Source organism: Salmo trutta, chromosome 26 (assembly GCF_901001165.1).
Source record: "Salmo trutta chromosome 26, fSalTru1.1, whole genome shotgun sequence".
Lineage (NCBI taxonomy): Eukaryota > Metazoa > Chordata > Actinopteri > Salmoniformes > Salmonidae > Salmo > Salmo trutta.
In genome coordinates this window covers 24,217,479-24,321,695 of record NC_042982.1, presented here as the reverse complement: position 1 = coordinate 24,321,695, position 104,217 = coordinate 24,217,479, and the positions used below count along the sequence as shown (strand labels likewise).

Sequence of the window (104,217 nt, the reverse complement as noted above, 5' to 3'; positions counted from 1 at the left end):
CAACGCAGGACATGCTAGATAAACTAGTAATATCATCAACCATGTGTGGTTTATTTTGACTATTTTCTACATTGTAGAATAATAGTGAAGACATCAAAACTATGAAATAACACCTATGGAATCATGTAGTAACCAAAAAGGTGTTAAATAAATCAAAATATATTTTATATTTGAGATTCTTCAAAGTAGCCACCCTTTGCCTTGATGACAGCTTTGCACACTCTTGACATTGGATAAATTGAATAAATAATTTACTGCTCCAGTCTCGAATCATAGAGCCTCAAAAGCTCTCAGAAGCGTTTGTGATTCATCTGGTTTAGTAGATGTATGGAGAGAGCTAAATCCTAATGTCAGAGACTATACCTTCTACTCTATTTTAGATTGGACAATTTTTTTATGCCCACTTACATGCACATTGTCCAGTCATGTGCTATTGGTTCTATAGTAATTTCTGACCATGCCCCAGTGTATATAGATATTGAAATTGGCAAAACAATCCCCCAAATTAGATATTGGGGACTTAATGTCTCTGCTTAACAATGAAGGAATCTGCTCTGTGATAAAATATAAATGATCACATTACTGGCTCAACAATCCTGTCTGAGCTGCAACTAGCTGGGATGCTGCTAAAAGCAACCATAAGTGGTTATATCATTTTCCAAGCCTCTCTGATCAAGAAGCTTAGAATGGAAAATAGGGAAAAATTGGAGGCTGAAGTATAGCATCAAAAACTTTTTTATAGACAACAGCCAACCCAGGTGAACTGGAATTCACTAGCTTGTGCTAAGGCCAAACTCAACAAAGCATGTCCATTTTTTTTTTTTTTTACCAAGCTAAAATATTATGAGTTCGGTAACTGTCCGAGCCATCTACTGCACACCAACTTCATCAGGCTAGGTCACTTTTTTCTCCACTTCCTGACTGAATGACGTGCCCAAAGTAAACTGCCTGTTACTCAGGCCCTGAAGCCAGGATATGCATATAATTGGTACCATTGGAAAGAAAACACTTTGAAGTTTGAAGAAATGTTAAAATAATGTATAACACAATAGATATGGTAGAAGAAAATCCAAAGAAAACCAGCCCAGAATAATTTTCTTTAGAGAGACCATGCTCATCCAATGGCCAGTTTTAGGGAATTCTCAATTCTAGCTCCCAGGATGCAATTCCTATGGCTTCCACGGGGTGTCAGCAGTCTATGTTCAAGTTTCAGACTTGTAACTTGAATAACGAATAAGAAATAACAGTTTTAGTACAAGGATACCGGCTTGAAAATCCGTGTTTGCGCGCGCCAAGAAGACAAAAAGCAACCAGCTAAAATCGGTTTCCTATTGAACATACTTCTTTCCGTAAGAAATATTATAGTTTGATTACATTTTTGGGTATCTGAGAAATGAAATAGAAGCGTATTTTGACTTGTTGAAACAAAGTTTAGGGGTAGATTTTCGGACTCCTTTCTTTGCAAGTTGAATGAGTGGAATACTCAAATCGATGGTGCCAACTAAACTGACTTTTTGGGATATAAAGAAGGATTTTATCTAACAAAACGACTCTACATGTTATAGCTGGGACCCTTTGGATGACAAATCAGAGGAAGATTTTCAAAAAGTAGGTGAATATTTAATCGCTATTTATGAATTTATGAAATCTGTGCCAGTGGAAAAATATTTTGATGTGGGGTGTCATCCTCAAACAATCGCATGGCATGCTTTTGCTGTAATAGCTACTGTAAATAAGACAGTGAAGTTAGATTAACAAGAATTTAAGCTTTCAACCGGTACCAAAATGTTTAATATTCATAATTTGTATGATTATTTATTTGAATTGCGCCCTCCAGTTTCACCGGAAGTTGTCCCGCTAGCGGGACGCTGAGGCTTATTAAAAGAACAGAATGAAAGATTGATTAAGTCTATAAGGATGGCAGATGGCTCTACTTCTTATCCATTGAGTATAAATAATAAGTTTTGCGACTTCAATAAATCTCTCTATACTTCACAATGTACAACATCGATTTGGAATGGACAATGTGAGACGTGCTTTGAATATCATAAACCACCTTGGCAGAATTAAAGACCATGCACTCATTGTCTCTCTCGATGCCGAAAAGGCCTTCAATAGAGTTGAGTGGAAATTATTTTTTGCTCTATTAGAAAAAGTGAATCTGGGTGACCGTTTTATTAATTTAGTAAAATGACTTAATTCTGACCCATCAGCGGCAGTTAACACAAATGGTAAATTATCAGAAAGATTTCCTATCGGTAGGGGATGTCGTCGAGACTGTCCTTTATCTCCTGCTCTGTTCTCATTAGTCGTACAACGACTGGATGAGGCAATAAGGTCTAGTAATAACATCAGGGGCATCTCTATGGGTGACGAAGAGCATAGCATTTCCTTATTTGCTGATGATGTGCTTTATACATGTCTAAACCAGAGACCTCTGTCACTGCAGTAATGGACATCATATCTGAATATGGTAACCTGTCAGAATACAAAATTAATGTTGATATATCCATGGCTTTATCTTTGAATGTCCCCTCTACAATCAACTTAGAAACGATATCTCCATTCCAATTGATCGAAACAAGCTTAAAATACTTGGGCACATATGTTACTCCAAATCTTAAAGACCTGATCACTTCAAATTATATGCCTTTGCTCACAAAGATTAAACAGGACCTGATTAACTGCTCTACCCTAACAAACTCTCTTTTTGGCATGATTAATGTTGTCAAGATGAATATCCTTCCTTGGCTAAATTATCTATTCCAATATATCCCCTGCCATCTATCTCAGTCCTTTTTTTCGGAAAATGAATGCCAATATATCTAAATATATCTGGAACAATAAGAAATCTAGAACCAAATTTACCAAACTAATTAAGCCTAAGGATTTAGGAGGCGTCTCTGCCAAATCTGCAACTATATTACTGGTCTGCTCTGAATTTATATTTGCTCTACTTTTATTTTAACGTTGTGTTTGACCCTGACTCTGAACGTCTGTTCAATACCCTTGTTTACTTAGCCAAAAAATGCATGTTGTTATTATTATGCTCTGCAGAGGGTGGTGCGGTCTGCACAACGTATCACCGGGGGCAAACTACCTGCCCTCCAGAACACTTGATGTCACAGGAAGGTCAAAAAGATCATCAAGGACAACAACCACCCGAGCCACTGCCTGTTCACCCCGCTACCATCCAGAAGGCGAGGTCAGTACAGGTGCATCAAACCTGGGACCGAGAGACTGAAAAGCAGTTTCTATCTCAAGGCCGTCAGACTGTTAAACAGCCATCACTAACACAGAGAGGCTGCTGCCTACATACAGACTTGAAATCATTGACCACTTTAATAAATGGATCACTAGTCACTTTAATAATGCCACTTTAATAATGTTTACATATCTTGCATTACTCATCTCATATGTATATGCTGTATTTTATACCATCTATTGCATCTTTCCTATGCCTCTCAGTCATTGCTCATCCATATATTTCTATGTATATATTCTATTTCCATTCCTTTATTTAGATTTGTGTGTATTAGGTAGTTGTTGTGGAATTGTTAAATTACATGTTAGATATTGCTGCGCTGTCGGGACTAGAAGCACAAGTATTTCACTACACTCGCAATAACATCTGCTAACCATGTGTATGTGACTAATGAAATTTGATTTGATTTGGTCCACACCTGAAGTACCATCTGCGAGAATGTGGCTTTCTCAAGCTTCTGCTATTCTATCCCTAGAGAAACTTACCTTCGATTTACACCAGAAGTCTGATACATTTAGGAAAATCTGGTCTCCATTGTGGTCCTATGTAGTCCTCCCATAAATGCCCCATGTTATAATTATGTTTGTATGTATATTTTTCTCTCTATTTTATGGCTGCCTTTTTGTATAATGTTTTGCTGTATCCTATTTCCTTTTATTGTACTTAGTCTTTGTGGTACGCTTTGGTTGTCTATGAAACCCATGTTAAAATAAAATAACATTCTAATAAAAAGAGAATTACAAAAAAATTAAGTACAAGTTCCCCAAAGCAGCCAGCCACAATCAGAGAAAAACTGGGTGGACTGTAAGAAGCGCTCAAACTTTGATAACGTCAGCACCCATCATTGCTGAGGAGGCCAAAAAAAGATTAAGCTACTGAGGAGGCCAAAAAAAGATTAAGCTAACTCATCCTGCTAGGGTGTTATGTCATCCTGCATTGGAGAGTCAGTTTGGAGGCAAGCAAGCAGCAGCATGGGCTAGTAAGTCTAATCAAATCAAATATTGTCACATGCTTTGTAAACAGGTGTAGACTAACAGTGAAATGCTTACTTCCCAACAATGCAGAGAGAAAAAAAATAAAAAAATAACAAGGAGTAAATACACAATGAGTAACAATTTTTTGGCTATATACACAGGCTACCAGTACCGAGTTGATTTGCAGGGGTACGAGGTAAGTGAGGCAGTTACACTGCACCAAAAGTATGTGGACACCCCTTCCAATTTGTGGATTTGGCTAGTTCAGCCACACCCGTTGCTGATAAGTGTATAAAACGAAGAACACAGCCATGCAATCTCCAAAGATTGGCAGTAGAATGGCTCGTACTGAAGAAGTCAGTGACTAGCAACGTGGCACCGTCATAGGATGCCACCTTTCCAACAAGTCAATTCGTCAAATTTCTGCCCTGCAAGAGCTGCCCTGGTCAACTGTAAGTGCTGATATTGTGAAATAGAAATGACTAAGAGCAACAACAGCTAATCCGTGAAGTGGTAGGCCACACAAGCTCAAAGAACGGGACCACCGAGTGCTGAACCGTGTAGCTTTATTTTAATATGTATTAAATTGTTTTTTCCCCTCATCAATCTACACACAATACCCCATAATGACAGAGCAAAAACTGTTTTTTAGAAATGTTAGTGAATTTATTAAAAAAAACGGAAATATTTGATTTACATAAGTATTCAGACCCTTTACTCAGTACTTTGTTGAAGCACCTTTGGCAGCGATTACAGCATCGAGTCTTCTTGGATATGATGCTACAAGCTTGGCACACCTGTATTTGGCGATTTTCTCCCATTCTTCTCTGCAGATCCTCTCAAGCTCTGTTAGGTTGGATGGGGAGTGTTGCTGCACAGCAATTTTCAGCTCTGTCCAGAGATGTTCGATTGGGTTCAAGTCCGGGCTCTGGCAGGGCCACTCAAGAACATTGAGACTTTTCCCGAAGCCACTCCTACATTGTCTTGGCTGTGTGCATACGGTCGTTGTCCTGTTGGAAGGTGAACCGTCGCCCCAGTCTGATGTTCTCAGTGCTCTAGAGCAATTTTTCATCAAGGATCTCTCTGTACTTTGCTCTGTTCATCTTTGCCTCATCCTGACTAGTCTCCCAGTTCCTGCCGCTGAAAAACATCCCCCACAGCATGATGCTGCCACCACCATGCGTCACTGTAGAGATGGTGCCAGGTTTCCTCCAGACGTGACGCTTGGCATTCAGGCCAAAGTGTTCAATCTTGGTTTCATCAGACCAGAGAATCTTGTTTCTCATGGTCTGAGAGTCTTTAGGTGATTTTTGGCAAACTCCAAGTGAGCTGCCATGTGCCTTTTACTGAGGAGTGGCTTCCATCTGGCCACTCTACCATAAAGGCCTGATTGGTGGAGTGCTGCAGAGATGATTGTCCAACTGGAAGGTTCTCCCATCTCCACAGAGGAGCTGTAGAGCTCTGTCAGAGTGACCATCAGAGTGACTTCGTCACCTCCCTGACCAAGGCTCATCTCCCCCGACTGCTCAGTTTGGCCGGGTGGCCAGCTCTAGGAGGAGTCTTGGTGGTTCCAAAATTCTTCCATTTAAGAATGATGGAGGCCACTGTGTTCTTGGGGACCTTCAATGCTGCAGAAATGTTTCGGTACCTTTCCCCAGATCTGTGCCTCAACACAATCCTGTCTCGGTGCTCTACGGCCAATTCCTTCGACCTCATGGCTTGGTTTTTTGCTCTGACATGCACTGTCAACTGTGGGACCTTACATTGACAGGTGTGTGCCTTTCCAAATCATGTCCAATCAATTAAATTTACCACAGGTAGACTCCAATCAAGTTGTAGAAACATCTCAAGGATGATCAATGGAAACAGGATGCATCTGAGCTCAATTTTGAGTCTCATAGCAAAGGATCTGAATACTTATGTAAATATGGTATTTCAGTTTTTTTTTTTAATACATATGTAAAAATGTCTAAAAAACAGTTTTTGTTTAGTCATTATGGGGTGTTGTGTGTAGATTGCTGAGGATTTTTTTATGTAATCCATTTTAGAACAAGGCTGTTAAGTAACTAAATGTGGAAAAAGTCAATGGGTCTGAATACTTTCCGAAGGCACTGTATGTAGGGGTAAAGTGACTAGACAATAGGATAGATAATAAACAATAGCAGCAGCGTATGTGATGAGTCAAAACAGTTAGTGCAAAAACGACCAATGCAGATAGTCCGGCTAGGTATTTGGTTAGCTATGCTATGCTACTAATTCTATTAGCAGTGAGGAAGACTAATAAGGAGGGCTAGATATGTAACTGGCAAGAATGTGTAATATTACAATAATATTTTACAGTAATAATTCAAGTAGTATTTCAAAAATACTTTCTATCTCTAATGATAAAATGCTCATTTGCATGATTCATTTGGAGAATGCTTTACACAGCTTTTCAAAATCTATTAACAGAATAAAAAATAAAAAAATGTATCAATGCAAAAAAGAAAACAGGGGGTCGGAAAATGTAGAAGTGAAGTACATAAGAAGAAAGGAGCTACCTGGAAATATAAGACAAACTCTGGGCCTCTGGAAAATTGATGTATTTTTTTATTGCACAACAGGAGATTATAATAAATGGGAAAAGAGATGGCACTTGACTTTACTACGAAATTGTTTAGCCAACAGTGGTTTGAGTAGGCATATGTTATGTAGCTCTCTGATCTGGTGTGGAATATGTCTGACAGATGTTCCACATATAACCATCTTTTGTTCATGGAAGGGATCACTTGTGTAGTGGTGGTGTCCATGAAAATAATTTACAGCCTGTGTCAGAGAAGACCTCTGGTTGCAAAGGAGTACAGAGGGGAGCTCCAAGACTGCAATAGAAGCCAGCAGCTATTAGAGTAAAAATGCCTTATTCCTTTTCACTGACTCCAAATAAAACTGATGCTAATAGACTAAAAAATAGTCCCATTGTCACGTCTGCTCCTGCTCCTCCCCTCCGGTGTACAATCACCAGAGTACTAACCACCGGTCCTGGGATTCATCATTACGCACACCTGTGAATCATTATGATTCATACCTGGACTCCATTACCTTCATCATTCCCTCCCCTTTATATGTCACTCTCCCAGGTTCACTCACCAGTTGGTATTGTTCTTGTGTCTCAGCGTATTGCCTTATGTTAGTGTCGTGTTCTTAGTTTTGTTGTTTTAATAAAACGTTTCACCTGCACCTGCTTCCGACTCACCGCCCCATCATTACACCCATGTAGATATTTGGATTAGAAAATAAAACAGAAATGTTGCCAAATACACTTTATTGTTTTTTTATATACAACATACTGTGTGATATATTTAAATTCTGCATACAAACGACAAGTTTTTCAAATAGTATATTAAGTTTGTTTTTGTAGCCTAGTGGCAGCTAAGTCCTAGCAAATACTCTGCTGTATACTTGCTACAGAAGTTCCCAGTCTTCCAGTCACAGACATCTGCCAAATACTGCGCAGGTTACAAAAAGGAGTATAAAATGAGACCTTCTGTATTAAACACTTCATCATCCTACAGATAAGAGAGGTGCAGATCCCTGAAACCCTCTTAAATTCCTGTTTCAACTGTTCCACATAAAACCATAAGTCAAACATTATATACCCTTTAGGGATTCCTGAGGGATTTCCATTCCCACAAAGATATAGTCAATACATCATAGATGCATGCTAATAAATTATATTGATGGTATAACAGCAGTATATGAATAATTCTTTATAAACACACATCCCTGGCAATATTCATAGAATACCCAGTGATACAAATATTCTAAAATGTAATGAATGTTCTTCGTCAGAATTTATATTAGGCAAGAGCTGAAAGTAAAAACATTGTTGGTACAGTTCTTTGATTTCAATCCTGGAGAAGCCTGGGTTAAGATGAAGAGTTGGTTAGTTCACATGCAAATGTGTCTCTCCACTGTCCTGTGACATGTCCTACAGCTCACGTAGCAGCACCAGTGGAACCTGGAGTGGCATTTCTCCACCAGCCACTCTGTGTAAGGACTGTGGTCTCGACCACAGCACATCAGATCACAGCTGTCACTGCCACTCGACGTCTCGTTGCATTGTCTATGGAGAAAAGAAGAAACAAGCAGCTAAAATATTTCCAACTGACACCTGGCTTAATGCATTTGAGTTAAGGTTGTAGACAGCGGTGTACAAATTCCCAAATTTTGTCATGTAACTTATTACACACCAAGTTAATGTTTGGCCCTGAAGGTTACTACTGACTGGACACTAACATGAGTGGAGTACCCAGTGAGCCCATCTTGGCATCCTCTGTGCAGAAGTCGGGGTGAGCTCTGTAGATACACCAGCTCGCTGTCTCTGATTGGCCGAATGCCAATATCTCGAGGCACTAGCTGCGTCCTAACCCCCACGGACCGCGGGATCACCTTAGTGGCAGACAGGTACTTAGTCTTCAGAGCTTTGGCAACCAGCTTCAGGTCCTGCAGACCTCTCCAGCAGGTCCTGACTGAGCAGGAGCCAGACACGTTGTGACACTTACACACCACCTGCAGAGCCTCACTCAAAGCCTGAAACACACACAATCAGTCAAAGGTTATCAATGTCCCTTGTTTCTCAACTGTTCCTTTGAAAAACTTGAACATGTAACTCTTAGGGTGACCATACTGTAGCTGTTGTTCCCTTCCACAAGACACTTGACTTCAATTTCCTTTGTAAATACCAAGTACTAAACCATACTGTAACATTTTGTAAATTGCTAGATGAATAGTACTATAAATCACAACACGAAAATAAATATGCCAGTGTTACCTTTCTGCCCACTTCACTGTTGTGGCAGTGCATTAGTGTGCTGGCCTGGGGTCGTGACCTCTTGGCTTTCATGGGTGTGTCAGGGAACGTTGCTCCCATGTGGAGGCCGTAGTGCAGGTTGTTAGGACAGCCACCCCAGCGGAGGGCAGGTTCAGAGCTACTGCTTGGGTTCACGCCACACGAGCACGAGCGCAGCGCCCCAGTGGAGCAGCTCTGGGATAGGGCATGGGAGAGAGCTGGTGCAGACAGGGCATAGGGAAACCCAGCCTCGCTGGTTCATGAAACATATTTCAGATCAACAGAAGGAGTTTTGTGTGCTCTTAGAGGTACTTCAATGTTTTTAGTGATGTTTCTGTGCCCTAAATACAATAAGAGGGTTATTCTCCAAACTTATCTTACAAAAAAAAAAGAATTTGCTCACATTGTATATAGACTTATTTTTCTACTGTATTATTGACTGTATGTTTGTTTTACTCCATGTGTAACTCTGTGTTATGTGTCGAACTGCTTTGCTTTATCTTGGCCAGGTCGCAGTTGTAAATGAGAACTTGTTCTCAACTTGCCTACCTGGTTAAATAAAGGTGAAATAAAATAAATAAATAAATACAAATAAAATAAAAAAACAGCACTGGTAGGAGTGGCATAGTTCAGTTATGACCAGAATACACAGGGGCCATAAAATAAAAAAAACAGAACGACCCATCCCAAGATATGCAAGTACTAGGTCTCCTGAGATACCAACTTCATCTCACTACCAAGCTGCTAAGGCAATGGAAACTATTTTTATAAGATGATATGCCATCCAACTCCCACACAAAGTGCAAAAGCCATGCATGCAGGCAGGCATGAACATAGAGCTTAAGAATAAATAATCATGGATGAAGGAAAAACAAGAAAAAGCAGTGATAAGTGAAAGAGAGGGAAAAACAATAAACTAAAATGTGGAAGGATGGAAGGATGCTTTAAAGGATTGGAAATGTGGAATTCTACCTCTGCTGAGGTCTGCAGGAAACATTGGCCCTTATGCTACAGAGGAGCAGTTCCAGCGCATGTCACTGAATGTATCCTGGCAGATTCTCTTCACCTGTTGTGCAGTGTTGATGACGGTGGGCATGAGCTCCAGGTGGCTGCGGCACAGCTGCCTCTGAGAGGACACCAGACCTTGTAGCTGCCTGCAACTCTGGCTGGCCCTCATTGAAGGACAACTGGGATAGAGCCCTATGAGGAGGAGAGACACCAGCTCAAGTTTCAAGTTTCTGTAACGATCATCTGAAAGAGGGGACCAAGATGCAGCATGGTGAGTGTTCACATTGAAGATTTAATAATACAAAACACTTGAACATAAGAAACAAACAAACGCCAACAGTTCTGTCAGGTGCAAACCACACAACAGAAACAACTACCCACAAAACCCCAAAGGAAAACAGGCTGCCTAAGTATGGCTCCCAATCAGTGACAACGATGTACAGCTGTCCCTGATTGAGAGCCATACCAGGCCAAAACAAAGAAATACAAAAACATAGAAAAAAGGACATAGAATGCCCACCCAAATCACACCCCGACCAAACCTAAATAGAGACATAAAAAGGCTCTCTCAGGTCAGGGCGTGACAGTTTCAAGTTTTTATTAGTCGTATGTACTGGATACGCATGGTATACATTGTCTAATGAAATGCTTACTTGCAGGTTTCTTCTCGACAATGCAACAACAATAAGAAATAATAAAATATAAGAATACATAAAGTAAATGGCTCAGTAGAATATAATAAACCTTTAGCATAAGTATAATACAGGAAGGCACAATTTATAGTCCAATATTTACACGTGTATTGGGGAAGTGGGGGATATGGGGCAGTGTATAAACTGAGCAGTATAATAAGAGTCTGGTAGCAGCAGTTGTGATGTGTGTGTAGCATGAATGAACAGTATATGTATGTGTGTGTGTGTGTGTGTGTGTGTGTGTGTGTGTGTGTGTGTGTGTGTGTGTGTGTGTGTGTGTGTGTGTGTGTGTGTGTCTGTGTCTGTGTGGGTGTGTGCATGAGTGAGTGCATTTGTGCTAAGGTGCGGAGAATCAGAACAGGTGGTCAGTCCAGTTCAAGTGTTCAGCAGTCTGATGGCTTGTAGATAGAAACTGTCTCTGAGCCTGTTGGTATCAGACCTCATGCTCAGATACCATCTGCCCGACAGTAAGTGAGCACAGGTTGGGGCTGGGGTGGGGGTCCTTGATGATGCTGCATGTCTTCCTCGCATCCCTTTTTGAGTAGATGTCCTGGATGGGTGGGAGAGGACCCAGGGCGTCATGCCAAATACCTTCAGCCACCTTAGGGAGTAGAGACGCTGTTGCGCCCTATTGACAAGAGTGGTGGTTGGTCCACGACAAGTCCTCGGTGATGTGGATCCCTAAACATGTAAAACTCGTGACTCTCTACTGCAGTCTCGTTGATATGGACTCATCGTTGTTGGTTATCAGGCCTACAACCGTGATGTCGTCAGCAAACTTGATGGAGTTGGTGTCGTGCAAAGCCACGTGGCCGTGGGTGAACAGGGCATACAGCAGAGGGCTGAGGACCTGGGGGGCCCATGTGTTAAGAGTCAGTGTGGAGGAGGTGTTGTTGCCAATCCTCACAGCCTGTGGTCTGCCGGTCAGGAAGTCCAGGATCTAGTTTCAGAGGGTGGTGTCCAGACCCAGATAACAGTCAACAGGGGTGTTAAACCTGATTTAAGAGGATCTGTTCTACATTGGCAGGGTTCAGGGTAGTTTAGCCCCTCGCTTCAACTCACATCTGGTATTCTCCTGAACACTTACAGAGACAATTCAGCATTCTATACAACTTTTTCAATGGGATTCTCCAATTAATTAGAAACGTCATTAAATCAAATGCATATGTACATCTGGGATGGGCAACTTTGGTATGGGGGGGACGACAAAATAAATGAATTTATCATGAGCGGCAGCAGTGGCTCGTGTGACTGTGTATCCATATCCATACCCCCCACCTTGAGAGCAAAACATTTTAACTATCCCTCTCGTGACAACGCAGAGAACAATTTAATGTTTTAAAGTTCATTTCCTGCAATTCTGCACATTTTGCGTAGAGAAGATTTAGCAATTTTATAACTAATTTCATGCAATTCTATTTATTTTGCCATGGGGTGGGTGTAACGGCCGTCAAAGGGAGTAGACCAAGGCGCAGCGGGTTGAGTGCTCATTTTTCACTTTTATTGAACACGTAAACAAAACAAAAAACGAACGACAGCTTCACAGTTCCGTCAGGTACAAAAACACTAGACTGAAAACAACCACAAGCTGAAAAACCTCTACTAAATAGGACCTCCAATCAGAGGCAACAAGAAACAGCTGCCTCCAATTGAAGGTCAAACAAAAACCCTAAACATAGAAATAGAAAAACTAGACACGGACATTGAAATATACTAACATAGAACATATACCAAAACCCCCGAAACACATAAAACAAACACCCCCTGCCACGCCCTGACCAAACTACAATAACAAACAACCTCTTTTACTGGTCAGGACGTGACAGTACCCCCCCCCCAAAGGTGCAGACCCCGGATGCACCTCACACAAAAAAATAAACACAAAAAAATAAACCCCAAAACAAAAATAATCCTATACTAAAGGGAGGGAAGGGAGGGTGGCTACCGTCACCGACGGCTCCCGTGCTACACCCCCCCTCCCCAATCCTCCTCCTATGGAGGTGGCTCAGGCTCTGGCCTTAGTCCCCAACCTAACCTGTCCACCCCCGCTGGAGACCTCGGGCTGAAGCGCGACTCTGGGAGCTCCGGACTGGAGGGCGACTCTGGCTGCGCCGGTTCTGGACTGGAGGGCGACTCTGGCTGCGCCGGTTCCGGACTGGAGGGCGACTCTGGCTGCGCCGGTTCCGGACTGGAGGGCGACTCTGGCTGCGCCGGTTCCGGACTGAAGGGCGACTCTGGCTGCGCCGGTTCCGGACTGGAGGGCCATCTCTGCTGGCTCCGGACTGTGGGCCATCTCTAGACAGCGTACTGTCACCGGAAGCTCTGGACGGGGCAGTGTTGCCGGACACTCTGGACGAGGCACTGTTGCCGGACACTCTGGACGGGCACTGTTGCCGGACACTCTGGACGGGGAACTGTTGCTGGACACTCTGGACGGGGAACTGTTGCTGGACACTCTGGACAGGGCACTGTTGCCGGACACTCTGGACGGGGTACTGTTGCCGGACACTCTGGACGGGGCACTGTTGCCGGACACTCTGGACGGGGCACTGTTGCCGGAAGTCCTGGACAGGGAATGCGCACTGGAAGCCTGATGCATGGGGCTGGTACTGGAGGTACCAGACTGGAGACACGCACCCCAAGGCTAGTGCGAGGAGCAGGAGCAGGACGAGCTGGACTGGGCTGACGCACTGGAGGCCTGGTGCTTGGGGCTAGTACTGGAGGTACCAGACTGGAGACACGCACCCCAAGGCTAGTGCGAGGAGCGGGAACAGGGCGTACTGGACTGGGCTGATGCACTGGAGGCCTGGTGCATGGTGCTGGCTTTGGAGGCACCAGACTGGAAACACGCACCTCAGGGCTAGTGCGAGGAGCGGGAGCAGGACGAACTGGACTAGGCTGACGCACTGGAGGTCTGGAGCGCACAGCCTGCACAAGCCTTCCTGGCTGAGTGCTCAATGTACCCTGGCCACGCTGAGGAGCTTCCACCGACCGCACCGGCCTTTGAATGCTTCTTCTCACTACAGTGCGCATTTCCCCATAGCTCGGTGCTTTCTTGACTCGATGCTCCCCATAATAAGCACGAGGAGTTGGTTCAGGTCTATTGCCTGACTCTGCCCAACTCCCCGTGTGCCCCCCCCAAAAAAAATAATTGGGGGCTGCCTCTCAGGCTCCCGTGCTCCCGTAACTGGACTGGGCCGTTCCTTCTGCCAGGTCCATCCTTCAGGCCGGTGCTCCAATCCCCGCTGCTTGGTCATCTTGTGGTGGGTGGTTCTGTAACGGCCGTCGAAGGGAGTAGACCAAGGCGCAGCGGGTTGAGTGCTCATTTTTAACTTTTATTGAACATGTAAACAAAACAAAAAAACAAACGACAGCTTCACAGTTCCGTCAGGTACAAAAACACTAGACTGAAAACAACCACCCACAAACACAAGCTGAAAAACCTCTACTAAATAGGACCTCCAATCAGAGGCAACAAGAAACAGCTGCCTCCAATTGAAGGTCAAACAAAAACCCTAAACATAGAAACACATAAAACAAACACCCCCTGCCACGCCCTGACCAAACTACAATAACAAACAACCTCTTTTACTGGTCAGGACGTGACAGCGGGGAGAAAAATGTGCAGTTTTACAGTTAATTTCCTGCAATTCTACACATTTTGCCATAGGGTGTAGGACGTTTTTAATATGATAACTGATGATCAATGGGCCCCACCACGGTTGGTAATTCGACCATGCTTACAAGTTTAGTTCACTGGCTGCTAGACTAATTTGACCAATCTACAAAAAAATTGCTGACATTGGCTAATTGAGTGACTGCTGATGTACAACCTCATTTCTAAATTGCACCTTGTGTGTTCTATTATTCTAACTCTCAACAGTAAATTGAGACGCCGACTGAGTTCCTATTTTATCTGCATAAAACATATTAAGTACCAGTCAAAAGTTTGGACACACCTACTCATTCAAGGGTTTTTCTTTATTTTTACTATTTTCTACATTGTAGAATAATAGCGAAGACATCAAAACTCTGAAATAACATATGGAATCATGTAGTAAGCAAAAAAAGTCTTAAACAAATCAAAATATATTTTAGATTTGAGATTCTTCAAAGTAGCCACCATTTGCCTTAATGACAGCTTTGCACACTCTTGGCATTATTTTAACCAGCTTCACGAGGAAGTCACCTGGAATGCATTTCAATTAACAGGTGTGCCTTGTTAAAAGTAAAATAGTGGAATTTCTTTCCTTCTTACAGTTTTCCACAATTGTTTCCACACGTTTGCTGAATCTTTGGCCCATTTTCCCAAAACTCTAAACACAAAACCACAAAATGCAAAACTCTACAAATCTCTAGCAAAAGCAAACACTGGAGTCAAAACTGTTCTCTTTCCAAAATGTTTTTTTTTGCATCAAAATGACACACACGCATCATATGAATAGAGCTGTCTACCAACCAACAACACACTGATGTGCTCAACACAAAACACTACTATGAATAGCCCATGAGTAGGTTTATGCCTTTTGCATTTTCAGTGTTACACTGTAGCTGGTTGTAAAATATTGTTACAGTAATGTATACCTACTCAAAAATACATACATAAACACACACAAATGCAATACAGTAACAAAAACATTGTCATTTATTTCCAAAATTAGGTATTTTTGAACACTTGTGTTTTGTATGTAATACTTTCCATACCCAACAGGAGAAAACCAGGAAAAACATTCAGTAAGATAAAGGTTTTTCTGTACAAATATAAAAATGAAAGTGTCTCATTCTTTCAAAACTCTAACCACAAAAAGACAAAAACACATGAAAAATGTAAGAAAAAAGACATGAGGCTGCATCCTGCCTCCTATTTTGGTCTGGCCACAGCACCTCATCTACATCACAAGCCATGTTCTCTCTGGCTAAACAGCGGGGAAAGAATCTTTTAGAGTGACGGATACAGCCGCCGAAAGCCCCCACAATAACTTCACCGCATGCATCCTCCATTGCCTGGAGAAGAGGCATGTGTGCGAGGGGATAGCGGTCATACACCTTCCATCGCCATGCCGAAGAAACTCTTCAATTGGGTTTAGGAATGGGGAATATGGTGGGAGGTAGAGAACAATAAATTGTGGGTGGTCGATGAACCAGCTGCGGACCAGATCAGCCCGGTGGAAACCCACGTTGTCCCAGATGACAACATACCTGGGCTGCTCTGGTCCACCCCTCTGCTCGGCTGGAATGAGGATGCCATGTAATGTGTCCAGGAATGTGATGAGAAGGGCGGTGTTGTAGGGACCAAGGTTGGCATGGTGATGGAGGATGCCTTGAAGGCTAACGGCTGCGCACATGGTGATATTCCCTCCATGCCGTCCAGGGACATTCACAATGGCACGGTGGCCAATAATGTTCCGTCCCCGTATCCTTCTTTTGGCTAGGTTGAAGCCAGCCTCATCAATGTAAATATAAATGTGCTGAATTGCAGCGGCATCCAGCTCCAAGACTCTCTGAAACAGACAACAAGACAACATATGACATAGACCTAGAGCAATCAATACGGTGAGGCACAATACACTGGATTATAGTACTGTAATGTGTCTATACAGTGCTGATATGATAGTAAATTCACAGTATAGTCATTACTTGCACATATTCATAGTGCTGTTCTTTAACCCTCTCTGAGTTTCACTCAAATGGCACCCTGTAAACCTGTTTCATCTGGATTCGGTTGCGCTGTAATACACAGTCCAATGTAGACAAGCCCACCTGGTGAATGTTATTGAATGTTGTGTTGTCTGCAATTATGTGGTTCTGGATTTCTCATTATCTAATGGTTTTGTTTGCCACCACCATGTTCACAATAGCAGTCTCCTGTGTGAACAGCCAGTGTCTTCCACCATGGCCTGGCCAGCTCTCAGTTCTGTAGAAGATCCACAAATATGATATGATTGGTTACAGTAAGCTAAAATAATCTATTTTCTTTCAGTATGAAATTACATTACTGTAACATTGTCCAACAATCACTGAGTAACATAGGCCTACTGATATGTCGGACTGCAGTATACTACAGTATACATACATAAAGAGCATAGTGTATATGGTAGGTAACTTACCGGTTGTCATTTCTGAATGTACGGATGATAGATGCAACCGTGTAGCTGCTCAGGTTGGGCTGAACTCTCTACCCAGCCTCCCTCATACTCAATCCATGGTTGAGCACATGGTCAACCAATGTGGCCCTGATCTCATCTGAGACAACTGTCCTTCCTCATCCTCCTCTTGCTCTTCTGATTCTCACTCCTTCACCTCTAGCTCTTGCATCACCATTGACTTCCATTTTCCTCCAAAACAGGAGAGCTCATCTGTGGCCTTTTATAGTGCTAAAGCTCTGATTTCTAAGTGAACAATTCAGCAACTAGTGTTTACACCTGTGAGGAGTGGGTGTTGCCAATTGGTGTATAGAGCTTGGCAGAGATTTTAATTTTGAATGTTGTGCCTAATATAGAGAACTGTATTCTGTGTTTTGCAAAAAGTGTGATATAGATTTGAAAACTGAGTGTAAAGCAGGAATTGTGCTTGCAATTTTGCAGACTTGGTTTAGGGATTTGGTACATGAGTTTCAGGTTTCGTTGATTGCATTTCAAGTTCCAATTTTAATGTGTAAACAATTGGGAAAAACTGTGTTTGAGCCAATCAGTTGTGTTGAGACAAGGTATACAGAAGATAGACTCAATAGCCTTGGTTTCTCAAATGACTGCCTCGCCTGGTTCACCAACTACTTCTTAGATAGAGTTCAGTTTGTCAAAATGGGGGGCGTGTTGTCTGGACCTCTGGCAGTCTCTATGGGGGTGCCACAGGGTTCAATTCTCAGGCTGACTCTTTTCTCTGTAGATATCAATGATGTCGCTCTTGCTGCTGGGGATTCTCTGATCCATCTCTACGCAGACGACACCATTCTGTATACATCTGGCCCTTCTTTGGACACTATGTTAACAAACCTCCAAATGAGCTTCAATGCCATACAACACTCCTTCCGTGGTCTCCAACTGCTTTTAAATGCATTACTACTAGCATCACTACTCTGGACGGTTCTGACTTAGAATATGTGGACAACTCCAAATACCTAGGTGTCTGGTTAGAGTGTAAACTCTCCTTCCAGACTCACATTAAGCATCTCCAATCAAAAATTAAATCTAGCATCGGCTTCCTATTTTGCAACAAAGCCCCATTCACTCATGCTGCCAAACATACCATCGTAAAACTGACTATCCTACCGATCCTTGACTTCGGTGATGTCATTTACAAAATAACCTCCAACACTCTACTCAGCAAACTGGATGTAGTCGATCACAGTGCCATCCGTTTTGTCACCAAAGCCCCATACACTACCCACCAACGCGACCTGTATGCTCTTGTTGGCTGGCCCTCACTACATATTCGTCGCCAAACCCACTGGCTCCAGGTCATCTATAAGTCTTTGCTAGGTAAAGCCCCGCCTTATCTCAGCTCACTGGTCACCATAGCAACACCCACCCGTAGCACGCGCTCCAGCAGGTATATTTCACTGGTCATCGCCAAAGCTAACACCTGCTTTGGCCGCCTTTCCTTCCAGTTCTCTGCTGCCAATGACTGTAACGAATTGCAAAAATCAATGAAGCTGGAGACTTATATCTCCCTCTCTAACTTTAAGCATCAGCTGTCAGAGCAGCTTACCGATCACTGTACCTGTGCACAGCCAATCTGTAAATAGCACACCCAACTACCTCATCCCCATATTGTTATTTATCTTCTTGCTCTTTTTTGCACCACAGTATCTCTACTTGCACATCATCATCTGCACATCTAATACACCAGTGTTTAATGCTAAATTGTAATTATTTTGCCTCTATGGCCTGTTTATTGCCTTACCTCCCTACTCTTCTACATTTGCACACACTGTACATAGATTTTTCTATTGTGTTATTGACTGTACGTTTGTTTATGTGTAACTCCGTGTTGTTGTTTTTGTCACACTGCTTTGCTTTATCTTGGCTAGGTCGCAGTTATAAATTGATTTGCATTTTTTTTGCATTTTAGTCATTTAGCAGACGCTCTTATCCAGAGCAACTTACAGTAGTGAATGCATACATTTCATACATTTTCCCCCGTGGGAATCAAACCCACAACCCTGGCGTTGCAAACACCATGCTCTACCAACTGAGCCACACGGGACCAGTTGTAAATGAGAACTTGTTCTCAACTGGCCGACCTGGTTAAATAAAGGTGAAATAAAAATAAATAAATAGCCCTATTTGGTAAAAGTATTAAAGTCCATATTATGGCAAGAACAGCTCAAATAAGCCAAGAGAAACGACAGTCCATCATTACTTTAAGACATGAAGGCCAGTCAATGCGGACAATTTCAAGAACTTTTAAAGTTTCTTCAAGTGCAGTCTCAAAAACCTTCAAGCACTATGATGAAACTGGCTCTCATGATGATCGCCATAGGAAAGGAAGACCCAGTTACCTCTGCTGCAGAGGATAAGTTCATTAGAGTTACCAGCCTCAGAAATTGCAGCCCAAATAAATGCTTCACAATGTTCAAGTAACAGACACATCTCAACATCAACTGTTCAGAGGAGACTGCGTGAATCAGGTTTTCATGGTCAAATAGCTACAAAGAAACCACTACTAAAGGACACCAATAAGAAGAGACTTGCTTGGGCCAAGAAACACAAGCAATGGACATTAGACAAGTGGAAATCTGTCCTTTGGTCTGATGAGTCTAAATTTGAGATGTTTGGTTCCAACCGCCGTGTCTTTGTGAGACGCAGAGTAGGTGAACGGATGATCTCCGCATGTGTGGTTCTCACCATGAAGCATGGAGGAGAAGGTGTGATGGTGCATTGCTGGTGACACTGTCTGTGAATTATTTAGAATTCAAGGCACACTTAACCAGCATGGCTACCACAGCATTCTGCAGCAATACACCATCCCATCTGGTTTGCGCTTAGTGGGATTATGATTTGTTTTTCAACAGGACAATGACCCAACACACCTCAAGGCTCTGTAAGGGCTATTTGACCAATAAGGAGAGTGATGGAGTGCTGCATCAGATGACATGGCCTCCACAATCACCTGACCTAAACCCAATTGAGATGGTTTGGGATGAGTTGGACTGTAGAGTGAAAGAAAAGCAGCCAACAAGTGCTCAGCATATGTGGGAACTCCTTCAAGACTGTTGGAAGAGCATTCCAGGTGAAGCTGGTTGAGAGAATGCCAAGAGTGTGCAAAGCTCTCATGAAGGGTGGCTACTTTGAAGAATCTCAAATATAAAATATATTTTGATTTGTTTTACATTTTTTTGGTAACTACATGATTCCATATGTGTTATTTCATAGTTTTGATGTTTTCACTATTGTTCTACAATGTAGAAAATAGTAAAAATAAAGAAAAAGTAGGAGTAGGTGTCCAAACTTTTCACTGGTATTGTATATATTTTATATATATTGGTCCGCGGGCTAACCCCTGATATACATGAACAATAATAAAATATTTTATCTGAAGCTTCCCACCATGTTACAAGTAGTTGCCTATCAGGATGACGATTAGTTAGAAAGTTGCATAGAGCTAGTGAGAATAATTGATTTGCTTACAGCCACTTGATTCCAGTGCATAGTTTGAGGAAGGTGATGTGGAGGAACTGACAGAACAGTGTTGGTAGCTTTTCATTGTTATTCCAGAAGTCAGCGTTGAATCTTTAAAAAAGTGTGGTTAATTTCAATATCATAGAACATGTCTTGTTTGTGCCTGTTTACTTATTTTTTCTGCTCAAATATGGATACAAAAACAAATTCCACAATTAAGTTCATAATTTTGTTCTTATTACCAGAATAAATCCTGGAGTGTACATTTTAGCATCGATAATCATTTGTTATCTGCAATCTTTTTTAATCTACCCAAATAACAATGCTGCTTCCTACCTTACTGTGGATTTCCTCCACCAGGAAAACATTTAGATAGATATCCTCCTAATTTACTTTCCTCTGTAGACAGAAAATAAAACCGGTGGGAAATGAACGGTTCACTGAATCGCTAGAATGAACTGTCTTGCTTGACCTGCTTGCATCCCATTTAAAAAGTGAACGTATTTGGAGCTCACAGTTGTGCCCGCGTAGTTCTTGGCTTCGTGTGATGTCAGACATACCAAACAGAAAAAGCTGTCAACTGGCTCCATATGTATAACTCTCGCCCAATTAAGTGATGACAAACTAAAACACCATATTAAGGTTGTTACCAAGACATATTACAAATTCTTGTTATCAGAATTGTTTCCAACAGGTAATTTTGCCTGCAATAATGTGTATCAATTTACCATCTCGCCAGTTGTAGTCCTAAAAAACGGAAATGAGTTGTCTCTGGTTCATTCAACAACTCCTATGGGGAAAATTAAAGCGAAAAGCAGTGTTTTGGGATAAATGCCAAAGATAAGGTCAGAGTTTAACACAAGGTTTATGAGAGCTTCTGTTCTGTGCGATAATATCAGTCCGTTAACATGACCTTCATGAATTTACCACAGATCTTATTGTCGGTGTTTATATTTTTAAAAAACGCCATTATTTTCCCCATAGGCTTTGTCCAACGAACCATTGCGGAATTAGTGCCTACAAAAAGACGCCATTACTAGGCCTATGGCTCTTTCGAGATGACGAAATGTACTTTGAGACTTTTGAGATTGGACTGCCCTCTTGTGGATTTTCCCAAATAATTTCAAGACAACACTCGGACATCCTAGCAATAACGTAGACTACGGTAAAATTGCAACATTATATCATTACAGTATCTTGGGATCATTTTCCCGCCTCTACGCGAGGTCATGGGCAGGTCACAGTAACTGGTAGACTTGTGCTTGTAGCATAAAGGAGGGAAATGGTATAACCTTTTTTGTAAAGTTGTTATAAAACAGACTTGCAAATAATGATGACAAATACATATTTACCCTCAAGTTATTGTGGTAGCCTATAGTTAATAGGCTGTACGCCTAAAACAACAAATGCATATGATGAATTCCAATAAAATAAAGAGCAGTATCATTCAAGACATGGCATTTAATTAGAAATAAATATACTTTTTTTGAAACATTTTTAATGGCAATATTAATGCTCAAAATGTTCCACAATTATGCCCAAAATAACCCTTGTCTAGAGGTCATATTTTACTCAGACTTTACAGTTACAATTCACATTAACCTATCAAACACTAAAGCTATAATACAACAGGGAGATGTCATTTGAATGTAATTTTAATTTGATTTTGTCCCCTTATACTGAACAAACTTAATATCCTATATCACCACAGTGCTGATCTCAGCCTCAACCCCATGTTCAGGCTCATCCTCAGGGTACAGTCTGCAGTATTTGTCAACCATGACATCCAGGTCATGCTTAACGTGAGAGTTTATGTGGAGCACAGCCAGACTCTTGCACCTGTGTTTGATAGGTGTGTCACTGAGATAAGTCTGCAGGCGTTTCCTGGATGTCTCAGAGCTGTTGCTGTCCTCCAGCATCAGGACAGGCAAGGTGGTCAGGACCTTCAGGAAGCAGTTGACGTTGGGGAAGAACTTGACGTCCGACAGCTGAAGTGTCTCGTGGATGGTGGAGGGCAGGCGGACCTCCTTGCTCCGGTGCTTCCATTTGATCTTCCAGCAATGCAGCTCAGCGGGCAGTGTGTCTGGGTTGGGGAGGTCCTTGCAGTACACATCTGCATGGTTCTCCTCTGAGGTGTTGAACTTCATCTGGCCCATGATGGCAGGGACCAGGGACAGGCACTTGAGGGCTTTGAGGTTGCTCTGGGAGAAGATGTCGTCCACCTCATCGATGACGCCGCGGATCACAGGGACTGTCACGTACTCCTTGAAGTAAGTCTCTGGAGGGATCTCGCCTGCGTCGGCCGAACGGTGCTTCCGGAGGAACAGACGAGGCACCTTCACTGGGATCTCCATGGTACCCGCCAGATTCATAGCCTCCTCAAACCAAAACTCATGGTAGACTTCAATGTTGTCGAAGACTTCATTCAGAGAGTGCAGGACGGCTGTTAGACTGTTGGCAGCAAAAAACACATCAAGGGCTTCCCCTTGCAGGTTTTTGCCAAAGGCTCGTGTGAAAGAAAGAGCGTTTTTCAGGATGACCAAGGTGACAATGAACTCAAAGTCAGCCAGGGTCTCTGCGATCGAGTAGGCGTCCCCAGTTACAGCATCAGGGAACTTGACATTCTCATTGTCCCGAATGCAGTCCATGCACAGCAGGAGGGACTCAAGCAGGTCCACAGTCAGTTCAAACACGTTGTGCTTCTCTGTCCAGTTAGAGCTACAGGCCTCCTTCAGCTCGGCTGCCTTCTCATCATTTTCTTGGTGGTAAACAGAGATGGCCCTCTCCAGCTCAGCCTGCAAAGAGGGAGACTGCTTAAAGAAGACATCAATCTTTCTCAGGGTTGCCATGACAACCTGCACGCTGGGGAAGGGAAGGTTGTTGGCCAGGTGGATATTCAGTGCGCAGGTGGAACAAGGCGTGTGCATTGCCATGGGGTACTTCCCCATCAGTCCGACTGCCACAGCTTTCATCTTAGTGGCGAAGGTGCCGGTGGCTACATGGGCCTGGCCGCGGCAGTCCTCCATTCTCAGCCCCCACCCGTCTGTCACCTGGGTCTCCAGCTTCTCTACCAGTGAGGCCTCGTCCCCCTCGAACGGCAGAAAGTCCAAGAACTCCTCCCTGAGAGCATTGGACTGGTCTACAAACCGCAGGAAGAGAGGCAGGTGTCTCTCCCCAGCGAACTCCACCAGGTCCCCTGTGACCAGTGAGAAGAAACGACTCTCTCTCACCTCCATGAGGACCTCCTCTCTGACAGTGCCCTCGCAGACTTCAAGGAGCTGGCTCTGCTGGGACGCGGAGAGGTACTCCACATTCACTGCTGTGGCCTCAAACCGCCTCCTCAGAGCCTCATCTCCAGCATTAATGCGGTACTCCAGTAAGGCCTGGAAATTACTGGGATCTCTCTCTACTCCTTCTGGGACATTGGTCTCCAATGGGATGTTCTGCTTTCCTAGCATGACAACGATCTCAAACAGAGACCTCAGGTAATCTCGGAAGTCCTTCTCCTCTGCGGACAGCTTGATTTCCTCCTCAGCGGCATCTTGACCCTCGGTTGCCTCAATGTCTTTCTTTGAGTGGAGCTGTTCAATGGAGGATGCCACTGCAAGGAAACAAGAAAATGAAATTTGATATAAGTTCATGTTCAACAGGTGTATGGCTACAACAATACTTTCAAACAAAAACAATGCAACTTACATCTTCTCTCTTTAATTCTCCTTATGTCTTCTTCAGTCTGTTAAAACAATTATTTAAAACATAAGACAATATTTATTATTAGACAATTTACTATTACAATGAAAACAGACCTACAGAAATGAAGCCAGTAGTAGTCCACAAAAATGTTCCTTTTTGAAGCAACACTAGTATATAAAGTTCTTGCAAAAAATAAAAGATATACCAATTCTTTGATCCGCTTGCGATGTCTGCTATGAGGATTTTTGAGGTGGCTTGTTAAATCAAATATGGTTGGAATAGCAGTATCCTTCAGTACTGTTCTGTAAGGGCTCTGAAAAACAATAATGAAGAAAAAACAAGTTATTCAAATACATGAATATCAAAACACTGCTCAAGACCTCTCAAATGTAAGATTATGATAATCTCTACAAAGAGAGATTGTTCAGTGAGGTAGACATGTTTCAAACAAAGATCTTTGTGGTTTGACACACACTTACTGTTTTACAAACCATAGCCGGGTCAAAGTGTTTGGCACACAGTCTGTAGTGTTTATTGAGTTGGTCTGATGTTTTCGCCTCCAGATCGGCCCGGCGACAGTTCTCAACCCAGAGCCTACATCTGAACAAACATATTAGGAGGGGTTAGTTGGCTTTTTGTTGATAGGCCTCGTTACCTGAAAACTATTTGTTTTAAATAATCAAGATCCAGACTGAAGACGACGATTAATTGTGTCTCCCGACCCCTCCTGTCTCCGCCTCCAGTATTTATGCTGTAGTAGTTTATGTGTCGGGGGGCTAGGGTCAGTCTGTTATATCTGGAGTATTTCTCCTGTCTTATCCGGTGTCCTGTGTGAATTTAAGTATGCTCTCTCTAATTCTCTCTCTCGGAGGACCTGAGCCCTAGGACTATGCCTCAGGACTACCTGGCCTGATGACTCCTTGCTGTTCCCAGTCCACCTGGCCGTGCTGCTGCTCCAGTTTCAACTCTTCTGTCTGCAGCTATTGAACCCTGACCTGTTCACCGGATGTGGGACACCTGCTGTTTTCAACTCTCTAGAGACAGCAGGAGCGGTAGAGATACTCTGAACGATCAGCTATGAAAAGCCAAAAGACATTTACTCCTGAGGTGCTGACCTGTTGCACCCTTGACAACCACTGTGATTATTATTATTTGACCCTGCTGGTCATCTATGAACATTTGAACATCTTGGCCACGTTCTATTATAATCTCCACCCGGCACAGCCAAAAGAGGACCGGCCACCCCTCATAGCCTGGTTACTCTTTAGTTTCTTCCTAGATTCTGGCCTTTCTAGGGAGTTTTTCCTAGCCACCATGCTCCTATACCTGCATTGCTTGCTGTTTGGGGTTTTAGGCTGGGTTTCTGTACAGCACTATGTGACATCAGCTGATGTAAGGACTTTATAAATACATTTGATTGATTGATTGATAATTTTTCTGTGTTAGTGCTGGGGTGGAACAAAAACCAGCATGCCCATTCACTCTCCAAGACCAGAGTTTGAGAACCACTAATTAAATGGTACCTGGTGTATATATTTCCCAATCGTTTCACTAGAGGTACGATGGATCAATACCATGAATGAAATGGGGGCTAACTTATCTTTACAGCTACACACACACCACCTAGCTCGCTGCAAGAGTGCAGGCTAACAAGCAGGCTAACAAGCAGACTAGCTAGCCATTTCCCATATACTAAAGTTAGCTATGATGACTAGCGTGCTACTGAACACAACATAGCTATATTTAGCCAGCTATAGTATAATTAATTACTGCCCGAGAAAAGTAGGGGTTCATATTGTGATGATCAAACTTTGTAATACCTTTCTGGATCTCTTGGAAACCTGAAAAATGCCAAATCGGATTGAGTGCTCTTTCTGGTGCAATTTGGAGCCGCGCAAAAATTGGGCATTGTGCATAAACGTGTACTCAATTTCAAATCAATTTAGTATTTATAAATATGTTTTACGTTTAAATAATGTCAATTACACAAGCTAGCTACCTGTTACTTTTAAAATAACCTAAAAAAACGCGCAACAGTGCTAAGCGTGGCCTGGAGGATTCATCAGAGGAGAAAGAGGAAACCGAACTGCTTCCATTCCACAAACAATGTATGCCACGTCACGTGCTCATTGACGTTCTCTCTACGCACAGATCCAAGATCAGTTCTAACTGACAACCATTCTACATTTACAATGTAAGGGTTAAAAGCAAAACTTACCTCGGATCAGCCTAAAACCCGTGAACAGAGGCGTGCAGATGGCCGCTCTGTCTTCAACGTTACACTAAAGATTTGATTACACTCGAATCAGAGGTGCCCCAAATTGCAAAAATATACATGGTTAGTCATGGCAGTTGGAAATAAAATGCGAAGTATAGTACATTTTAAACCGCTACAGTTCAGGCTCATGAAAAAAAGCCAATACAGACGTTCTTCGATAAAAGCGTGAATAAATCATAAACATGTATCATTTATGTTCAATCTGGCTCGTTGGTCTAGGGGTATGATTCTCGCTTAGGGTGCGAGAGGTCCCGGGTTCAAATCCCGGACGAGCCCTCTTTTTATGTCTGAAATTAAATAAGGGTCAACGTTGTGGATGGAATCATGGTGACTTCTCTATACATTTGCACGAGTTAAAACGATGGAAAATTGAACTCGCGGCATGAAAAGGTTATTGTTAAATTGCTGTTATATTCTATGTAATTTCACCAAATGAACTATTTTTACGACGTTGTTGCTATGGTACAACATTCAACTATTTCCATCTACCGTTTGCTCTCCAAATTGAAAAAGTTGGGCTCGTCCGGGATTTGAACCCGGGACCTCTCGCACCCGAAGCGAGAATCATACCCCTAGACCAACGAGCCACGGCATGGAACAAGCTGATCAACATTCTTATCAAGTAAGAAGTTTCAGTTGATTTATCTCGTAGTCATGATTTGGCCAAAATAACGACAAATCACGTTCATAAGGTAATTTAAATCACAATACTCTATAATACTATTCATCTAAAGCTCATCTACACCCATTAAATGTAGCTTGCTTTTGTGTTTTATTCAAGAATCACTCAGGCTTTTTTCCAACACTAGTACTATACCGTCTTGGTTTGTTGTGCTAAACCGAGTGTATCAATGACTTTGAATTATAATAATAGGCTACACAAAGGAGTTATGAGGTTAAACAGTTATTGAGCACAAAAGTGGCCACTATCGTGGTCATTTATTTGGTATTTGTGGTGGTAATAGCATTGATACAAGACAGTGTATTCCTGGAAGAAATGCACACTGGTGTGTGTGAAGAAGTGTAGAGGAACAGAGGCTCACAACAGTTCAATTAACTTCTTTTTATATATCATACATAAGACTGTCTTAATATAATACAAAGGGCATTGTCATATACACAGCAAAGTCTTGACTAGATCTTACAATCTGTGGATACATGGACTTATCCTTTTCTCCATGCTGTTCAGTTTTATAGTGCATGTTGCATGTACAAAAAATGTTATAAAATGTGAAATCAAAAATGGAAGGAAAATATATTCAAATGAAAATCAGAGGACTTGGGCTTCTGTAGGGTGAGGATATGTCAACAAGTACTCAAACATATGTGTGAAACCCACAAACATAACAGCCTTATTGAAAATGGAACCACTTTTTCCCCAACCATGTGCTTTTCATACAACCAAAAAGTAAAGTTTGTGGATGTACATGCACTTACAATATACCCTGTGAAAATTAAGGTTTGAAGATCTAGCTTTCCCTGTTTGATTCAAACCCTACCTCATAGTGTTGTCCTGATGTAGTCAAGTACCTCTGCCCAGAGGCCACGTTACACCACTGACTAAGAAAACAGATCTTGCCCACTGAACGGTCACCAAATTGACAAACATAATCAACATACCAGCAGGAGCAAGGTAGTGAGTTCTATACTTCCTTTATTAAAAAAATATAAATATATACATAAATTCTATTTCCACTATTAAAAAGGGGCTGCATTTCATGACAACTGCTCTAGATCAGAGGTCAATCAGCATGATCTGAAACAGGCTCACACTTAAGAGGTTTTTTAAATCTTTATTTTGGAATGTTTAGTACCAGTATGAGTGTCAGCAAAACCACTGGCAGTTTCTGAGTCTCAAAAATCATGGAGGGGTATGAAAAATGATTGCGATTATAACCTAAACATTGAGATGAAATTTAAATATCATTACAGGTAGCTTTACAATTGAGTTTGTGGTTATACCAAACATGATTTTTCCTTGTGATGTGCTCTCCCCTGAACTATGATGACAGTAGAAGTGTCCTGCGGTCTGTGTGTAACTAAGAAGGCTGTTATGAGCAGGACTTTGGTCTTGTTACTTTTCCAGAGTAAAACAAAATAAAATTTAAAAAAATTAAAGCATAAAAAAGCACTTCAAAATCCCTGATATAAAATAAAATGAACAAAAAAATGCCTTTACTAACGGTAGCGTTCTACGGACATGCATGTCTGCCAAAGTTGAGCACACATGCTCAGGACATTAGCATGAGGGCTGACTGGTACCCTTCCCATTTGAATAGGACCAGGCTCACAAGGAGGTGCACTTCCAAATCACTTAGAAAATCAGATTTACTGCAATTGTCTGTACAGTGCCAGGGTAATGAGACTACAATAGTCTTGAGTTTTATGGCAGTAGCTAGCATGTTGCCAAATTATGTATGAAAGGCAGCAAAACCCTTTAAAAATAGTATAAGTGGGGGAAATGCAGAAATAGAATGCAGAGGTCTCCGTTGAACCATCAGCTTTTAATTCTGCTACTCCGGAGCCTGCAGAGTAACTACCAATGTCTCTAAACATACCAAGGTTAAAAGAGACTCCCAAAAATAATCTACCAATTAATATGGAAACAGGTTTGGAAAAACATTGCAACCAAATCTGCTTAGAATATACGGTAGCTAACAGTTGTTGAACTTAACGGTTTCCAGTTTTGCTAAAGCAATATATTGCAGCGTTTTTGTATTGACGTTAAAATAAGATCTTGATAAACTGAGTCAAAAGTGGTGAACTGCTACATTATTGGTTACAGACACCTAATATGCTATAAAACTTTGGTATAAAAAGAAATATCCAAAGGGAAAATAAATTCTTGTAAGATTCACAGCATAATTTGAGGAGAAAGAAAGGCAGTCACTTCACTAATTTTTTTCTCTTCAGTTTCCGTGTTTAAGATGGAGACATTTGTGCAGGTGTTCAGATGAGGAACTACATGCAAACGGGGGAAAAAATTGAAAAAAGGGACTCTGGAAAAAAAGTTATTTCCATCACAAAATCCTTAATCTGTGAACAAGATTTGAAGGAAGTAATGTTTAGGAGATTGGTGTGTACAAGACCCTGTAATGTGGGGCCCCACTGATGAGAAATCTTTGTAGAGAAAGGCCTCAGAAATCTTCATTCTTAAATGACCTTTTCCTATAATTTTTATTCTCCTTAAACAATTAAGGGCTGTCTACAGATAAAAATAGAGGAAAGCCATCTTAATTAAAATGATAATGTCCAGCTCCGACCCATTCCAAGTCCATGAGTCGTAAGGCCAAAAGGTTATCTGAGAACCAGCCACTGACTGAACCAGTCTTCCCCACGCTGGGCCGGACCCTTTTCTTCTCCAGAGCCCATCTCTGCTCTCTCGTCTGTGCCAGGCCAGGGCCGGGACCAGCTCACCAGGCCCCCAGGGGGGCAGCGCTCCCCCCCTGACATTTTTCACCTGCAGGGTATCCCCTCCACTGTCTGGGCCAGCACACACTATAGGAACTCCACTGCTATGTGCTCCCCTCTCACAGAGTTACACAATACCGACAGACAACACGAAATATCACCGCAAACACTTTCCTCCTGGTCAAGCTAAAGGTTTTAAAAGCAGCTCTTCTGTGAAAATTCACTTTAAAAAAAGGGTAAAACAATCAACAACCTGTGGAAGAAAAATGTCAGAAATTCCACAGTTTGAAATAAGAGGATGTGTTAGCATTTCATTAGACAGCTACCTGTAAAACTGCTTCTAACTTTATCCCCAAATGCTCACCAGAATATTTTGCCACATAATACCAGATGGTGGTTATTTGTTACATGAATTTTGTGAAATGGCAGATGGATGTCTCAATTTTACTATGCTTATTCTGCAACATTACCATGTGCCTAATGATTGCAAAAAGAAAACTGACAGAAATCACATTCTTTTAACAAAGGTTCTTCTCTGTAGTAGCGGTTCAGCGATATCTCCCTTCTGACGTGAGCAGCTTTTGTTCAACACACCTGTTGTAAAAAACACCACCTTAAAAATGACGCACAGGGGGAACACACAGCCAAATGTCAGTGCAGTCACGAGCTGGCCATGGAACTCTGCTGCACACACACTCCAGTCATGGGAGACTCCTCCCGGTCCATGCCCTGCCTCATGCCCAGGTGGCCCTCCGGTAGGTAGTGAGCCGGCCCCGTGTTTGTGCCCATGGGGTAAGCGGGGTGGGCAGCCATGCCCGTCTCCTGCCGGGGGTTCGAGAAGGCGCCCATCCCCATGCTCAGCCCGCCATGATGCCCAAAAGGCAGGTGGCGGAGCTGGTAGGCCTGGTTGCCGTGATTCCCAGTGGAAGAGGAAGATGTGGAGGAAGAGGAGGCAGAGGAAGACAGAGAGGTCATGGACAGATGGCCATGCACCACCTCCATGGAGTCCTGTGTGGAGGAGCTGTGTGTGGGGGAGGTGTAGTGCCGCGGGCGGGGCCGTGTGGCCATCACCTGCCCGTGGTGATGATGGGGGTGGGAGTGGGGGTGCAGGGCTTTGGGGTGCTGAGGGGGGACGTGGAAGGTGGTCTCCTGGACTGGGTGGGTCTCTCCGGCCACCGGCTCTGGTCCGACCCCACCTCCCCACACCAATGGGGGAGGGTAAGGCTTTCTTGCCTGTCAGTGCACCACAGAGAAATAAATGAATGCCTCTCGTACTAGTTCCGACTTTGCTGATCGCTACTTTGAGGAAAAATGTACTTACTATGACTGATGTGGTTGTCCCACCTAGCTATCTTAAGATGAATGCACTAACTAAGTGGCGCTGGATAAGAGCATCTGCTAAATGACTAAAATATTAAATGTTCCTTGGAAAATGTTACAATTACATTACCAGTGCATTTAATTACACTTAAATAATAGACTACATTAGGACTTACAACAGGTTGTCTAATGATTAATTAGCTTATTCAAATGAATGACAAAGACATGTCACCTGTGGACAGAGGGTGTCACCGTCGATGGCTGGCATCACTGCCCCAAAGTGCCCCCCACTGTGTAGGTGGTGATGGGTGGGGTCTGACCTCGCTCTACCACTGGTACTTGTCCCAGACGACCCTCCTGCAAGAGAAGAGGGCACAACCTCAGCCTAAGTCCATCACACTCAAAAGACAACGCAAAAATGACCGAACATAGAAAAGGTTGAAAACACCACCATTGGTTTGGTTTCCCACCAGTGCACTGAAAAGGGAAAACTGAGACATGAGTCCACAACAGCAATATTCAGAGGAGAGAAAGAGGGTCGATTGAGCCAGGGAGTGTTACCTGAGCTGGAGGAAGTGCTGGAGGTGGTTCCAGAGGACTGGGACTGCTCCAGCGCCGGGCTGGTAGACACGCTGCTGCTCGTGTTGGTCCCCTCGTCTGCAGTCTTCTTGAAGAAGCTGTGCTGCAGGGCGTAGTAGGGCTGGATGCGGCTCTTGGGGTCATAGTCCAACATCCGAAGGATCAGGTCCTTGAACTTCAAATAGTCAGCAACAGCATGGCCAGACTCCCCCGCCCGCCGGCCACCTGGACCACCGGCCTCCACACCCAGGATGGAGTGGAGCTTCCGAGAGGCTGGAGGCTTATACTGCTCAGAGGAGAGACGAGGGGGAGAGACAGGGAGGGGTTGTCAGGTACTTGAACCCGAATACACAACCAAAAGCCAATGTTAGGACACCATATTGAGAAGGGAACTACAGCAGACTCACCCTTTTGCCATCTTTGGTCTTCTTAACACTCCATGTGCCATCCGATAGCTTCTCAAAGAACTTCCTGGCTTTTGGGGCTAGGTCCATAATGTGATTGGGGGGGATACCAAGAACTTCAACTATCTTATTCATCTGGTCCACCTGAGAATTATAGAACAAAAACAAAATATTGCCATGGATTAAATGTTAATTGCACGTATCAAATGTATTCACTCAAAGTTGGCTATATTTAAAACAATCTCCAGCTAGTCAGTCAAGCACACTGTACCTCGTTGGCTCCACTGAAGAGGGGCTCTCCAGTGTGCATCTCCACCAGGATGCAGCCAAGGGACCACATGTCGATGGCCAGGTCATAGGGCATGCCCAGCAGCACCTCTGGGGAGCGGTAAAAACGACTCTGAATGTACTGGTATATCTGAGGGAGGAGAAAGAGTCAATCACAACCCATTCTTATCGATATCATTACAGATATCAGCGTTACAACAATCTTGAAAACAGAACATATGCAAGAAATGAGACTTGTACAAGATACAAGGTTAAACTCTTTTGGACCAAGACGATAAGTAGTAGATTAGCATACCCTCTGTCCCAGTTGGCAGGAGCTGCCAAAGTCCACTATCTTGATGGCGCTCCTCTTGGGGTTGCACAGCAGGATGTTCTCTGGCTTCAGGTCACAGTGGATGATGCTGAGCTCGGGCGTGGCTAGGAACAGCAGCGCAGTGCAAAGCTGCTGAGCAAACTTCCTGGTCAGGTTGAGAGATACGCCGCGGAAGTTGGTGTTTCGCAGCAGGTCGTAGAGGTTGTATGAGAGCATCTCAAACACCAGGCAGAGGTGGTTCCGGAACATGAAGTGACGTTTCAGGTGAACTACATGACAGGAGAAATAGTGTCAGTCAGGTGTGGCTGACACACATACAAGAGAGATTAGTGTAAAAGATGACAGTGCGCCATAATGGCTTGGACAACAGACAAGCACTAGAGTGCATTACCTATGTAGTATTTCATTTCGGTGTCATGTTTGTTCATGAGCTCTAGGAGGCGCACTTCAATCTGGGCTTGATTGAGAAAAGCTTTCTTGTTCTTGATGATCTTGATGGCAACCCACTCCTGCTCTACACGGTCATAAGCTTTTACAACCTACAGCAATCCAAAAGAGAAAAAACACCAACATATTTTCTTGTTATGTTTTAATCACACTAGCTGCCCAAGTGCTCAACATGAAAGCAATTTCCAAAGTTCATCATGGGAATAATGTTGATAATCATTTACAAAAGTGTACCTGTCCAAATGACCCTTTGCCTATCAAGGAGTCAATCTCATAGCGGTCCATCCACTTCTCCCCATTCTTGACAATGTAATCGTAGTTGTCATCGTCGTAGCCATCATTGAAGACCTTCCTCTCTTTCTTGTGACTGGAGTCTTCACCCTGACCCGTTTGGTGCCGCCGCTTCTTTTTTGCATAATACACCTAAAGTTCAGGAAATAACCCAAATACAGACATGAGCATATGTACTTCCTGATCTAAATGAGAATATGAAAAATATTCTAAACTTGCATTGTTTGTTACATCTGCAATTCAAACACTCAAATATGAAATGTTGTGACAATTGCAGTACATTGAACAGCAGAAACCAGTCTCACCTCATTGATCTGTTTATAGGTTTTGATAAGGTCTATAGAGAGCTTCCGCAGGGGAGCCAAAGTAGGGTCACGAAAGCACTGGGGCATGTGCCTCTGTAACAACAATGATCTCTGACAACACAAAAATGAATTCTTACACTTTGCAATAGAAATGACAGGCTAGTTAAAGTTCTGATTTCTATTGGGCACGTGTGTGTATTAAAAAGTGTATGATTCTGTACATTTTTGAATGTTTGTGTCTAACAAATTGAAAGGTTTCTGTGTTGCTTGTATACCGGGTTGGCAGTGAGCTGTTGCGTTTGGTCGCTGTACGGTAGGACCGCAGCAGTTTGGTCAGTGCTCGGCTGATGGCGGTCACTGTACTGCTGGTGTGTATGGGGCATTGGAGCAGCCATCTGAAGACCAGCAGCGTGGAAAGAAAAAGAGGGCGCAAGCCGGACGGACGAAGGTTTGCATGCTGAAGTCTCTCCTCCTGAAAGAAATCAACATTGACACGAATTAACGCTGAAATTGTAAAAATTAAAAAAAAATGCATTATACAAACTTCCCCTGAAGTAGCGACAACTCAATTAGATTTTTCAGACTGATTTCTGTCAATGGAACGTTTCCTGCCTTGACAAACTGATCTAAAATACCACTTCAAGAGGTCTAGAAGTGTAAGACACTCAGCACCCTGACCTTTAACCCTTACTATGCAGTATGAATTTCAATGATTATCTACAATTCTGAAATGGGATGTTGATAAATTCAAACTTTTATTTATTTAACTAGGCAAGGGTGATAAATTCTAACTAACATGTTACGGTCAGTGTAATTTACCTCATACATCGACATGAGTGGGAGACATATAGGCCCATCTATTACTGTTAAATAGTGGTATTATTCAAGTTATATATGGTATGTTTGTTGTATTAGCATCCATGAGGGCCCCTTTGTATCAAATGGAAGTTCTTGGCTTATACTAGTAATAACACAAAATATCTGTGTCCTTGTACATTGTGTAAATGCTTAAAAAAAAGCATACATACACACACATACTTAAAACATGTTCATATGGTAAAGAAAATAGGCATTTATTTTTTTATTCGCCTTTGTGGAGGGGTGGGGGGTGGTGCTGTAGAATATGTACTTTTAAATCCGGAATAAAAATGACATATCTATACATTTTGGGAAGTAAATCAACCTTCTCTTTCTGTGAAAAGAAACCAGAAAATTATTATAGTAGCTTGTTCATCTATCAGCATCTCTCACCAGACAACACAATTCACCAGTGCTACACAGTAACCACTATTCAGAATCCCAGCAACAGCACCTAATTAGCATAGCCTATCACCACAGAGATACAGCGTGATTTGGCAAGCCCATCAACGCACAGGCCAATCACAACGCAGTATGCAAATAACCTACTTTTGTTGCCAGGGCAGAGCAGCTCCCATTTTCCAATGAGAAACCAAGAAATAAACAAGAAATAAAATTGAACTTTGGCACACTTAGAGGCCGCTTTCAGCACACTAGAGCCTGGCAGCAAAATAGCAGCACAGCCCAAAACCTGCACTCCATCTGAGAGCACTAGAAACAGAGCTGACCCAGCTGTGGAGGAACAAATATATCCAGACAGATAGATATTATTAGGAAAACCTTTGAAATAAAAATGTACAGTAGCTAGTGCAGGAGAATCCAGTTTTGAATTATACAATTGTACTATGCCATTTCTGACATGTCATACTTACAATAATAAAACATGTTTAAGGTATAACTGATTGTGGGGGTGACCTCAGAATCTGACAAAAACAAATATGGTAGCTTATTCTAACCCTACTACTTAATCACGATTGTACATTTAATATTATATAGGCCTTTATATAATTATGTACTATTATTATATCTGGGGCTGGTCAGTTCACACTTGTCCTTTGCGTAACTGTTCAACAATGCTTGCCAGTTGTTCAAGCATGCTTCCAAGCTCACTATATGCAAAAGACTAGTCTAAGGATGACTGGCATTTCATTCTTTCTTCTCCACCTTCTTGGCTGACATCTTGAGGTGCACCATGGTTCTACTTTAAACTTCACTCCATTTCATGTCATCCCAAATTGTAAACTTAATAATGCAACCGAAATTCCAGGGAGAACGCACTGTAATGGTCGAGAGGAACACGACAAGGCAGTGGTAATCAAGAATTGAAAGAGACTTAATTTGAACATGTGGAAAGTCTAATAAATAATATAAATCTACTGTGACTGACTTATGGTGGAAATGTCTTCATGTGCAATTTGCTTTGCACGACAGACAACTGAAAGTTGTTTTGAAGTAAGCAGGTAATTTATTTAATAATTGAAGTATTATGTTTCATGTATATTTCTGATTGACAAGATATGGTTAGGCTGTGGGGGGAATTCAGAAGAGTGCCTCCTCCCCACGAAAGAGAAAATATGTCAGTTATTGCAGCTAACCTGGATGCATCTTCTCCTGTAAAATTTCATATCATCCTGGAAGGAGAGTCCAGCAGCAAACCACAACCCACTATAAAGAACAAAAAGGAGATAAGTATCATTCATTGACTGTGCATTTTAGGTGGGATCTACTTTCCAAAAGCACAAAAACTTGATGGAAAAAAAGAGGGAGGAAAAATACCAAAACAGTGCAAAGGCACGGGCAAAAAATGTAAACTACTGGATAGTAAAATGCACATATTTTGTAACTTTAGAAAACTATAACCACTCCAACAACCACCTTTCCCCAGTCAGTCTGGTTAATCTCAGTGAACCAATGATTCTCAACATGCCTAACACAATTAACCTTATAAATCTATGATGTATGAGGCTGTTGACTTTTTGCAAGAACAGTTCAGAAACATGGTTTCACACCAAAACAGGTGCCATCCAAACAAGCAGGTCAAATCAGCTTGACTGACCATTGTTGTGGACCTAGTAAAACTTGAGATCTCCTCTCAGAATGTCTTTAGTCATTGTCAAAGTTCACGGGGGACCAGTAAGGAGAAAAAAAATATATGAAATGTATGCATTCACTACTGTAAGTCGCTCTGGATAAGAGCGTCTGCTAAATGACAAATGTAAATGTAAAATGTTCTGGCGTTTCATTAACTTTATATACACATGTCATGAAGATGACCCAAATGACTCAACAGCAACTAGCTAATAAAATATTACATTATGTATAGACAGTGAGTTTAAGTAGTTTTAGTGTGGGAATGCTTGCTAAATATGATATGCTGTACAAGCCCACATTGCAACGCAAAAATGTTTTGAACACAAACTGTAAACCATTCAAATTATTCAGAACGGTGCATATAAAGTAAAGATAATGCTTCCAACTGTACCACTAAGGATAACCAAGGTAATTGCTTGTGAAGCATAAACGATAGAAACATTCCGCTTTCAGGACCGTCTTCTGAACAGTTCCTTTCCTGACTATTGAGTTGAGGCATGAACACAGGCCTAGCTACATGGATATAGTTTTAATTCGAATTTTAAGTGTTGTATGTAACTTCATATCTAACTGTCTATCCTATAACATTTTTTATTTATTAAAAACGATTCAGTTTTGCTACATACTTGCACACTCAAAACGGCATGTCATCAATTCAAAATAAGGAATTGTTAACTGTTAGCTAGCTACTCACAGGTGATGGAGTATTTCTCGCCATGGTTGGAATTTCGAAAGCAAATCATCAGTTTAGTTTAGCCTTCTCAAGAACAGAAATGTCAGTGGCAGTCTGGCTTCGTCTACAATGACAAATACTACATAGCTAGCTTACTCACTAGCTAACGTTACCCTTCTAGCTTTGGTACGTTAAGGCGAGCAATCCGTTTCCTCTCGCCAGTGATTGCAGTGACGATGTCTTCTGCGAGAGAGCTGTATGGGCCTAACGTTAGCTTACTAGCCAGCTACGTTAGATGACCAGTTAGCGAGTTAGTTAACTAGCAAGCCAATAACGCTGGTTATGGGCCCTAATTGTTAACTGGATAACGATCGTATACTCAAACGTTCGCTACCACGTTATCTTGCCCCCAACTTTCTAACAGGTTAACGTAAGCTAGCTACGGTAGTTAACGCGTCAACTTTGCTTGCCCATAAATACTTAACGTTAGCGACTGTTAGCTAGCTATTAACTTACGTTAACACTTTGACGTTACGTTAGCCGCTAGATAATATTAGCTAACGTTAGTTCCAACTAAAGGGCAATGCTGTTAGATTTTTTTTTTTTAAGCTAACTAGCTAGGCTTAAATGTTAGGTGTAACTAGATCCAGAGCGCTAACGTTAGCTAGCGAATCTGTACTGGCTAATGTTAGCAGCATTCTTACGACATCCGGCCAATGCAATGGTTGCTGCTGATCGTTAGCTAGATGCCCGTAAGTTACATTAACTAATTACCACTCCATGAAACGTTAACTACCTTCATTATACAACACACATAGTCAGCTTCATACACGGGCTCACCTCTGATGGCACGATCTTCATTTAAAGTCAATTAACCTGTATGATAGGGCAACTTATCCAGCTTGAGCTTCTCCGCCCCCACTGTCGTCGGCTAAGTTAACAGTCAGTCACAGGCAACCTAATTCCCGTAACGCGAAGGTGAAAAGTCTCCTCCACTGGCAAACCAAGTAAAAAATGGCCATCCAAGTAAAACTTCTTGACGATCAAATGCGTCCCCAACCAACAAAATTAGTTATCCACCCAACTTCGACTAGCATCAGCTGACGACTAGCGCCAGCTAGCTATCTAGTTGACTAAACGAACGTGGCTACTATTAACTAGCGAAGGTTAGCCAGTTAGCTAACAAGATTCTGTAGCTAGGAATTCAACCGCTAAATAAAAGGTAGCTACATTCAGATTGTTCCGTTTTCTTGCAAGCTCACCACGGGAAACATGGACGTATGCAACCATAACTAAAAATAACGAAGACCCCAAAAATATGAAACCATTATCATGCCCTAAGATACACGCTTATTTTTGGACAAAATGTTTTATGTCAATTTTCACAAAATGGCGCGCGTCCCAAACCTGCGCAGTGAACCGGCCCGGTAGACCAGAGACACTGACAACTAACTATAAGTGCGGCTCTCACTAGATATATTTAAACTATGCTAAATCATTTGCCTTTTACTTGTCCTAATCCGATCCATTCGACGCATCGTTTTCAACACAAATGTCAATGGTATATCCAGTGATTGCATTATTCCGGCGGGAAGGGACAACATTTGAAAAGACCTTCTGACAAAATGGCGATTGCCTGAGTTGTTACTATGACAACTGTCAATCAATCTATCAAATCCCCGGATGAACCATTGACGAGGATAATTCAACCATAGATTCAACGTTGTACGCTGTCATAACTTGTCAATCAATCAGTTATTCTAATGAATAAATTGTCTCAATTTAATTATAACATTCTAAAGTAGAATAAAATAATCTAGATAGGATTTCTAAATTCGAAAAAAAATGCATGAATAGTTAGTTGTGTTGCAGGAATTTGCCAAACTTTATTGCATTCATGTTTGAGGCAGTACTAAAACTGTGACTGCAATAACACATTTTCAGAAAATGAAATGCAAGACATACAGACTTAGTCTTTTTTACAGTCAGATTGACATCATGATTCCTGAATATAAACAAGCTGTGTGATATTGTTGCATAGAAGAACACATCTGTAAAGTACATTCCTGATCAGGACAGCAGACTAGCTGTATAAAGGGCATCCACATTTTATTTATCTTTAGCCTATATTGTATGGCTGTCAGTTTAAAGGTTCTCTAAGGTTCTATGAACTCAGTTTTGCAAAACTTGACTCTTGACATGAATTTACTAGTAACATTTAACATGTGACAAGATATTAATAAATCACATCAAACTACTGAAAGCAACCTGATTGAAATATCCAAGTGGGATCTTATTAGTAACATTTTTTATCTCTGAATGATGAAGCAAATCCTTGTGCTATGTTCTTTGGCCAATGGATGGCAGCATACATCCTTTCTATGTGCAGTTCTGGATTTCTGATTATCATGGTCCTGTGTGATTCTGAATTGACTTACCAGTGCCCTGCTATTAGCGTTGAGGAATGCCCAATAGTGGTCCAATTGTAAAATGTGGATTTATGGATGATACGAATGAACAGAGACTGATTCTCTGGGATTTTGGGGTGTATATGTACCTATTCTCAAAGATATCTGATGGCGATACTGTTTATGATGTATTGTGAGCAGAATGACAGAGCCAACAAAACATTCTTTAACATGATTCTTCAAAATGTAGGCTACACTTTATTTTAAACAAAAGTACAAAAACAAAAGCCAGTATTTACAATACTTGCATGGCAATATTTACCCTCTTTGGTCTTATTTCCAATTTGTTGATTTCACATTAACTACAACGTAGGACACAAACAGCAAGCTGACAGTATGAGATATGTGGTAAATCTCATAGAAATCTACAGAAGGCTCAAAATCCACAGAAGGCTTACATTATAATTATTATTGTCAAATAACTGCAAGAAATTACTATCAATTGTTCAGTACCTTTAAAGCTAAGTGGTTAAATTTGTGAGAATAATTGAATATTACTAACAGAGATGCTAACCTTGAACAATATAAATAGCTAAAAATAACCAAAACAAATCACAATTACATCTAGGTCTGATATATTTACAGGTTCAGTAAATGCTACTCATAACCCTGACCTAAGTTGTGAAGTATACAACTGCTGGACAACTTGTCTCTTTACACATAAAAAATTACATAAAAGCACAGAATTTAACACTGTGAACACAACTGAGATAAGACATATTCTGTAATGTAGTGGTTATGTCCAAACTAAATACAACCCACTGATACACAAACAGATGGTCAGAGTGTACTGCATGCCTAACAGCATCACTCAATCTCCTGATACTTGTGATGGCAAAAATGTACAAAAAACAAACAGGAACCATGTAACATGTCATGAAATAATTTGTACAACATATGTTCTACTTCTTGCAATGCAAAGTGATGCATCTTGGTATAATGCTTAACTCATATTACGTTACAACCAAAGCTGGTTATGTAGCCTATACCCTTCCCTTAGCCCTTTTATTCAAATATTCAACAGTTTATTTTTCCAATGGAGACTAAACAAAATGGCAGTGTATGTTTCATAAAAAATTGACAAAATGTATTGACTGTGTTTGGTTGTGTTGATGATATGGAACTGAGATGGAACAGCAGCGAAGACCTTCAGATCCTCTATAACGCATTGCGGGTCAGGGAGGGATAGGCCAATGCACACATCCTGACAGAAAAGGCATCTGGCCCAGTAGTTATTCTAATAGCAATAACGTTAATTCAATCCAAGCCAAATTCTCCAATTGGCATTTTTCTCAATTTGACCAAAGCCTTCTTAACCAACACTTGAAACAAAAACTATTACAGAGGAAAGTTAACACATTTTATCCATAGCGCAGACAATTTAGGCTTATGTACAACACATATCCTTTCATTTAGCGAGTTTTTTTCTTTCAGTAATCAGAGGAAATAAAGTTTTGTGGATAAGTCCAAATCCAAATGGTCTTCATCCAGTTCAATGCCCCCTTTTCAAATTTTAACAGAAGTGAGAAAAACCTTCTAGTTGCCGCTTCCGCACTGCAGAAAAATGGTGATGATGTTAACGGCATCTTTTAATCTAAAACATAACAAGTAAATATTCTAATATACAGTAATAGACGTGTTTTTAAGACATGTTCTTTACCTTTTTTTCTCTCATTCTTTAAACATTCCTTTTCTTTACACCTCAACTTTCTGGCTGTTTTCCTCCAGCTTCTCCTCTATTTTCTCCTCCAGTTTCTTGCTCTCCTCAGTGGATCCATCCTCCTTCTCACCAGTCTTCCAGCTGCCTTGCCTTTTAACACAAATCAGATTGTTTAACACAAATCACAGCCCTCCAATAATAATACATACATCACCATAACATGCTATATATGAATGGCATTTTGATTGAATTAACTTACTTGGATTTCTTCATGTACAGCCAGTATGCTAGACCCACAACTACAGTGGCCAGGAGCAGACCAACAATAACTCCCACCACCAATTTTGTTGTGTCACTGTCATCTGATGAGCCTGTAAAGGCACAGAGAGAGAGGAGAAACATCAGAAACAAGGAGAGAACATTCTGCAAATGAAGAGACTGCAAAAAATACATTTGCATATGTATAAACAGGGTTAGGTAGGTTACTTTCGGAATGTAATCTGATACAGTTACTAGTTACCTGTCCAAAACTGTAATCGGTAACGTAACTTTTGGATTACCCAAACTCAATAATGTAATCTGATTACTTACTTTTGGATTACTTTCCTTTTAAGAGGCATTAGAAGAAGACAAAAAGGATCGATCAAACGCATTTGGTGTGTCATCATAGTGGTCTCTGACCAGAGATGGACATATTTCAATTACTTTTGAGTATTTTGTATTTCACCAGCCTGAACTACTACATCCAATGTATTTGGTAACAATATACTTTCGAGACCTGTAACTTGTATTACAAAAAAATATATAAAATACAAAATACTTTTCTATACCATTTATTTTATAGCGGTTCACAATTTTGTGTCCCCCTTTCATCCTGCATTGGTATCAGAAGTCTACTGACAATGGTGTGATAAGAGTGTCTGATAAATTACCAAAATGTAAATGTAAAAATGAACACTTGCCAAACACTTACATTTTGGTCATTTAGCAGACACACTTATCCAGAGTGACTTACAGTCAGTGCATTCAACTAAGGTAGATAAACAACAACAACGTATCACAGTAATGGCAAGTAAAACACTCAGGTGTAACAAACTTGGTTAAACGGTAAAACATGAGGATAAATATGAGAGCAGAGCAAGCAGATCAACAAAAGTAGCGAATTTCAGCTTTTTCACTGTGGGAGGCCTGGGACCAATGGAGTTAAACTTGTGCCTTTTTTCAATGCTGAATTGAATGTCATTAAGAAAATAGAAAGATGTCATAATGTATTTTTTTCACAAAACATCCTTTCTACCATAATCTACTTTTTCAAAAGTATCCGTAATCTGATTACAATATTTTTGCTGGTAACGTAACTGATTACAGAAGAAGAAAAAATGATCAGTTTACATGTAACTGATTACATGTAATCAGTTACTCCCCAAACCTGTGTATAAATGTCAATGAATACATATGAATGAATAAGGTATACACATTCATGCTGCAAAATTCAATGGTTGTTATAGAATTTGTAACCTTCTATATTATGGTTAGATAAATGTGAACTGCTCCTTGTGAACATGTAATAAATACAATTTTGGCAAATGAAAGTATGGATAACATTGAGAGATTGTCAGGATGCTGGTGGCTCCACTCCTTCTGATCCTCAGAATTTGTATGTTTATCTTAACAAATATTTCCTACACCCCCAGCACCACATCTTGTTGTTCAACAGTGTTTCAGCAGTGGGGCAATTTGTGGATGCTGTTACTCTGAGATTGTGCTCTGGAGGGTATAATGCACAATAGCAGATTCCACTTTCTCTGGGAAGCTTATATATTTTTCTACAGAATCCCTCCTCTCCTCCCTCTTGCTACAGGAAATGTTAAAGAAGATCATCACAACTTACCTTGTTTATCCATTCTCACCTCCTCAAATACTGAAATCAGATATAAAGTTATATTAACGTCCAACCCAGAAATCAATTAAGTATACTGTATAATGTCATTGGTCAGACAGTGTGTTATCGGCTATTTTAGACTCTAGCTTGACTGTAACACGGTGTGGGTTGTTTAGATTTCCTGGTCGCATGCAAACTGAGAACGTGACGTCAGAGGGGGGAAAGGATAGAGTCCAGCATCCCGACAAACAGACCAAAAGTGAGGGAGAAGAATGAAAAAGGGAAAATGCTTTTCCAAAAACACAAAGATGAGTGAGATATGGCTGTCTGTACTGATTTATCTAATCAAATACTGCAGAAACCAAAGCGAAATTATTGCCAAGGAGCATGCATAGTATGTCCAGTATGCATAGTAGCATGTTTTACGTTGGCTAGAGACAAGAACTATGTCCCCATGGCCAAGGTTCCCTCCATAAAACATTTCTATACTTTTTTACTAATCATCATGCATACAGACAGTGGGGGAGTTTGTTAGCATCGGGAGAGGGTGATCGACCAGATCCACACAAGGATTAGTGAGTTACCCTTTAGAGAGGAAGGAAGGGGATAGGACAGGGAATTGTAGGCCATACCACCACACTGTACTTACAGGTCGACACGTTAATAGCCCTGGTGTCCTGGCCAAGCTCATTGGACACAGTGCAGACAACGGTCAGGTTGACTGTAGGCACAATGGTCAGCTTGTGTGAGATCTTCCCATTGACGTAGGGACTTTCATCAGCCTGAAAATTAAATAGACGCAGCTGTTAGTGTACAATGGCTTATCGTATATCTTGTGTATCTCATGGAGATTTAAATGCCATGCAGAACATAGCTGCTTCCTCTTCAGTAATAGCACAAAGATGCATATCATAGAATTCTATTGCGAGGAATATATGGAATCTTATATTATTCCATGGCATAATGAATGTTGCTAGAATCAAATAGAATCTGTATATTTCATATACTACCACTAGGAGGTGGTGTTGTATTTTCGTGAGGCTCAACCTATTCGTGATAAGGAGTACCTTTAGGGCATAGAGGCAGGGGACTAGAGAAACCCCCAGACAAACAGGCAACACCCTTTTCACATCTTCTAAGAATACGATATGGTGCGTCTGCTATGAAAAGAGCCAGCACTAAGCTTACATTTGATGTCTTATCCTATTTACTGTGAACAGGTTTTATAGAACTCTAAACTTTGAATGCACTGGTGTGTTTGTCCCCAGATGCGCAGAAATGTGAGCTGTGACTAAATTACTGTGTGTGAGTGACTCAGCCATAGAATATTCATCGAAAGAGGTCAGTGCAGCTTTGGAGTGGATTAATCATGCAGACCCAATGGGTGTGTGTCCCATGACCCCCCCCCCCCCCCACACACACAAACACACACACACACACACACACACACACACACACACACACAATCTCACGCTGGCTCATTGTGTAGCTGTGCTATCAGTGCACACACAGGTACGCCAAGAACAAAAATCCTTTGTCTTCATGACAGACCAATGCATAATAAACGTGGTGTGCATCTGAGAGAAGGAAACCTATCTACAAAAACACTGAGCCCATCAGTTTGGGAAGTGTCAGTCAGAAAAGTTTCAAGAAGAGAAGTTACTTAGGAAGTCACAAATAGTAACATAGTGAAAGACATTATGGGGAAGTTTGTCTGTCTGAAATAGTGTGGACAGTAAAATACCACAAGCACTCACTACAAAGACATCCAAAGGTTCATTGACTGTAAACGTCCCAGATTTAGAGTTCCCTGGCTTCCTGACAGATTCCAATAAAAGGAAGCTTAAATTGACTGTTTTTATAAGGTCAGGGGCTGCTTTCATATCGGCAGTAACACATCCGGAGAGATGGCGAGGATTTGTGTGTTCCGTTCCATTCATGTGGTGGCACTCCACAGAAAAATGGGTGCATGGCACAAGGTGTTGCCTTGAGAGAATTCCAGATAGACTGATGATTTTGTGAGTCTTTGCTGCTATTCCAGGATAGATAAGGGTATTGTGCGTTTTACAGTAACTGATGGATAAATACAGTATGTGTGGTCTGTATAATGAGTGTCCCTGCGGGTGTGAAGTCTAATGGCACCTCCTGTGTGTCAGTGGAGTGTCCTGGCACCTTAGTGAAGATGTCTGTGTTTGTTCATACCGAGGTGCCGTTGACACTCCAGGCCACAGTGGGTTTGGGGGAGCCCTCAGCCTCGCAGGTCAGTACCTTGTGCTGGCCGTCCTCGCCACGCTGCTTGGCCAACCGCCGGATGACTGGAATACCTGCAAGAAGAAGCATGGCCTCCTCAGCTACACCATGCCATGCAACAACACCACATGATGTATGGACAACACAAACAAATATGGAGAAAGCGTCTCCCTGAAGTGGAACAGCTACTGGGGAATCAGGATCTTTGAATAAAAGTCTATCATTAAGAACAGGTACAAAAATCTATCTTTGAAAAACAGTGTTGAATGTGCCCAGTAACAGCACAAAAGCCTTAACTGAGTAAATGTCCCAAAGTCTTTACCTTCAACGACCAGCTCGAAAGAGGCTTTCTTGATGAGAGCACCCATGGTGACCACAACCTCATACTTTCCAGAATCAGAGTAGGTCAGCTTGTCAAACTTAGGCATTTTGTCTAGCTTGCCATTGTCCTGGAATGATATAAGATTAACCATTACATTTTGGTCATTTAGCAGACGCTCTTATCCAGAGTGATTTACAGGAGCAATTAGGGTTAAGTGCCTTGCTTAAGGACGCATCGACAGATTTTTCATGTAGTCGGCTCGGGGATTTGAACCTGCGATCTGTTGGTTACTGACCCAATGCTCTTAACCGCTAGGCGCCCTTCACATGCATATAAATTATGAAAAACACGCTGAAGTCATCTTATTGCTTTGATAAGGTTTTTTCACCCATTTCCAACCAAAAGCATAAATCTAGGCCTTATAATAACTTTGGTACTGTTTAGTCTTACCTTAGTCCAGGACACCCTGAGTTCTCCAGACGCATCGGTCTGCAGGTTCAGAGCCAAGCTTTCACCGGCGCTCTTCATGACCTTCCCAGAGGGGCTCAAACTCATATCCAGGTCTGAAAGGGAGGAAGGGAGGAGAAAGACACACTGTAAACAGGCAGTTAACCGCCTCGAGGAGAAGGGGCCACAGCACTCCTGTTGAAAACCATATCAGCTCCCTATAGAAGCCCCAGCACGTCCGCATTGATCCAGCTTATTTAACGCATTAAAGGATGTGAGCTTTCCAAGTATTTTCACCTCACAGCGTGAGACGAGATGCTCGGCTTCTATTCTCTCTAACAAACCGTATGTCCTTTCCTGCTGAGGGATGAGGATGCAAGCGGAAATATACTCTGACAATGTTCCCCTTTGAGAAAAATAACCCTAATGACTTTATACAGCCGGACAAAGAACGAATTATGAATTAGATGATAAGTAATTTTCCCACACACTTCCAAACGCAATCTATAGTAGCAGGAAATGGGCTATCATTATGGCTGGTATTTCCCATGAATCCATTGCTAGCATTGTTAAATAAATTGCTGGCAGTATTTCAGTTGAAGATAATACATAACTTAATTTAATAATTAATAATAAAAAAATGTTTTCTTTTACCTTTATTTAACAAGTCAGTTAAGAACAAATTCTTATTTTCAATGACGGCCTAGGAACAGTGCTAGCTAGCTTAAAACGTTGATCAAGATATCTGTAGATAAAGAGTGACTTACAATTGATGGTAATGTTCTTGGAGTCTTCCATCTTGGCATTGTCAATGATAGAACACTTGTATTCCCCTGTGCTGTCACGTGTGACATCAGTCACAGTGTAGGAGTCAGAGTTCTCCACCTTCACCACCTTTCTCTTTAGGAACATAAGGATACATTTTTAAACTCTCAGATGGGCTTGAGTCTAGGTTAATGTAGCGCTTCACAGACAGGGTGGATGGTGTAAGTCGTGTAGAGTTTGACCAGGTGTAGGGTTTGACTGGGTTAAAGAGGACAATGGCAGTAGAAGGCAAGTAATTAAAGGGGTCAGATTAGGAACTAAGGGCATATGCCAGGTGGGGTTTCTGGTTGTGTGGGAGGATAGTGGAGTCATGTCATTGAGTGCTTGCCTGAATGTGGAAGTTGAAGCTGGTGGGAAGTGGGTTCCCGTCAGCCTTGCACTTCAGAGTCACGTTGTCTCCTTCCATAAGGGGCCCTTTAGAAATTACATGTAGACTGACCCTTTCTGTGGGGTCTGTAGGGAGAGGAGAGAGAGAAAGACCAGGACAGAGAGAACAGGAGCAATTGAACAGCAGAGGTGGAGAGAGGAGAGAGAGAGAGAGAGAGTGAGAGTGAGAGTGAGAACAGGAGACGGAGAGGAGGAGGACACAGTCAGGCTGAGACCTGAAACACAGTGACCCTGGGCAGACAGGGCTTCTGAGACCATCACAGTGACCCTGGGCAGACAGGGCTTCTGAGACCATCACAGTGACCCTGGGCAGACAGGGCTTCTGAGACCATCACAGTGACCCTGGGCAGACAGGGCTTCTGAGACCATCACAGTGACACTGGGCAGACAGGGCTTCTGAGACCATCACAGTAAGCAGACTAGCCAAGCTAGTGTTCCTGTGGCGATGGCTGCTTTTAAATGCAGCGGCGGAGCTGGTCGAACGGCAGCCACACCCCGAGGCTCTAGACAAAAATCTCCTTTCAAACATCAATGATGCTGCTCTAGACGAGCCAAATTGCCAACATTTCTTTTAAAAACAGGATTCAAACAGCCGCTGAGCCCTGATAGGTCGTATTTAAAGGGCCATTTCGAGTGAATAACATCGACTATGCTATTCCTCGAATGCTACGCTCCGAATCACTCCCACAACAGACTCATGGACACATCATTTTTAAATTAGTGTCATTATTGTGTCATTATTCTTGTCTGTCTGGGCTGCAAGAAAAGAGCCATATAGGCACAAATGATCGGACTATAACTTGAAAATATAACAGCAATCAATCTGGTTGTCGATATACTGACTGCTGGCTGCTGAGGCTGATAGCAGATCAATAGCTTTCCTAGGACAGACAGTGGTTAGGGAAGTTGTGTCGGTTAGGGCAGTTACAGGCAGTTAGGATAGTTGAGGCAGTTAAGGTAGCTGAGGCATCTTGGGTAGTTTAGGTAGTAAGGGTAGTTGAGGGAGTTTGAGGTTGGTTTTGGCAGTTTAGGTCTTTGGGGCAGTTTGGCTAGTTAGTTGGGGCCTTTTAGGTAGTTGGGCTAGTTTGGGTAGTTAGTTGGAGCAGTTTAGGTAGTTGGGCTATTTTGGGTAGTTGGAGTAGTTTGGTGGCTCTCTGGTTACTTACAGGTGACAGTGAAGGAGACTGGGGAGGACAAGGCGTTCAGGGCCCCACAGGTGAACAGAGCATCTGTGTCTCCCTTCTCAGCTGTGTACTGAAGAGTGGAGGAAGTGGTGGTGAGGCCAGTGACTTCGTCCACATTCACTTTGGAACTGATTATAATGCCTAAAAATAACAACAATACTGATTAGAAATTGTATGGTTACAGAGTAGCATATTGACACACAGATAAACAATAATATAATCACCAAGTTACTGACATTTTGGATCCTGTAGAAACAGACACATTTATGAGAATTGAAGAAAATATGTTGCTCGAGAGGTGATATTTCACTACTCAGTTCTTGTGGAATCTCACACCAAACAAGTGAAATGTGTGAATGTGCAATCTTCAGCCCCCTGCAGTTGTTTACCACTTGTAAATAATCCAGCAGAACTTCAACGACGTACCTTTCTCATCCGCCACCAGATGTTTCTTGTTCTTGAACCATGTGATGTTGGCAGCTGGGTTGGCATCAGGGGCGCTGCACTGCCCTAGCTGTGTAGACGATAAAACAAAGCAAGGAAAAAAGCGGAAAAATCCTATTTTAGAACAATCCACAAGGGCATACAAAAGATTGGAAAATCCTTACGTTATAAAAGCAGCCCAATAAAATTCCAATATTTTTGATGCTTAATTGATCAAATATCTGTGCAAACTAGCTCACATCTGCGGTGGATCTACTGCATTTGTGAACCCCCCCCCCATGTAGCATGAAATGCCCAAAGCATTTTAAACCCCCTCTTAGATCCAGCCTATGGTTGTTTTAATTGGAGGAGGGATATTCTGCTGTTTACTAATTCATCAGAATCACTTCAAAGCACTCTTCATTCCAGCCGCACCGTCCTTCTTTAGTTTGCCTCAAGATACTTCATCTCCAATGAAGAATTTCCCTTGATATTCCTGCTTAATATAATGTAGGCATAAGCAAAGCATATGATGAACCTACCTGGGTTGGTTTGCCAATCTCTAGCTCTGCGGCTAGGGCTGTGATCTCCACTCTGGTTGGAGCCTCTGTAGAACAGTTCATAACATTAACAAGCTGTAGGCATCTCAGAAAGCACTCACTATCACTCTGACTAACCATCATAATATCACACAGCATAGCATTGACCTGTACCTCAAAGGCCCATTCCATAGCATGCATTAGTATGGCTGCAATATTTCCCTTATGTACCCACTGTGGATAAGGAGTTTGACAGGGTATTCTGAGATGTCAGCCCCAGCCACCACCATGCAGGTGAAAGTCTTCTCGTCCTTCAGTGATGCTTTAGCAATCAGCAGGCTGGAGTTTTCGGCCATGCTGACACGGTCTTTGTACTTGTCGGTGGCTATGACAGAGGCATCCTGGTCTTTCAGCTGGGTCAGCAGGTCTCCATTGTCCTGGAAATAAAAAACAGTTTGGGTTTTAAAAAATGTACTAACTGAGCTGCACTACTGTAGGACTTGGTATAGAAACCATTGAACATATCATTCACCCACTAATGGTGAAGAAGCTAAATAGACTTAGTTTATGACTTATTAATAGCTATTTTAGAATATCTAATCATTATTTTGACACTGCTGCTGCTCTGGAAGCTTGAAAGCTTGAAGAGGATGTGTGTGTATATATATATATATATATATATATATATATATATATATATATATATATATATATATATATATGTGTGTATATATATACTGAACAAAAATATAAATGCAACATGCAACAATTTCAAAGATTTTACTGAGTTATAGTTCATAAGGAAATCAGTCAATTTAAATAAATTCATTAGGCCCTAATCTATGGATTTCACATGACTGGGAATACAGATATGCATCTGTTGGTCACAGATACCTTAAAGAAAAGGTAGGGGCGTGGATCAGAAAACCAGTCAGTATCTGGTGTGACCACCATTTGCCTCATGCAGCACGACACATCTCCTTCATATAGAGTTAATCCAGCTGTTGATTGTGGCCTGTGAAATGTTGTCCCACTTCTCGTCAATGGTTGTGCAAAGTTGCTGGATATTGTCGGGAACTGGAACATGCTGTCATACATGTCGATTCAGAGCATCCCAAACATGCTCAATGGGTGACATGTCTAGTGAGTATGCAGGCCATGGAAAAACTGGGACATTTTCAGCTTCCAGGAATTGTGTACAGATCCTTGCGACATCATGCTGAAGCATGAGGTGATGGCGGCAGATAAATGGCACGACAATGGGCCTCAGGATCTCGTCACGGTATCTCTGTGCATTCAAATTGCCATCGATAAAATGCAATTGTGTTTGCTGTCCATAGCTTATGCCTGCCCATACCATAACCCCACCACCACCATGGGGCACTCTGTTCACAATGTTGACATCAGCAAACCGCTCGCCCACACAACGCCATACACCTGGTCTGCAGATGTGAGGCCAGTTGGACGCACTGTCAAATTCTCTAAAACGACATTGGAGGTGGCTTAACATTAAATTCTCTGGAAAAAAGCTCTGGTGGACATTCCTGCAGTCAGCATGCCAATTGCACGGTCCCACAAAACATGAGACATCTGTGGCATTGTGCTGTGTGACAAAACTGCACATTTTGGAGTGGCCTTTTATTGTCCCCAGCACAAGGTGCACCTGTGTAATGATCATGTGGTTTAATAAGTTTCTTGATATGCCACACCTGTCAGGTGGATGAATTATCTTGACAAAGGATAAATGCTCACTAACAGGGATGTAAACAAATTTGTGCACTACATTTGAGAGAAATACACTTTTTTGTGCGTATGGAAAATTTCTGGGATCTTCTGTTTCAGCTCATGAAACATGGGACCGACACTTTACATGTTGCATTTATATTTTTGTTCAGTGTACATGAGATTAAATCCCCAATTTCGTGATATCCAATTGGTATTTACAATCTTGTCTTATCGCTGCAACTCCCCAACGGACTCGAGAGAGTCATGCGTCCTTCAAAACATGACCTGCCAAGCCACGCTGCTTCTTAACACACTGCTCGCTTAATGCCCTGACGAATTGAGGCTGTTCTGAGGGCAAAAGGGGAAACTCAATATTAGGAAGGTTGTTCCTAATGTTTTGTACACTCAGTGTATATGAACAACTTACGTATTTCCATTTTGTTATGAACAGGTCCTTTGGTTTGGGGGCTCCATTGTTGCATGGCACCTCAACGGTCTCTCCATACAGGCCGATAACAGTATCCATAGCACTCACTGAGAGAGAGAGAAAAACACATGGTCATTTACTCAGTCAGTGGGAAAATATTTGTATATATATATATATATATATATATATATATACACTGCTCAAAAAAATAAAGGGAACACTTAAAACCTGTTTGGGGTAGGGGGCAGTATTGAGAATTTTGGAAAAAATATGTTCCCATTTTTAACTGCCTCCTACACCAACTCAGAAGCTAGAATATGCATATTATTGTTCAGGTTTGGATAGAAAACACTCTGAATTTTCTAAAACTGTTTGAATGGTGTCTGTGAGTATAACAGAACTCCTATGGCAGGCAAAAACCTGACAAGGTTTCAAGCAGGAAGTACCCTGTCTGACAAGGAGTCGTGCGTCTTGCATCTTTTTATTGAAAAGTAAGGATCTTAGCTGTAACGTGACAATTCCCAGGGCTCCAATAGGCTCTCAGAGCCCGCGAAATAACTGAAGGTTTACGAGGGAGCCTCAGGTTGAAACAGATTATCGCCTTTTGTAAGTGGATGCTCAGAGGACCTTTGAATGATGCGCGTGCATGAGTCGCTCCCGAGGAGAAATTTTATACGGCTGTTTAGGCTCAATGCATACTCCCGGTCGGAATATTATCACTTCTCTACGACATAAATGGCATAAAAATTGGTTTTAAACAGCGGTTGACATGCTTCGAAGTACGGTAATGGAATATTTAGACATTTTTGACACGCCAATGCGCCATGCACGAGACCGGGAAGAAGCATTCTAGAACTCACGAACAAAACGTCGCTGTTTGGATATAACGATGGATTATTTGGGACCAAACCAACATTTGTTATTGAAGTAGAAGTCCTGGCAGTGTATTCTGATGAAGAACAAGCAAGGTAAGAACATTGTTCTTATAGGAAATGTGATTTTGGTGGATGCTGACCTGGGTGGGTATCTAAATAGCTAGCCCTGTAATGCCGGGCTATGTACTTAGATTATTGCAAAATGTGCTTCATCCGAAAAGCTATTTTAAAATCGGACATATCGAGTGCATAGAGGAGTAATGTATCTATAATTCTTAAAATAATTGTTATGCTTTTTGTGAACGTTTATCGTGAGTAATTTAGCAAACTGTTAGTAAATTCAACGGAAGTTTGCCGGGGGTTATGCGTTTTCTGAACGTCACATGCTAATGCAAAAAGCTGTTTTTTGATATAAATATGAACTTGATTGAACAGACATGCATGTATTGTATAACACAATGTCCTAGGTGTGTCATCTGATGAAGATCATCAAAGGTTAGTGCTGCATTTAGCTGTGGTTTGGGTTTGTGTGACATTATATGCTAGCTTGAAAAATGGCTGTCTGATTTTTTCTGGCTGGGCACTCTGCTGACATAATCTAATGTTTTGCTTTCGTTGTAAAGCCTTTTTGAAATCGGACAGTGGGGTTAGATTAACGAGATTCTTGTCTTTAAATAGCTGTAAAATAGTCATATGTTTGAGAAATTGAAGTAATAGTATTTCTAACGATTCAAAAATCGCGCCACTGGAATTTCAGTAGCTGTTACGTAGGTGGGACGAAATCGTCCCACATACCCCAGAGAGGTTAAACAACACAATGTAACTCCAAGTCAATCACACTTCTGTGAAATCAAACTGTCCACTTAGGAAGCAACACTGATTGACAATAAATGTCACATGCTTTTGTGCAAATGGAATAGACAACAGGTGGAAATTATAGGCAATTAGCAAGACACCCCCAATAAAGGAGTGGTTCTGCAGGTGGGGACCACAGACCACTTCTCAGTTCCTATGCTTCCTGGCTGATGTTTTTGTCACTTTTGAATGCTGGCGGTGCTTTTACTCTAGTGGTAGCATGAGACGGAGTCTACAACCCCCACAAGTGGCTCAGGTAGTGCAGCTCATCCAGGATGGCACATCAATGCGAGCTGTGGCAAGATGGTTTGCTGTGTCTGTCAGCGTAGTGTCCAGAGCATGGAGTCGCTACCAGGAGACAGGCCAGTACATCAGGAGACGTGGAGGAGGCCGTAGGAGGGCAACAACCCAGCAGCAGGACCGCTACCTCTGCCTTTGTGCAAGGAGGAGCAGGAGGAGCACTGCCAGAGCCCTGCAAAATGACCTCCAGCAGGCCACAAATGTGCATGTGTCTGCTCAAACGGTCAGAAACAGACTCCATGAGGGTGGTATGAGGGCCCGACGTCCACAGGTGGGGGTTGTGCTTACAGCCCAACACCGTGCAGGACGTTTGGCATTTGCCAGAGAACACCAAGATTGGCAAATTCGCCACTGGCGCCCTGTGCTCTTCACAGATGAAAGCAGGTTCACACTGAGCACGTGACAGACGTGACAGAGTCTGGAGACGCCATGGAGAACGTTCTGCTGCCTGCAACATCCTCCAGCATGACCGGTTTGGCGGTGGGTCAGTCATGGTGCGGGGTGGATTTCTTTGGGGGGCCGCACAGCCCTCCATGTGCTCGCCAGAGGTAGCCTGACTAGGTACCGAGATGAGATCCTCAGACCCCTTGTGAGACCATATGCTGGTGCGGTTAGCCCTGGGTTCCTCCTAATGCAAGACAATGCTAGACCTCATGTGGCTGGAGTGTGTCAGCAGTTCCTGCAAGAGGAAGGCATTGATGCTATGGACTGGCCCGCCCGTTCCCCAGACCTGAATCCAATTGAGCACATCTGGGACATCATGTCTCACTCCATCCACCAACGCCACGTTGCACCACAGACTGTCCAGGAGTTGGCGGATGCTTTAGTCCAGGTCTGGGAGGAGATCCATCAGGAAACCATCCGCACCTCATCAGGAGAATGCCCAGGCGTTGTAGGGAGGTCATACAGGCACATGGAGGCCACACACACTACTGAGCCTAATTTTGACTTGTTTTAAGGACATTACATCAAAGTTGGATCAGCCTGTAGTGTGGTTTTCCACTTTAATTTTGAGTGTGACTCCAAATCCAGACCTCCATGGGTTGATAAATTGGATTTCCATTGATTATTTTTGTGTGATTTTGTTGCCAGCACATTCAACTATGTAAAGAAAAAAGTATTTAATAAGATTATTTCATTCATTCAGATCTAGGATGTGTTATTTTAGTGTTCCCTTTATTTTTTTGAGCAGTATATATATATATATATATATATATATTTTTTTTTACTTTTACCCCTTTTTCGTGGAATCCAATTGGCAGTTACAGTCTTGTCTCATCGCTGCAACTCCCGTACGGACTCGGGAGAGGCGAAGGTCGAGAGCAGTGCGGCTTGGCTGGGTTGTGTTTCGGAGGACGCACTGCTCTCGACCTTCGCCTCTCCCGAGTCATACGGGAGTTGCAGCGATGAGACAAGACTGTAACTGCCAATTGGGTACCACGAAAAAGGGGTAAAAGTAAAAAAATATATATCCAAAAATTATTCTTGACACAATGCCCACTTAACCCAGAAGTCAGCCATACCAATGTGTCAGAGGAAACACCATACACCTGGCGACCATGTCAGCATGCATTGCACCAAGCCTGCCACAGGAGTTTCTAGAGCACAATTGGACAAGAACATCCCTGCCGGCCAAACCCTCCCCTAACCCAGACGACGCTGGGCCAATTGTATACCACCCCATGGGTCTCCCGGTCACGGCTGGCTCCGACAGAGCCTGGACTTGAACGAGGATCTCTAATAGCACAGCTAGCACGGCGATGCAGTGCCTTAGACTACTGCGCCACTCAGGAGGCCATGTCAGTGGGAAAATCTGGTTCTATTTAACACAACCCGAGATCTATTGACTTTCAAATGAAATCAGGTCTTACTGATTGTTGTGGGGAATGTCAACTCATCTTCATAAATATCTCTAATCTATCAGGTTGTTAATTTACAGGTGTCAGTCTACCTTGTAGCACATTAACAAAATGTGTAGCCAACATTTGAAATTGCTTATTTACAGCCACTTTACTTCACAACCTTTCCCACCCCCAATCTGTACAATATGTTGCTGTGTAGACAAAGTCCAGCACGAGAGAGTGAGTGAGAAAACAGGGGCAAAGTCCAGCATGAGAAAAAGAGAGACTGATGGAAGGGATTGTCACACAGGCATAGAGAGTGGATAAAAAGAGGTCCTCATTGTCATGTTGTGGCCCTTTCTGGGTGTAGATCGTAGCTTCCCCCTCTCTCACTCTCTCCTACACCCAGGTTCTGTTATCTCAGGTCGTAAATTCCTGGCGGAGACTCTCTTCCCCTTTTCATGCCGAGAGAGAGACCACAGAGTGAACAAAGGATTTCACGTGGCTGATCTCCTAAATCCCCAAAATGGGAAAATGAAACTATATGTCCACTTGTGAGAATGTGGGAAGGGTCAGTGGACACTTAAGGGACAGTTATGTTGAGTGTGTTTCATTTGGTGATCTCACGAAGGACAGGAAACACACATAACTATATCTCTGAATGTGTACATTTCTCAGTTATGGTGTTTGCATCTAATTCTTGTATAAAATGAATGAGTAAAGATGAAACTATTTGTGAAATGATATAATGTGATGTTAAACCTTTAATGTGAGAGAATTGTATTCCCTTTAAAGTTTAACTAGTCACCGGCCACGCCCCCGTGAGCACTGACATGATCTGGCGTCATAGAACCTCCTTTTCTATTGTTACGAATAAATCCCCCTCCTGAGGAAATCCTCTTCAGACTAAGCAAACCCACAGCGTGAGCTGTGATTGCGAATAGTTAAGACCATGCATACCTCGGTGTAAGCTGAGGTGGCACAGGTTTGAGACCCAAAACTAAAAAACTATACCAAGTGGAGCATTGGCTACACGGCTGGAAATGGTTAAACTCTGAGACTATTGATCCCTACAGAATAAGAGCAAATCTTAGATACTAATTACTAGTCTGCAGGTAGAAATTATGTAAACCTGGGACGAGAATACCGACAACCGCCGAAACACCTACTCTATGAGAACATTTCTGAATGGTACTCAAGTATCCATTCTAACCACGAAATACTTTGATCTCCCGGGAAACAGAAAGAGAGAGAGAGACTCGGATGAATTCTCCAGCAGACGGACCAGATTCCAACAGAGAAGACAACAATGACATACACCGTAAATATGTACTTGCAATTATCCTCGAATGAGCGGCCGTTCATATGCGAAGGATTAGCATTTCAATGTATATAATTATAGACTGTGTAATGAATCCATTTTGTCTTTCCCACACTTTCTCAGTCCACACCCACTTCCCTTTGCCCACTAGGGAATCTTCCCTATCATTGTTAGTAACCAATATCTACTGTTTGTTTGATTATGCATTTCTGTGATTATTTAGTTAGTTAGTAAATAAATGATTAAGCCAATTGGTGTATGGATGATTTATAGTAAAGGCTGGGTTTGTGCAGATAACCAACAATTTACGACGTTCAAATGAGACTGACGTGAGGTAAAGAATAATTCATAAATAGAAGACTAATTGATCAGATCTTAAAATATCTGAAGAGTTATATTCAGAAAAGTATAACTTTGTAATCTGAAGATTTTCTGTGGTGCCCCAACTTCCTAGTTAATTAAATTGACATGATTAGTTTAATCACGTAATAATAATTACAGATAATTGATTTGATAAAATAACAGTCTTCACCTTTAATAATGCCAAAGACACGACATCATGGAGCAACTGACTACAAGGTGTTGCTAAGCTAGCCATCAACAGCAATCACATTTCAGCCTTTTCAGTGTTCAGGTCGGGGTTATGGGGTGGTTAGGAAAGGAAATGACATAGCAGAGCCATGGAACTAATAAAACACCTAGACTGGAGGCTAAAGGACGGCAATTAACAAACTGTACCTGCTAGATTTACTGGTAAAAAGTCTTAACCCCATACATAAACAATAAACAAAGTACTCAACTGTCCTGAGTAATTTTACATTAAATGAATCGCCTCCATTGCAACATCGGGGGATCTAATCTCCCCAACAAAAGCAGCAGAGTATGCTATGTGGTATCCCAAGAGGTCTACCCCGGGGGATGGTAATAGAGGGGAGGTACGTGAGGCGACATTGGCTCCCTCTGCTGGGAATGCGGGAGCTGGGCACCCCGACACGGACAGCTAAGTGGAGGTAATTAGCGGAAAGTGCCAAATAAAAGGAGCACAATGGCACACCGCGGGAGAGAAGGGAGAGAGACGGACACCAGTTAAGAGAAGGAAGACTGAGCATAACCTAAGTTATTTCTTTGATATATTTATTTTCTGTCTTAAGTAAAGTTGTTTTTCGGACTAAAGCCTCCCTGTCTCTGTGTCAATCTCTGCGCACTCAACCCAACACCCCACGGTTTACCACAGCTATCTCTACAGACGCTACACTGCATGCCAGTGCTTGATTTGGGATGAAAGAAATGCTGTCTTTTTCCAAGTCGGTCCATTAGACTATGTTCACCAAAATTCACAAATGACTATATGCTATAGAGACCTGATTATTCACTGTTAAGGGTTTATACACATTTTCCATTACTTTTAACCAAATTTCCATGACTATTATTATAATCTACATTAAAAAGTAAGCATTATTGACACTGGAAGGCTGCAGTGTCTGATCCCATGTCGACCTACCATCTCCTGCCCTTGTGCCCTTGATCAAGGCACTTAACCTCTCCACAAAATAGAACTGCACTGTTAGTCACATGTTGTCAAAATCTGGTCAACTCTCCATCTGGAGAGCTCCTGGGTGTGCAGGCTTGGCTATTGATCCAGCCCAAGTCTGCTTATCAAGGTCTTGTTGAGCAGCTGATGTTTAGGCTACAATGTAGTTAGACCAGGGCTTGAACAAACGTCTGCACACCCAGTAGCTATCCTGGAGGATGGTTCCCACCCTTGATATAAAATATTGCAACATTATGACCAAATACTTTTGTCTTTCTAAAATTATTCCATCGTTCAATGAATCAGGGATCAAATGGATAGGCTACTTCAAAGCAAGGTATCTAATTAGACGTTTGTATTATAGATAAGGTTCAAATATTCATGTTTTGGGAGAGATTATCGGTCAATTAGGCTATTCCTTGGCTTTCTGAATTAATCTTTCCCCGACTCCTTTCCTCATCTCCTTCTAAAAACCCATTGGAGAAGAAGGTGAGAGGGGAGGGACAATACAGTTGCAATACAATAAAGGAGAGGAGATAGGATGCAAGTAATCAAGGAAAGACAAAGTAAGAAAGCCCTAGTAGCCATCGTGTGGTGATCTCACCCGCCCAGACCTAAAGTACTGTTATCTTAGCCCAACCAAGAACATAGTTTTGGTATGATAATGGACGCTGCTTTGTGGGTATGAAGTGTTGTTGTGTACAGGGGTTGCATCCTAGGTCAGCCATTCACGGATTGTTACACCCACACCAATGATTACGGACAAATCTGTGCAATATCATCAGACAAAATGAGAGTGAGTGACAACCAAATAAAACAGACAAACAGGGAATGTTCAATAACCAAAAAATACACAACGCTTAATTTAACACTTTATTTCATATCATACAAAGAACACCTATGTAAATGGTTAGTGGGTTTTGACATTCATCTTACTCCAAAGCAAGAGATGATTGAATAGTTAAATGAATAGTGTCTAATATAAATAATAAGCAGAATGTCAGGGCTGGGATGGAACAGAAACCTGCACACCCAGTAGCTGGATATCTAGGAGCAAGATTGGCCATGCATGTTACAGGTCTATGCATTGTTACTTTTAACAGTATTTTTGTAGTCCTACAACCAATTCTAACAGTAAACCAGTAGCATATATAACCCATAGGCGATATACCCTTTAGTCTCTCTAGGACTTGGAGCTTTCTTAGGGACCTTCATCCGCAGACAGCTTTCACAGGTCTCTGTATCTGAGGTTAGGAAACATGTAAATTAGACCAGGACATGCTTCATTATTTTTAAGCGATATAACATTTGATATTTCGCTGCAATTGTGTTTTTATATTGTCATAGCTCTCTCTTTGGGACTGGAAATCTGTTCATTAGCTAGCTAGATATCTTAGCTACCAGCAAGGTAGCTAACTTGTCATTTTTAGCAGATGAAGCTAACCTTTGTGTCATTAAATAAACTAATATTGGATGGCTGTATATCCTTGTCACGTTCGTCGTAATGATTGGACCAAGGCGCAGCATGAGTAGTGTTCCACATCTTTATTATAATGTGAAACTTCAGCAAAATACAAAAACAATAAATGAATCAAACGAAACGTGAAGACAGTGAAATGCAAACAGGCACCTACACAAAAACAAGATCCCACAAAACACTGTGGGGAAATGGCTGCCTAAATATGATCCCCAATCAGAGACAACGCTAAACAGCTGCCTCTGATTGGGAACCATAAAAAGCACACCAACATAGAAATAAACAACACCCCCAGTCACGCCCTGACCTACTATACCATAGAGAACCAAGGGCTCTCTATGGTCAGGGCGTGACAATCCTATTTATATGTAGCTAGCTACCTGATATTACCTAGAATAGAGGGTTAACTTGATTAAAAAAAACTACCCGTGTGCTACACATTATCCTGTCTCTGCCACCTGCTGCTGCTAATGTTACTATCCATGCAGGCAATGCAGCCTACTGCGAGGCTTCTTTGGGAAATGTAAGGACCATCCCACCCGTAAATGCTATGGTAAAAAAATGCTGACGTTGAGAAAACAACTAGACTAAGTTAGCTTAGCCAACTAGCTATTTTCAGCTATGACGGAACAGCTGTTGTTTACAAATGCACCGGAAGTTCTCTGGGGTTCCAGGGTTCACTTCCGCTGCCACTCAAAAAGCCGTTAAAAAGGTTTATAGAGGTGGTACGCAATTCCCAAAAATGTTGAAGTGGCGGTACAGCGCTCCAGACAACTCCGGCCCAAGTCAAGCACTGCTGCTTGCACATGCCACATCAATTTAGTATTTATTTATTCCCAAAGAAAAACACTGAGTTCCTGTTAGCAAGCAGTAAGCAACCATTGGAAGTGTTTTCATTTGTTTCCCATGCCCCATTGAATTTGAATCCATTTTGAATGGGAGTAAATGCTTTTACCATGGTTACCATCGCTTCCACACAGATCTGTCCAGAGAGACCAGTGGCATCCTGCAGCCTGTACTGTATGTGCACATCAGATCTAATAGCCCAACGTGGGACTTTCAACACTCAATACCCCTTCTGTTACACATCAAACTGAACACAGTAATAGAACCTGGTATACCTGCAAATACTGAACAGTGACAAAAGGAGTTACAAGGATTTACAAAAGAACACAACATTATTCAATATAAATGTTTCACCAAAAGTCTGAAATCCAAGTTCTAAACCTTACACCCCCAAGAACACAAAACCATACAGTATAATCTCGAACACAGCAGTTGTGAAGTTATCCTATTTCCATTGGATATTAGCTACTCCTTGTATTTCATATTCAAATAGGTATTTTTGAATAGTCAAATAAAGCTGCCTTTATCACCCTGGAGAACTTAAAATGATTTTGTATGAAAAAAAAGAGACTGTCCAGAGTGCAATGGACCACAATGGGAACGAATCTCAATGTACTAAATTACATGATTGCAGAGGATAAAGCTCCTGCTGCCTGTTGAGATAAGGTTATCCTCAGCAACAGGAGCAGGTGACCATCAACATGATACAATGGTAACCATGAACTGAATAATCAGCCATTTAAATTACTAGCCTTAACACCCCACTCTATTTTTAATTACAAATGATGTGTACACTCCATTTAAAGTTTGGTAACAAAAACAGTCAAATAAAAAGCAGAAGCTGGCGCACACCAAGAGAAAAATATTTACTGTAGAGGTACTGACAAACAGTAAATAATCTGTAAGCTACAGTGCCTTGCAAAAGTATTCACCCCCCTTCACGTTTTTCCTATTTTGTTTCATTAAAACCTGTAATTGAAATACATTTTTATTTGGATTTCATGAAATGGACATACACAAAATAGTATAAATTGGTGAAGTGAAATGAAAAAAATAACTTAAGAAAAACTCAAAAAAATAAAAAACTGAAAAGTGGTGCGTGCATATGTATTCAGCCCCTTTGCTATGAAGCCCCTAAATAAGATCTGGTGCAACCAATTACCTTCAGAAGTCACATAATTAGTTAAATAAAGTCCACCTGTGTGCAATCTAAGTGTCACATGATCTCAGTATATATACACCTGTTCTGAAAGGCCCCAGAGTCTGCAACACCACTAAGCAAGGGGCACCACCAAGCAAGCGGCACTATGAAGACCCAAGAAGCTCTCCAAACAGGTCAGGGACAAAGTTGTGGAGAAGTACAGATCAGGGTTGGGTTATAAAAAATATCCAAAACTTTGAACATCCCATGGAGTGCCATAAAATCCATTATTAAAAAATGGAAAGAATATGGCACCACAACAAACCTGCAAAGAGAGGGCTGTCAACCAAAACTCACGGACCAGGCAAGGAGGGCATTAATCAGAGAGGCAACAAAGAGACCAAAGATAACCCTGAAGGAGCTGCAAAGCTCCACAGCAGAGATTGGAGTATCTGTCCATAGGACCACTTTAAGTCATACACTCCACAGAGCTGGGCTTTACGGAAGAGTGAACAGAAAAAAGCCATTGCTTAAAAAAAAAACACGTTTGGTGTTCGCCAAAAGGCATGTGGGAGACTCCCCAAACATATGGAAGAAGGTACTCTGGTCAGATGAGACTAAAATTGAGCTTTTTGGCCATCAAGGAAAACGCTATGTCTGGTGCAAACCCAACACCTCTCATCACTCCGAGAACATCATCCCAACAGTGAAGCATGGTGATGGCAGCATCACACTATGGGGATGTTTTTCATCAGCAGGGACTGGGAAACTGGTCAGAATTGAAGGAATGATGGATGGTGTCAAATACAGGGAAATTCTTGAGGGAAACCTGTTTCAGTCTTCCAGAGATTTGAGCCTGGGTTAAGGTTCACCTTCCAGCAGGACAATGACCCTAAGCATACTGATAATGCACCACTCGAGTGGTTTAAGGGTAAACATTTAAATGTGTTGGAATGGCCTAGGCAAAGCCCAGACCTCAATCCAATTGAGAATTTGTGACTTAAAGATTGCTGTACACCAACGGAACCCATTCAACTTGAAGGAGTTGGAGTAGTTTTGCCTTGAAAAATAGGCAAAAATCCCAGTGGCTAGATGTGCCAAACTTATAGAGACATACCCCAAGAGACGCTCAGCTGTAATTGCTGCAAAAGATGGCTCTACAAAGTATTGACTTTGGGGGGTGAATAGTTATGCACGCTCAAGTTTTCTGTTTTTTTGTCTTATTTCTTGTTTGTTTCACGAGAAAAAATATTTTGCATCTTCAAAGTGGTAGGCATGTTGTGTAAATCAAATGATACAAACCCCCCAAAAATATATTTTAATTCCAGGTTGTAAGGCAACAAAATAGGAAAAATGCCAAGGGGGTGAATACTTTCGCAAGCCACTGTATGAAAACAAAGAACATTAGTAGTAGAACAGTGTGTATAACTACTTAAGAAATAAGCCAAAGAAGGATTATCACCTCAGGCCTAAGAACAGCCCTTAGTAGGGAGTTATCACACGATAGCCGGGTTCGAGGGCCTTATTGCTTTTATAAAACACTTGCCAACATATTAATACAAATATTATACTTTTCTGAAGATTCTGAAGTTGCTAGTTATTTTCTCATGTTTTGACCCAGTCGTTAATTCTAATCGTTCTATTAATTTGACATAGCTATGCTAAACAAATCATTGGCATCTATAGTACCTTCTGAAAGTATGCATTCCCCAATACTTAATCCACATTTTGCTGTGTTACAGCCTTAATTCAAAATGGATTAATTATAAACATTTTCTCAACCATCTATCTGCACACAACACTCCATAATGACAAAGTGAAAACATGTTTTTAGACATTTTTGAAAATGTATTGAAAATGAAAATGGTAAGCAACTCCAGTGTAGATTTGCCCTTGTGTTTTAGGTTCTTGTCCTGCTGAAAGGTAAATTAATCTCCCAGTGTCTGGTGAAAAGCAGACTGAAACAGGTTTTCCTCTAGGATTTTGCCTGTGCTTAACTCCATTATGTTTCTTTTTTATCCTGAAAAACTCCCCAGTCCTTAACGATTACAAGCATACGCATAACATGATGCAGCCACTACTATGCTTGAATTTAAAATATGGAGTGTGCTACTCAGTAATGTGTTCTATTGGATTTGCCCCAAACATAACACTTTGTATTCAGGACAAAAAGTTAATTGCTTTGACACATTTTTTGCAGTATTACTTTAGTGCCTTATTGCAAACAGAATGCATGTTTTGGAATATTTGTATTCTGTACAGGCTTCCTTCTTTTCATTCTGTCAATTAGGTTATTATTGTGGAGTAACTATGATGTTATTGATCCAACCTCAGTTTTTTCCTATCACGGCAATTCAACTCTGTAACTGTTTTAAAGTCACCATTGGCCTCATGGTGAAATCCCTGAGCGGTTTCCTTCGTCTCTGGCAACTGAGTTAGGAAGGGCGCCTGTATCTTTGTAGTGGCTGGGTGTATCGATACACCATCCAACGTGTAATTAATAACTTCACCATGCTCAAAGGGATATTCAATGTCTGTTTTTACCTATTTACCAATAGGTGCCCTTCTTTGCAAGGCACTGGAAAACCTCCCTGGTCTTCGTGGTTGAATCTGTGTTTAAAATTCACTGCTTAACTGAGGGACCTAAAAGATAATTGTATGTGTGGGGTACAGAGATGAGGTAGTCATTCAAAAATCATGTTACACACTATTACTGCTCACAGAGTGAGTCCATGCAACTTTTTATGTGACTTGTTAAGCAAATTCTTACTCATTAACTTATTTAGGCTTGCCATAACGAAGGGGTTGAAATCTTATTGACTTAAGACATTTTAGCTATTCATTTTTAATTAATAAGTAACAATTTTGAAAAACATAATTTCACTTTGAAATTATGGGGTATTATGTGTAGGCCAGTGAAAAAAACCCTCAATTTAATCAATTTTAAATTCAGGCTGCAACACAACAAAATGTAGAAAAAGTCAAGGGGTGTGAATACTTTCTGAAGGCACTGTTGCTAGCCACCCTGTGCTGGTTAATTCATTAATGGAATTCTGAGAGTTTACGGTTTCCATGGTGAATTATTAGTTTCATGTTAATTCTTGGGCTAGCTACCCTACTGGTCCAGGAGAGATCGCATTTGTAAAATGATACATTGCTGCACAGTTAGGTTTATACAACCCCCAATTGTTGCAAACCAAATAGTAGCATGGACTAATAATGTTTAGACACCATTTTCCCGAGGGAGATAAAGTTTATGAATTTCCTACCTAGGCTGCGGGACAGTGGAATTATGACATTAACACGTCATGCATTTTTCAGGAGTTAAATAGTGAAATATATTTAAAATGTCAGGTCTATAATGAGTGTAACAAGGTTGGTTATGTTTCCACTTGCCTCTGCAAAAATATGTATTCGATGTTTATGTATTCTTATTGGTTCACTGAATTTACATATTAATAAGGTGTTATGCCATTGGTCATGCTTGCAGATGGGGGGGGAGATCGTGAACGGCAATTCTTCCCAGTCTGATATCGACATGCAAGCAGTAGGTCACCTTTTGAAATAGTATTTACAATGTGTACGTACGAGTTCACTAGGCGACAGACATTGAGATATATATACAGTGCCTTCAGAAAGTATTCAGACCCCTTTCTCTCAACAAGCCTCATGAGGAATGCTTTTCAACAGTCATAGTTTTGATGTCCTCACTATAATTTTACAATGTAGAAAATAGTAAAAATAATGAAAAACCCTTGAATGAGTAGGTGTCTCCAAACTTTTGGCTGGTACTGTATATGTGTGTGTGTATATGTTATTAATTACATGTTGGATTTATATATATGTATGTATGTATGTATGTATATACATGTATGTCTACGGTACCCGGTTAGATATTGGGGGCTTCCAGTGATGTGCTTTTGTATGTATGTTATTGCTGTACGACTGAGTTAGCTAGCATGTTCTAAATGTAATGGTTGCATTAGCTCCCTGCTAATTCAGTTATTTCCATGCTAACAGACAAGTTAAAGTATTAATTTGTAGACAAACTGGAATTAAGGCCAGACTAAGTCAGTGGCACAAAAGATCTTCTTCAAATGTTGATATTTGGTTGCATTGACATCCAAACAAAATTCTATATGGGGAACATAATTCCCTTTTTATGCACTTTTCTCTCTACGCGTATACTGACCTTGAACTTAAGAATGAGAATAGCATGCCATTCACCCGCTATTCCTTTGGGGTGGAGGTCTAATAAATGAAGGTGTGACGGAGGTGTGTCTACAGATACGCCTTATTCTGACTTTGACTTAATTCCCTCATAATTCCACCACCTTTACGTGCAAGGAGACCATAAATAAGGTCTAACGAACATACCGGTTCCAAGTGGAAAAAGCATCAACTGAATTTTTTCCTGATAGAAATAACACCATTCTCTTTGCACTGTATTTTACAGCTTGTTAAAAGCTATTGATAAGAAGTAGGTAAATGATTAATCCATTTGGATCAGGGAATTGTAAATATAAATTACACTTGTTTTAGATATATTTGACCTTATAATCGCTGAAGTGTGAGTCATATGGCAGCAAACTGAAGCATACCAACATCAACTTTCCTACAGTTATGTTAATGAAATGCAGAATTTAAATTGTACGGCTTTTTAACTTGCAGGGATGGGCACTATCGAATTTCTTAATTATAGGCTACCCCCTGATATTCTCTGTTTCCTATTTCTATCAGGTTAAATATTAGTCACTATCAGTATCGACCCACAGTAGGCCTAATAACCACACATATTCAACTGCCAATTTACTGTTAGTTCCCGAATCTACAGCCATCAACATACTGTTGTCCTGCACATCTAATGTGCTTCCTTGTGTCTATCGTCAGAATAAACACCAATCAACAGGGATTGCTGGCTGGACAGTCTTTTTTTTTAAACACAAAGCAAGAGAGTTAAGAAGTACAATCACATCTGTTACACTGGTGCCGAGACCAGTCTTCTTGTCTTTGTAGGACATCTGCTACATTAGCATAGTGTCACAACCATACTGTAACACATTATCCTATCAGACTAAGTCCTCTGAAGCTTTAAGAATTATAGATACAGACCTCCTTTATGCAATCGCTATGTCCGATTTTAAAATAGCTTTTCGGCGAAAGCACATTTTGCAATATTCTGAGTACATAGCTTGGCCATCACGGCTAGCTATTTTGACATCCGCCAACTTCGGGGTCACCTAAACTCAGAATTACTATTAGAAAAATTGGATTACCTTTGCTGTTCTTCGTCAGAATGCACTCCCAGGACTTCTACTTCAACAACAAATGTTGTTTTGGTTCCAAATAATCCATAGTTATATCCAAATACCTCCGTTTTGTTCGTGCGTTCAGGTCACTATCCGAAGGCTAACACGCGAACGCATTTCGTGACAAAACATTTCAAAATATTCCATTACCGTACTTAGAAGCATGTCAAACGCTGTTTAAAATCAATTTTATGCAATTTTTCTCGTAAAATAGCGATAATATTCCAACCGGGCAACGTTGTATTCATTCAAAGAGAGAAAGAAAAACATGGCGAGTTCTCGTGACCGCGCATCTCAAGTCTCACTGTCCCCAGGCTGACCACTTACAAACTCTGCTCCTATACTTTGCCCAGAGACAGCAGACACCCCATTCCACTTTCAGGCGGCTTTAGAGAGCCAATGGAAGCCTTAGAAAGTGTCACGTTACAGCACAGATGCTGTAATTTCGATAGAGATGTAACAGAAGGACAACAAATTGTCAGACAGGGCACTTCCTGCATGGAATCTTCTCAGGCTTTGGCCTGCCATATGAGTTCTGTTATACTCACAGACACCATTCAAACAGTTTTAGAAACTTTTGAGTGTTTTCTATTCAAATCCACTAATTATATGCATATTCTAGTTTCTGGGCAGGAGTAGTAACCAGATTAAATCGGATATGTTTTTTATCCGGCCGTGAAAATACTGCCCCCTATCCCAAAGAAGTTAAAATAATTGTTATGTATTTTGTCAACGTTTATCATGAGTAATTTAGTAAATTCACCGGAGGTTTCGGTGGGTATGCTAGTTCTGAACATCACATGCTAATGTAAAAAGCTGTTTTTTGATATAAATATGAACTTGATTGAACAAAACATGCATGTATTGTATAACATAATGTCCTAGGAGTGTCATCTGATGAAGATCATCAAAGGTTAGTGCTGCATTTAGCTGTGGTTTGGGTTTATGTGACATATATGCTTGCTTGGAAAATGGCTGTGTGATTAGTTGTGTCTATGTACTCTCCTAACATAATCTAATGTTTTGCTTTCGCTGTAAAGCCTTTTTGAAATCGGACAATGTGGTTAGATTAACGAGAGTCTTATCTTTAAAATGGTGTAAAATAGTTGATTGTTTGAGAAAATTGAATTGTGGTATTTTAGTTGGATTTGTATTTCGCGCCATGCGATGCCATTGGCTGTTGGCTAGGGGTTCCGCAGGCGGAACGGGGTTCCGCTAGCGGAACGTCTGTCCTCAACAGGTTTTAAAGGCCCATTGCAGTCAAAAAAATGATTTTCCTATGTTGTATATATATTTCCACACTATGAGGTTGGAATAATACTGTGAAATGGTGAAAATGCTGATAAAAGTTATTTGAAAAGATCTCCCGAATTTTCTGCCTGTTTTGGTGGGATAGAGTTTTGGCCTACCTGGTGACATCACCATGCTGTACATTAGTAAATAGACCAATAACAAATAGAGTTCCAAACCTCTCTGCCAATAACAGCTTGTTTTCAGTTTTCCCCTCCCCACTCAGACCACTCCCAGACAGTCCGAGTAAAATTATTGACTGAGAAATTGCTCTTGGCTAAGAAGCTATTTTTGTTTATTTTTGAAAATGTTTATTGAAAGCATTCACAGTAAGTTACTTAACTGTACCCAGAAATTATTTGATATTGAGATAAGAACAGCTGCATTGGACCTTTAGATCAGATCACCAGTTCTGATGTGAAATCATCTGCAAAGTCAAATCCTCAGGTTCAATGTGATATGAGTTAATACTGCATACAGTGGAACTGAGAAATGAAATAAAAGAAAGACAGAGAGAGAGAGTGACAGACAGACACAGAGAGAGAGAGAGAGAGAGAGAGAGACAGAGAGAGAGAGACAGAGAGAGAGACAGAGAGAGACAGACAGACAGAGAGGCACCGGCACCACAGGACAGGAGATACTTTCATGTTCCTGATTAAGGTGGCTCTGTCCCTGAGGAGATACGAGCTCACTGGGGAAATCAGCCCCCCCACCAAAGCCTGTCTGCACTCCTCTCCTCTGCCTCTCCCTGTTGTTCCGCTTCCTCTCTATCTCTCTCTGTTTCTGTGCCACACACCACTTCGGCGAGAGATACAAAAATAAGCTCACACTTATTAAGTGCTGAAACTGATGGGCTGTGCAATGAATGGTGATCCCATGGTGCATGTCCACAAAGTCACCATGGCAAATAGCTGGGAATGCAGGGGTTAGAGAGCAGCTAGGAGAACCACTCTAACTAGATCAATTCTGGTTGCAGAAAGGCCAGACTCCTACAGTGAACACTACTTGTATAGGCAGCAGAAATCAAAGGAAACTTAACTCTGCATGACATTTTTCTTTTCCTTCCATCTATTCTTGAATTATTAACCAAGAAGCACAGCATTTTGATTCCCATATCCCTAGAGTCTCTTGAGTGAGCACAGTGGACAGTAATTTAACAAACTCAATCTTTTTCATCTAGAATCTGAAAAAACAAAACAATACAGAGCAGTTTAGCCTAGCCTACCATTTCTTCATAGCTCTTCAGTACTATGAGCTAACTAATGTAACTAGATTGGAATGTGAGGCTGAAGATAAAAGCTGAACTACTGTATGTTTGTCTTGTCCATACTTTATCAATGGGGTTCAGTCAATGATTCATCAAGCTCATTGTAAGCCAATTTACAATGGCAGAGCTATAGCTGCGACGTTTCATATCCTAATTTGCACAATGATTCCAAGTAAACCATGTTGTTAAACTGATTCCTGTTCGTAAACATTTTTGACATGCATAGAGCTACCAGTTGAACAGGTTTGTGACACACAGCTGTACATCTCTTTCTATCTCCCTCTCTGTCTCTCTCTCTCACTCTGAGGAAGGGGTGCAATCATCTCACTGATGGATAACTGACAGCACACCTTATCACACAGGGTCCTTTTTGTTCAGCGCACCAAGCAGGCTATACCATGGGAGCACCCGGCCATCTGTGTTGTGCTTTTTAGTGTCCATTATTCCTGCCTGATGCTGTCCCCTGACAAGCTACATGTTGTTCTGCCTGATGCTGTCCCCTGACAAGCTACATGTTGTTCTGCCTGATGCTGTCCCCTGACAAGCTACATGTTGTTCTGCCTGATGCTGTCCCCTGACAAGCTGCATGTTGTTCTGCCTGATGCTGTCCCCTGACAAGCTACATGTTGTTCTGCCTGATGCTGTCCCCTGACAAGCTGCATGTTGTTCTGCCTGATGCTGTCCCCTGACAAGCTACATGTTGTTCTGCCTGATGCTGTCCCCTGACAAGCTACATGTTGTTCTGCCTGATGCTCTCCCCTGACAAGCTACATGTTGTTCTGCCGGATGCTGTCCCCTGACAAGCTACATGTTGTTCTGCCTGATGCTGTCCCCTGACAAGCTACATGTTGTTCTGCCTGGTGCTGTCCCCTGACAAGCTGCATGTTGTTCTGCCTGATGCTGTCCCCTGACAAGCTACATGTTGTTCTGCCTGATGCTGTCCCCTGACAAGCTACATGTTGTTCTGCCTGATGCTGTCCCCTGACAAGCTACATGTTGTTCTGCCTGATGCTGTCCCCTGACAAACTACATGTTGTTCTGCCTGATGCTGTCCCCTGACAAGCTACATGTTGTTCTGCCTGGTGCTGTCCCCTGACAAGCTACATGTTGTTCTGCCTGATGCTGTCCCCTGACAAGCTACATGTTGTTCTGCCTGATGCTGTCCCCTGACAAGCAACATGTTGTTCTGCCTGATGCTGTCCCCTGACAAGCTACATGTTGTTCTGCCTGATGCTGTCCCCTGACAAGCTACATGTTGTTCTGCAGCCTTGCTCCAGTCCAGATAGGTAATGATTAGACATGACACACAGGGTAAAGGCAACTGAAATGAGTGGGAAAACAGAAAGCACACACATGGAGATTTGTATAGACTGGTTTAAGCTGGGTTCTTATCAATTCAGGTCAACACTTCTAGGTCCGAGGGCAATTATGACTACAACATCTTGTACTGAGAGTCTGCGAAGCAGAATAATTAGGAGGAACCCAAGGTTCCTTTCTCACTTTCTCACTCACTATATATTTTGCGATCAATTGTTTATTGAAAAAGGTAAATTTAAATGTTTATATAGTTTCTTTAACACTGAGACCAAAACTAGCATCTTCCAGGGCTCTGTTGAATTGTGCAATGATGAATCAGTCCTCTATAGGATATTAGTCAATCATGTATGGTGACAAAACCTCGAGAAGGATAACATATATTAGATCAATATCTGGCCATTTTTACTGACTATGAAATAAAACTGTGCATAGCCACGGGAAGTAAGGGTGCTGATGGTGTTGCAGCACCTCCTGAAAAATCTGGGAAAAAATATATATTTAAAAAAGTAGTGCACTGGGCCTTTACTAGTCCTGTATTAGCGGACCGATATAGCCATCTGTAGCGAGGGCTACACTATTTTTTCAGGACTCCCACCCCCAAACTACTTCCCGCGACTATGACCTTGTGTAGTGATTGTAATGGCTATGGGGTCTGGATGAACACAGAGGAGTCATGTGCTAAAAATCTATCTGGAACATTGTCTTTATTTTCTCCACACAGCTAGTATAGCAACACTTAGGCCTACAGCCCCATTTTCGAAACAACCGACAGAACTGACAAAATTGCAGCCTCTATGACGAGTAGTAAATAATATGGAGTTGTTGATGCACGGAAGGGCATTGTAAGAAACACAGTCCTTGTGAGTTCCTGTAAATGCTTCCTCCTGTGTACCAGAAGAACAAAATAACACAAAGGAAAGATGCAGCTATAGTGAATACTCTATTCACTGACCACACCAAAAAACGGTTGTGTTATACTGACAGTCACTCCAGAAAAGTACAAGACATATTAACATGCAGCTCTGAGAGGAGCAGGGACAATATACCTCAGCTGAAAAGGGACTTCTCCTGAGCTGAGCCTCTGTGCCTGTTAGTGATGACTGGTGAGATCTTCATGTAAAGAAGTCAACACCTTAAGTCTAAACGCTCATACCATACCTAGCCTGCAGTCCCACCTGTCCTGCGTCATGTAATGACTGAAATTCCCCCTCCTGTCATCTCTGTCCAAGACAGTTCCTGAGGAGAGCTCAATCAATACCTGTGCAGACTTGCCACTAGACAAGATCAGGTCCCCCATTTTCCCTCTCTTTGTGGTAGCAGGAAATATTCAGGCAAAAAAGGACAAGAAAGACCAAGGAACATGAGAGAGTAGAAACGAGTCATCTTTCAACTGCTCAATGTCAATAAAATAATGTTGTGGTGCACGATACACTGTTACCTATGCTTGTTTGACCGGTGGATAATGATACTATTCTACTACTCTCTAAGATGTGGCCTTGAAAAGACACCCAACAGGGTTCCACTAATAAGGGTACGATTAAAGTTTTTTAAAAAATGTGATTTTCAAAAACTTCAATGAGTTTCTAGCCAGAGGGAGGGTGTCTTCTTGCTCCCCATGTCACCGCGAATCTCCTAGTGTTTGAAAATCACTGTTTCTAAAATGGTTTACCTATTGATGATGTCATCAGGTAGAAATTTTAACTTCATATTTATTTTTATAAAGCGTAGAAATGCACCGTTTTCACATATGTAGACAGTGACACTGGTATTGTACTGGAGATAATGAAAATGATGTTGAAAAGTGCTGGAATTGCCCTTTAATACATTTCTTCTATTACTCGACAATACAGGAACCAGCAACACCTGCTGAAATGTCTATTCTAGATTCTCCGTCACCAGAGTTTATTTTGAAGAGTAAACACACAGAGGCAGACAGTATGAAGCCTCTCTCTGTTGCTTGTCTCCTTTGAGCCCTAAGCCATCGCCAGGTGAGGCAAACAAATTACCCAGCATTCTGTGCATTGTTTGTGAACAGGTGCCTCATTTTCCCCCACCTGCAGTCCCATGAGAGAAGTTTTCCACATCCCAGTGTCACAGAGAAAAAAACAGGCCTTGATATTCACACAGATTCCAGCTCAATAGCATTCAAGATCAGGAGTCACTGAACAGAAAAAATGTGTGTTACTGATCTTTGCTGCCAACAGTAAATGCCAAAAATAGCTCAGTCGATTTTACAGTGATGAAACGAGGAAAGCATTGGCAGATCATTTCTGTAAATTATTAATACTTGAATTTTCCATTTCCAACCTGCAATTTATCCTATGTTTTGAATCTTGCTGACAGCGCAATCGTGAGAGAAAATCTTGTATCTCTACTTCCAAATAACTGAAATTGTTTAATTAAAAATGTTCACATGCTTGAGCAGAGTACTCACTTAGAAAGAGGAATATCTAGGGATGCTGTTTACCTTAGTGCTGTGAGTAAGTAGGAATAAACGCTTACCATGAAGCTGAAACAAATACATGATATATACAGTGGAAGTCGGAAGTTTACATACACCTTTACCAAATACATTCAAACTCCGTTTTTCACAATTCCTGACATTTAATCCTAGTAAATGTTCCCTGTCTTAGGTCAGTTAGGATCACCACTTTATTTGAAGAATGTGCAATGTCAGAATAATAGTAGAGAGAATTATTTATTTCAGCTTAAATTTCTTTCATCACATTCCTAGTGGGTCAGATGTTTACATACACTCAAATAGTATTTGGTAGCATTGCCTTTAAATTGTTTAACTTGGGTCAAACGTTTCAGGCAGCCTTCCACAAGCTTCCCACAATAAGTTGGGTGAATTTTGGCCCATTCCTCCTGACAGAGCTGGTGTAACTGAATCAGGTTTGTAGGCCTCCTGGCTCGCACACGCTTTTTCAGTTCTGCCCACAATTTTTCTATGGGATTGAGGTCAAAGCTTTGTGATGGCCACTCCAATACCTTGACAAAGATCTTCTGTTGAATCTGACAATTCACCTTGATGGCTGTACAGTCATCTCAAATAAAACTGTGAAGGACCTCAGCGTTACTCTGGACCCTGATCTCTCTTTTAACGAACATATTAAGACTGTTTCAAGGACAGATTTTTTTCCATTTACGTAACATTGCAAAAATCTGAAATGTTCTGTCCAAAAATGATGCAGAAAAATGTATCCATGCTTTTGTTACTTCTAGGTTAGCCTGTTATGGCTAGGGGGCAGTATTTTCACGGCCGGATAAAAAACGTACACGATTTAATCTGATTATTACTCCTGCCCAGAAACTAGAATATGCATATAATTATTAGCTTTGGATAGAAAACACTCCAAAGTTTCTAAAACTGTTTGAATGGTGTCTGTGAGTATAACAGAACTCATTTGGCAGGCCAAAACATGAGAAGATTCTGTACAGGAAGTACCCTGTCTGACCATTTCTTGCCCTTCTTGATTATCTCTATCCATTACAGTGGATCTCTGCTGTTACGTGACACTTCCTACGGCTCCCATGGGATCTCAGAAGGCGGCAAAAAGCTGAATCGTGGCTTTGCAGGCTCTGGCTGAAAAAAAGTAGTGTGTTTGGATAGTGGCCAGTCACAGTACTATGAAACTCAGGCTCGTGCACGAGGGGATCCCATGCTTTTATTTTCTCTCTCTTTGTACGTATACACGCTTTGCTGGTCGGAATATTATCGCTTTTTTACGAGAAAAGTGGCATAAAAATTGATTTTAAACAGCGGTTGACATGCTTTGAAGTACGGTAATGGAATATTTAGAAATCTTTTGTCACGAAATGCGCCATGCTCGTGACCCTTATTTACACTTCGGATAGTGTCTTGAACGCACGAACAAAACGCCGCTATTTGGATATGACAATGGAGTGTTTTGAACCAAACCAACATTTGTTATTGAAGTAGCAGTCCTGGGAGTGCATTCTGATGAAGAACACCAAAGGTAATCAAACTTTTCTAATAGTAAATCGGAGTTTGGTCAGGGCTAAACTTGGTCGGTGTCTAAATGGCTAGCCGTGATGGCTGGGCTATCTACTGAGAATATTGCAAAATGTGCTTTCACCGAAAAGCTATTTTAAAATCGGACATATCGAGTGCATAGAGGAGTTCTGTATCTATAATTCTTAAAATAATTGTTATGTTTTTTGTGAACGTTTATCGTGAGTAATTTAGTAAATTCACCGGATGTTTGCGGGGGTATGCTATTTCTGAACGTCACATGCTAATGTAAAAAAGCTGTTTTTTTATATAAATATGAACTTGATTGAACAAAACATGCATGTATTGTATAACATAATGTCCTAGGGTTGTCATCTGATGAAGATCATCAAAGGTTGGTGCTGCATTTAGCTGTGGTTTTGGTTTTTGTGACATTATATGCTAGCTTGAAAAATAGGTGTCTGATTATTTCTGGCTGGGTACTCTGCTGACATAATCTAATGTTTTGCTTTCGCTGTAAAGCCTTTTTGAAATCGGACAGTGTGGTTAGATTAACGAGAGTCTTGTCTTTAAAATGCTGTAAAATAGTCATATGTTTGAAAAATGGAAGTTTTCGGATTTTAGAGGAGTTTGTATTTCGCACCACGCCCATCATTGGATATTGGAGCAGGTGTTCCGCTAGCGGAACGTCTAGATGTAAGAGGTTAGACTACTGCAATGCTCTACTTTCCGGCTACCCGGATAAGGTACTAAATAAACTTCAGTTAGTGCTAAATACGGCTGCTAGAATCCTGACGAGAACCAAAAAATGTGATCCTATTACTCCAGTGCTAGCCTCCCTACACTGGTTTCCTGTTAAGGCAAGGGCTGATTTCAAGGTTTTACTGCTAACCTACAAAGCATTACATAGGCTTGCTCCTACCTATCTTTCCGATTTGGTCCTGCTGTACATACCTAGACGTACGCTACGGTCGCAAGACGCAGGCCTCCTAATTGTCCCTAATTGTCCCTATGCAATTCTAAGCAAACAGCTGGAGGCAGGGCTTTCTCCTATAGAGCTACATTTTTATGGAATGGTCTGCCTACCCATGTGAGAGACGCAGACTCGGTCTCAACCTTTAAGTCTTTATTGAAGACTCATCTCTTCAGTAGGTCCTATGATTGAGTGTAGTCTGGCCCAGGAGTGTGAAGGTGAACGGAAAGGCACTGGAGCAACGAACCACCCTTGCTGTCTCTGCCTGGCCAGTTCCCATCTCTCCACTGGGATTCTCTGCCTCTAACCCTATTACAGGGGCTGAGTCACTGGCTTACTGGTGCTCTTCCATGCCATCCCTAGGACGGGTGCGTCACTTGAGTGGGTTGAGTCACTGACGAGGTCTTCCTGTCTGGGTTGGCGCCCCCCCATGGGTTGTGCCTTGGCGGAGATTTTTGTGGGCTATACTCGGCCTTGTCTCAGGATGGTAAGTTGGTGGTTGAAGATATCCCTCTAGTGGTGTGGGGGCTGTGCTTTGGCAAAGTCGGTGGGGTTATATCCTGCCTGTTTGGCCCTATCCGGGGGTATCATTGGATGGGGCCACAGTGGCTCCTGACCCCTCCTGTCTCAGCCTCCAGTATTTATGCTGCAGTAGTTTATGTGTCGGGGGGCTAGGGTCAGTCTGTTATATCTGGAGTATTTCTCCTGTCTTATCCGGTATCCTGTGTGAATGTAAGTATGCTCTCTCTAATTCTCCCTTTCTTTCTTTCTTTCTCTCTCTCGGAGGACCTGTGCCCTAGGACCATGCCTCAGGACTACCTGGCATGATGACTCCTTGTTGTCCCCAGTCCACCTGGCCGTGCTGCTGCTCCAGTTTCAACTGTTCTGCCTGCGGCTATGGAACCCTGACCTGTTCACTGTGATTACTATTATTTGACCATGCTGGTCATTTATGAACATCTTGGCCACGTTCTGTTATAATCTCCACCCGGCACAGCCAGAAGAGAACTGGCCACCCCTCATAGCCTGGTTCTTCTCTAGGTTTCTTCCTAGGTTTTGGCCTTTCTAGGGAGTTTTTCCTAGCCACCGTGCTTCTACACCTGCATTGCTTGCTGTTTGGGGTTTTTGGCTGGGTTTCTGTAGAGCACTTTGATATATCAGCTGATGTAAGAAGGGCTATATAAATTGATTTGATTTGACTTTGTTGTCCTAAAGCCATTTTGCCACAAATTTGGATGTATGCTTGGGGTCATTGACCATTTGGAAGACCCATTTGCAACCAAGCTTTAACTTCCTGACTGATGTCTTGAGATGTTGCTTCAATACATCCACATCATTTTCCTTCCTCATGATGCCATCTATTTTGTGAAGTGCACCAGTCCCTCCTGCAGCACGCCCACAACATGATGCTGCCACCCCAGCAGTCTGTGCATTGTTTGTGCATAACCTGCCACCCTGGTGCAGCAGGTAGCCTAGTGGTTAGAGCGTTGGACTAGTAACCCGAAGGTTGCAACATCAAATCCCCGAGCAAACAAGTTAAAAATCTGTTGTTCTGCCCCTGAACAAGGCAGTTAACCCGCTGTCATTTTAAATAAGAATTTGTTCTCAACTGACTTGCCTCGTTAAATAAAGGTAAAATAAACCCCTGTGCTTCACAGTTGGGATGGTGTTCTTCAACTTGCAAGCATCCCCCTTTTTCCTCCAAACATAATGATGGTCATTATGGCCAAACAGTTCTATTTTTGTTTCATCAGACCATAGGATAGTTCTCCAAAAAGTACGATCTTTGTCCCCATGTGCAGTTGCAAACCGTAGTCTGGCTTTTTTATGGCGGTTTTGGAGCAGTGGCTTCTTCCTTGCTGAGCGGCCTTTCAGGTGATGTCGATATAGGACTTGTTTTATTGTGGATATAGGTAGGCCTTGAAATACATCCACAGGTACACCTCCAATTGACTCAAATTATGTCAACTAGCCTATCAGAAGATTCTAAAGCCATGACATCATTTTCTGGAATTTTCCAAGCTGTTTAACCTTTCTGGCGCAGGGGTCCCGCTAGCGACCCACCTCGACAACATCCGGTGAAATTGCAGAACGCCAAATTCAAAATACAGAAAATGTAATATTAAACCTTCATGATAATACAAGTGTCATACATGATTCTTTAGCTTAGAATCTTGACAATCTAACCGCATCGTCGGATTTCAAAAAGGCTTTAGGGCGAAAGCACAGCATTCGATTATCTGTGGTCAGCGCCCCACAACAGCATATTATCCAAACAAGCACAGGCGTCACAAAATCCCAAATAGCGATAAAATAAGTCACTTACCTTTGAAGATCTTCCTCTGATCGCAATCACAAGAGTCCCAGGAACACAATGAATGGTAATTTTGTTCGATAAATTCCTTCTTTATATCCCAAATAGTCCGTTTAGTAGGCGTCATTGAGTTCAGTAATCCACCCGTTCAGAATGCAGACATAGGAGTTCCAAAAGTTACCAGTAAAGTTTATCCAAACAAATCAAACAACGTTTCTAATTCCTTATTAGGTACTCTAATATCTAAATAAACGATAATATTTCATATGGAGCAAACTATTTTCAATAGGAAAGGAAAAGAACGCAGCGCACGAACTCAATCAGACTAGTTTTGCCATAGGACTTCCTGAGGATAAACAACTATTCCTCGTTGGTTTTTCAGAATACAAGCCTGAAACCATGTATAAAGACTGTCGACATCTAGTGGAAGCCATAGGAACTGCAATGTGGGAGGCAGAAGTCTTTGGTACCAATAGCTTAAGCTTGGAATTGGCTGGCAGGTCAACAGAAAACAAATTGTTCCTCGGGTTTTCGCCTGCCAAATCAGTTCTGTTATACTCACAGACATAATTTTAACAGTTGTAGAAACTTTATAGTGTTTTATATCCAATACTATCATGCATATGCATATCCTAGCTTATGGGCCTGAGTAACAGACAGTTTACTTTGGACACCTCAGTCATCCAAAATTCCAAATACTGCCCCTTTTCCCTAACAAGTTTTAAAGGCACAGTCAACTTAGTGTATGTAAACTTCTGACCCACTGGAATTGTGATACAGTGAATTATAAGTGAAATAATCTGTCTGTAAACAACTGTTGGAAAAATGACTTGTGTCATGCACAAAGTAGATGTCCTAACCGACTTGCCAAAACTATAGTTTGTTAACAAGAAATTTGTGGAGTGGTTGAAAAACGAGTTTTAATGACTCCAACCAAAGTGTATGTAAAGTTCCAACTTCAACTGTATATATTTTTTACAGTTTAGTTTGATATTTTTTATAGGGGAAAGTTTGTTAGCTACCTAAATTAGTATAGCTGGATTTATGTACAAATACAGACACACGAGTTCAAATTTGGGACACTAGAAAGCTATATCTATGCTGTGCTTTGCCATTATTTCTGAGGACCGAAAGGCCATACTGCAGTACAGAAAAGAGGATGGTCAGTAGCCAGGGTGAATGAGGGTATGTTAGCGTATGTATGTGGACGAGACAGACAGGAAAAAGAAAAAGCATTATAAGAAAAAAGAAAAGCCACCAATTTAGAAAGACCAGCATGAGGCTGGCTGGCCTGAAATTGATCTTGTGGGCATCATTAGTCTTTCAAATGTCCTCTTCTATTCACTCAAACCCGATGCAAGTTCCAGTAAAGCCTCTTTAAAAAACTAATAAATTACGTCCGTGGATGAGCAGGGAACTGCTTTCAGAAACAGCAGCCGTCTGTTGGGTTACGAGACAAGTGCACTCTGAAATCACATCCATTATGTTGTGAATTATGTATTTGAGGGGTGCAGCTGGGGAGGGGTGGTTAAGGAATGTCTCTCCAGACAAGGGAGGGCCAGACCATGGGAGGCTCATAGTACTGACCCCAAAGATCCACCAATATCTTCCATTAACGGGATGCCATTAAAGCCAACATCATACCATTAACAAAATACAGCCACACTGCTTCCCCTGTGGTCCATTAACTCCTAAACTAATTCACCGCCTCCAGGTTTTTAGCAATGACTTCATTCTGCTGCTTCTGCAGAAGCTGAGATTACCTCAGTCTAGTAGTCTATGGGTTACGTACTGTATATTACAGAAGCACTTAATGTAACTTTGAACTAGTCAGACTACAGAGTGAAAGAACAGTGTGGGAGGTCTTGATTACCAAGTCAGAACCACGTTTTGGAGTCTGACTTTGAATGAACTTGATGACAAATCAGACATTCTTACCTCAGGAGGGAAAGTGTTATTTCTGCTCAACAGCTATGTCGACATGTGACCTTTAAAGAACATGTTTCTCCTAATTGCTGCAGAAATGTAATTGATTCCGCCATGTTTATGGAAAAGACAAGGAGGTGAATTGGGAGCATTAAAAGTGTGCAGGCCTTTCTATTCTTTACAAAGACATTAGCCTCCTCACAGGTAAATCATTACATAGCACACTGGTCTATTCTGACAGGTTTGGTCTGACTGCGCTGTGACAAAAGGGTTATTGAGGCAACTTCAAAATGGTATTGGCACTTGAAGACAACATTCTTGACATCAAAGTGTTCCTACTCTCAACACAGCTCTTCAACAGGTATTGCATCAGACAGGAGGTGTCTGACTTTTTCTCTCTATACGGCCAGCCATAAAATTCTTCTCTTATCATTCCCTCCCTGAGGCAAAGCTAGCACACAAGCAGCAGAGCATGAGCACAATTTCTAGGGCCAGTATCTGTCCTCTCTCTCAGACTGGGTTCGTTTGATATTCAATTTACCATTCAGTTCCATTTCATTAGTAGCCCTTTCTAACAATGTCCCTGTAACAAACCATATCACAAGTAAACCTGGACCCCCAAAACCGTCATAGCTGGCCTATAATGTCAACAACGACAAGGAAAGGACCTTTGGAGTAGTCACTTTAAAACAGAGAAGAACAAGCATAAAGCTATAGGCTGCTCTTAACCCATTGCCTTTCGTGTATGAATGACTGGTGTTTTACCTGCATTCAGATACCTAGTATGTTTCAGACGAGCTAAATCACTTCTATGCTCGCTTCGAGGCAAGCAACACTGAGGCATGCATGAGAGCATCAGCTGATCCGGACGACTGTGTGATCATGCTCTCCGTAGCCGACGTGAGTAAGACCTTTAAACAGGTCAACATCCACAAGGCTGCGGGGCCAGACGGATTACCAGGACGTGTGCACAGCGCATGTGCTGAACAAATGGCAGGTGTCTTCACTGACATTTTCAACATGTTCCTGATTGAGTCTGTAATACCAACATGTTTCAAGCAGACCACCATAGTCCCTGTGCCCAAGAACACAAAGGCAACCTGCCTAAATGACTACAGACCCGTAGCACTCACGTCCGTAGCCATGAAGTACTTTGAAAGGTTGGTCATGGATCACATCAACACCATTATCCCAGAAACCCTATACCCACTCCAATTTGCATACTGCCCAAACAGATCCACAGATGATGCAATCTCTATTGCACTCCACACTGCCCTTTCCCACCTGGACAAAAGGAACACTTATGTGAGAATGCTATTCACTGACTACAGCTCAGCGTTCAACACCATAGTGCCCTCAAAGCTCATCACTAAGCTAAGGATCCTGGGACTAAACACCTCCATCAGCAACTGGATCCTAGACTTCCTGACGGGCTGCCCGCAGGTGGTGAGGGTAGGTAGCAACACATCTGCCACGCTGATCCTCAACACTGGAGCTCCCCAGGGGTGCTCAGTCCCCTCCTGTACTCCCTGTTCACCCACAACTGCATGGCCAGGCACGACTCCAACACCATCATTAAGTTTGCAGATGACACAACAGTAGGCCTGATCACCGACAACGACGAGACAGCCTATAGGGAGGAGGTCAGAGACCTGGCCGGGTGGTGCCAGAATAACAACTTATCCCTCAACATAACCAAGACTAAGGAGATGATTGTGGACTACAGGAAAAGGAGTACCGAGCACACCCCCATTCTCATCGACGGGGCTGTAGTGGAGCAGGTTGAGAGCATCAAGTTCCTTGGTGTCCACATCAAAAACAAACTAGAATGGTCCAAACACATCAAGACAGTCATGAAGAGGGCACGACAAAGCCTATTCCCCCTCAGGAAACTAAAAAGATTTGGCATGGGTCCTCAGATCCTCGAAAGGTTCTACAGCTGCAACATCGAGAGCATCCTGACTGGTTGCATCACTGCCTGGTACGGCAATTGCTCGGCCTCTGACCGCAAGGCACTACAGAGAGTAGTGCGTACGGCCCAGTACATCACTGGGGCGTAGCTGCCTGCCATCCAGGACCTCTACACGAGGCGGTGTCATAGGAAGGCCCTAAAAATGGTCAAAGACCCCAGCCACCTCAGTCATAGACTGTTCTCTCTACTACCACAAGGCAAGCGGTACCGGAGTGCCAAGTCTATGACAAAAAGGCTTCTCAACAGTTTTTACACTCAAGCCATAAGACTCCTGAACAGGTAATCAAATGGCTACCCGGACTATTTGCATTGTGTGCCCCCCCGACCCCTTTTTTTACGCTGCTGCTACTCTCTGTTTATCATATATGCATAGTCACTTTAACTATACATTCATGTACATACTACCTCAATTGGGCCGACCAACCAGTGTTCCCTCACATTGGCTAACCGGGCTATCTGCATTGTGTCCCACCCACCACCCGCCAACCCCCTCTTTTACGCTACTGCTACTCTCTGTTCATCATATATGCATAGACACTTTAACCATATCTACATGTACATACTACCTCAATCGGCCTGACTAACCGGTGTCTGTATGTAGCCTCGCTACTTTCATAGCCTCGCTAATGTATATAGCCTGTCTTTTTACTGTTGTTTTATTTCTTTACCTACCTATTGTTCACCTTATACCTTTTTTGCACTATTGGTTAGAGCCTGTAAGTATACATTTCACTGTAAGGTCTACACCTGCTGTATTCAGCCCACGTGACAAATAAACTTTGATTTGATTTGATTCAGTTACAGGTACGTGTCTTCTCCTAAAGCATCCCCTGCAGGGTTCACTATTACCCCCTCCCCCTCTCTCTCTCTCTCTCTCTTCCCCAGTACCTGGTGCTTTGAACATTTGACTTCCATGGGTGCTGGAGGGGCCCCTTGTATTTATACTATCTGCATATGGTTGCATACGGTGCTGGTAGATACCGATCACACTTGGTGCCACAAAATACCTGTTTAGGGTAAACTAAACCTTTTCCTTAGCCTGGATCATGCTAGCAGCCCCACTCCTCCCCTGGCTGTGTAGATGGTGGAGTGTGTGGAGCGAGTCAGGTATGTGTATACAAAACACCATCCAGCTATTGATCTGAAAGTGCTTCATTAGATGGTGTAAGAAGCAGGAGCTGACATTTCCCTGATGCAAAATGAATGATTAATGGATGTATACACTCAGCAGAACCTACAGTTTCATTATTGTCAGATTTTAAAGCAAGGCCCACTTTGGCTATCAATAATATATGTCTTATTATGTTGTAAAAGAGCAAATACAAATATTCCCATTTGTTCAACTGACTGCCGGCGATGGCTTTCATCTTGTGTAATTGCCATAGCGGTGCTTGATGCTTCCTTATGATCCCAGTAAGTAGTGTACTGTGTTGTGGAACATCTAATGACAGAACTAATCTTTCAACCTTTCCCAATGAAACAGACCAGGCCTGTCTTCCATTCCAATAAGTTCCACCGCCTGGTTGGTATTAAGAGGGCATTAGCGGTTGAATTCGGAGCATTTGTGTTCTGCTTGACATTCTAAACACTGGGGGGTCAGAGGTCATTCAGAAGGCTACACAGGCCAGATAACATGAATGAGCACACGGAATGCAGATAATACACACAGAGGATTAAATACCTGCATGGGCATCCTGTCTGTGTATTTTAAAATGTCCACCAACTAACATCACATGTTTTGGAGGACTGCTGTGACAGGCTGAAAATGAACATGAGCTACAGCACTCCACCAAAGTCGCCCAAAGTCTAAGGCTATATAAGAGACTCCAGCCATCCAAGTCATACACAGTTCTATCTGCTACCACACGTCAAGCAGTGCCGGAGCGCCAATTCTGGGACCAAAAATCTCCTGTATTTTTCGTAGTTGTCTACATACCACCACAGACTGATGCTGGCAATAAAACCACACTCAATGAGCTGTATACTGCCATAAGCAAACAGGAAAACGCTCATCCAGAAACTAACATGGTCAAAGCACACCGAGACAGTCGTGAAGAGGACACAACAAAACCTATTCCCCCTCAGGAGACTGAAAAGATTTGGCATGGGTCCTCAGATCCTCAAAAGGTTTTACAGCTGCACCATCGAGAGCATCCTGACAGATTGCATCACTGCCTGGTATGGCAACTGCTCAGCCTCCGACCGCAAGGCACCACAGCGGGTAGTCTATACGGCCCAGTACATCACCGGGGCCAAGCTTCCTGCCATCCAGGACCTCTATACCAGGCGGTGTCAGAGGAAGCCCCTAAAAATTGTCAAAGACTCCAGCCACCCTAGTCATAGACTGTTCTCACTGCTACCGCAGCAAATCTAGGTCCAAGAGGCTTCTAAACAGCTTCTACCCCCAAGCCATAAGACTCCTGAACATCTAATCAAATGGCTACCCAGACTATTTGCACCCCCCCCCCTTCTACGCTGCTGCTACTCTCTGTTATTATCATGCATAGTCACTTTAATAACTCTACCTACATGTACATATTAACTCAATTACCTCGACACCGGTGCCCCCGCACATTGACCCTGTATATAGCACCGCTATTTTTATTTACTGCTGCTCTTTAATTATTTGTTATTCTTATCTCTTAACTTTTTGGGGGTATTTTCTTAAAACTGCATTGTTGGTTAAGGGCTTGTAAGTAAGCATTTCACTGTAAGGTCTACAGGATGGCAGCAACAACTGCCTGAGTTACACCAGGAACGCACAATCCCTCCATCAGTGCTCAGACTGTCTACAATAGGCTGAGAGAGGCTGGACTGAGGGCCTGTAAGCCTGTTGTAAAGCAGATCCTCACCAGACATCACCGGCAACAACGTTGCCTATGGGAAACAAACCCACCGTCGCTGGACCAGACAGGACTGGCAAAAAGTGCTCTTCACTGACGAGTTGCGGTTTTGTCTCACCAGAGGTGATGGTTGGATTCGCGTTTATCATTGAAGGAATGAGCGTTACACAGAGGCCTGTACTCTGGAGCGGGATTGATTTGGAGGTGAAGGGTCCGTCATGGTCTGGGGCAGTGTGTCACAGCATCATCGGACTGAGCTTGTTGTCATTGCAGGGAATCTTAACGCTGTGCGTTACAAGGAAGACATCCTCCTCCCTCATGTGGTACCCTTCCTGCAGGCTCATCCTGACATGACCCTCCAGCATTTCAATGCCACCAGCCATACTGCTCGTTCTGTGCGTGATTTCCTGCAAGAGAGGAATGTCAGTGTTCTGCCATGGCCAGCGAAGAGCCCGGATCTCAATCCCATTGAGCACGTATGGGACCTGTTTGATGGGAGGGTGAGAACTAGGGCCATTCCCCCCAAAAATGTCTGGGAACTTGCAGGTGCCTTGGTGGAAGAGTGGGGTAACATCTCACAGCAAGAACTGGCAAATCTGGTGCAGTCCATGAGGAGAAGATGCACTGCAGTACTTAATGCAGCTGGTGGCCTCACCAGATACTGACTGTTACTTTTGATTTTGACCCCCCCCCTCCTTTGTTCAGGGACACATTATTCCATTTATGTTTGTCACATGTCTGTGGAACTTGTTCATTTTATGTCTCAGTTGTGGAATCTTGTTATGTTCACACAAATATTTACATATGTTAAGTTTGCTGAAAATAAACGCAGTTGACATTGAGAGGACATTTCTTTTTTTGCTGAGTTTATATATATATATTTTTATGCACATTCTGTCACACCCTGATCTGTTTCACCTGTCATTGTAATTGTCTCCACCCCTCTTCAGGTTTCGCCCATCTTCCCCATTAATCCCCTGTGCTTCATATGTCTGAGTGGCTGGAGGGAGCGGAACACCCATTCATCGTGTGCACCGACCACAAGAACCTGGAGTATCTCCATACTGCCAAGCGCCTCAACTCCAGGCAAGCCAGATGGGCCCTGCTGTTCACACGGTTCAACATCTCCCTTTCGTACCGGCCGGGATCCAAGAATGTCAAGCCGGATGCACTGTCCCGCCGCTATAGCACCACAGGTACCACCCCGGAGCCCGAGACCATCCTTCCTACCTCGTGCCTGGTGACAGCACTCAACTGGGGTATAGGTAAACAGGTCTGGGAGGCGCAGAGGTCCCAGCCGAAACCTGGGGGGGGCCTGGTAATCGGATGTTTGTGCCTGACGCTGTCCGCTCTGCGGGCCTGGAGTGGGCCCATTCCTCCAGGCTTGGTGGCAAGCGATGGTTCTGGATGTCGCCGCATTTGTCTCCGCCGCACGGTCTGTGCTCAGAATAAGACTCCTCGGCATGCTCTGGCTGGTCTTCTTCAACCACTGCCTGTCCCTCACCGGCCCTGGTCCCACATATCCCTGGATTTCGTCACGAGTCTCCCCCCGTCTGAGGGCAACACTGCCATTCTGACTGTGGTCGACCGGTTTTCCAAGGCCGCTCAATTCATTCCTCTCCTCAAACTACCCTCAGCCAAGGAGGCGGCCCAGCTCATGGTGCAGCACGTTTTCCGGATCCATGGACTGCCCATGTACATGGTCTCCGACCGGGGTCCTCAGTTCTAGTCCCGGTTCTGGAAGGCATTCTGCGCCCTCATTGGGTCATCGGCCAGCCTGTCCTCTGGGTTCCACCCACAGTCCAATGGCCAGTCGGAGCGAGCCAACCAGGATTTTAAGACTACTCTGCTCTGCCTGGTCTCTGCCAACACCACCTCCTGGAGCCAGCAGCTGGTGTGGGTTGAGTACGCCTGCAACACCCTTCCCTGTTCTGCCACGGGCCTATATCCGTTTGAGTGTTCCCTGGGGCATCAGCCCCCGCTCTTCCCCGAGCAGGAGGAAGAGCGGATCTGTTTCACCTGTCCTTGTGATTGTCTCCACCCCCCTACAGGTGTCGCCCATCTTCCCCATTTATCCCCTGTGCATTTATACCTGTGTTCTCTGTTTGTCCGTTGCCAGTTCTTCTTGTTTGTCAAGTCAACCAGCGTTTTTGTTATCAGCTCCTGGCTTTCCCAGTCTCTCTTTTTCTCGTCCTCCTGGTTTTGACCCTTGCCTGTCCTGACTCTGAGCCGCCTGACCACTCTGCCTACCCTGACCCTGCCTTCCGACCTGTACCTTTGCCCCACCTCTGGTTTACTGACCCCTGCCTGCCTTGATCTGTCTATTGCCTGCCCCTGTTGGAATATTAAACCATTGTCAATTCAACATATCTGCATCCGGGTCTTACCTTGATACCTGATACATTCACTAGACTCTACCCACACACTCACACATTCTACACTGACACTCCAACACACATAATTACACTACATATGCCCACACACAAGCATATTGACGCCACAGACACTCACACAAAGACACACTTTATTATATATCATGAATGCCTAGTCACTTTTACCGTCTACCTACATGTACATACTGTATTACCTCATTTACCTAAACTACTTCGTACCCCTGCACATTGACTTAGTTCTCGTACTCCTTGTATATAGTCTCGTTATTGTTATTTTCTTGTGTTACATTTGATTTGATTTACGAGGGGGACATCATGCTCCTAGTTACTGTTGCTATCAATTCCAAAAGGAACATATGTCTTGAGTGTCTTCCTTGCAGAAATAATATTGTTTACTCTGCTTTAGTAAATGGATAGTCCAAATGCTCTACAGATGGTAATACTATCAACAAACTATCTGTTGATAAGCAACTGCTTGCTAAGGTTAGGGTTAGGTTTAGAATAAGGGTTAGGGCTATGGTTAAGTTTAGGGTTAGGATAAGGGTTAAGGTTAGGGTTAAAGCTAGGGTTAGTAGATAGTTAGTTGAAATGTTACTGATAGTCTTTAAATAGTCTGTAGAGCATTTACAGATGCACTAACCAAATAAAGTGTTAACAGGAAGTAACATCCAATGTGCTGGACAAAACAGAGAAAGATTTCTGAGTAGGACTTGGCACACTCTTTGGAAGAGAAACGAACAACACTCGAGAATGTGTTATTCTTTGGCTGGACTATGAGTGAAAGATATCCCTCTTGGGCAGTGAGATTTGTGTGTGGTAGTAATTCACCTGGGACAGGTGTGACCGACGTCCATCACTGATGAGCAGTGCTGGCCCCGCATGTCACCAGCACCAAATTATGACCTGGGGGGGGGGGCTCTCCTTCCCCCCTCCCAGGTCACAAACAGCCATTCTAAGGTTCTGGGCTAGGCTGCCTAAGGTTCTGCCTGTTGACCCTGAGGTCAATGTTAAGCCATGGATCTAGAGTAGAGTGCAGTGATCCACCCCCCCCCCCCCCTCAGAGAGATAAACACAGAGATTAAGGAGAGAAAGAACGCTGTGTAGGTCCAATAACAGACTGAGCACACAGGCCACTGACTAACATGGATCCCTCCAGGACAGCACGAGTTGAAAACACAACACTTTCACTGTCTCCACGCCTGGCCTCGATGGCAAAGGGCGACAGTTACAACTTCTGACAAAAAAACTATAGTATTTTTCAAACTGGTTGAGCATGATACAGGCTATAAAGCTTGGGGGTCAGTAGGTTTTAATACCTGCAGATGTGTTTTTCAATTTAAGTAGGCTTTCAGTGAATTAAAGTGTGCAATGCAAAGCGGTTCCCCAACAGGCAACTGTACAGAAAATATAATTAATTTACTATCAACCTTCATAAGATGTGAATAAATCCTCAAGAAGCTGTATTCTCTAACATTCTGACCACACAGCTTGCGTCGCGTGTGCGAGCTTTGCAAAATAAATGTACACATACATGTTATTCAATCATTGCACCCACACTGCTCGCGCGCCTCAGCAAGCGTCTGCGTGGCCAGGTGCTAAAATAGAAATAGGTTCTATTTGTGACGCTCAACGTGGTGCAAGTCCGGCCTCTCCCATCTCCTTATTGGTTTTTAAGAGCATATACCCACGTGCCATCTCCTCATTGGTGTTTAGGAGCATATATCCAGGTGGGTGATTGAAAGATGAACTGACGTCCACACTCCAGTCAGTTGTAGTAACGCACCGTAAAGTTGGTTGCCAACCGCCATATAAAGTCCAAAGAAGTAAAAAAGAAGCCTGAGGAAGGAGGAAATTCGGTTTACCGTTTTATCTATAGATTAATTGTCGGAGTAGAGGACCTTGTGCATTTCAGGTAAAATAACAACCCAATGTTTATATCCCAGGACAAATTAGCTAGCAACAGCAAGCTAGCTAGCTAAATTGCCATAAATGTTTAATGCTTTTCGACCTGTCCTCAAATTAATATAATTGGTTCAGTTTGTTTTGATATTTCAACCTGCGTGTCATCTGGTGTGGGGGGACAAAATCAACATGCGCGCAATGGCGCATGCTAGGTGCACGCCATTTCTAATAATTTGTGTGCCGTGATTTTGACGGGATTACAGTAAGCCTAAAATGGTAAGTCTACTACATACAGTACACAACAAGAGTAATATATGTTTGCCTTTGACCCATTATTATAAAACGTGGCATTGCCACAAAAATGTATATGAGAAATTGCATACATTCAAATGTCATTCAAGCTCTTCAAGAAAATGGCATACTTCAGTGACACTTCCCTTCACAATTACAAAGCAAAATTTCTTATGTAAGTTCACTGCAGACTGCCGTCCAATTAAACCTTTTTCAAAGGCTTGAAAACACAGGGGTATTATAAAACTACAATTAATACACTTTATATATATACTGTGTGGGATAGAGAACATTACATCTGGACTTGTATAAAAAGGTTATGCTCTGGTAAGATTTTTACCTTCTTCAGATTCAAAGGAGAGAAGTTGAACACTTGTATTTTAATATCAAATCAATCAATTGTTAGAACTGTCACCTCACATTGAGAATTACCATTCACTTCGATGTCTCTTGCTTATAAGCATTCATTCTCAGGCGTAACATATTTTCATTGGTTTTACTACAAATGACTCCATGGCCATTACATTTTCTCCTGCTATCATCACACAAGAGGAGCAGCCATATATCAACATAAGTGCTTTAAACCACTTAGCCTGGCGCCATGCTATGCGTATTTCCCTATTATCCCCTCCTGTCTGTCTGTAGAGAACAATTTCCAACACTGGTGCTTTTGAACAGGAGCTTTGCAGATTCCCCTGATAATGAGCTGAGTTGCCTTCACTATCACCAGCAGCAGAAACACACAATAACTTCACAGAAGCCTGTCGATAAGCAACATTTCAGCTGTATGACTCATATCCTTCCAACAGAATCAATCCACGCAGCAAACATCTCCTGATTAAAGAGTCTGTTGTCTTCGAGAGCCCTTGTGCCGGATCCTCATACTTTGAATAGTCAAATGAAAAACCTCCTCTAGAACATTCCGTACTTACAGAACAACAGCCTCTCAACAGTCCACATGGACAAAAGAACAAGCAACAGCAACATTCTGAGTGGGGATCACAACATAAGACAACACTGTATGAAGCATGAACATCAATGAAGAATGTATGTATATCAGAACCCGGAAAAGTGCTGTCTGGTGCCGAAGGGTGACAAAGCGATCCAATTACTGGCGAGGGCATCTGGAGACATTACTGTCTGGGTAAATGTGCATGTAATGGCAGACAGGGGTAGTGATGCTCTCCACTGTGATGCATTGCTTGTGTCATATCTGTTTATAGGCAAGCACACCGTGGCAAGGCCTGGAGCATGGGACAGATAATCCAGAGATTTCCTCAGAGAGAGGGGGAATGCCATACCCATTCATCCCTACAACACATAAACTAATATGACTAGTCAATTGTTATGCATTTTCCATTGTGAGAATCTCTTATTGCATAACCCGGAGGATTTAAATGAAATCACTATCATTACATTAGGAAAAGAGATATCCTCTCCTCGCTGTATCTACTACAGGTGAGAAAGCAAACAAATGCATAATGGATTATGGCACCTCCATTACTCAAAATGAAACACCTGGAAGTTTATTTTACAATTCCTTTGCTCTCATATACTGGGCTGGCACTTCGGATAATGCAGCATTTACTTGACACGGAACTATGCAGCTAAATTTGTTTGTGATTCCTTTAGAAAACATTATTCCTTCTCTCTAACATGAAGGGTTTTTCTAAAGCAAAAGACTCCATCATTGTAGAGCAGATTCTAGTGTTTCATTGCAAATTCCTGTGCTCCATCTTAAGCTGTCTCGAAAGATGAGCGGGAAAATGTCACGGTTTAACACGGTGTTTCCCAAACGGTGCTGGGGACTGATTCAAATTATCAAAGCTTAATGATTAGTTGATTATTTAAATCAGCTGTGTAGTGCTAGGGCAAAAACCAAAACGTGCACCCTTTGGGGCCCGGAGTACCGAGTTTGGGAAACCCTGGTTTAACAGCTCCGATGGGAGTTAAAGTACTTTTTAGAATTCTCTGCAGGAACATGGGGCTACTTGACCTCTCAAGATGGGTCCCATTAGACAATTCGTTTCTCCATCTAATTAGTGCACAAGAGGTTATTCGCCTACCCACTAATGTCTGACTGTAAGAGCCGACGCCGGACAGGAGAAGCAGGTACGGGGAGTCAGACATGTATTCGGGAACAGACATAGAACAAGACAGGAACAGCGTCAGCACACAGGTAACACGGACATATGACAGACAATGCAGCAGCGGGGAACAGAGCTGGGGAACTGACAAATATAGGGGAGGTAATAAGTGATTGAGTGAGTCCAGGTGAGTCCAATATCGCTGGAGCGCGTGACGAGGGAAGGCAGGTGTGCTTAAAGGATGGTGGCAGGAGTGCGTGATGCAGGCCAGCCTGGCGCCCTCGAGCGGGGAAGAGCGGGAGCAGGTGTGACACTGACAATGGAAGTGTTAGAATACAACTACTGCATAGTAGCAACTAGCTAATCAAACCCAGTTTTACATGGCATTCATCATCAACGGCATCCATACAGTGACACATTTGCAAGAGCATAATTTTACTTCACTGAATGCGAAGTGGTTCAACATCTAAGATAATAGGGCTGGTGTGAAGAATTCTGAGTATTTAGAGTTCATTCTAAAACTACACTGTACTGTATATACCTTCTATATAAACAGTAAATTGCAGTTCTCGCTCACAGGGTAGTTTTATGAGTATCACGCCCTTAGTGACTGACCAGTGAATACATCTAGTTCTCAACCTCACCAGAAACCTTTAAAGTACTTTTTATCATTTGGTAAAAGGAAGAATTCAGCTTTTTGTTTAGAATCTATAAAATATTCACTAAAATGTATTGGTACAAATTATCACAAAAGTCTTGGTTCTGGCTTTTTCATGTACGCATCAGGTGAAGGAACGCCATACATCCAAGGCTAATACAAGGCTTTGAATTCCAGGCAGCGAGAGCTCCACAGCCAGATAAGTTTCAGCATAAAAACCACTCTTTTACAAAGCCCTTTACCACCTGGGATTTACAGCCAGGAATCCAACGCATGAGAGGAAGCATGCATCTGAAACTTCCTGAGCGAGATGTTTAAGACCTTAAAGAATGCTCCAAAGCAACTAAGGAAGAGTTCTGTGAATGTGCTGTATTTTTTACCAGTTTACATACCCTGGCATGCAAAAATGACAGGTGTTTATTCTCCAGAAAGCAGAGATATGCAGTGACTGCATGTCTGTCCCTTGTTGAAAGTTAGGGACTCTGGGATTGAATGAGAACTCCTGCAAGTTCATCTGAAGCAGCATGTAATCGTAGATAGCTCCAGGCTCCACAGTGTGCCGCCATCTCAGAAGGATAGATGAGGGACATCAGCAGTGCTAGAATGGGGGACTACTGAGGTCAAATGCAGACATAAAACACTTCTGTTTGGATCCCTGGGGCAGGATTCTTCATGGAGCAACACTAAATATGACACTGTCTTTTCATGGCTGAAAATTGCAAAATAACGTTGGAATGAATAGAGACCAGTCACTACTGACGTTACTGACCAAACAGAAAGCGATTTAAAAGTGAATGGGAAAGGGAAAATTGCATGACATTTTATTGCCCACCGCTTTGAATTTCTGCTTTATCTTTAGGACAATGCCATTGTCATCACAATAGACCACTCTGGACTGCAGAGCGAGTAAAAAATGGGTGTGGTAGAATAGTACCATCTGTTTCAGCCCTGACCCCATGTAAATAGGTGGCAATATAACCACTTTATGGGGAGTGTAAATCTTGGCAGTTTACCCATTGACCTTTAGTGGGTCAGGTTAAGTTCCTAGTGCTTGGGGCTCCCCTGGCTCTTAATAGGTTCTCAATAATGGGACACACTGTTTTTGCTTTGTCTCTTTTCAGAAAACATCAGGCAATGTGAGGAACAGAAGAAGAAGAGAAATTATCTTCTATGAGTTCTGAGAACTCACGTGCCAAAAAGAGCAGGTCCTTGGGGAACCATGTGTGACTACCAATCCAGCTAATGGTATAGCTAATGAACTACTCTAATTAAATCACACCTAGTAAAAAGCTTACGGCTTTCCAATGGAATATTTCAACTAAGATCATTGTGTCATTCAGGATGAGCCATGTCATTAGCTTTTCATATGGACCAGAGCTACTTTCCCCCAGTAGGCTTGGCTTGCCTTGCGCATATGAGAGGTGGGCGAACAGGGGGAAGATCCTCAATGCCCTCCCAGAGGGTTGTGTGCTGTTCCATCTTCATGACAAAGAGAGGAGTCGGCAGGAGAAGTCACCATCATACCATGCATTTGTTTCAAAAGAAACTTGCTTCACAATACCGTCGGGGGGAGTCCGCAGGAAACTAGAGAAAGCAGGAGGGATAGTGTGAATAACAAAAGCGAGAAACAACCTCACATTTTTGTCCCAAAACAGGGCAGAGCTGATTCCAGTGCGCTGTAGGCTTTCACCAAAACCAAAGATACCCTCATGCATTTCAATGGGTGCATTTCGGAATAAGGGACTAGTGAGAGAGCGCTGTTGCAGTCACCTCACTCCTGTTGTTAAGGCTTTCTCCAAAATGTGGTCACTCCCTTCATATAACAAATAAAGCATTTTTTGTGTGTGAATAGCAGAAGTGCTATGATGAAGAAAGATTGCTGTGAGAAAATGGGGAGTGAAATAGATAGAGTCTCTAAGGCTGGCATCTTCATTCAAAGAAATACCAGGGTGTTCTGTGCCATTCTACAAAATTGTAACATTTTGGCTTTCAAGCAGGAATGTGTGACTGGAAATGTAATCTATATGTAAAACATGTCCTATATCTTAAGCTGTCTAATGAAAACCCACCCAGGCCTTTATAACCTGTCTAACCAGTGACAATACAAACCGAGTTGAGTTTTCTGGATAAGGGGGGGATTAAGGGGAAATCTCAATCGTGACTGTTGAAACAGAACGTATCTCCCACTCCTCTCTAAAATTGGGATGAGCCAATCACACTAGCTAGTGTAATTGAGACTCCTTTGGCTGTTTTACTGACACCCTCGTGTGTAAAACTGTCACAGGCAGACAAAATACTTTTTTCACCTGTGAGTCATTGCTTGAGACTGATTACATTGGCCACACAAGCCCTTTCATTTTCTCTAAGCAAAGCTGTACATCTTATCGCTGTGTGTGTCCAGTCTGTAAATACTCTCTTTTACATTGCGGAAATACACTGTTTTCTGGGCTGGCTTACATGTTCTCATTGCTGCCTGACTACAGCTCTGTAGGGCGGAAACATTTTACATCTACGTCAGTGAATCCTGAGCTCTTAACAGAAAGTGCCAATACTTTTCCCTAAACTAAGTGAACACTGAGAATTTAACATTTCAGGGGAGAAATCAGAGATTGAACCAGAGTGAATAAATCTAGTATGCTAGACGTGTGCATATCACAGCCTATTCTCACTCAGGTACACTCTTAGAAAAAAGGTGCTATCTAGAACCTAAAAGGGTTCTTCGGCTGTCCCCGTAGGAGAACCCTTTGAAGAACCCATTTTTGTTCTGGGTAGAACCCTTTTTTGGTTCAATGTAGAACCCCTCTACATGGAACCCAAAAGGGTTCTACCCAGAAACAAAATGGGTTCTCATATGGGGACAGCCGATTTGGCCCGCGGGCCGCCAGTTGGGGAACCCTGCCCTATTGGCTAGCTCACCCTCATCCACTGCATTTGGGTAAAAGGATAGGTTCTATCTTTGACCCACCCCTTTTCTCGAGAGGCCTCAAAGTGGATTAAAACGAAATTAGCCTCTGTGACACTAATCTGAATTAAATGAAAAAGACGCAGAGCCACAATAGTGCAATTGCTTTACTAGAATTAACATGTCCTCCCTCTCCCAGATTGCCAAAAGCGAGAAGACCCTTACCAAAATATACAAGTTATTTTATTTTTCCTTCCAGAACATGAATGATACTTTGGGAAGACTGAGAAAAGCAAGAGATACCCTCAGAGAATGAAACCATTTAAACTCTAACACATTGCTCATGGCAATTTCCTATGACATACATAAAATGTCAGTTCAAACACAACATTGACGGTCCCGCATTGCCTTTGTAGGAAATGAAGAGCTACCCGTGTGAGTTGAGAATTTGTAAAGCTGGATAAAATGGGTATGTTTATTGGGTATGATGTGTGATTGAGGCCCTTTTCAATAATTCATATCTAAATGAGGGGTAGGAAATGAATTCAGAAAACGCGTGAAAGACACTCATAGGAATAAGTCTATAGTCTTGTATAGCAAACCGGCGCAAATAACTAACTAAAAACATCCATATTTTCAGTATCATGACATTTCTCACATCATGTCATGATCTGCAGATTGAAGGCCTGTAAATTTAAGGTTAATGTACAAAATGATGATGTCATCATGAGTGACATCCTCTGTTCAGAGCTAAGAAGAGTGACATTTTTCTCATGGTTAATAGCACATTATTTCTATTCTAATATGTCACCGCCCTGTAATACTGTCATAAAACATGTAATTAGCATATCACTGTAGGACATCTGGTTAATAATTATATTACATTTGTATTATCTGATATTACTGTCTTGCACCACCCGCATACAATTTCCTTTGTAAATAGAATCTGGATCATAAACATCTACGATTAAGGATGAATAGATTCATGTTATTGTGCTTTCCATCATTGAAACAAAATGTTGCATGAAGGGTCACATTGCATAAGGAGTCAATGGGAGATAGAAAAACCGCCTCTAAACAAGACGTGAAGTGCACAGTCATACAAATAAAGAGGCACAAAATCACAAGTGCACACTGAGAATACAGATCGCCCAAGTCTTCCTCCGCACCAGTCATCTGAACATTTATCTATAATGTCATGACAAAAACTGATTGCGGAGAGTGAGAAAGGGGATGAATACATTTCAAGGAGGTTTCACTCAGACAATGAAACCGTGTGGTCCCCACGAGAACAGGGGCCGGATTAGTCCATTAGCAAATGAAGGGCCCCACTTGCTTGACGAGTAATACCAGGTGTGACACTGAATGGTGTCTATTCCATGGGGGGGATGGAAAGCAGGGAACAAAATAACAAATGCATCTATACAGACTATTTGTTCTAAAAGACATTCAGGGCCTGTTTTTCAGCACTATCTGGTCTAGGCCGAGGGTCACAGCTCTGAGTGTTTGAGCTGGAGGAACTGCTTTTAACAACCTGAACAGGTGTTTTTTCTAGCGTCCGTTTCCCTCTAAAACAACAGAATCAGAATCACCAAGTACATTTACACATACTCAGAATGTGCCTTGGTGATATGGTACTGCTAGTTATAGACAACATTTAGAGACAGAATACAGACAGAGGAATTTAAACAAAGTTTACCTACATTATATACAACTACGTAGAGTGAGCATAACACTATAAGAGAATGAGCAGTGGGTAAACAAATATACAAATAATATGTATAGTATCAGAATGAATATAAACTACATGACCAAAAGTATGTGGACACCTGCTCGTTGAACAATTCTCATTCCAAAATCATGGGCATTAATATGGAGTTGGTCCCCCCTTTGCTGCTATAACAGCCTCCACTCTTCTGGGAAGGCTTTCCCCTCGATGTTGGAACATTGCTGCGGGGACTTGCTATCATTCAGCCACAAGAGCATTAGTGACATTGGGCACTGATGTTGGGTGATTAGGCCTGGCTTGCAGTCGGCATTCCAATTCATCATTAAGGTGTTCGATGGGTTTGAGGTCAGCGCTCTGTGCTGGCCGTCAAGTTCTTCCAGACCGATCTCGACAAACCATTTCTGTATGGACTTTGCTTCGTGCACGAGGGCATTGTCATGCTGAAACAGGAAAGGGCCTTCCCCAAACTGTTGCCACAAAGTTGGAAGCACAGAATCATCTAGAATGTAATTCTATGCTGTAGCGTTAAAATTGATATCTTCACTGGAATTAAGGAGCCTGAACCATGAAAAACAGCCCCAGACCATTATTCCTCCTACATCAAATTTTACAGTTGGCACTTTGAATTAGGGCAGGTAGCGTTCTCCTGGCATCCGCCAAACCCAGATTTGTCCGTCGAACTGCCAAATGGTGAAGCGTGATTCATCACTCCAGAGAATGCGTTTCCACTGATGATCTTAGGCTTGTGTGTGGCTGCTCAGCCATGGAAACCCATTTCATAAAGCTCCCAACGAACAGTTATTGTTGCTTCCAGAGGCAGTTTGTAACTCGGTAGTGAGTATTGCAACCGAGGACAGACGTTTTTTAAGCGCTACGTTTCAGCACTCAGCGGTCCCGTTCTGTGAGATTGTGTGGCCTACCACTTCGCGGCTGAGCTGTTGTTGCTCCTAGACATTTCCACTTCACAATAACAGCACTTACAGTTGACAAGAACAGCTCTAGCAGGGTAGAAATTTGACCAACTGACTTGTTGGAAAGGTGGCATCCTATGACAGTGCCACGTTGAAAGTCACTGAGCTCTTCAGTAAGGTCATTCTACTGGAAATGTTTGTCTATGGAGATTGCATGGCTGTGTGCTCAATTTTATACACCTGTCAGAAACGGGTGTGGCTGAAATAGCCAAATCCACTCATTTGAAGGGGTGTCCACATACTTTGTATATATAGTATACAGTTAAAGTCAGAAGTTTACATACACTTAGGATGGAGTCATTAAAACTCGTTTTTCAACCACTCGACACATTTCTTGTTAACAAACTATAGTTTTGGCAAATCGGTTAGGACATCTACTTTGTGCATGACAAGTAATTTTTCCAAAAATTGTTTACATACAGATTATTTCACTTATAACTCACTGTATCACAATTCCAGTGGGTCAGAAGTTTACATACACAAAGTTGACTGTGCCTTTAAACAGCTAGGAAAATTCTAGAAAATTATGTCATGGCTTTAGAAGCTTCTGATTTATGCTAATTGACATCATTTGAGTCAATTGGAGGTGTACCTGTAGATGTATTTCAAGGCCTACCTTCAAACTCATTGCCTCTTTGCTTGACATCATGGGAAAATCAAAATAAATCAGCCAAGACCTCAAAAAACAAATTGTAGACCTCCACAATTCTGGCTCATCCTTGGGAGCAATTTCCAAACGGCTGAAGGTACCACGGTCATCTGTACAAACAATAGTACGCAAGTATAAACACCATGGGACCACGCAGACGTCATACCACTCAGGAAGGAGATGCGTTCTGCCTCCTAGAGATAAACGTACTTTGGTGAGAAAAGTACAAATCAATCCCAGAACAAAATTAAAGGACGTTGTGAAGATGCTGGAGGAAATGGGTACAAAAGTATCTATATCCACAGTAAAAACGAGTCCCATATCGACATCACCTGAAAGGCCACTCAGCAAGGAAGAAGCCACTGCTCCAAAACCGCCATAAAAAAGCAAGACTATGGTTTGCAACTGCACATGGGGACAAAGATTGTACTTTTTCCGGACTGTAGACCGTCTCAGTGGGTTCCGGACTGTAGGCCGTCTCAGTGGGTTCCGGACTGTAGGCCGTCTCAGTGGGTTCCGGACTGTAGGCCATCTCAGTAGGTTCCGGACTGTAGGCCGTCTCAGTAGGTTCCAGACTGTAGGCTGTCTCAGTAGATTCCGGACTGAAAAATGTCGCCGGAAGCTCTGGACTGGGAACTGTCGCCGGAAGCTCTGGACGGGGAACTGTCGCCGGAAGCTCTGGACGGGGAACTGTCGCTGGAAGCTCTGGACGGGGAACTGTCGCCGGTAGCTCTGGACTGGGAATGTGCACTGGAATCCTGATGCATGGGACTGGCATGGGTGGCGTCAGACTGGGAACCCACACCTCAGGACGAGTGCAGGGAGCAGGAACAGGACACTCCGGACTGGGCATGCGCACTGGAGGTCTGATGCGTGGGACTGGCCTAGGTGGCGCCAGACTGGTAACACGCACCTCAGGACGAGTGCAGGGAGCAGGAACAGGACACTCCGGACTGGGCATGCGCACTGGAGGTCTGATGCGTGGAACTAGCCTAGGTGGCACCAGACTGGTAACACGCACCTCAGGGCGAGTGCGGGAAGGAGGCACAGGACGTACTGGGCTATGGAGGCGAACTGGAGACCAGGCATGCTGTGCAGGCCTACTCCTTCCTGGCTGAATGCCCATCTTAGCCTGACACCGGTGAGGAGCTTGCACCGAGCGCACCGGGCTGTGAGTGCGTATGGGCGATATAGTGTGCATCACACCATAACCCAGTGCTCGTTCATCCACTCGCTCCTCAGCACGCCCGCTCCGCAGCACTGTTAACGCCAGCACCTCTCTCCGGAATCTTGTGTCGAACTCCGCGCTTGACTCTCTGACTGGCCCCGGTTCACTCCACAGCTCTCCACGGTAAGCACGGGAAGTTGCCTCTTGGTGGATATAGCGCCTCGTAGTATTGTCGCTCCATTTTTGCTGCTTCAATTTCCTCCCTCGGGCGACGATACTCCCCAGCCTGCCTCCAGGGTTCTTTCCCATCCAAAATCTCCTCCCAAGTCCATTCCTCCAGCTGATCCCTACCACGCTGCTTGGTCCTTTTGTGGTGGGTTGTTCTGTCACGGCTGTTCAAAGGATCGGACCAACGCACAGCATGGTTGTAGTTCCACATATTTATTTATTCCGTGAAACGTTTGCAACACACCAAAATACTTGTAACAACAAACCGTGATGCAGAGAAAATAACACTACTCAAAAATGAACAACTCACAAACACAAATGGAAAAAAACTACATAAATATGATCTCCAATTAGAGACAACGAGAACCGGCTGCCTCTAATTGGAGATCATCCCAACAACCCCAACATAGAAATAGAAACCTAGAAAAACAACATAGAAACAGATAACAAGAAAACCACCCAAAAACACCCCGTCACGCCCTGACCTACTCTACTATAGAAAAGGACATCTTACAAGGGTCAGGACGTGACAATTCTCTATTATTATTCTGACATTTCACATTCTTAAAATAAAGTGGTGATCTTAACTGACCTAAGACAGGGAATTCTTACTAGAATTAAATGTCAGGAATTGTGAAAAACTGAGTTTAAATGTATTTAGCTAAGGTGTATGTAAACGTCTGACTTCAACTGTATTTAAATGCAGTAATAGTGCAGTTATTCTGTGTACAATTCAAAGATACAGTAGCTGTTTGCTGTGTGCAGCATAGAGTGCATAGTCCTTTAGTTTCTATGGGCCAGATGGCCGGTTGGTGAGGGACACAGCCCAGGGAAAGAAACTGTTCAGGTGGTAGGAGGCTTTGGTCATGATTGACCTGAACCGCCTGCCAGAAGATCATTTTTGGAATAAAACATCAACAGTGTATCTAATTACTGGCTGATGGTGTCTATTCTGAAAACGACCTTCACAAACAGAGCACTAAGTTTAAAACCTACAATTCAACATTTACAATGAGGCGTGTGGTGATAGATGAAACGGGATTTTGTGATTTGATGAAGATAGATAACTAGATGGTTGCATAGTGCTTCTTACAATGACACTGCATATGAAGGTGTAATGAGTAACCAGCACATTGAAAGGTTATCATCAATCCTCCATAGAACAAGCAAACAGACACATGGTTTCACCATTTATAGAGGACGGCCTGTCTGCCAGCATCATGTTTACTCATCAAATGTTGGTGTGGAGGGCTATAAACCAAATTAAAACCAGGGGCAACTGGCATCGGAGCTACAACACACAGTCCAAGTAGAAAAACTGTCAACACGTGACATGCTATTATCATAGGGGATGCTCTTTTTTCCACCCAGTTCAAATAAAAACACCTAAGAGTGGGTGACAGTGACAAGTGAGGCACACTGTAATTTACAATGACAGGCATGTCATGTAACAGTGTCAGACAGAGGAGGACCTAAGTCAGATCACCCACCTCCCTTCCCAACCTGGTCTCAGAGCATTTCGTATTATTCTGTACGTTATTCCGAGACACTCCATTAGTACGATATGTTACGTTTGGTATGGTTACATAAGACACATAGTTACTTAAGACTAAAACAAAATGAGGGTGGTTGGTTGGGCGTATAACGCCAACGTCTAGCAACCCAAAGGTTGCAAGATCAAATCTCATCACAGACAACTTTAGAATTATAGCAAATTTGCTACTTTTCATCTACTTACTACTTTTTAGCTCATTTGGAACTACTTAGCATCTTAGCTAACTGTTCCCCTAACCTTTACCGTTTTAGCTAACCCTTCCCCTAACCTTAACCCTTTAACCTAACTCCTAATCCAAACCCTAACCTTAACCCTAACCCCTAGCCTAGCTAACGTTAGTGAACCAGCTAACATTAGCCACCTTGCTAGAATTCGTAACATACTGCACATTTTGCAACTTCATAACATATAATACTATTTGTAATTTGTAACTTATCATACGAAATGGGTGATGGACATACACAAATTAATACATACCATACGAAACGTAACATAAATGGAGTGTCTCGGATTTACATACAAAATATTACGAAATGCTCTGAGACCAGGTTTCCTTTCCCTCTCCCGAAGGACTATTCAGAGCTCCACTGCAGTTTGGTTAAATGTTGAGACTGAATGTTTAAACACATGGTGTGTACCTGTTGGCTTGGGAAAAGTATTTCTTTAAAGAAATGTACAGAAAGTAAAACAGCCAAATTTCTATATTTTTCCTCATCTGATGTAGTTACCCACCTCCCCCAACACACAGCACTCTCATTCCTATAATACCCCATCATCCCTGCCCCCAGTTCCTAGAACTGACTCACCACGAAATCACCCCATAACACCACCCCACCCATCTCCAGCATTCATTCAATTGAACCCATTCAGCATGACAAAAACACAGAAATTATTAACTCTTAGGGGCTTCAAATAATTTCAGCTACTATTGGGTCAATAGACTGTATAATATAGAAGGGATGGGGCCCCATGAAGGAACACAACACATATCCATCGTGTTAATGTTGAAAAGGGTGTGCGGAATAGCATCTTACTGTGAGATATGTCAGATGGCAGGTTATCTGACTGCAACTCGGTTATGCACCAAATCAGGTCAAAATTTCAAATAGTAATTCACTCACATTCCTAATTTGGAAGGCATATATTTCTAGTATTTAAGCAGTACATAATCATTTATAAAGTGTTGCATTAGACAGGGGGATGCAAGGCGCGCCTGCCTCGTGGGGAAACACTGGTAAGTGTGCGCTTTGAGTGCGTAATGTACATGTTTGGGGGTGAACGTTTGCCACACAAGTTTACCACACAAATTGTGAAAATTCGGTTGTGAAAATTCGGTTTACTGTTGTAAGTATTGTAATAAATGAGAGGACAGCTCTCCCAAATTGAGAGCACATCACTATCACCTGGCGAAACCTATTCTACACTCACACGAAGTGTGGCCAGAGGCTGTACACACGTATGCACTATTCAACTTGTAGTTACACAGTAGTTATACTATGCGCCATAATGGTAAAAAAAAAAAAAAAACTCTAACCATGACTATAACTAACTACAACTTTGTCTTCACAAACCACCGTGGAAATCAATATTGCTAATCGAATAACAAGCATTTTCGCTTTAGATGTATCGTCTACATACTCATAATCCCCATGTAGTTCCCATTAAGTTTTTATTAAAATATTGATAAAATATAACAGTTTTCTTTTAAACAATGTAAAATATGATGCATGTTAGGCTACATACAGTACCTTGATAGACAAGCGCGACGAGGAGGGTACACAGACAGCTGGAAAAGTGCATCCTGGCAAATGTCAGATATCCTTGTTCCGCTGTTCCTAAAGTTTGATAATATGTTCGTTGATATCGATCAGTTAACTTCCTTCCGTAAACGTCAGGGTTAAATACTGAGATATTCACTAACTGTGTTCAGTTACAGTTGTATAACATCTGCTCTGTCACTTGGCTTGGCTAACAGGTAAAATGCGGGAGCGCGTCGAGTGAGCTACGACGGGAAGCTCTGTAGGGTAGGGTTTTACAGCAACTCCGCCCAGGATCTACCACTGTCTTGTGGACCCCACTCCGCACTGCATTACTCACACACACACACACACACACACACACACACACACACACACACACACACAGTAACTAAAGGTCGCTAGTTCGAATCCCCGAGCCGACAATGTGAAGAAATCTGTCGATGTGCCATTGAGCAAGGCACTTAACCCTAATTGCTCCAGGGTCGCCGTTGATAATGGCAGACCCTGGCCGTGACCCCACTCTCCGAGGATCTCAGGAAGAGTGGGATATACAAAAAAACACATTTCGAAATAGGACAAATATAAGCACCCACACACAACGGCCAAAATAACCCACTGGGCACAGACGTCATTTCAACTTCTAGTTTGATTTACAGTACCAGTCAAGAGTTTG

At 42.3% G+C, this 104,217-nt stretch overlaps 3 protein-coding genes, 2 non-coding genes and 1 pseudogene across 9 annotated transcripts; 1 reads left to right on the top strand and 5 right to left on the bottom strand.

Moving 5' to 3' along the window:
* Positions 1 to 7,523: 7,523 nt before the first annotated feature.
* LOC115162835 (protein Wnt-11-like) lies at positions 7,524 to 10,244 on the bottom strand (annotated as a pseudogene).
* Positions 10,245 to 21,830: 11,586 nt separating this feature from the next.
* On the bottom strand, positions 21,831 to 26,232 carry LOC115163480 (52 kDa repressor of the inhibitor of the protein kinase). Its single transcript, XM_029715397.1, has 5 exons — positions 25,901 to 26,232; positions 24,560 to 24,680; positions 24,286 to 24,393; positions 24,084 to 24,120; positions 21,831 to 23,988 (listed from the first exon to the last, which is right to left on the bottom strand). The coding sequence occupies exons 1-5, from the start codon at positions 25,987 to 25,989 to the stop codon at positions 22,085 to 22,087; spliced, it is 2,259 nt and encodes a 752-aa protein (XP_029571257.1). The 5' UTR covers positions 25,990 to 26,232; the 3' UTR covers positions 21,831 to 22,084.
* Positions 26,233 to 26,562: 330 nt separating this feature from the next.
* On the top strand, positions 26,563 to 26,634 carry trnap-agg (transfer RNA proline (anticodon AGG)). Its single transcript has one exon. It is a non-coding gene; the product is annotated as a tRNA-Pro (tRNA).
* Positions 26,635 to 26,873: 239 nt separating this feature from the next.
* Positions 26,874 to 26,945, bottom strand: trnap-cgg (transfer RNA proline (anticodon CGG)). The gene has a single exon. It is a non-coding gene; the product is annotated as a tRNA-Pro (tRNA).
* A 461-nt stretch (positions 26,946 to 27,406) lies between these two features.
* LOC115163478 (dual specificity tyrosine-phosphorylation-regulated kinase 1A) lies at positions 27,407 to 38,988 on the bottom strand. Of its 4 annotated transcripts, none has more exons than XM_029715393.1 (12): positions 38,179 to 38,988; positions 36,170 to 36,239; positions 33,992 to 34,188; positions 33,717 to 33,827; positions 33,355 to 33,543; positions 33,065 to 33,212; positions 32,656 to 32,942; positions 32,344 to 32,490; positions 32,076 to 32,216; positions 31,651 to 31,954; positions 31,322 to 31,446; positions 27,407 to 31,002 (listed from the first exon to the last, which is right to left on the bottom strand). In XM_029715393.1, the coding sequence occupies exons 2-12, from the start codon at positions 36,177 to 36,179 to the stop codon at positions 30,430 to 30,432; spliced, it is 2,232 nt and encodes a 743-aa protein (XP_029571253.1). In that variant the 5' UTR covers positions 36,180 to 36,239; positions 38,179 to 38,988; the 3' UTR covers positions 27,407 to 30,429. The 4 variants fall into 4 exon arrangements, with proteins under 4 accessions (XP_029571253.1, XP_029571254.1, XP_029571255.1 ...); XM_029715394.1 differs by lacking the exon at positions 38,179 to 38,988 and adding an exon at positions 37,360 to 37,903; XM_029715395.1 differs by lacking the exon at positions 36,170 to 36,239.
* A 993-nt stretch (positions 38,989 to 39,981) lies between these two features.
* LOC115163477 (CD166 antigen homolog) lies at positions 39,982 to 103,798 on the bottom strand. 2 transcript variants are annotated; one of them, XM_029715391.1, is made up of 16 exons: positions 103,533 to 103,798; positions 51,878 to 51,984; positions 49,961 to 50,162; positions 49,729 to 49,793; positions 49,190 to 49,277; positions 48,746 to 48,904; positions 47,521 to 47,645; positions 47,135 to 47,267; positions 46,371 to 46,483; positions 45,921 to 46,047; positions 45,551 to 45,672; positions 43,998 to 44,130; positions 43,358 to 43,387; positions 41,726 to 41,837; positions 41,468 to 41,616; positions 39,982 to 41,362 (listed from the first exon to the last, which is right to left on the bottom strand). In XM_029715391.1, the coding sequence occupies exons 1-15, from the start codon at positions 103,582 to 103,584 to the stop codon at positions 41,502 to 41,504; spliced, it is 1,683 nt and encodes a 560-aa protein (XP_029571251.1). In that variant the 5' UTR covers positions 103,585 to 103,798; the 3' UTR covers positions 39,982 to 41,362; positions 41,468 to 41,501. The 2 variants fall into 2 exon arrangements, with proteins under 2 accessions (XP_029571251.1, XP_029571252.1); XM_029715392.1 differs by lacking the exon at positions 43,358 to 43,387.
* Positions 103,799 to 104,217: the final 419 nt, after the last annotated feature.

Excerpts from the sequence above, each read along its gene's own strand:
- LOC115163480 (XM_029715397.1), bottom strand. The coding sequence starts at position 25,989 with ATGCCCAATTTTTGCGCGGCTCCAAATTGCACCAGAAAGAGCACTCAA. Across the intron at positions 24,394-24,559 it reads CGGCTATGGTTTGTAAAACA|AGCCCTTACAGAACAGTACT; the intron begins GTAAGTGTGTGT and ends ATTGTTTTTCAG. Across the intron at positions 23,989-24,083 it reads GAGAATTAAAGAGAGAAGAT|TGGCATCCTCCATTGAACAG; the intron begins GTAAGTTGCATT and ends GTTTCCTTGCAG.
- LOC115163478 (XM_029715393.1), bottom strand. Across the intron at positions 32,491-32,655 it reads CCTGCCAACTGGGACAGAGG|ATATACCAGTACATTCAGAG; the intron begins GTATGCTAATCT and ends CTCCTCCCTCAG. Across the intron at positions 32,217-32,343 it reads TCTTCAGTGGAGCCAACGAG|GTGGACCAGATGAATAAGAT; the intron begins GTACAGTGTGCT and ends TATAATTCTCAG.
- LOC115163477 (XM_029715391.1), bottom strand. The coding sequence starts at position 103,584 with ATGCACTTTTCCAGCTGTCTGTGTACCCTCCTCGTCGCGCTTGTCTAT. Across the intron at positions 47,646-48,745 it reads AGTCTCCTTCACTGTCACCT|ACCCCACAGAAAGGGTCAGT; the intron begins GTAAGTAACCAG and ends CTCTCCCTACAG. Across the intron at positions 46,484-47,134 it reads CAAGAACATTACCATCAATT|ACCTGGATATGAGTTTGAGC; the intron begins GTAAGTCACTCT and ends CCTCCCTTTCAG.